This window comes from Odontesthes bonariensis, chromosome 8 (genome assembly GCF_027942865.1).
Source record: "Odontesthes bonariensis isolate fOdoBon6 chromosome 8, fOdoBon6.hap1, whole genome shotgun sequence".
NCBI lineage: Eukaryota > Metazoa > Chordata > Actinopteri > Atheriniformes > Atherinopsidae > Odontesthes > Odontesthes bonariensis.
In genome coordinates this window covers 31,278,201-31,422,379 of record NC_134513.1, presented here as the reverse complement: position 1 = coordinate 31,422,379, position 144,179 = coordinate 31,278,201, and the positions used below count along the sequence as shown (strand labels likewise).

Below are 144,179 nucleotides of genomic sequence, written 5' to 3'. Positions count from 1 at the left end.
ATCAGGGTAGCTGTAAGGATCTTGCTTCTCTGTTTTTTCAGCCAGATATGATGAATGTAAGGTTCTGCGTGTCTGCTGGTGTTTGTAATCTTTAAGACCATAATTGAGACTGCGGCTGGAAGGATAACAATCGATGTGTTTTGGTGAGTTGTGGCAAGGGTGTTTTCTTGGGGAATGTGTGTCCTAGTTGAGTATCTACCCGGGTTAGGTCCAGTGGTTAATTTGAGCCGGATCCTGCCGGAACAGGATCCGGCACCTCTTCATTTTGGTCACCCTGTGTTCCGGTACCTATTTGGGCAGATCCGGTACCTTTCACAAAAAAATAAAAATAAAAAAATGGTTAAAATGAAATAAAAATATGCAGATATAAATTTACAGAACAAATCTCAAGTATTTCATGTTGTTTATTAAGATTAAGATTTGAAAGAGTCAGAGATCTGTGTTGACGCACTGAAAAGCTGGGCCAACGAACAAAGTGCTTTCACTTTTGAAATTCGCCACATCGAGGAGCACGTCGCAGAGAGGAAGAAACGGTATTCTCAAGGAGGCCGGATGCCAGATAAAACTGGATATAACAAGTTCATTGAGGAGTTGAAGGTGCTTTACGCACAATACTGGCCAAGTGAGGTCGAGTCACTGTGTCAGCGCTTCAACATTGCCAACCCGCGCGCAGTCATACAAGCCTACAGAATGTACAGAGACTCAGATGGTAAAGACACCCCCGATGAGCTGATGGAGTTACTTGTTGCTGTCAACAGCATTCCCATTGCAAGTGCTGAATGTGAGCACGGATTTTCTCAAATGAACTTGATTTGAACTGTCTTCACCTTCGCATGACAAAACTATGTTGATAGGTACTTTTGCTGACAAAAAGGTGTATTGTTTCTGACAGTTCCAATCGCCCTTTCCACGTGAATTCGGAGATGGGCAATTTTCCTTGTATTTTCCACATTAGATTAAGATTAAGATCAGATTTATTGTCATGTATACATGCATACACACGAAATTTGTCCTCCGCTTTTAACCCATTGAGACATCCCTTGCTTCCAACTGACAGTGTCCTCTTGTGAAGGCGGGGATCTTTACGTCAGCACACAAAAGTCTGTAACTTACCAGAATGAAAATGCAGAGAACACACTCTCATCGACACCGGGATTGATTGGAAAGTTATGCTTGGTCGTCTTACAGCAGCGATACATGCTAGTCGACGACGCTTTGTTATCTCGGACACTTAGTCTCCGTGGGTGCGCCTCCAAGCAGGAAACCGGTAAAAAGATAAACCATTTACGATTTCCCCCCCATTCCTGTCACGGCTTGCGCTATTGCACCCCACGACACAGCAACGTGCGACCATAGACAATAAGTAAGATAGATAAACCAATGAAGAAAGTTCCAAGACCAGGCGGGAGTGCGTCCTGCGCGCAGTGGAAAACAATGTAAACAAAACAGTTCTGCACTTCCAGTATGGCCGCCGCTCACGTAGTGACGTCACATGCCCGAGCCCTATACTGAAGTCCCACCTGTGGTGATGTGGGCATTTGCCTATGTTTTGCGCACTAGCCTAAAAATAATTATAAATTATCGTCATAACATTTATACCATGGATATTATTTGAAATTGAGGCTTGTAAGTCCCAGAGCGTTTCAAGTGGACATTTTCATGTTGTTTTCAGCACCTTTTCTGTATACGTTCCGGGACCTGTACGCGTCTCGTCATTCCTGAGCTGTCATATGTACTTTGCGTTCCGGCATCTTATGATTTACAAATTAAGCACTGGTTAGGTCTATATGGCTAAAAAGTTGTCTGATAGCCCCTTGACATGTGCATGTTATAGTGGTGCTTCTGCTTTGTTCCCTATTTTTTAATTTCAGTGCATCAAGATCTCTGCACATATCTTTATGTGCAGAAATTATCTCTGATAATATTCAAGTAAGTGTCATTATTAGAAACTCATTAATTGACTGTGAGCTGTATTAACATTTCTGGTAATGACTCATAACTGTCATAACAGAATGGTGGACGGTATAAAATACCTTGAAGGATCCCCTACAAGCCGTCAGTGTAAGGCTGCGGTGGCCCTGTGGTTCACCCTATGGCTCATCTTCAGACATAAAAATGACACGCACACTTTGAATAAAAGGAAGCGGTCCAAATGCAGTACCGAATGACATTTGAAAGCTAATAAAAAACTTGGAGGTGGAGCTTAAACTGTATTAACATTGGATGGCTACAAGATGGTGCTGTTTACCTCTCTATAGTAACTGTTGGAGCATTCACTCGTCTCTGCAGGAGTACAGTATTGAGACAAGCAATGTGGCCAGAGAATTAGATTATCATTTTCAAGTATCAAAACACTGAATTTACTGGCCCCATTGTTTCTTCTTCATCTATTGTTCAGTTTTCTCCCCTAAACCTCTATGGCACTGTAAGTCACCTTCTCTTGTAACCTTCTCATTTAATGTTTAAGTCCCAAGGTGGCCTAGTCCTGTTTGCCATGAGTATAGTCATTTATGTAATGTGAGATAAAAAAAATTAAATATATATTTGCATTGCAAATGCTTGCAATCTGCTAAGGTTCTGATCACTGCTGCTATTCACAAAGATAATCTTTATAAAATCAAGTTTATGACTTTATTTTGTGTTTTTCCTGGTCATGGTAAGTCATTTATTTAATGGTTTGTAGGCTCTCTAATTAAAACCTTTTAACCCTCTCTGGCTGCCTCTATTGTCACTGAGATTGAGTTGTTTCCCTCCAGATGACAGCTTAGTGAAAGACCTATATGTTAAAAGAGAAATTGTTGGGCTACACTGCAGCAAACTCTGACCTCAGATTAAAAATCACATCCAATATGCATGTGACACTCACATTACATCCACTTAGTAGACACTCTTAAGCAAAAGCTGCTTACAAAAGGTGCCAGTATGTAGTTCAATATGTTGCTCATGGATACTTCAACATGTAGACTTTGGAAGTTCTGGATCAAACAAGTGACCTCATTAAAAAAATATATATATATCTACTTTTTGAGCTGCATAATATAAGAGGACATAAATACATACTTTCAGACCTAGAACACAAACCCATCTATGCCATCTTCTTTTACATATACTTATGAGGTTTTTTTCTTTTATGGATGTTTTGATAGTGTTTTTATCATTTATTAAGTTATTCTTTCCAGTTTAAAATCAATCCCATCTTTATCAATCAAATGCAACTTACTTGTTGATCTTTCTTTTAATAATAGCAACTAATCATATTTAATCACTTTCATTACTAGACTCTTACAGAGCAGATCAAGTCAAAAGTCAGATGAGCTAAAGGGATGCCAAATACTTCCAGTATCTCAGAGAACCACTGCATGTTCATGTTTTCTTGTCAGATTGCTTATGTTTTAATCTAGCACTGATTTTCATCACCCAAATTAACGTTGAAGCTGCAGGGAGTCACCCAAAGCTCAGATCTTCACCTAAATCCTCAGAGTGCAGATTAACTGGCACTTCACTGTTTCAGTAGTACTGACAAGTGGGAGTGCTCTTCCAGTAACCAAAAAACCATCAAAATATGAAAATTGGGATCTTAAGCCACAGATTACAGGTAGTCAGAACTAAAAATGTTCTATTTTACAGTCTCCATTAACATCTTACATCCCTCTCTTGTTGTAACGGGTCAGTGTCCACATGGAGATCAAAAAAAAAAAAAAACATTTTCATTCTGATCTTTTTTTTTTTTCCAGTTACAAGTTAATGAACCATTGTGAATAATAATTTTTCTTTCCTTAAAAAAGTAGAATCTCATGTTTTTTTTTAAATTTCAAACACTCATCATCATTATTACAAAGTGATTCAAAGACACCAAAGGAAGTGCTCAAGGACACTTCAGGTACAAGTCATAAATGGGCGCTTATTGATGATAACTCCCCAGCTGGCCCAGTGATTTGAACCAGACGCTTCCCAGTCCTGATCTGCTGTCATTGCCCTTCAAATCTCAACTTTCATGTTTAACCTCTGCTTCATTTCTCTGAGGTCAGAGGGGGCTTGTCTCAACAGGAGGCAGAAGCTTCACAAACAGCGAGCAGTCACTGAAAAAATATGTCATTAACATTGGAAGGACATGGATTCAATCAGTGGAGATTTTTTTTTTGCCCGCAGTACCCCTCCGTGTAGCCGCAAGACCCTAACATTATTACGATCTAAGATGTTTAATGTTGGTGTGATTACAGGCGTATTTAAAGTAGTAAGATGGAAGCAGACAGACAGATGTCCGGCTTGATTTGAGGAGATCCTTATTAAGAATTGTATCTTAAAATGTTAAGTATAAAATATGAGATAATAGATTACTTAAAATTGATAACTTAAACTTGAATGCAACGCCATGCCAATATTACTAGGATTAAAAATCCAATCACTTCCTTTAAGTACAGTTTAGATGCTTATTAGGTAAATGAAAGAAAGTTTTGATTCTATTTTATTCTATTCAGGATCTTGAAACTGCTGGCAGCTACTGGATGTAGTGTTACAAATATGAAGTTGCTACTCTGTCTTTTAACAAAACCTTTGTTTTCTTTACAGAGCATTCAAACTTCACACTGTAATAAATGTGACAAAACTGTGTGAGTACGTAGACCAACAACTGCAACACTAAAATTGTTAAGGGAGGAGCAGACTGAATCCAGAAGCGAACAAGAGACAGTTAGGTTTGGTGTCAGAAAATGGATTTTATATACTGAGGGGAGAGTTGGAATGCCAGGAAGTGAAGAAAGGATCCAGGTCGGCGGGGAAGGAGGCTCCGTGGGAGTTGGTCTTGTGTCCAGGGGATTTCTGTGCAGGGGCTCGTGCTGGTAAGGTGGAAGGCTGGGCGGAACACTGATAGCTGGCTGTGTGCTAGAGCAGGCATACATTTTACACTGAGAAAGACAATCATCTGGCACCGGAGCACAGGGGAGAGCAGGCTTTAACTGGTGTCTGATTGGTGATCAGCCACATGTGAGGATGGTGAGAGAGCGCTCCTCCAAGCCGCTCCACCCAGCCTGAAAACAACAAAGAAAAACCAGCCAGAACCCAGGACAAAAATGAAAATATATAAATAAATAAGAGAACAATTTAATCACCACAAATATCTCTTCTGATGAAAGTATTATTTTTAACCCTGATAACATATCAACATGGTGTTTTTTTATGTCAGGACATCTACATGGCATTCAGAAAGAAATCGATTTTGTTTGTCGGAAAAAAATCTGAATTACTGAAGTATATGCAAAGATGTTAGTCTGTATGAAATCAAAATAGACCAAATGTCTCTAAGTCAGACTAATATACCCAGATAAAACAATGGGGGGTCAAATTTTGCGTGCCCCAATGAGTCTGGGAGCTATATTGTCTGGGGCTTTAAGCCCCTGGTAGGGTCACCCATGGCAAACAGATCCTAGATGAGGGACCAGACAAAGAACAGCTCACAAGACCCCTATGATGAATAATATTTATGGACACCGTGTTCCCTTGCCCGGACGCGGGTCACCGGGGCCTCCCCCTGGAGCCAGGCCCAGGGGTAGGGCCCGCCGGCGAGCGCCTGGTGGCCGGGTCTGTGCCCGTGGGGCTCGGTCGGGCACAGCCCGAAGAAACGACACGGGTCCCCCTTCCTACGGGCTCACCACCCGTGGGAGGGGCCATGGGGGTCGGGTGCAATGTGAGCTGGGCGGCAGCCGAAGGCGGGGACCTTGGCGGTCTGATCCTCGGCTACTGAAGCTGGCTCTTGGGACGTGGAACGTCACCTCTCTGCTGGGGAAGGAGCCTGAGCTGGTGCGCGAGGCTGAGCGGTTCCGGCTAGATATAGTCGGACTCACCTCGACGCATGGCTTGGGCTCCGGAACCAGCCTCCTCGAGAGGGGTTGGACTCTCTTCCACTCTGGAGTTGCCCGCGGTGAGAGGCGTAAAGCAGGTGTGGGCATACTTATCGCCCCCCGGCTGTGCGCCTGTACATTGGGGTTTACCCCGGTAGACGAGAGGGTAGCCTCCCTCCGCCTTAGGGTGGGGGGACGGGTCCTGACTGTTGTTTGTGCTTATGCACCGAACGGCAGTTCAGAGTACCCACCCTTTTTGGAGTCCCTGGAGGAGGCACTAGAGAGTGCTCCTCCGGGAGACTCCCTCGTCCTGCTGGGGGACTTCAATGCTCACGTGGGCAATGACAGTGAGACCTGGAGGGGCGTGATTGGGAGGAACGGCCCCCCCGATCTGAATCAGAGTGGTGTTTTGTTGTTGGACTTCTGTGCTCGTCACGGATTGTCCATAACGAACACCATGTTCAGGCATAAGGGTGTCCATATGTGCACTTGGCACCAGGACACCCTAGGCCGCAGCTCAATGATCGACTTTGTAGTCGTATCATCGGACTTGCGGCCGTATGTCCTGGACACTCGGGTGAAGAGAGGGGCGGAGCTGTCAACTGATCACCACCTGGTGGTGAGTTGGCTCCGCTGGTGGGGGAGGAAGCCGGTCAGACCTGGCAGGCCCAAACGTATTGTGAGGGTCTGCTGGGAACGGCTGGCGGAATCCCCTGTAAGGAGGAGTTTCAACTCCCACCTCCGGAAGAGCTTCAACCATGTCCCGGGGGAGGTGGGGGACATTGAGCCCGAATGGGCCATGTTCCGTGCCTCCATTGTTGAGGCGGCCGACTGGAGCTGTGGCCGCAAGGTGGTCGGTGCCTGTCGTGGCGGCAATCCCCGAACCCGCTGGTGGACCCCAGTGGTGAGGGAGGCCGTCAAGCTGAAGAAGGAGTCCTATCGGGCCTTTTTGGCCAGTGGGACTCTGGAAGCAGCTGATGGGTACCGACAGGCCAAGCGGAACGCAGCCTCGGCGGTTGCTGAGGCAAAAACTCGGGCTTGGGAGGAGTTCGGGGAGGCCATGGAGAACGATTTCCGGACGGCCTCGAGGAGATTCTGGTCCGCCATCCGGCGGCTCAGGGGGGGGAAGCGGTGCATCGTCAACACCGTGTATGGTGAGGGCGGGGCTCTGCTGACTTCAACTAGGGACGTCGTGAGTCGGTGGGGGGAGTACTTCGAGGGCCTCCTCAATCCTACCGACACGCCTTCCGATGAGGAAGCAGAGTTGGGGAGCTCGGACGTGGGACCTCCCATTTCTGGGGCTGAGGTTGCCGAGGTGGTCAAAAAACTCCTCGGTGGCAAGGCCCCGGGGGTGGATGAGGTCCGTCCTGAGTTCCTCAAGGCTCTGGATGTTGTGGGGCTGTCTTGGTTGACACGCCTCTGCAGCATCGCGTGGACATCGGGGGCAGTGCCTCTGGACTGGCAGATCGGGGTGGTGGTCCCCCTCTTTAAAAAGGGGGACCGGAGGGTGTGTTCCAACTATAGGGGGATCACACTCCTCAGCCTCCCTGGTAAGGTCTTTTCGGGGGTACTGGAGAGGAGGATCCGCCGGATAGTCGAATCTCGGATTCAGGAGGTGCAGTGTGGTTTTCGTCCTGGCCGTGGAACAGTGGACCAGCTCTATACCCTCCGCAGGATCCTGGAGGGTGCATGGGAGTTCGCCCAACCGGTCTACATGTGTTTTGTGGACTTGGAGAAGGCGTTCGACCGTGTCCCTCGGGGACTCTTGTGGGGGGTGCTCCGGGAGTATGGAGTGCCGGACTCCTTGATATGGGCTGTTCGGTCTCTGTATGACCGGTGTCAGAGTTTGGTCCGCATTGCCGGCAGTAAGTCGGACATGTTTCCTGTGAGGGTTGGACTCCGTCAGGGCTGCCCTTTGTCACCGATTCTGTTCATAATTTTTATGGACAGAATTTCTAGGCGCAGCCAGGGCGTTGAAGGGGTCCGGTTTGGCGACCTCAGAATCGGGTCTCTGCTTTTTGCGGACGATTTGGTTCTGTTGGCGTCGTCAGGCCGTGACCTTCAGCTCTCACTGGAGCGGTTCGCAGCCGAGTGTGAAGCGGCTGGGATGACCATCAGCACCTCCAAATCTGAGACCATGGTCTTCAGCCGGAAAAGGGTGGAATGCTCTCTTCGGGTCGGGAATGAGATCCTTCCCCAAGTGGAGGAGTTCAAGTATCTCGGGGTCTTGTTCACGAGTGAGGGACGAATGGAACAGGAGATTGACAGACGGATTGGTGCGGCGTCTGCAGTGATGCGGGCTCTGCACCAGCCCGTCGTGGTGAAGAAGGAGCTGAGCCAGAAGGCGAAGCTCTCGATTTACCGGTCAATCTATGTTCCTACCCTCACCTATGGTCACGAGCTGTGGGTAGTGACCGAAAGAACGAGATCGCGAATACAAGCGGCCGAAATGAGTTTCCTCCGCAGGGTGTCTGGGCTCTCCCTTAGAGATAGGGTGAGAAGCTCGGTCATCCGGGAGGGGCTCGGAGTAGAACCGCTGCTCCTCCGCATCGAGAGGAGTCAGATGAGGTGGCTCGGGCATCTGGTGAGAATGACTCCTGGACGCCTCCCCGGTGAGGTGTTCCGGGCCCGTCCCACTGGGAGGAGGCCCCGGGGAAGACCCAGGACACGTTGGAGAGACTATGTCTCTCGGCTGGCCTGGGAACGCCTCGGGGTCCCCCCAGAAGAGCTGGAGGAAGTGGCCGGGGACAGGGACGTCTGGGTCTCTTTGCTCAAGCTGCTGCCCCCGCGACCCGATCCCCGGACCAGCGGAAGATAATGGATGGATGGATGGATGGGTCAAATTTCTTCTGCATTTATTTGTACAGTTCTAACTGGCTTTGACCAGGAAGTACCAGTGGAAGCCGGTGCACAGAAGGTCTAACCATGGTCTCTGTCCAATCCAAGGCTGAGGCTGAGCGGCCTCATTTTATCCCCATATCTCACAAGAATTTCTCCAGAATTTTATGATTTGAACTGATGCCACAGATAACTTGAACTATGGGGATGAGTATTAATCTTTCATTAGAAAGACCCAACCCCCCTAGATGATCTTTCACTACTTCCAAATCTAGATCTGTATGTTTCAGTGCTCCACAGACAAACAAGTACTGACTACTGTATCTGTGTACATGTGCATGAAAACCACAACCACAAAGAGAGAAAAATACAAACAAATGGACACGGTGTAATTAGACAATGTTGTAAAAAAGTGTGTGCACACCATGTGTGAGCCATTGTGCTGTGTTTGGGATTATATAAGAGTATTTAAAGTGCTCTAAGATGTTGCATTAGGGATTAGACTGATCGTCACACAGAGCTGCAGACTGTCGCTGCCACTAAAAGTGTGCACATACAGGAATGCATTCATCTAATATTCCTCATACTTATCACACTGTGCATGCACACAGCTTTATAATTCATTACAGCAGAGCAAGCATGTGTTTTTTCTGTCTGGCTGATCAGATGAAAGTGCTGTTTGACTTCTTTATGCAGCAATAAATGTTTTTCCAGACATCAGAATTTAAGATTATTTAAATTTTTGTGGGCTGCAGTTATAAAGTGTTCCCAAAGCTATAAAGGATTGTTTTTCCTAAAGGAGAAGCAATTTATTTTCCACAAGAGCTGGTGCTGATATTCAAGCTGGCCCAGCAGCCACACAAAGTTAACAACTAGTGAACATGAAGGAGTATCTGGAAATTGTCCCACTGAAGTTAATGGGAGCCAAAACTATGCAAAAAGAAATGAATGCTGATGTTGCTCTGTAGCTGATTAATTGTATAATCAGACAAACGTTTGGTAAAACAACAGACCAAAGAATCAATCAATATGTGATACCAAACTCGCCAATAAACATCTTATCTGATTTATTTGACCAACACATCACTACAAACAGTGTTTCGTTACACTATCACATCCAGGATTTCAAACCTTGTCATCACATAGGCCACATTAGCAACATCCTTGAAGTGATTTGTGTGTTTAAGAAAGCCTTATTTTCACATTTCAGTTTGACATGAGTGTTAAAGTCAATCTGGTTTTTTTCCACATCTGCCCAGCTACTTGCTTAATCCTTGTAATCTGACTCATAAATTCAATCTACTCTCACTGTACAACAACAAGAACACATTAACACACTTAAAAGCGTGAACAAGTCCTGAGCATCTGTCAGTTTCATTCACTACCCATATCCAAGGCACTTTTTCTGGATGAACGATTTTGTGATGCAAATGTATTACTCTTTTGAACGCATATTGTTTTGAGAAGCAAAATGCTTTATTTTTGTGGCCCCAGCCAACTAGCCGGACTACCTTCGTCAACGCCAAAACGAGGCTGGAACTCGGCTCACAGGACGCAGCAGGGGGTAAGTCAAATTTAATAAATGATATTGCTAGTATGGGATGTCATACAGCTTCATGTCAAAAGAGGCGAACTATCCCTTTAAAGTTCTCAGGCACCATGACTGTCTTCTGACAGAGCTTAAAGTATACTTCATATTTTATACATTTTGTCTTGTGGACAACTTTTCAGGCTCAAGTCTTTTCTTGCTTGATTCCCTGCAGGTTCCAGTGCCTGAAAGGACTCAGTTTCTCCTGACACAGTGAGGGACCTATACAGGGACACATATTTCCGTTGATCCTTATTGTTGTGACCTTTGAGTTAGAACTTCTTTTCATAATTTAGCATTGACACAGTAGCAGTTCAAGTTAGAGCAACTGTAAGAAGGCTAAATGGACAAATGATTTATAATTTTCCGAACGTTAGGTCATGGCACCCTACTGTGAATATAAATGCATGAACAAATTTCTAACACTTTGCATGAACCATACAATAATGACAAATTTGAGTTCAAGTTGTGTTGAATTGTTTCATTATTCATGTTTCTCAAGCTATGGAGAGAAAACAGAATTAAATACAGTTCACACCATGACCTTCTCCTTTATCTGAATTTATTGTTACATCCCTGCCCAGTTTCATAATCTCTAGCATGATCTTTTTTATTTTCAGTTTCTTGCATTCCATATCTAGTTTGGTGCTCTCTTTATTGGACAAAAACATTTCTTCAAAGGCTACTTACCACTCTGAAATATTTTCCTGTACTTTACTTTCACCAGCTGCCAGGTATGCTTTTGGCTGTTAAGATTGCTCCTGTTGAGATGTAACAGTGAAAAATGAATATGTGGGTCACACATACAGGATAATATAGTCACAAAAGTATGATGATGCGTGTTGATTATTGGTTATTAATAAACTGACCAGGGCCAGTAGCTATATTTGTACAGTACATCTCATACAGAGACAATTTAGCATGCTTTTATGTAAAAAATTACAACACAAAGAGAAGAGCATATGGATGTGGACGTGGATGCAGAGCAGGAGCAAAGAGGAGAGAGAGAAAGAAGAAGTTCAAACCATCTCTGCCATCCATCATCATGGGCAATGTAAGATCGTTAGCTAACAAGTTGGATGAACTTCCAGCCTTGACAAGGACTCAGCAAGAATATCGGGAATGTAGCATCATGTGTTTTATTTAGACATGGCTGCAGGATCATATCCCCAACTCCAGCGTCTCTCTGCTGGGCTTCCTGACTGTACAAGCAGATCGAGATTTAAAGAGTAGCAGGAAAAGGAAAGGGGGTGGATTGGCAGTGCTTGTCAACAACAGATGGTGTCACCCAGGACATGTTACTGTGAAGAGTCGTCTCTGCAGTCCTGACATTGAACTATTGACAGTAAGTTTTCATCCATATTATTTGCCAAGAGAGTTCACCAGTGTTGTTTTGGTGGCTGTTTACATTCCACCCTCAGCTGTTGCCGACACTGCATGTGATGTCATCAGTTCCGTTGTTGTTAAGATACAGACACAACACCCCAATTCTTTTGTGGCAATATCTGGTGATTTTAATCATGCCTCACTCTCTGCTACACTGCCAACTTTTCAACAGTTTGTCAGCTGCTCTACCAGAGAAAACAAGACATTGGATTTGTTTTACACAAATGTCAAGGATTCATACATTTCCAAATCAAGACCTCCCCTGGGTAAATCAGATCACAACCTTGTTTTTCTCTGTTCAGCATATAAACCCCTTGTTCAGAGACTACCTGTCACAAAAAGGACTGTTAGAAAGTGGTCACAGGAAGCTGAAGAAGCCTTACAGGGTTGTTTTGATGCAACCGATTGGATTTCTCTTTGTAAGCCACATGCAGAGGACATTAATGCCATGACTGAGTGTGTGACTGACTATATAAACTTCTGTGTGGACAACACCATCCCCACCAGAACAGTGAGATGCTTCCCTAATAACAAACCCTGGATCACCAGTGAGCTAAAGGAACTATTGAACAAGGAAAAAAGAGCCTTTAGGGAGCGAGACAGGGAGTTACTGAGGAGTATACAGAAGCAGCTCAAAGTCAAGATCAGAGAGAGCAAGGAGGTGTATAGAAAGAAGCTTGAGAGTAAACTGCAGAGGAACAATATCAGAGATGTGTGGTCAGGAATGAAGAAGATCACAGGCCTCAAGCACAGGGAGGATCGGATGGATGGAAGTCTGGACAGAGCAAATGAGCTGAACACATTCTTCAACAGGTTCAGTTCAGGAACAAGCTCACCATCCTCCCCTCCTGTTCCCAGCCAAAGAGACATCCCACCCTCCTCTGACCCACAGATTTCCTGTAAAATCTCCACCTCCACCTCAGTCATGGATTCTTCTTCTGCTTCCACTAGTTTGTCTTCAACCAAATCAGGAGATGCTGCTGTCCCCTTTGCCTCCCCCTCCCACTTTTATGTTTCTAGAAGTCAGGTGAAGAGGCAGTTGGAGAGACTGAACCGGAACAAGGCTGCAGGTCCAGATGGTGTCAGCCCCCGAGTCCTGAAGGCCTGTGCAGAGCAGCTCTGTGGGATTCTGCAACACCTATTCAACCTTAGCTTGACCCAAGAGAAGGTACCACTGTTGTGGAAGACATCCTGTCTGGTTCCGGTACCAAAGAAAACTCACCCTTCAGTCATCAATGACTACAGACCTGTTGCCCTGACATCCCACATCATGAAGGTCCTGGAGAGACTCCTGTTGACCCACCTGTGTAAGCAAACCAGCACATATCAGGACCCCCTGCCGTTTGCTTATCGCCATGGAGTTGGAGTTGAAGACGCTATCATACACCTGCTTCAACAAACCCACTGTCATCTGGACAAAGCAGGCAGCACTGTGATGATCATGTTCTTTGATTTCTCCAGTGCATTTAACACAATTCAGCCTGATCTGCTTCGTCTGAAACTCCAGAAGACTCAGCAATAGGCTCTATTGGTGAGTCTCAACAATCACCTGGATTAATGACTACCTGACAAACAGACCACAGTTTGTCAGACTGAAGAATTGTGTGTCTAACCAGGTGATCAGCAGCACAGGAGCACCACAGGGGACTGTACTCTCACCATTCCTTTTCACTCTGTACACTTCAGACTTCCAGTACAAGTCAGACTCCTGTCATCTACAGAAATATTCAGATGACTCTGCAGTTGTCGGGTGTATCAGAGATGGACAAGAAGCTGAGTACAGAGAGCTGGTGGACCGCTTTGTGGCATGGTGTGGGAACAATCATCTCATCTTGAATGTTAACAAAACAAAGGAGATGATTGTAGATTTCAGGAGAAACAGGGTCAGATCAAACCCTGTTTCCATCATGGGAGAAGAAGTGGAGGTGGTTGAGGAATATAAATACCTTGGTGTTCATCTGGACAACAGACTGGACTGGAGACACAACAGTGAAGCCATCTACAAGAAAGGACAGAGCAGACTGTACTTCTTGAGGAAGCTAAGGTCCTTCAAGGTTTTCAGCAAGATGTTACAGATCTTCTACAAGTCTGTTGTTAAGAGCGTCATTTCCTCTGGCGTCATCTGTTGGGGCAGCAGCATCAGAACCAGGGACCTAAAAAGACTCAACAACCTGATAAAGAAGGCTGGTTCTGTTCTGGGGACGGCTGTGGAACCTCTGGAGACAATAATGCAAAGAAGGATTTTGCATAAAATCAAGAGAATTATGGACAACCCTGAACATCCTCTCAATGAGACTGTTATCGGAAAACAGAGTCTCTTCAGTCAAAGGCTTCTTCAGTTTGGATGCAAAACTGACCGCTACAGGAAATCTTTCCTGCCCACAGCCATCAGCATCTATAATAACTCCTTGATTTAATTGAGCTACATCAACATTTAATTTCCCTCTGGGATAAATAAAGTATTTTTGAATTGAATTGAATTGAATTGAATAATAACTCCTTGATTTAATTGAGTTACATCAACATTTAATTTCCCTCTGGGATAAATAAAGTATTTTTGAATTTGAATTGAATTTGAATTGAATTTGAATTGAATTTGAATTGAATTTGAATTGAATTTGAATTTAATTGAATAACTTACGCATTTCGCATTGTGCCTTTTCACTCGCTTTATTGATCACAGCTATATTACCATTTCTGGTGATGACATTTTTAAAATCCTCATACAGCTCCATCAGCATTCTTTGTTCAGCTGCCGAAATTTTGCTAGTTGCCTCGGTGACACAACAAAACAACACGTTGAAATGACTCTCTTGATGATTAGGTTTAGGCAATAACACCACTTGCTAGGGATTAAAAATAAAAACTACTTAGGGTTAGAAAATCATATGACTAAAAATAAAATACATTCTTGGTACAATTGGAAATATTGTTTGTACTGTTGGAACACCAATCTGACATTTTACATGCAGCTGCTCTCACAACAACAAAAGGCTGCATATTTTTAATGTAATTTTAAACTTACTTTACGTTGTTATTGCCTCTGTGAACAAACTCCATGTAGGACTGTTTTTGGGACAAGAAGAGTCTGAAATTCACTGAAAGTTGGAACAGAGTGAAATCATCATGTTTTATGGGATTTTTTTTCTTTTAAGAGTCTCATGCTTTGTTTGAATACATGTTAAAACATTGTTGGGTGGCTATGGTTAAGCTTAAAGATTGAGTAATGAGCATATGGCGCCGCGGATGGCAGCCACGGTCGTTTGGTGGGCGTTGTTTTGTGTTATTTTGTCTGTTATTAGTGTGTTCTGTCATAATACCGGGGGCTCTTACACCAGAGAAGAGCTCATGAACCTCAGAGACTCAACCCCTGACGATTTACTACCCAGGAGAGGAAAAAGGGCCGGTGCGCTCATGCGCCTCCGCCGACGCGGACTTCGCACACCGTTACCTGGAATATTTCTCTCTAACGTGCGTTCACTGGGAAACAAAGTGGACGAACTTCAGCTGCTGTTGGCAAGGAACAGAGACTTTTATTCATCTTCCGTTCTGTGCTTCACTGAGACGTGGCTGTGTGAAACGATCCCGGACTCGGCCCTGCAGCTGGCAGGCTTCCAACTCCTGAGAGCGGATCGCAACACAGAACTCAGCGGCAAGAAAAAAGGTGGAGATCTCTGTTTCTATATTAACAGTAGCTGGTGTAACGACGTGACAGTGATTCAACAGCACTGTTCTCCTGTTCTGGAAACTTTTCTCATAAACTTCAAACCCTTCTACTCCCCCCGTGAGTTCGTTTCATTCATGCTGGTCGGTGTTTACATTCCACCGGAGGTTAACGTGCAGGAGGCACAGCGCACACTCGCCGACCAGATACTGTGTGTGGAACGGACAAACCCGGACTCCTTAGTTATTGTTCTTGGTGACTTTAACAAAGGAAATCTCACCCACGAACTCCCTAAATACAAACAGTTTATTAAATGCCCGACCAGAGAGGAGAACATTCTGGATCACTGTTACACCACAGTAAGCAGTGCTTATCACGCCGTCCCCAGAGCTGCACTGGGTCACTCTGACCACGCCATGGTCCACCTGATTCCTGCATACAGGCAGAAGTTAAAGCTCTCTAAACCTGTTGTGAGGACATCCAAGAAGTGGACCAGTGAAGCTGTGGGAGATCTTCAGTCGTGTCTGGACTGCACCGACTGGGACATTTTCAGGGCTACTTCCAACAGTCTGGACGAGTTTACTGAGGCTGTCACGTCCTACATCAGTTTCTGTGAGGACATTTGTGTACCATCACGCACCACGGTGAGGTACAACAAGGCCAAGCCTTGGTTCACAGCGAAGCTCAGACAGCTAAGGTTGGTGAAGGAGGAGGCGTTCAGGAGTGGAGACAGAGGCAGATTTAAAGAGGCCAAGTATAGGTTTAGCAAAGGGGTGAGAGAAGCTAAACGACTGTACTCTGAGAAAATTCAAAAACAGTTCTCAGCCAACAACTCTGCCTCTGTCTGGAGAGGACTCAGGCATCTGACCAACTACAAGCCGAAACCCCCCCACTCCCTGGACAATCTTGACCTTGCCAACAGCCTGAACGAGTCTTACTGTCGTTTCGAGAGACAATGGGTCAGCCCTGACACCATCCCCCGTGACACCATATCCCAACCCCAGCCCACCAGCCCCTCCTCCCCCACCACAGTAACGACTCTCTCCACCTCCAAACTAGGTGCATACAGCCCCGTTTTAAAAAAAAACACGTCTACATTGATCCGCATAAATACGCTATCAAGAGCTGTTAAATTACGCCAAGCCTGACGGTGGCAGTGTTAGAACAATGAGAATTCCACACAAGCCAATCAGAAGCCTAATAGAGAACCGCTGACAGGAAGAACTTCCGGATCCTTTTCAAGAAGAAAATATGGCGCCAGGCTCATGTGTGTGGACTGATAGCGAGACTGAGTTACTTTGAAACGTTGCGCTGGACTATAAAACTGCTAAAGCCGTGAAAAATGTCTTTGTTGTTCAATACATTGTATGACTGTAATTTTCAAAATCACACAAGCGAGTATAGCTCTCAACAACAAAAATGCTGCTAGTACCTCCATGCTTGCCAGATAAACAATGGACGGAGAGAATGGCGTTTTCACGCTAGCATCCTGCCAACATGGCGGATAGGGGCGGGGCTCTGTACTATGAAGACAACTCCTCATTCCATTCCCAAAACTCCGTTTCCTTTTTCGGTTGGCGCACCCTAGGTAGCAGCCTGTTGCAGCAGCTCCCGGTGATTTTTTCACCTTTTTCGTCCTTTCTATCACTTTTTCTTAGTTGTGTGTTTCTTTCTTTTAGTATTTATTTATAAACCACTTTTTGTTTCGGGAGTTTTTTGGTTTGTTTTCTCCTCTTTTAATCACTTTTTGTCACGGTGAGCCACGCACATAGGAGCCACGGCATTGTTTACACCCGCGACCAGCTGATAGCCCTGTGTAAACCTGCGCTACTGCCCGGAGTGAGGCAGGACATCCCGAAGGAGCTGCAGAGGAGACGCTGGGGCTGCAGAGCTGGAGTCTGGCGGAGAACCAGGAAGAAGAGATTTAAGCCTGCAGTCCCAGCAACAATAATTGGCAACGTAAGGTCACTGGGGAATAAAATGGACGAGCTTGGCGCGCTGATAAAGACCCAGCAGGAATACCGGGAGTGCAGCATTATGTGCTTTACGGAGACATGGCTGCACGCGCACGTCCCGGACCACAGCGCAGCTCTCCCCGGCTTCACGACCGTACGGGCGGACAGGGACGTTTTACTGAGCGGTAAGAAGAAGGGAGGAGGGATTGCACTGTACGTGAATGAGAGGTGGTGTAATCCCAGTCATGTTACCGTGAAGGAACTTCTCTGCACCCCGGACATTGAACTGTTAGCTGTGGGATTACGTCCGTTCTATCTGCCCCGTGAGTTCTCCTACGCCATTATTGTCACTGTTTACATCCCTCCATCAGCTGATGCCGAGGCTGCTAGTGACGTCATCCTCTCCACTGTTTCCAAACTCCAAACGCAACATCCAAATGCGTTTGGGAGTATAAATGGTGACTTTAATCATGCAAACCTGGACTCAACTCTGCCAACATTCTTCCAATATGTTGATTGCCCTACAAGAGACAATAAAACCCTGGACCTCCTGTATGCAAATACAAAGGATGCATACAGGGTCACCGCCCTACCCCCCCTTGGCAGATCTGACCATAACCTGGTCCTCCTGGCACCAACGTATGTCCCCCTGGTTCAGAGGCAGCCTGTATCCACAAGGACTGTGAGGAAGTGGACTCATGAGGCTAATGATGCCCTACAGGACTGCTTCGAAACGACTGACTGGGACGTGCTTTGTGTGCCACATGGAGAGAACATCGATGGCATGACAGACTGCATCACGGACTACATCAAGTTCTGTGAACATAACACACTGCCGGAACGGACTGTATGTTGTTTCCCCAACAACAAACCCTGGATCACCAGTGACCTGAAAGCCCTCCTGAACAGGAAGAAGGAGGCCTTCAGGGCAGGAGACAAGGCCCAGATGAGGAGCATCCAGCACGACCTGAGGGACAAACTGCGGCAGTGCAAGGACTCCTACAGGAGGAAGCTGGAGGCCAAGCTCCAGCAGAACAACACCAGAGATGTGTGGTCGGGGATGAAAGACATAACCGGCTTCAAGGTGAAAGGCAGACAGACTGTGGGCACCCTGGAGAGGGCCAACGAGCTGAACACCTTCTTCAATAGGTTCAGCTCCCCACCCCCACCCTCAGCTGTCTCCTCCACTTCACACCTCACCCCCCCCCACCACACATCCTGTGGACATCAACCCCCGACTGCTCTCAATGCCTTTGTCCTCCACTCCTCAACCCCCCCTGCTGAGTGCATTGGACTTTAACACCTCACCTCCGGACTGCTTTTACCCCACTGAGGCATCAGCCCCCCTCCCCTGCCTGACTGTGAGTACTGGCCAGGTGAAGAGACAGCTGGAGAGACTCCACCTTGGCAAGGCTGCAGGACCTGATGGCATCAGCCCCAGAGTTCTGAGGACCTGTGCCAGCCAGCTGTCTGTGGTATTCCAGCACCTGTTTAACCTGAGCCTGTACCTAGAGAGGATCCCAGCACTGTGGAAGACGTCCTGCGTGGTTCCTGTCCCGAAGAAGACGACTCCTTCTGGACTCAATGATTACCGACCAGTAGCTCTCACATCTCATGTGATGAAGGTGCTGGAGAGACTGGTCTTGACGCATCTCAGACCGCAGGTGGCTTCTTCCCTTGACCCTCTACAGTTTGCCTACCAGCCTCACCTGGGGGTGGATGATGCTGTTGTTTACCTGCTGCAGCGTGCTCACTCGTACCTGGATGGATCGGGTTGCACTCTGAGAATCACATTCTTTGATTTTCGAGTGCATTCAACACGATCCAGCCAGGTCTACTGAGTGACAAACTGCAGGTCATGGGGGTCGACACATCCATCATCTCCTGGATTGCCAACTACCTGACAGACAGACCACAGTATGTCCGGCTGGGCAGTGTTCTGTCTGATGTGGTGGTTGGCAGTACAGGAGCTCCTCAGGGGACTGTGCTGTCTCCTTTCCTGTTTACCTTGTACACCACAGACTTTAAATACAACTCAGAGTCATGCCACTTGCAGAAGTATTCAGATGACTCTGCAGTTGTTGGGTGTATAAGGGATGGACAGGAGGGGGAGTACAGAGCGCTGGTAGAGGATTTTGTGGATTGGTCTGGCAGAAATCACCTGCTTCTGAATGTGGCAAAGACCAGAGAGATGGTCATTGACTTCAGAAGGAGGAGGACGGCTCCAAAGCCTCTGTGCGTTTTGGGAGAGGATGTTGCAGTGGTGGAGGACTACAAGTACCTGGGAGTGCACCTGGACAACGGACTGAACTGGAGGACCAACACCGATGCTGTTTACAAGAAGGGGATGAGCCGACTCTATTTTCTGAGGAAGCTGAGATCCTTCAACGTGTGCAGCAAGATGTTGGAGATATTCTATCAGTCTGTTGTTGCCAGTGCACTCTTCTTCGCTGTGGTCTGCTGAGGGAACAGCATCAGAGCCGGTGACGCCAGCAAGCTTAAATAAATAAACTTATTAAGAAGGCTGGTTCTGTCATCGGCTGCAAACTGGACTCATTTGAATCGGTGGTGGAGAGGAGGACACTGAACAAACTGTTATCCATCATGGATAACCCCACCCATCCTCTCCACCAGCTGCTGGTTGGACAGCGGAGCTCCTTTTCCAACAGGCTCATCCAGCTCCACTGTCACAAAGACCGTTTCAGGAAATCCTTCCTACCAGCAGCCATCACCATATCAACACCTCCCCTCTGGCTGGAAGAGAACTTCAACCTCAATAGGCTTGAAGTCTCTCCTAAAAAAAACAATAACAAAAAACAAAAAATACTGTAGATTTGTACATAGCGAATGTTTATGTTTATTCACTATTTTTTATTTATTTATTGTATTTTATTTTATATTTATTTTATTCTATTCTGTATCTTTACTGTATGCTGCTGCAACAAAACAATTTCCCAAATTGGGATTAATAAAGTATTTATCTATCTATCTATCTATCTATCTATCTATCTATCTATCTATCTATCTATCTATCTATCTATCTATCTATCTATCTATCTATCTACACACAACGCTAAACGGAGTTTTTAAAAAATCTCCACTTTTGCCGGAGTTTTTTTTTAGCTTCGTTTTCGGAGGAAAAAACTCGTTTGTGTATAAACGAAAGGCAGAAACGAAGGGAAAGGTCTTCGTTTATCAAAATACCCGGGTATGTGTAAACAGCACCTAAGAGGCAGAACCCCCGCAAAGCAGCCGGGCCAGACTCTGTCTCTCCCTCCACCCTGAAGCACTGCGCTGATCAGCTGTCCCCGGTGTTCACAGGCATCTTCAACACCTCACTGGAGACATGCCACGTACCAGCCTGCCTCAAGACCTCCACCATTATCCCAGTCCCAAAAAAGCCAAGGATCACAGGACTTAATGACTACAGACCCGTCGCCCTGACCTCTGTGGTGATGAAGTCATTTGAGCGCCTTGTGCTTTCACACCTGAAAGCCATCACAGACCCTCTCCTGGACCCCCTGCAGTTCGCCTACAGAGCCAACAGGTCTGTAGACGACGCAGTCAACATGGCCCTCCACATCATCCTCCAGCACCTGGACTCCTCAGGAACCTACGCCAGGATCCTGTTTGTGGATTTCAGCTCTGCCTTCAACACAATCATCCCGGCTCTGCTACAGGACAAGCTCTCCCAACTGAACGTGCCTGACTCCACCTGCAGGTGGATCACAGACTTCCTGTCTGACAGGAGGCAGCACGTGAGGCTGGGAAAACAGGTCTCAGACTCCCGGACCATCAGCACTGGTTCCCCTCAAGGCTGTGTTCTTTCCCCTCTGCTCTTCTCCCTGTACACCAACAGCTGCTCCTCCAGTCACCAGTCTGTCAAACTCCTGAAGTTCGCGGACGACACCACCCTCATTGGACTCATCTCTGGTGGGGATGAGTCCGCCTACAGGTGGGAGATTGACCATCTGGTGACCTGGTGTGGACTGAACAACCTGGAGCTCAACGCTGTGAAGACAGTGGAGATGGTGGTGGACTACAGGAAGAGCCCAGCCCCACTCACCCCCATCACCCTGACAGACTCCCCAGTCCACACTGTGGAGTCCTTCCGCTTCCTGGGCAGCATCATTTCCCAGGACCTCAAGTGGGAGCTGAACATCAGCTCCCTGACCAAGAAAGCACAACAGAGGATGTACTTCCTGCGGCAGTTGAAGAAACTCAACCTGCCAAAGACGATGATGGTGCACTTCTACACCTCCATCATCGAGTCCATCCTCACCTCATCCATCACCATCTGGTACGCTGCTGCCACCGCCAAGGACAAGGGCAGGCTGCAGCGTGTCATCCACTCTGCGGAGAGGGTGATCGGCTGCAATCTGCCATCTCTCCAGGACCTGTACGCCTCCAGGACGCTGAGGCGTGCAGGCAAGATTGTGGCCGACCCCTCCCACCCCGGACACAAACTTTTTGAGGCACTCCCCTCTGGCAGGAGGCTGCGGTCCATCAGGACCAAAACCTCCTGCCACAAGAACAGCTTCTTCCCCTCTGCAGTTGGCCTCACCAACAAGGCCCGCTGTACCCCACTGACATGACCCCATATCCCCACTGACACTTTATATATTAACGTTATATTAACGTTCTGTCTTTCTGTCAGTACAGAGTGCGTTACATTAACGCACTCTTCTTAAAAATACTTTGCACATATTTTTAAAATTTTTTACATTTATTATTACTTTATTCTATTATTATTATATTTTTTGTCTTGTTCTTATGGCACCAAAGAGACCAGGCCAAATTCCTTGTGATGTACAAATAAAACCTTTTCTGATTCTGATTCAAAGCAAATTTGCATCTTTGTGTCAAAAAAAGTAAGTTGTGTAGAATGCCTAATGGACACCTTCCTTCTGAGATTTTCCAGACAATTCCCTTTATGAAGAAGTCCTGAGTTAGAACCAGTAAAAACATCCAAGCTGGCCTTATGATGCCCTGGGATGAGATTGAAAGTTTTGTCAGGGAAAATAATATCTGTAATACCTTGCTCAGCCTGACCTCAGATAAATGGAAGAAAATGGATGGATGGATGGAGTATCTCCACTTAGACTCAACAGGAACAGTAGTATTACCTTTAAAGTTGCTAAAAGAGCATACATTGACCTAATAACATATCAGGCAGATATGGAGAAACATTTGTATTCACAGTTATTTTTGTGCCAAAAATGAATCAGATATAACTTTTTCTTTCAACTATATTGCTTTAGGGAAATATCCAGCTCTTTAGCTGCCTGATGGTGGGAGATTTTGTCATCAGTTAAACCTTGACATCCGAAAGCACCTTATGCCGTTTCAGACTCGTTCTCAGATTCACACTGATAGGAAGGGTGTATTATTACTGTAAAATCCTTTCCAAGTTTAGCTATAATTTTATGGCTTAAAATTAAATCTTGGATCACCACTTTGAAGCCTTTCTTGTGTCCACTTTGGCAAAGCTGTGGTTGTAAATAATGTAGTTTGCAGCAGTAGAGCCCACTGCATCCCCATTTACAGGCCTAACATTTGATAGATAGTTGTTTTTTCCAGCTAAAAGCTTTGGATCTCACTTCATCTTTTCCAACCTCATGCTGTCTTTCTTTCACCCTCCAATTGTTTTCCTCCTGCTTTTGTGTCTTCTCTCTCACTCTCTGGCCCTACCTCTTTTCCTTTCCCTGTCCATCTCTCTCTCTCTCTCCTATTTTTGGTCCCATATGGATGAATTATTCAAATCTTTTGAATGGACTTTGTGACTAAAGAGCTATCAACAAGAGCTTTTAGGGTCATAATGTTACACCTGAGCATCCACCTCTGATACTCCCAATACCACGTGATTTATGTGTGCAACTGCCCACATACCTCTCAAAGCAAACGGGATATTGTTTGCATACTCAGTCATGCCGAAGGTTGGCAGATATACTGAAGTCACGTTTTTCATCACACGGATGCAGCAAAAAAGATACTTTGCTTTAAACTGACTCCTTGGGAATCCCAGAGCTATTGAGCTTTGTTCATCAAACAAAGCTTTGTGTATCCTCTCACCAAAAACTCACAGCAAGGCTTTGGCACAGCTTCATGTTCACTGTTGGTGACCATGGAAGTAGCAGCATCTAGAACATTACACAAAAATAGTTTAAAAAAAAACAGAAGCAAAGATTCAGTAGCCTTGGCAGAGTTGTGCCACATATAAACCTCTTTCCCAAAAAATCTGAATACTTTTGCAAAATGTAAATAAGAACAGAATGCAGTTAATTGTAACTATTTTCAACCATATGTTGAATTTATAATAATAGAAAAACAACTGTTGCAGCTATTGCAACTATTTTTATCAAATATATGCTTAATTGGACTTTTATTTCAGCAAAATGTTTCATGTTTCATTTAGTGAAAGATTTGGTGAATGATATGATAAGGTATAAAACAAACATCACAAAGAAAATTAGTTATATGGGGGTTATATGATACTTAGCAAGTCCCAAAAGTCCTGCATGCGAAAAACAAGTGCATGTAAAGTTGTGTAAAGTTCACAGTATACCATTGAGTATGTGAGTCAGTAGTTGAATTAAATGTTGTTTGGGTAGTTGTGTGGTACCTCACACTTGAACTACTGTAATATGAACCATGCATTTTCAGTGTTGGCAGCAGTAGTTGCAATAACATTTTGGCTCGTGTAAAAGAGTAATATTGCTCGTGGTGGTGCTTGAAATAGGATATTTTTTCTCCATCACCAGTGTGATCGAAACACCCCTTGAAATGCAGTTTGTCTGGGAAGCCTTTTTTTAAAAAGGGGCAATTATTTCAATCATACTTGAAATTAACTACAATCAATCATCAAAAGAGGACACATCAGAGCCTGTTCTCACCTCCTAAGCCTTCAAAGGAGTTCTTAGGCTACGGCTACACGAAAACGAAACGAGGTTTTTTTTGAAAACGGGTACGAAAATTCTTGCGACCACACGGAAACGCGCTGCTGTCCAGACGAAAACGGATGAAAACGATGAAACGATGCAGTACACACGCCACTGTGTCACGCCACGCTGTGAGACAATAGAGAAGTGTTAAAATTGGCTCCCAGCGTCAACGTGTGACTGACGCAAAAACGTTTTAGCTGTAACAATGGAAACGAAACGAGGCCGTTTTCAAACTTTCCCACTCTGGAACCCGTTTTCAAAAACTATCGTTTTGGGGTAGTGGGAACGCCGGCTCCGTGTGGCCGCGACAGCGAAACGATAAGAAAAAGTATCGTTTACAGTGAAAAACGTTTTCGTGTAGCCTTAGTTTGGAGAATCAGGGAGGAATTCTAACGGCAATTGAAAAGAGGCCCACAAAAGAGCAAATGTTATCTCTCTAAAATAACTCAAGCCTCAAAAATATAACTTTTAGAACCAATGGTATACTGTGAACTTTACACAACTTTATGTTTGCATTAAACAGTTCTATTTTTTCAACGGAACGTCAGTGTTGCCGAGCATCATTGCATGTATTGTGAGATAAAGTGTCCCACTGCTGGTCAGCTGTGACAAATTATTCTGGTCTAATCCCAAAATACCAAATGGAAAAGCATAGCCACCATCTTTTAAATCTTGGCAAAAGTAATGCCCAGCAGTAAGCTAACCAACAAGTCTGATCAGCTGTAGGATACATTGGGGATCCACTATGTAATTCAATGCAATTCTTCAGACAAGAATATAGTAACAAAGTAAACAACTGTCTGATGCAGAACAAAATTCACACTAATACAGTGTTTTTGAGGTTCGTATTGATTGAGATGAAAATGTGCTCCAATTTTGCCTCCTCTGAGTAGTCTATAGGTTAGCTACCTGGCAGAATTCTTTCCTGATTCTCCAAGCTGAGAGCAGTCTAATTTCTGTGTTCTGCAAGTAAGACACTGACCTCTCAAAAGTACTTTATACAAACCCAACTCAATGAAAACTAATAACCTTTTTAAAAGTATGATTATGCATTTGGAGCTGCAGCTCAGGAGGAAGAGCAGTCGTTTACCAATTGGAAGGTCGTAGGGTTGACTCCTGGCTTCCCCGGGCAGATGTCAAAGTGTTCTTAAGCAAGACACCGAATCCCATGTTGCCTACTAATGCATCCGTCCAGTAAAAGCCCTGTGTTGCCTGTAAAACTGCATAAACTAAGACATGGGTGAATGTGGCATGTAGTAGCAGTTTTTTATTATTTAGAAGTAATTATCAGTGACATCTGAACATACAACCATAGGCACAATCTGAGTCAATCTCCAAAGACAACTGTTGAACCAAACTGTTCTCGCTATGACTTTGTAAAAGGGTTCCAATTATTGATACCTGATCTGGAGACACCAACCATATCATTCTGAATCAGAAGGAGTGATAAGTGGTATTAAAGTATTTGGTAGTATTTTTAAGTTGCTGTGTATATTCTGTGATCTTGGGGAGAGAAGCCTATGTGATATAATGGGCGCACTTTCCATACAATTTATAGACAATGGTGTCATTCTGTGTATTCTGCCATTGTCATGTATTAATGAATACAAGCTTTAAAACTACTAGTGACCTGGCGGCGTGGAGTCTTAGCCTCTAGCCTGTAATCTTAGATGTGGATGTGATCCACAAGCAAATATTTAATAGTCTCAAATGTTTACATGCAACAGTCTCAATGTTCAATCTGCAAGAGAGAAAAACAGGGTGATTGGAAAGGGTGGGGAAAGAGCAGCAACCAGGAATATCAGGACTTAAGTCTGCATGAGTTACAGCTCAGCAAATGAGTTACTGTTATGCAAGAGCTCTGTCAGCCCAGCTGGAGATCAGTGAGGGAGAGTAAGCAGTGGAGTGAGCTAAAGGACGGAGAGGAGGAGGCAGGAGAGAAAATAACAGCAAGTGAACAGAGAGCAGGCAGATTACAGCTGGATCTGCCTCACACACACAGACATGAACACATACATGCACCCTCTCTCACTTACCTTCTCTCTCTGTCATACCTCCATGCAGCACGGCAGCATCATGAGTGGAAACGCAAAGGGGGTTTTCTTCAATCCACCAAGGGTGTGAGAAGAGAAGTTCAGACTAGAAAGAAGAAGAGCAACGCACAGGGGGAGAAAACAGAGAGCTGAGGGAAAAGTGAAGAAAAAATAAGCAAACTTTCCCCAAAAGGATCTTTCCTCTTCATTTTGAGCCCAACCACAAGACTGTAAACTCTTGTCCTTCTCAAAGAGCTCTTCTTCATTATCTGACACCATGCCTTTAAAGGACGGACGGAATGGTGAAAGTGCTGACAGCAACCTCTGGATGCTGCTGTGCCCCCTGTTCTGTTATCTGGTCATGGCGAGGGGTTCCACTTTGAGCCCAGATGGCTTGCAGAGCATCGCTGCCACGTCACTGCCGGAGGACTGGCTCAGCACGACAGTCCAGCTGCAGCCAGACCTGGAGACTGAAGCCCAGACACTGACAGAGGCACCGACAGAGGGACAAGCAGATGCTCTGACAGAGGCACAGACTGAGGCTCTGACAGTGGCACCAACAGAGGCACAAACAGAGGCTCTGACAGAGGTGCAGACTCAGATCATCACCAACAATTATACAGGTCAGTCTATCTACCAATCATCCACTGATTTCATACTTTGCTTAAACTTTCCTGTGTGTGTGGTTTCTGCTCATGAGCTAAATGTTTTGAGTACCAGAGTTTAATTCAAAGTGAAAGAAACCTTAAATGCAATTAGTGTTTGAATCAAACTTTTCATTTTTCATTCATTTTGGTTACAGTGAGATCACACAAACAAAGACAACTATTGTCACTAAATTACAACAAAATCAGGGGATGTTAAATTCAACATAAAGTTGAGAGATCTTGAATCAAAGAAACCTAACCTAACATTCAACACTGAGCCTAACAACGAACTCCTGTCCAGACTTAGATTTGTCCAAAACTACACAATAAAAAAAAAATACTTTTAAAGTAACACAGAGAATTTGGCAACTTTTTTTGCCCTTTGTCTCCCCCTGGAGTTGTGTATCTAGTGTAACACCACTGTAAAGAAAAAAAAACAAGTCTCTGTGCGAACCCTGCACATCTACAGCTATACACATATTTTTGTTGTCAGGACAAAGAGTTCACAAAAGTACCATCAAAAGTCTGCAAATATGTCAAGCGGCCGTAAACAAAACGATGTGATACAGGGCTCAAAATCAAAATTATGTAGTGTTAAATCACAAGTGTTGGTCCAATATCATGCTTTGAAAGTAATTGAAGTGCTTGAAGTTTCAGTGTTTTTACCAAATCCTTCAAAGGTGGTTAGGAATGTTTTTGCTTGAGCAACCATCCAAGAAGAGACTTAGTCAGTTTGAAAACCTCCACTTTCGTTTTTAATTCCCATGCCATGAAGACAAATTTACAAATCCAGAAAAAAGACTTGTTGACTATCCCACCAAAACTCATCAGGAAAGTGATTTTTGATTGCCTCAAGTAAACAGTCGTAGCTCTCTGGAGGGTTTGCACATGAAAGGAGACTTGTTCATGTATTTACCCAATCTGACTTTTAATAGACTGTATACAGACAGAAATGTTTGTAAACGTTTAATGCAATTCAGGGTTGCGAGGGAGTTGGAGCCTTTCCCAGCTGTCATTGTGCGAGAGGCAGGGTACACCCTGGACAGGTTGCCAGTCCATCCCAGGGCCACCCAGAGACAAATAACCATACACATTCACACTTACTTCTAGGTCAATTTAGAGACATCAATTGACCTAACATGCATGGCTTTTTTGGATGGTGGGAGGAAGTCGGAGTACAGTTGAGTACAGTTGGAGTGACAGTTTTAGATTTACAACAAGGTTTAGGTTTATAATAGATTTTTGGGGTGAAGCATTAGATTAGGGTTCGGAGGACCATGTCTCGTACATGTGTAAATTCAGAGTGTAAGAGGTGGTGTGCGCAGCCTCAGGTGTTGCAGTTAAAGACAGTTCATTATGTCCGGGATGGAGCTTCTCAGCTTTAAGAGAAAAAGCTGCATCTTCATTTGCATGACTTCACCTCCATTGTAGCATAAGAGCTCCCTATCTTTTCATCTCCACTCGAAATGCCCATCTTTCCTTCTCTTTTCTCCTCTTTGTCTACATGTCACCATCACACTCTAATTTTCTGCCACTTCTCGTCTCTTTTCCTCTATTTCCACCATTTATTCCCATGTCCCTCATCCACCCCTTCTCGGTGCCCACATTGTCACGTGTACGCATGAACAGCCCAGAGCAGATGAAAAAAATGCAAACATCACGTGCCTGATATACACATAACTCTCTCACGCACATACACACATAAGAAAGGGAAGCACTCGGCCCAAACTACACCAATCTTCTTAAAGGTTTAGAGAATAAACACAGTCGCTCATTTCATAACAGCAGCTCTGTGCCCAACCGCGCGGGAGTAAGCAGTTTATACTTAAACAACGCACTCACTCACACAATAGCACACACACAGGTCATCAGCCGGCTTGCCACATCACCCCACATGGATGAATTACACCAGAACTCAGCTTTTCCCAAGGGGAGCTTCCAGACATTCAAAATCCAGGAGGTGTGATTAATATCAAGCCTCCCAAAAGGAAAGTGTGTGTGCATGGCAGTAAACTACTTACTCCACTTAAACTAATAGATGAAAGCTGCAACCTAGATTTGGTTGTTTACTTTTTACACACCGTGTTATAAGCCTATTTGTTTCTTTGCTTTAATAAAGGATTATAGCAGAAACACAGTTTATGTGTTTGGGCAATTTAGCCCTTTTAATTTTGGCATCTTGAATAAAAAATAGTCTCAGTTGTAACCTTTGGACAGTCAAATCCAGTTAAATATAAGAAGCTTTTTGAAGACTTTTTAGCTTCTGTACTCAGAAGATTTTGTTGATAAATGAAAGGCAATGAGCAAAGACAAATAGAAAAGTGTCAGTTTAGAAAGAGTTTGTGGCAGATGCAACAATTTACCAATTTCAGCTATAATGACAGGTACTTATTAACACCTCACTCCCACATAATGTAAGTGTGTGCTCCTCTTAGAGTCAACAGGAAGTCTCTCCGCAGTTGGTATATCCTCCGCATGTTATATGTTGTTATATACTTTTGTGATGTATTTTGTACCATGAAGTTGGATGCACTCAGTAGCAAACAGACTAACAAACTACTAGCTTGTGAGTCAAATTGAAGACAATCAAGTGAAAACTTTGTAGTCATACTTAGCCAGCACTGATACGCTAACATGCACACTGCCTGCATAGTGGTTCATATGTCTTCTAACAAGGTGTGTCACAAAAATGACAACCAAAAAAATTCTCTGTGTTATTTTGTTCTGTTGCAATGTTTCTGGATGTGCATTTTCCATAAAGCTGGATGGGAATCTATGTATTCTGTATACCAGATTAAATTGTGGACAAAACACATATATGTAGAAATGAGGCATAAGGGTGCTTGCACCCCTACTTCATTCAGTTTGGGCTTTTAGGTGTTTTAGGATCTGACTAAAATTAGAAGTGTGGAACATCCTCCAGACCACAATCAAGACAAACAGCTGAAGTCTTATCTGACATAAGAGGTCAGACTTCAGAGATGCCCCTCGAGATCAAACTGACCCATGGTTTGGTTTGGTTCTGGTGTGAAAACATTTTAAGCATAGTTTGGATTTTTGGAACATACATATGAATACCACAGAGAAAGAAAATAATTAGCCACAGGTCCATTAGGAAACAGGATACTCAGTTTCTGAATAGACTCCCGCTCACCTTAGGGGTTTCCTGATGCATCTCGTCCAGGAATCCTTGCAACTGAAACTTGCTGGAAGTAAATTGATCAGAGGTTGCATATTGATCAGCTTACTCTGAGAAAAAAAGAACACATATTTTTAACATCTCAGATTTAATCTGTTCTTGCTTTTCTTATTCTCACTTTTGTGAAAAGTAATATATATATATATGTATATATATATATATATATATATATATATATATATATAAAAATGATAACCCCTGGATTTGTAATTGTCCTTAAAGTCTGTATAATCTGACGTAATTGTCCTCAGTAGAAAAAGACAATATTTGATCATATACATAATTATTCCAAAAAATTTGATTATTACCCCTATGGCACTATACAAAAAGATGAGACACAAAAAGACAAGAGATGATAAAATTCATTATATTATATGAGGAAGATTAAGTACCTCTTTAAAATTTCCTCTGCAATACATTTAATAGTTGGTCAGACATTTAATTCAAAACAATAAATGTAAGCCTTACGATGGTACCCGTTGAAATTTGGGCTATCCTCAAAGACATTAGGATTCATTATCCAGGAACATAAAAACTCTGTATTAGTTTTTATGTGAAACCATAAAAAACATTAAAGTTCATTCACAGGGAAACATATCATAGCAATGCCTCCATTATTTATAAACACAACTAACTTAAGATCATAATAATTAGCCAACTTAAAGCCCACTATACTGCTGGTTTGGCTGAGATGACAAATGACTTTAAATTGTCATGTAGATGAGCCCACAAGCGTAGTTACTTTGGCAAAGTTTATTCAGGTTTTGTCAGTGTCTGAAAGTTTTTTCTGAGAATGCCTGGTCGATAGCAGACTGAGATGGTGATGGAGTGAGCAACTGCACCAGTGCAACTGGTTTTCTTGGATTCCTAATCAGAAGCAGTTATTTCAGCTTTAGAGATGCCCGAAGCCTTAACATTAACACAGGTACACAACCTATTAACTCCAACATACTTGGTAAGAGTTCCCTTTAGTGTTAATCACTATACATTAGGCCTATATCAGTCATAATAATCATGACTTTAATCTGGTCAAGCAGGAGTTTACAGTGAATTATTACTGTTTGTGGTAGGTTTTTTTCCCATTTGTCCAAACGCTTTTCAGAATCAGAATCAGAATCAGAATCAGAAAAGGTTTTATTGCCAAGTAATTGTACATCACAAGGTCTATTTGGTGCCATAAGAACAAGACAAAAAAAATATATAATAATAAATGTAAAAGATTTTTTTTTTTTTTTTTTTTTTTTTTTTTTTTTTAAATATGTGCAAAGTATTTTTAAGAAGAGTGCGTTAATGTAACGCACTCTGTACTGACAGAAAGACAGACAGAACGTTAATATAACGTCAATATATAAAGTGTCAGTGGGGATAAGGGGTCATGTCAGTGGGGGGGTACAGCGGGCCTTGTTGGTGAGGCCAACTGCAGGGGGAAGAAGCTGTTCTTGTGGCGGGAGGTTTTGGTCCTGATGGACCGCAGCCTCCTGCCAGAGGGGAGTGCCTCAAAAAGTTTGTGTCCGGGGTGGGAGGGGTCGGCCACAATCTTGCCTGCACGCCTCAGCGTCCTGGAGGCGTACAGGTCCTGGAGAGATGGCAGATTGCAGCCGATCACCCTCTCCGCAGAGTGGATGACATGCTGCAGCCTGCCCTTGTCCTTGGCGGTGGCAGCAGCGTACCAGATGGTGATGGACGAGGTGAGGATGGACTCGATGATGGAGGTGTAGAAGTGCACCATCATCGTCTTTGGCAGGTTGAGTTTCTTCAGCTGCCGCAGGAAGTACATCCTCTGTTGTGCTTTCTTGGTGAGGGAGCTGATGTTCAGCTCCCACTTGAGGTCCTGGGAAATGATGCTGCCCAGGAAGCGGAAGGACTCCACAGTGTGGACTGGGGAGTCTGTCAGGGTGATGGGGGTGAGTGGGGCTGGGCTCTTCCTGTAATCCACCACCATCTCCACTGTTTTAACAGCGTTGAGCTCCAGATTGTTCAGCCCACACCAGGTCACCAGATGGTCAATCTCCCACCTGTAGGCGGACTCATCCCCACCAGAGATGAGTCCAATGAGGGTGGTGTCATCCGCGAACTTCAGGAGTTTGACAGACTGGTGACTGGAGGAGCAGCTGTTGGTGTACAGGGAGAAGAGCAGAGGGGAAAGAACACAGCCTTGAGGGGAACCAGTGCTGATGGTCCGGGAGTCTGAGACCTGTTTTCCCAGCCTCACGTGCTGCCTCCTGTCAGACAGGAAGTCTGTGATCCACCTGTAGGTGGAGTCAGGCACGTTCAGCTGGGAGAGCTTGTCCTGTAGCAGAGCCGGGATGATTGTGTTGAAGGCAGAGCTGAAATCCACAAACAGGATCCTGGCGTAGGTTCCTGAGGAGTCCAGGTGCTGGAGGATGAAGTGGAGGGCCATGTTGACTGCGTCGTCTACAGACCTGTTTGCTCTGTAGGCGAACTGCAGGGGGTCCAGGAGAGGGTCCGTGATGGCTTTCAGGTGTGAAAGCACAAGGCGCTCAAATGACTTCATCACCACAGAGGTCAGGGCGACGGGTCTGTAGTCATTAAGTCTTCAATGCAAATGCATTTTTCTGAAACAATACTTGAGCCACCATCTACTCCTCTGCTGTTCTACTTTCTGCCTACAGGAAGGCAAAATATAATTGAACAGATTAAAATTTCTCAAGGTTAAAATGTTCAAATTGAATCCAACATCTTGAACAAAAATAAAAACTAAGTTCAGATTTAGATATAGCCTCATGACAGTAAGCTGCTTATACTTTACTCTTGAGTTTGTTCAGATAAGATCGTTAGCCTAAGAAGCCTAAAACGTAAACGTTAACAGCTTCAGTCTGATTAGTTTAGAGGCAAAGCCAATTACCTTTGTCTATTCCAGGTTATTTCTAGTACAGGAAAGCATACTAACATGCTAACACGCAGGAGAGAAGATTTTCTCACTGAAAGGAGGTTTACTTTAAAGCCAATTACTTTTGTCCCTTCAAGGTATTCTTTTTATTTTTAGTGCTCTACTTGTACAGTGCTGTGCAAAACTCTTGAGCCAACCCTTATTTCTTTATATATTGCAGCAAGGACTGGATTGAAAATTGGGGGAAAAAGCAGCCAATGTCCAAAAAAGACTTTGCAACAATTCATCAAGACCCCTTTAAAATTTTACAAGAAAGTCGGACTTCTTGGAAACAAAATATAAAGACCTGATGAGTCTACTTACGCTGTACTGTAACCAGAAATCTGCCTGGATGCATGTATTACATATAAGCATAAAAAACTAATTGAATCTGAATAATTAGTTTGGCAGAAACTAATTAGGATACTCCTACACAAAACTTCCACAACTTTCACTTGGCCGAGAATATTTTTCAAAGAATCTCGGGAAAGGAGTCAAATATAGCCGTCTAAACTTTAATTAAGTTGATGCAGGGATTTCTGGAGGTATGACCGACGATTAGAATTTCCTTGGAGACAAGGACACATACGAATGTAAAGTCTTGGGTATTTATGTCAGCGACACGCACTCACGTCACTCTTGAGCATACCGGGCTTGGCGAGCCTCAGACAAAGACTTCCCTCTGTGTTCTGTCTGTCAATCCAGTGTGGCTGTTGGCAGTGACTCAAATTCATTATTACCTTCCCACAGCTTAAAAGTGGCTGAACAAAGTCACTAAGAAGGAGTCTAAAATGACCCTTCTTTCTGCTCAGCTGGGTGAAGCATTGAGACAACTACTGAAGACCAGGGAGCATGACAGTGAAGAGATGGCGGGAATGAACTATGCTGTTCATCAGCATAGTGCACCATACCAAACTACAAGCTAAAAATGATCATTTTAACAGAAACGTAATCATCTGTCTTGCCAAGAATTATCATAGAGGCCACTGTCTGTTCCAAAAACTATAAAACACTAAAATGTATACAAATATGAATAAATGTAAATAAAATGTACATAAAGCACATATTCAGCTATCAATATGTCAATCACTGATTAGTAGACTAAAACCACTCAAGACCAAAGTCACCAGTGACAAGGAGTTTTGATGTCAACTGTTTGAAGATGTTCAGTTTCATAGGGATTTGTACTAAGATGAGAAACAGTCCAAGTTCATTTGAACACCCAGTTTATGGAGTATGTATTCCCAGGCTTATATAGGTAATACTGGAAATGCAGGGAGCATGTTTTTCCTTTAGAGCAGTCGAAATGCAATTTCTCATACATTCATTTATACAATCGTACCCATTAAGATTTCCTGGGAACATCATACATTTCATATGTGTGACATCACACATGAAACATGAATGTGTTCAAATTTAATTAAAGTTGACCTCAATTTGTCTACCAGTGCAACATGATTAGTAAAATACCTGTATACATCTAAGTATCATTTCTATTTAATTTCTAAATTAGATTAAATTAAAATGAAAAAAATACTTAAAATTGCCCAAAGGAAATTATATAAAATGACATTGAGCATAACACGCTGAAACTTTACTCATTCCCTTTCTTCAGTTCCTGGTTGAGTTTAATTGCAAATCGCAGTTACAGTTGCATTTTGTGTTCATACAAGTAATTATTGTAATTATACAAGTAGTTATTTGGATAGGGTTTTTTAAAAAAAGGTTAGGGCTAAGGGAATTTTTTTGCCACACATCAGTCACATTACTGGATTCTATTTGGACACTTTACATGCAGTTATGCTCATGATTGAACATTACATTAGAGATTGTATATTCTTCTAATGTAATATAGCCTGCAATCCCCTGCATGAACAAATCACTCATGGGGCCATTTTTGGGTGGACAGAATTGTGAAGAATGGTGAAATAATGTTTTTTTTTTTCTTTTTAACTTGGCTACAAACCAATTCATATTTGTTGTAGAAACATCCATTTTAACATGGTGTACATGGGGACTGCTTTTGAAGACAGCATTAGTCATTTAAGGAACTGCAGGTTACTGAATTTCTATCTTAATTTTCAGCTCCTGAGGGGAAATGTTGGTCTTCATGGCAGAAATTAGCTAAATAACCTATCAGCCCAATTATAAAACCACTGCACCCAGTGTCTTGGTTCACTCACTAAACGATGAGTTCTAGTTGTACATATAAATACACTAAGCTAATTCAACTAATCTAATCAGACCAAAACAACAACAAAAAAAAAGAAAACAAAACAGAATCCGCAGTCAACTTGGAGCCTTTCAGCAGCTCATAGGAGATTCCATCTCCGGATAAGCCAGAGATATTGCCTTGCTTATTGCCCTCTTTGACCAAGACCTTTTTAGTTGGAGGACAAGGTTTCTTCACAGAAGGAAAACCTTGAAGGTCAAGCCCCCAGATGAATGCTCTTTTGTCTTTAAAGTATCTTAATTGATCCTCTGGGTACATTAATTCCCTGCATTTTCAGTATGCATGAATGTGTTTTAGTTACCTTATTCCAACCATCCATTTTCTACACCCGCTGAATCCGTCGGTCGGCTCGCAGGGGGGCTGGAGCCTATCCCAGTGGTCAGCAGAGAGGCAGGGTACACCCTGGACAGGCCGCCAGTCCATCACAGGGCCACACAGAGACAAACAACCACACACATATTCACTCCTAAGGACAATTTTAGAGTCACCAATTAGAATCGCCAACCTAACATGCATGTTTTTGGACAGTGGGAGGATGCTGGAGTACCTGGAGAGCACCCACACATACACGGGTAGAACTTGTATGCAAACTTGCATACTTCAAGTTTAATGCAAACTTCACACAGAAAGGCCCCAGCCAGGAGTTGAACCTAGAACCCTCTTGCTGTGAGGCAACGGTGCTAACCACCACAACACCGTACAGCTCTTACCTTGTTCCATTTGAAACAAAGTGACAGGCACCATAGTGAAACACGCAAGGAAATAACGTGGAGTTAGGGTTTCCTGCATCTTTGTCATTTGAGTTTAATGATGGCTTTCCGCTTCAATGTGAGGTTTTTTGCAACCCAGTCATTGGGCAAATTTTTTTGTTGTTGTTTTTGTTTCTGAGGCTTAATCAAAACCCACAAGTTAATGTTCCCTTCTACCTTGTCAGTGATGTTTCAGTTCATCCTTGCTGTCCCTGTTTTGCTTCAATGGACAGATTATTCTGTGAGATCCAGCTAAAGCTGTTAGTTAATGAAGGGAACTGGTGCCTTCCAGCTTCTGTTTAAAGTTTTAGCACAATCAGCATAAACGTTCTCCTGCATTTAGAAATCACTGTATGCCTTCATTTGTCTAAGAAAGAAATATGTAGACAAAAACAAAACAAAAGAAATATAGATATGTCCCCAAATGTGTTATATCACATTTTGAAAACAAAACATGGTGATCATTTGACATGCACATGACCACAAGCACTAATGTGTCACTGAGAAAAATACACATGCTTTAATGTGTATGCATGTAAACATTTACTACGCAAGTAGAGTGAGAGCTGGGTGGATTAGGTAATCAGTTGTTGTACAGAACATCAATGTGGCGCAACAGAAATAGATACACTTATGGAGAGGACACAGAGGAAGGATGTTTGAGGTCAGATCCTATGAGAGAGCAGCTGTAGCAAAAAGAAACAAAGAACAGGAAGAGGACAGGAACACGTAGATGAACGAGACGAAGTGAGTCAACCACCAGCCAAGGATGCCAGCTGTCATTAGCTTCACTTCAGACTTTTAGCTTCTGGTAAAGTCTGACTTCAGTTAGTTTTCTGTTGATTATAAAATAACATTTAATATTGTAGTGAAAATCTCTTATCATGGCAACCCTGCTTCAATCAAAGAATGAACACCTTCGACCCATTTCTGACAAATTAGGTGAATGATCAAAGCTGATTGGGCCTTATAGTGACAGGAGCTAAAGCGGAGCATTTTAGAGAGAAGGTCCCTGAAGGTGCTGCTGCAACCTACAGTTTGAGTAAAGCAATGTGTTTTTGAAAGGTACAGGATTTAAACATTTTCTAGTACACTCCCGAAATAAAGTGACTGATCTGTAGTTGAGTATAATATGGACTCTTTAAATTTGGGAATCACAAAGCTAATAGAAAATTAGATGGCATAAAGCTGGGTATACACTGTTTGATTTGGACTTTGTGGGGTGGTGCAAGTCCAACCGCCTACAGCTGAAAACCTCCAAGACCAAGGAGATGGTGGTGGACTTCAGAAGAAAGAAACCACAGCTCCAACCTGTGTCCATCGAGGGGGTCGATGTGGAGATGGTCAGATCATATAAATATCTGGGGCTGCAGCTGGATGACAGGTTGGACTGGTCAGCAAACATAGACTCTGTACACAGGAAAGGACAGAGCCGTCTGTACTTCCTGAGAAGGCTGGGGTCCTTCAACATCTGCAAAAAACTGCTGCAGCTGTTCTACCAATCTGTGGTGGCCAGCGTCCTCTTCTACGCTGTGGTTTGCTGGGGAGGTAGCAGCAAGAAGAGGGACTCTGCCCGACTGGACAGACTGGTGAGGAGAGCTGGTTCAGTGGTGGGCACAGAGCTGGACTCTGGTGACAGTGGCAGAGAGAAGGACCCTTGACAAACTGCTGTCCATACTGGACAACGCCCACCACCCTCTGCACAACACCTTCATCAGGCAGAGGAGTGTATTCAGTGGTAGGCTGCTGTCTCAATCCTGCTCCACCAACAGACTCAAAAACTCTTTTGTTCCTCTGGCCATCAGGCTGTACAACAGCTCTCAGTAATGGCACTTCTGAATTTCACTGATCACTTTATATTTCACTTTCGTCTCACTTCACTGACAAGATGTATTTACATTTAGGTTCAGTTAACCATCAAGCATCTTCTACAAATGACAAACTACCTGAAGAACCAACATTAAGTGTCTTGGTCAGGTTTTGGGGGCTTCCGGAGCGGCTTTATATTTTTATGTTTAATATTTTTAAACAGTTTTTTAAATTCTTAGATTGTTTTTAAAGTGTTTATTATTGTATAAACATTTTTATTGCTTTTACTGCTACTGGATGCTTGAATTTCCTTCGGGATCAATAAAGTATCTATCTATCTATCTATCTATCTATCTATCTATCTATCTATCTATCTATCTATCTATCTATCTATCTATCTATCTATCTATCTATCTATCTATCTTCCGGATGAATGATGTCCAAAGTGAAACAACAGAGGTGATATTCTATATTGTATAGAGAGGGGTTCAAAAACCACCTTTGTCACTGACTTGTGACATATTAGCACACACCATAGTAAATAGGTCACTCACTTTTCAGTCTGTCAGCTCATAAAACATATTTTAGGTTAACATGACTTAGAATACAGCTGTTCACAGCTGTAGCCGTCTACTGTACAGCAGATAGCGTCACTGTAGCCTTGTTCATTAGATGTCCATCACACAGCGTGGGTTGCAGGGAACTTAACTACTAAACCGAAAGATGTAGCTGCCTTTAGGATCTGTATAAAATAAAAACTCACATGTGGGACCATGCAGTCATTCACTTTGTCAGCATGTGCTCATGCTATGGTTACATTCAGTGTATGTCTGATGTGTTCACTCATTCTGTTCTTGTGAATGTGCGTGTTTGAATCTTTAATGCAAATAGATTAATCTTTATTTAATCACCAACTGACAGAAGCAACTGGGGTAGGAGATGAGGAGAAAATGCTGCGAAAATACAGCCGAGTGAATGTTTGGTCAGCAGTGCTGGGTTGCCAGGTTCAGGGGCGCAGAGCTGTGTTCGTATCCTGATTGTCAAATGGCAACCCACATTTTCCACGACAACAGAATTTTCTTTTCTTCATGGGTCTGAACAAAGATATTTTGAATCATTTTGACACTAAGTGTAGGTTTTATCGCAGCTGCTGAACATATCCACTGAACATATCCACTGGATATGTTCAGTGCCTCCATTGTTGAGGCGGCCGACCGGAGCTGTGGCCGTAAGGTGGTCGGTGCCTGTCGTGGCGGCAATCCCCGAACCCGCTGGTGGACACCAGTGGTGAGGGAAGCCGTCAAGCTGAAGAAGGAGTCCTATCGGGCCTTTTTGGCCAGTGGGACTCTGGAAGCAGCTGATGGATACCGACAGGCCAAGCGGAACGCGGCCTCGGCGGTTGCTGAGGCAAAAACTCGGGCTTGGGAGGAGTTCGGGGAGACCATGGAGAACGACTTCCGGACGGCCTCGAGGAGATTCTGGTCCGCCATCCGGCGGCTCAGGGGGGGGAAGCGGTGCACCGTCAACACCGTGTATGGTGAGGGCGGGGCTCTGCTGACTTCTACTAGGGACGTCGTGAGTCGGTGGGGGGAATACTTCGAGGGCCTCCTCAATCCTACCGACACGACTTCCGATGAGGAGGCAGAGTTGGGGAGCTCGCACGTGGGACCTCCCATCTCTGGGGCTGAGGTCGCCGAGGTGGTCAAAAAACTCCTCGGTGGCAAGGCCCCGGGGGTGGATGAGGTCCGTCCTGAGTTCCTCAAGGCTCTGGATGTTGTGGGGCTGTCTTGGTTGACACGCCTCTGCAGCATCGCGTGGACATCGGGGGCAGTGCCTCTGGACTGGCAGATTGGGGTGGTGGTCCCCCTCTTTAAAAAGGGGGACCGGAGGGTGTGTTCCAACTATAGGGGGATCACACTCCTCAGCCTCTCTGGTAAGGTCTTTTCGGGGGTACTGGAGAGGAGGATCCGACGGATAGTCGAATCTCGGATTCAGGAGGTGCAGTGTGGTTTTCGTCCTGGCCGTGGAACAGTGGACCAGCTCTATACCCTCCGCAGGATCCTGGAGGGTGCATGGGAGTTCGCCCAACCGGTCTACATGTGTTTTGTGGACTTGGAGAAGGCGTTCGACCGTGTCCCTCGGGGACTCTTGTGGGGGGTGCTCCGGGAGTATGGAGTGCCGGACTCCTTGATACAGGCTGTTCGGTCCCTGTATGACCGGTGTCAGAGTTTGGTCCGCATTGCCGGCAGTAAGTCGGACATGTTTCCTGTGAGGGTTGGACTCCGTCAGGGCTGCCCTTTGTCACCAATTCTGTTCATAATTTTTATGGACAGAATTTCTAGGCGCAGCCAGGGCGTTGAGGGGGTCCGGTTTGGCGACCTCAGAATCGGGTCTCTGCTTTTTGCGGACGATTTGGTTCTGCTGGCGTCCTCAGGCCGTGACCTTCAGCTCTCACTGGAGCGGTTTGCAGCCGAGTGTGAAGCGGCTGGGATGAGAATCAGCACCTCCAAATCCGAGACCATGGTCCTCGGCCGGAAAAGGGTGGAATGCCCTCTCCGGGTCGGGAATGAGATCCTTCCCCAAGTGGAGGAGTTCAAGTATCTCGGGGTCTTGTTCACGAGTGAGGGACGAATGGAACAGGAGATTGACAGACGGATCGGTGCGGCGTCTGCAGTGATGCGGGCTCTGCACCGGCCCGTCGTGGTGAAGAAGGAGCTGAGCCAGAAGGCGAAGCTCTCGATTTACCGGTCAATCTATGTTCCTATCCTCACCTATGGTCACGAGCTGTGGGTAGTGACCGAAAGAACGAGATCGCGAATACAAGCGGCCGAAATGAGTTTCCTCCGCAGGGTGTCTGGGCTCTCCCTTTGAGATAGGGTGAGAAGCTCGGTCATCCGGGAGGGGCTCGGAGTAGAACCGCTGCTCCTCCGCATCGAGAGGAGTCAGATGAGGTGGCTCGGGCATCTAGTGAGAATGCCTCCTGGACGCCTCCCCGGTGAGGTGTTCCGGGCCCGTCCCACTGGGAGGAGGCCCCGGGGAAGACCCAGGACACGTTGGAGAGACTATGTTTCTCGGCTGGCCTGGGAACGCCTCGGGGTCCCCCCGGAAGAGCTGGAGGAAGTGGCCGGGGACAGGGACGTCTGGGTCTCTTTGCTCAAGCTGCTGCCCCCGCGACCCGATCCCCGGACCAGCGGAAGATGATGGATGGATGGATGGATGAACTATTTATTAAAATGATATGACCAAAGACATGAACCTTAAAACAAACAGTAGATGTATGGAATATGGGTGATTATATAAGACAGACACTTAGTGAATGGAAAATAAAATATGGGGAATGGAGAGATACTGGATTTATTCAAATAGTTCAGGTTGGCTGACTATTTGACGCTAAATACTGACATTTTGGATTCATTTATCATTCTGTGAAAGCCTCGAGACATCCATCAAACCCACTTTAAGGTGAAAAACGGGTCGGTCTTACTGTACTGAAGTTCCTTTTTGTCAGATCGGAACACAGCAGGTAGCCATGCAGCCCGAGTAGATTTCTTCTGGGTCCTGCTCTCAGGGCTTGGTTGTGGCTGATTTAAGCGGACTTTGTAGTTGCTTCTTTTCACCGGGAAACGGGAACGATGGTGCCGAGGGCTTGGGATGATCAAATCCTCCGAGTGTCAGAGTTGGTCCGTTGCTGCTTTCTCTGATGAAGCGAACTTAAGTTCACAGAAGATTAATAAAAGTTTGCTTGAGTTGGCTTTCTGGGTAGGAAAACTTCATTCTGTTCTTATCTTTGTTCGGGTCTTTCTTTCTCGTCTCCGGGGTCTCACTTGGTTCTGGAGGGCTTCCTCCTGTCGTCCTCTGCATCGCTCATCCTCTCGTCTTTCCGCTCTCTCCTGAGACTCGGGAAACTCCCAAACTCTGGTGAGCTCTTCTTTTCTTCTGAAGTCATCTCCAAATCTCTCTGAGTAACTGTGATCTGCGTCCTGTTCTCTGCTCTGCTCTGTGTCTGCTCAAATCTGAGTCTGGTTTCGCGGGCTCCGGGGTTTGACTCTCGGAGGCGTAAGCTTACACTACTCTTTCAGCCAATGATATGCCTGAACTGTGGTGAACGTCTGCCTGGGTGTCTGTGTAAGATGATCTGTTTTTATATGGGGATTTCTGGATGAGACAAAGAAACTCTTATTTCTCCATTACTCTGTCTCATAGAACATTTGTTTCGGTGATTCTGAAAACACCACAACTTGTTAAGATATGCAGATTAAAGATATAACATAACACAACATGATAACGACGATTATAAGTCTCAAAATTCTGATGAATACATGTAAAGTCGTGACATATGAATAGCGAACCACACAATGTTAATTTTCTGTGTTAACAATGGGGATACCAAACAAATACAGTGGAAACCGCTTATAGTGGTCACGGATATAGTAATCAACCGCTTATATAGATCAAAAGGCTTGGGACGGAATCATTTCTATACAAATGCTGTTTAAATAATTCGTTTATAGTGATCAAGAAATCCGCTTATAATGTTCATTTTTGGCCATTTTATGAATGTAAACATGTGCAAAAATAATTTGAAAACTACGTGTAGCTATTTTATTTTTTACTCCCTTGATTCCTGTCTGGACGTTTGCTTCTGCCTCGCTAGCCAACGTAACGAGTTGACACCGGGCAGCAAGTGCGCGAATCATGGCTAGAAAAAGGAAGTCATGGAGGAGCATGTGTCCGAGGATGGGTGCTGGAGAGCGGATTAAATGCGCGTGTGACCGCTGGAAGCTCCAGGCTGGTTCTTGTAAAATGGGAGGCCGGTGTTCATTCGATTTCTCCTACTTGTCGAGAATTGCTACTTTGTGGTTTTGCGCATGCGCCAAGCCGATTTTCTAAGTTTCGTTTTCACGCCAAGTACTGTAGCACAAATCGACAGAACACCGGCACGGAGGAGCATGGATCCGAGCAGGGGTGCTGAAAGGCGGATTGAATTCAAACTTTATTTTCTGACTTGTAAGAAAAAAAATGCACCGGCGGCACAGCAGAGAATAAGTTACGTACTGTATTTGAGTTAGCCTACAGTAGATCTGCGCACTGCGCAGTACTGTAATTAAACTTGCATGATAATAAAATTCAGTAAATGCTGAAGCTATCCGTTTCATTTAATTTTTCTCATTGAAAAACGATACAAATGGCATTTAGATGATATTCTGCATAAAAAAATAAGTGAAATACCTGTACTGTAATACAAATTCGGTTATAGTAATCAACCGCTTATAGTGTTCAAATTGGCTCTGGACCAACGTGATCACTATAAGCGGTTTCCACTGTACCAAATAGATACTGAAGGGACATCGTTAAAAGTTAAATTGTTGCATATATCTTGTCCATTTTACTGGGTCCTTGTGTTCGTAAATGTTCAACACTACAGACCATTAGGGGGCAATATTGTTCCGTCGGCGGGTTTGTCTTTTCCCAACAAGATTATTTCTCAGTCAATATTTAAGCCAGAATCGTACAAATTGTCTCTATATGCGTCTTGTGATCTAGCTGGAAACCTGAAAGAACGTGTATATGGTTATCAAACACATTTAATACAGTTTAAGATTCGACTAAAAGTGAGTCTTGGTAAAGTATTTTCAGTCTTCTCAGTTCGTGTGTAGCCAGCTGGTTTCCTCTCTGGTGAAAAGGGGTTTAAAGTGTCAACTTCGATTTATGGTCCAGATAATATAGGCAGGTCTCCTACTTTTCCAAGAGTGAGTTCTTTGTTCATTAGAGCTTATTCCAATTTATGGCGAGTGTCTGTTGCTAGTTCGACTCCCCCAAAAAGCTTTCAAAGGGCCGAAGGTTGTTGTAAATTAGGCAGTTTTCTGTCTCCTTTTCCTTGGTGGAGAAGAATTTGAAGATCTGTTTTTTATCCACATACGTAAACATCCCCCGATAGGAATGTTGGTATCCTCAGAGGCTGCAGACTTCTTAATCCACACACTATGACTGCTACACCAGGGAGGCTGAGGAGTGTGATCCCCCTATAGTTGGAACACACCCTCCGGTCCCCTTTTTTAAAGAGGGGGACCACCACCCCGATCTGCCAGTCCAATGGGGCTGCCACCGATATCCACGCAATGCTGCAGAGGCGGGTCAACCAAGACAGCCCTACCACATCCAGAGCCTTGATGATCTCGGGTTGGACCTCATCCACCCCCGGGGCCTTGCCACCAAGGAGTTTTTGACCACCTCGGCAACCTCAGCCCCACGTCCGAGCTCCCCAACTCTGCTTCCTCATCGGAAGGCGTGTCGGTAGGATTGAGGAGGCCCTCGAAGTATTCCCCCCACCAACTCACGACATCCCTAGTTGAGGTCAGCAGAGCCCCGCCCTCACCATACACGGTATTGACGTTGCACCGCTTCCCCCCCCTGAGCCGCCGGATGGTGGACCAGAAACTCTTCGAGGCCGTCCGGAAATCATTCTCCATGGCCTCCCCAAACTCCTCCCAAGCCCGAGTTTTTTCCTCAGCAACCGCCGAGGCTGCGTTCCGCTTGGCCTGTTGGTACCCATCAGCTGCCTCCAGAGTCCCACTGGCCAAAAAGGCCCGATAGGACTCCTTCTTCAGCTTGACGGCTTCCCTCACCACTGGTGTCCACCAGCGTGTTCGGGGATTGACACCACGACAGGCACCGACCACCTTACGGCTACAGCTCCGGTCGGCCGCCTCAACAATGGAGGCACGGAACATGGCTCATTCGGGCTCAATGTCCCCCACCTCCCCCGGGACATGGTTGAAGCTCTGCCGGAGGTGGGAGTTGAAACTACTTCTGACAGGGGATTCCGCCAGATGTTCCCAGCAGACCCTCACGATACCGAAGAGCAGACCGAGCACTCCCCTGCTTCCGAGCAGCAAACATCGTAACAGGTGCAGCTATCGCTAGGTGGCTAGGGAGTGCTCGGTCTGCTCTTCGGTCTGCACAGTTTTACATTGGACGCATTGATATCAAGGGAGGCAAAAATAGCGCCAAGCGAAGTGAGGTCTGACTTTTTCATCGAGAACGATTTTGTGATGCAAATGTATTACTCTTTTGAACGCATATTTTTTTGAGAAGCAAAACGCTTTATTTTTCAAGCCCCAGCCAACTAGCCGGACTAGCTTCGTGGACCCCAAAACTCAGCTGGAACTCCGCTCACAGAACGCAGCGTCAATGTTCATAAATGATATTGCTAATATGGGATGTCATACAGCTTCATGTCAAAAGAGGCGAACTATCCCTTTAAGTCTGGGTATTTTGACACAGAAAGACTTTTGAAGGAAAGAGTCTGACAATGGTTAATAAAATTGTTAAAGATACATGTCAGTATTTTTCATACATTTTTTTACTGTAAATCTTTGTTAAGCAGCTAATTAAACTAGAAAATAATCTTCAAATTTGTAAAACAAATGTTTTTGTTTGCAATTATAAACCTGCCAGAAAACCTTCATTTGTTATAGCTGGACTGTATAAAAATTTTGGATAACGATACCAAATAGGTCTCTGCAGAATGTTCTTCAAACTTTAATTTTTTTTTTCTTGTTTAAATGGGCTAAAATATTCAAACTTGTGTGAAAGGTTGAAGCAATGGTAGTATACATAAGGTACGAGGCATTACTTTAATAGCCTATAGCTCGGACAGATGTTACTTAAGATCCTAATTTGGGTTAAAAGAAGAAAGAAGAAAAAAACAGTGTCAAGATACATCAGTATTGTTTTCAGCTTTTGGCCAATGTATACTACACACTTCCAGTGATAGCATCAGTGAAAAGCCTCCCTGCACTGTACCCTGTATGCATGTGTCTGGTGTGTGTGCCTTGTTGTGTGTGCCTTGTTGTGTATATAAGGGAGGGCCATCATCTTTGCACAGGATCACGACAGCCTCCCCTCCCTCTCCCTCACTGTCTCCACTGTTGCAGAAATCCTCCCATCTGTCGCTTCTAATCAGCAGAGAGCAGCTTGCATGTTCACAGGGTCTTATACTGGGATGACACCCCAACCCACCCCCCACTGACACACACACAGAATACACTACTGCTGACACAGTAAAACATTGCGCAGCATCACGCATCCCTCTGGCTATTACTCATTATAACAACATTAGCAAACAGAACACTGCCACTGAACTATTATAAAAGCTGAACAAAACAATTTTACATTAGCGATGGAAAATATTACTCTGAATTTTGAGAAATCTCTCATAAAGAATTCCACAAAGAATTGCTTTTCTGAGGCAATGTTCACTTTGGTTCCATTTTCAAACTCTCATCAACCTCAAAATTCAAGATTCAAAGTTTTATTTGTCACATGCATAGTTATACATGGTACAACATGCAGTGAAATGACCTTTGACCGCCGTCCACAAAATACAAACTATAAACTATAAAATATAAACTAGGTAGCAAAGTAACATTAATAGAAAGTTAAAGTAGAATGAAATATTCCTAAATTAGAATAGTAGAATATCAAATAAAATATATAAAATATATAAGCAAGATTAAAATACAAAATAAGATTAAAAATATATACATATAGAATAAAATAGAGTACAAAATAAAGTAAATATATGTATGTGCACAAGTTAAAGTCCGAGATATGTACACCGTGTGTGCAAAACCGCAGATCACGGGAGTGAGGTGTGAGCAAGAGAATGTGCAAAAATGTGCAAAAAATGCAGTTCGTTGTGTGAATGTGCAAAAAAATGCAGTCCGGTTGTGTGTGTGAGTGAGGTGGTGGTGGACTAGTCTCTGTTCTCAAACAGGGCACGGACAGCTTGTGGGAAAAATTTCCTCCTCATTCTCTCTGTGTTCGCCTTCAGGATGCGAAAGCGTTTCCCAGAGCGTAGCAAAGAGAAGAGTCTATTGTCGGGGTGACTGAGGTCCTTCACGATTTTCCTGGCTCTGATTCAGCACCGCTTACTGTAGATAGTCTGCAGGTCAGGAAGCTCGGTTCGGGTGATACGTTCAGCTGATCGTACCACTCTCTGGAGAGCCTGCCTGTCCTGCTTGGTGCTGTTCCCGAACCAGGTTGTGATGTTCCCCGTGAAGATGCTTTCGATGGTGCAGGAGTAGAAGTTCTGCAGCACCTTGGAGGGCAGTCTGAAGTCCCTTAGACGTCTGAGGTGGTAGAGACGCTGACAGGACTTCTTTGTGACTGCATTGATGTAGCAGGTCCATGAAAGGTCCTGTGAGATGTGAACTCCAAGGTACTTGAAACTCTCTACTCTGTCCACTGCCGTACTGTTGATGAGAACAGGGTGGTAGCTCCTCTCCTGCTTTCTGCTGTAGTCCACAATCAGCTCCTTTGTCTTGCTGACGTTGAAGTGGAGATTGTTGTCCTGGCACCAGTTCTCCAGGTGTTCAATCTCCTCCAGGTAGGCCCTCTTGTTGTTGTCTGAGATCAGGCCTACCACAACAGTGTCGTCAGCAAACTTAATGATGGTGGTGGAGCTGGAAGTGGCGACGCAGTCAGAGGTGTACAGTGAGCACAGCAGAGGGCTCAAGACACAGCCCTGGGGTGCTTCAGTGCTGAGGGTGAGGGTGCGTGAGACATGTTTGCCTACACGCACAGCTTGTGGTCTGTCTGTCAGGAAGTTGGAGATCCACTGACCACCTCTAGTTTGCATTGCCAGAGTTTCTGTAAGCATAAAAACTACGCTAAATCACCACTCAGCAACATGGCTGACGGACAAAGTTGGTAGCTGGTGGAGCTAGCTCGGAGTTAGCCAGTAACACCAGGGTGGGGGACCTTCTGCCAACTGTAGATGCTGTCTAGTTAAAAATGTTTACATGTGTTTTACACTATTTAGTAGTAAAAGTAAGGGTATATGTCTGTGTATATATGTTCTTTGTTAGTAAGATTTTGGACATACACTCTTAGTGAGAGCTTTGTATGATCCATCAGGGGCAACAGACACTGGGCCAAACCATTGTGAGGTACAGAAGGGAGATCTTTACGTCGCAGTTTCAAAAGTTTTTATTTTGTCTGTAACTAGCACAAATCCTTTCACTTTATGCGATATTATTCAAATGATAGCTTAGAATTAAATATTGTAGGGAACAACTGTTTTCCAGGAAGGTCTGAATACGCTTCTTTAAAGGGACACTGTGTAATATATTAAGTCATTTATTAGCTCAAATCAACATATTCATTCATAAATTAGTCCTCATTGGTGTAAAATTATCTCTGTCAACAATCTCACTTATCCTCCTGAGTGAAGAATCACTTGTCTGTATCTACATAGAGCGGGCAAGCTCTATGGAGGCTGCCATGTCCTTCTGGTCTATGAAAAACGACGAAGTGCCGAGAGGGACATAAAGCACTTCGAACCGCGTTTTCCCCAACGCCAGGCCTGCAAGCGGAAATTACGTCAGTTTGACGTCACGTTTGCACACAGGTATAAACAGAGCCAGTCTACGCCATTAGACATTCTCTGGTATAAACCAGCCTGAACGGCCTGCACTTTTGTTCTTAATGGAAGACCATAGTTATGCCACGCCAAAAAAGCGAAAAAGAGAATCTTGACACATACCGCCTATCGTAGTTCAACAAGTTGCAACGCACATTTGAAAACGCGAGGCGCTAGAGAGCAAATTCATTCGACTTTGCAATATAAAAATTGTACCACTAGATGGGGGAAGAAATTACACAGTGTCCCTTTAAAAGGGAACAGTCATTTGTTATTTGACTCTTCCACACAAAATTCCCCTGACCAGACATGAACAAAAGCATTGGGATGGGAAAAAAGATGTGTAAAATTGAATATCATTTTGTGCAAAACCTTTTATGTTTTCCTCAGCAGCTTTTTTTGTAAACTTTTTTGTTGTGAATGTAAAGAATGTATATGGAAACAGCTAAATTCTGAAAATCTTCTGTCGTTTCATCCTTCTTTTTTTTTTTTTGCTCTTTTGAGATGAGTCTCGTATTTAATGCCAAGAGTTCATGCATATAAGAGGAAATGGAAACATTTACTTTTCCGTTCTGAAATACAGAGAATGCGTCGTCTTCCTCATGGGCGGCGGGTAATGAAGGCTAGGGTAGGCTGTGCCTTCCCAAATGTTATGCTGGGAATTTTGCAAATTATATACAATATATCATATATGATATGCGCAAATTATATAGGCTATTATATTGTGTGTGTGGGTGTTGTTGCTGTAGCCCCCTGGTGACAATCAGGTCAGGTGATAATACAACAATGTCGTAACCTACCTGGCCCAAGGTCAAATGGGTAATGGGCTGGCATTCTAAACATTTTCTAACTTTTCGAACCACGCTATTTTGGAATAAGCATAAAATGGATATACAAACTTTTTTCAAGGAAAAGGAAAAAAAAAGAAGTTCATTTGAACGCTTAATTTGCACTGGGCCAGGTCTATATAGCCTATTAAATGAGTGATGAGTGGCTGTGGCTCGCCGTAGCCTTGTGGGTGTGTGTAATATATGTGCTTGTGTTGTGGAAAAAAGAAGAAAATTAGAAAAAAAAATCCTTAAATGCTTGACAGACAGTCAGGACACTTGTTAGTTTTGGAAATTAATTCTACACCGTCACCGTCATGTCCTCCTTTTTGATTTTGAAACAGAATCCTTGTGTTGTTGTTATTAATTATGCTAAATAACTCATTTTTACGCCATTTTTGGTTAAAAAAAACAAACGTCAATTTCGATGCCTTGCTAAATGTTGGGCTCACCGCCGCCAATGATCTTCCTCAAGATTTTGCACCCAGTTAGCAACCACTATAGCTTTGCATAACTTAGCCTATACTGCTACCTTTTGAGAACACTATGTAGCTCCGATTGTTTGCTACACAGCAGGTGATGGAAATGTGCTTGATGCAGATTTTATTTTAGCTCAACATATCATGCAAACACATTAAACTCACCTCATTGTTCAGCCACAGCCCAAGCCATCTTCCTCAACCTGTTAGTGGTAGTAAAATTATGGCAAACTATTCATTTTCACAACTGCTACAACATAGTCTGAGTGATTTGATCTGATAACTGTTTGCTTCACTTAATGACTGCATCTCCTCCTTTAATGAAGCCAAAAAAGGGTTGTCTTATTTCACATAAGCATGGGAAAATATCCCTACTTACTGCCCTTCATAGTCTCCCAAAACATTTTCAGATTGATAATAATTTTAAAGCTCTATTATTTTGATGTTTGTGCTGCCTTGATTGTTGCCTTGGTATCTATGCGCGGGTCTTATCGGCAGCAAATCTGTGTAGCTCTCAATTTTTCTCGGCGTTTATATAATTATGTCATTTGTAATTTTTAGTTTTTATCTAAACTTTTTTAGTTATTTTTATTGATCTGTTTTTTTGTTTTATTTCAATTCTTAATTCGAGCTTAAAAAGTTGTACCGTGGATGTAGAGCTGGAGCGAAACTAAAGGCAAAGAGGCACAACAGGAGGTGGAGGTACAAACCTTTTCTGCCCTCTGTGATTATGGGAAACGCTAATGCTGATGAGCTAGAGGCGCTTGTGCGGAACCAACGGCTGTATAAGGAGAGCAGTTTGGCTGAACGACAACACACCAGACTCATGTGTGGACATTCCCGGCTTCACAGCCGTACGAGCGGATCGTGACCTGAGTACGAGCGGCGGTAAGCAGAAGGCGGGGGTGTTATACTTTTCTTTATGTGAAAAGTATATGCAATGTGACCGTTAAGGAGAGGGTTTGTTGTCCAGACATCAAACTGCTGTCAGTTGCGTTCTATGCGCCCAGAGAGTTCCCATACACAGTCGTCATCGTTGCACCTACAACGGCGTGTGACGTCATCCTAGGATACAGACCCAGCATCCTTAGGCATTCATTGCAATCACAGGAGATTTCAACCACGTCTCTCGATCCTCCTGCCTGATGGCTTTGTACAGTATGTGGACTGTCCAACACGTGGAGAAAGGACATTAGATCTGTTCTATGCTAACGTGAAGGAGGCTTACAGGGCAGTGTCTCTTCCGCCACTGGGTAGATCTGATCACAGCATGGTCTATCTACAACCCACAAACAGACCGTGTGTACAAAGACTTCCTGTTACTACCAGATCTTTCAGGAAGTGGTCATCAGAGGCAAGTGATGCATTGAGAGACTGCTTTGATGTCACAGAATGGGCTGTACTGCTGGAGGAAGAAGAAATGGACATTGACATGGACAGGAGGGTCAGCACCATCACAGACTACATTAACTACTGTAGGGACACTGTGATTCCAGTGAGGACTGTAAGGTGCTATCCAAATCATAAACCATGCATCACCAGTGACATCAAAGACCTCCTGAACCAGAAAAAGAGAGCGTTCATGAATGGGGATGGTGAAAGGCGGTGGAGTGTACAACAGGAGCTTAAAAAGACATTATGTCGAGCTGAGGTGGAATACAAGAAAAAGGTAGAGAGACAGCTGGAGAACAATAACACCAAGGAGGTGTGGAGGGGCATGAGGACTATCATTGGATACAAACTGAAGAAATCTCAGTCTGTTGAAAGTGATGTGGACAGAGCCAATACTTTCAACCAATATTACAACAGGTTTGATAGTGTAGCTTTTTCCACCTCTGCTGCTGCTTTCTCCACCCCCACCGCTACAGCTGCTTCCTCTATACTTGTTCCACTGCCCTGCTGTACTTTCACCTCAACGGCAACCCGCATTGCCAAGCCTCCTCCTCCGCCTGACTGCACCTCCACCTCTGCAGCAACTGTCACCAACAGGCTTCTTCTGTCCAGCTGTACCTCCACTTTTACGGCAGCTTCCACCGCCTGGTCTCCTGAGCCAAGCTACACCTCCACCTGTGCGGCAGCTTCCACCACCAGGCCTATTGAACCCAACCGCACATCCACCTCTGCGGCAGCTTCTACCTCCAGGCATCCTGAGCACAGCTGCATCTCCACATCTGTGGCTGCTCCCACCGCCTGGCCTCCTCAGTCCAGCTGCACCTCCACCTCTGCAGCAACTCCCACCACTAGCCCTCCTCTGTCCAGCTGCACCCCCACTCTCATCTCTATGGTTGATAGCAACATCACTCCTGTCGCCATCCCTCCGCTACAACCTCTGTATCTAACTATAGAGGAGGTTGGAGCTGAGCTCAGGAGACTTAAGTCAGGGAGGGCTGCAGGCCCAGATGGAGTCTGTCCAAGGCTTCAGAGGGACTGTGCTGGTCAACTAGCAGTCCCTCTTCAGAGGCTCTTCAATATGAGCATTCAGATGGAAAAAGTCCCGGTGTGGAAAACTTTTTGTCTCATACCAGTGCCCAAATTAGGGCAACCGGTGGAACTGAATGACTACAGACCGGTGACTTTGACATATCATATCCTGAAGACCTTGGAGAACTCCTTGTTCTTCGCATGAGATTGCATGTTGCTGAGGCTCTTGATCCCCTCCAGTTTGCCTACCAGAAACACATAGGAGTGGAAGACGCGATTCTGTACATGTTGCATCGGGCATATGCTTATCTGGATGTGCCTGGTTCATATGTGAGAATCACGTTCTTTGACTTTTCCAGTGCCTTCAACACCATACAGCCTCCCATACTGAAAGACAAGCTTCTAGGTATGGGTGTGTCCCCCTCCCTGACATCATGGATTATGGACTATTTGTCTGCCAGACCACAGTATGTCAGGATGAGGAAATGTGTTTCTGGAACACTGGAATGCAGTACTGGGACTCCGCAGGGTACTGTTTTGGCTCCTTTTCTTTTCACCCTGTACACATCGGACTTCAGGTACAACTCAGAATCCTGCCTCATACAGAATTATTCTGATCAGAATCAGAATCAGCTTTATTTGTCACACCCATGGACTCATGTTTTAAGTTTCATGTTTTAGGTCACGTTTTTGGTTCTTAGTCCATGTTTAGTTTTTAGTTTTGCCATGTTTCCCTTCACTTACCAGTTCATTAGTTTCACTCACTTCACCTGTGTTTTTTCCCTCAGCTGCACTCACTCTCCAATCACTCTCACTCCTTATTTAGTTTCCAGTCTCCCCTCTCAGTGTGTCAGATCTTTGCCTTCGTTTCGTGCCCTACATGTCTCACCCGTCTTGTTATCCATGTTCCACGTCGACTTTGCCAAGTTAAGTATTTATTTATCTATGCCATATTAAGACCTTTGTTTATTTCATCACGTTTTGTTTTTTGAATCCGGCCAAGCCGCGCCTTTTGTTATTTTTGTAAATAAATCCAGTTTTCCTTTCAAAAAAGTCTGCATCCGTGTCCTCCATCCTCACCAACCCTGACATTATTGGCCAGGTTTGACTAAACAAACAAGGAATTTGACTCTGGTACAACTTCACTCGCAAAGTACAACACTCAACAATAACATAAAAGAATAAAAAATTTGAAATGCAGAACAGTAAGAGTGGATGATACGGCTGTTGTGGCATGTGTGCATGGTGGACGGGAGAAGGAGTACAGGGACCTTGTGGAGGCCTTTACTGACTGGACCAAAATCTGACTGTTTGCTCCTGAACACCACCAAGACCAAAGAGCTGGTGGTGGACTTCAGGAGATCTAAAACCATACCAGTCAGTTTGCATTGATGGAGGGGAGATGGAGACTGTTCAGACCTGCAAATACCTGGGTGTGGTGCTGAATAATAAACTGGAGTGGTCTGCCAACATAGAAGCAGTGTACAAGAGGGGCTTCTTCCTGAAACGGCTCAGGTCCTTCAATAGCCTCTTTCACACTGAGGAATAACCCGCTTTTAATCCGCGAATTTAGCGTGTCCGCTGTTGCGTTCACACTGATGACCCGGGCTGCCGCGTCAACTCGACTCGCCTTTCGACCCGCGTCGGACCCTAGTCTTTTTGCAGAGCCGAGTTTGGTGTGAAAGCAATTGATGCGGGTCGGACGTGGGCGTGGCGTGACGTGAGGAATTTAAAAGACAGAATGGACAGCTGATTCAGAACAACAGCGACAGGTGAGGACAAGTTTCACTCTGTTTTACATCAAGTTCGAGACATTTTTGAAGATAGCCAACTGGGGAGACAAGGAGGTCCGCGAGCTCCTCAGCCTCTGAGCAGAGTAAGTTATTTACCGCCACATGTCGGGGACTATAGTGCTCTTGTATTCTCCGCATATGTTCTTCGGCGGCATCCCACGTTGTAACCATCCACACCCCGTAAAATAACATCTCCATGAACTGCATATACAATTGCAAAAACGAGTCTTCAAGGTGTATTTAACCCTACCTCCGACGCATGGCCTGTGCCTACGTCATTGTACACGCCCAGCATTTTATGTGTTTCATGTGACGCTCTGCCACTAGGCAACGCCCCCTGAACTCGGCTTCAGGCGACACGGGTCACCAACACGCCAAGCGTTCACATTGCTCGACGGGTCGCAGTGTGAAAGGGGCTAAAGTCTGCAGGGATATGATGTGCATGTTTTATCACACTATCATTGAGAGTGCACTGTTCTATGCTATTGTTTGCTGGGGGAGTTGCACTACAGACAAAAACTGTAGGTGCCTGGATAAACTGGTGAAAAAGGCTGGTTCTGTTGTAGGCAGAAGACTGGACCCTCTCAGTGCTGTGGTGGAGCAACGGATGAGGAGGAAATTGTACTCTGTTTTGGAGAACAATAGACATCCTCTCCACAGCATCCTAGCAGGACAGAGGAGCAGCTTAACTGAGAGGCTCATCTCTCTGCGCTGCAGGACTGAGAGGTTCAGAAGATCCTTTGTTCCCAGAGCCATAAGGCTTTTTAACTGCTGAGTTCTTCTCAAATTGATTGATAATTTTTTTTAATTTATTTAGTCATTTATGATTATTATTATTATTAGTTAGTAGAAGTATTTTTATTAGAATTGATATTATTATTGTTGTTGTTAATATACAATCATTGTAAATATTAATAATTTTTTGAGCTACTTGACTAATTTGAATTTCCCCCATTGGGGGATGAATTAAGTATATTTCTAAAGCATTCTATTCTTAATTGCATTTTTCAATGTGCAGCACATTGGTCAAAAGCAGATGTTTTGAGTTTTATAAATTAACTTGATTTTTCTTAGACTAATATCCTCCATTGTTATAAATGTTGTAAGCATTACTCTGGATCACTAACTCTATATATTTTGCACAGTTCTGATGTAAAGAAAAAAGCATATTTTCTTCTTTTATATAGGAAATCAGGATGAGGGACATCTGTATACAATCATTGTTGCTGTACTTAAAATCCCAGCAGCACGATCTAACAATAGTTGCTGCATCACAAGATCTCTGAGGTATTTGTGCATTCAAGTATAAGGAAGATAAAAATAGCTCTCTGCCACTATCTCTCCATATCTGCCCATTTACCAGAGCAAAAGCTAATCTCATTTTCTCAGAATGGGTAACAGACATTCTGGTCTAAACTATGTCTACTGCATGTTTGACAAGGAAGTGGAAAAAGAAATGAAGAAGAAAAGAAGGCAAAGGACACATCGTAATGGAAGAGATGAAAGGATATGCATATTTAGTCAAGACAATTGGGAAGTTTTAAAAATTATTAATGCAAAAGAATTGATAGAGTTCTTCAGTTTTTTTAGAGCCTTTCAGCCTTAACCCTATTAGAAATGTTTAGCTATTGGAAAATACCAAAATATATCAGATTATATCTGAAATCAACTCAAATCTAATACCGGACAACCGGAAATCTGATTCCACTAGCTTGCCCAAAATTAAACAGACCAGTATACATGTGTATATACGTAATAAAGATAAGTGGTGTATTCAGTCCCCAATGGTTTGACCTAAAATTCATCTTAGTAGTTTTTATTCCCCTCTCATCAGGTCTGTCCTGTGTCCCTGTCATTCCACCTCGCCGGGGTTCCTTCTACGTGGAGAGTGGCACAGGCGTGTCCATTGGCAGTGTGCTGGCCTTCTGGTGCAGAGAGGGATACCAGCTGGTTGGCAGCGACAAAATCTACTGCCACGTCAGGAGTGGCAAAGCACAGTGGAGCAACTACCTGCCTGTCTGTGAAGGTGTGTAAATCAAAGAAATGGGCAAATGAAATACCTTGGTCCTAAAGTAGATATTTTTTTTCCTACTCTCAGTAGGAACAACAGCTCCATTGCAGAGGTTGAGGCAATTTGCCATTGCTGGTTATGTATAATATTTGGCTGCAGCTTGCATGTAAAAGGAACACCTGTGAAATTGTACAGAGGTCTCACTGGTTTTTCACAGGTTTCACTCACGGAACATGTTTTACTTTATTTTTCAACATTATCAATTCAAAGTTATCAAGACCTTGCTAACTGTAAAGAGGAAAGAAGACAGAACTTCGACTAAGCTTCATTGCATACTTTGAGCTCATACAGGGGCGGCTGTTGCTCAGGAGGAAGAGCATGACTTCGACTTCAGGCTTCTCTGGGCCACATGTCGAGACACTGAACCCCACGTTGCCTACCGATGCGGCCATCGGTGTATGAATGTGTGTGAATGATTAGAACAAAAAAAAGCACTGTGTAGTGTGCTGTGTGAGTATGGGTGAATGTGACATGTAGTGTGAAAGCACTTTGAGTGGGCAGATTGACTAGAAAAGCGCAATACAAGTACAGTCCATTTACCACACAGAATATACCATATACATTTTATTAGAGATGGTGCACAGAAGTTAGGAGTGAATTAATCACATACAGTTGCTTTGTAGAATCTTAGAAAAATCATTTAAAATCTGCCAATAATTATTATTTACAGATAAAGGTGCCTTCTAGGATTTAATATTTTGTTCAATCTTTCTCACAACAGCAATCCCAAGGCCAGAGGACCGTGGACTCAGAGTAGCTGTATTGGCTTCAGTGGTCAGTGGCATCGTCATTTTTGCCATGTCCCTGTCCTTTCTCATCTGCTGCCTGCAGGAACGATCGAGCCGGGACCGTGGCAAGAAAGACAGAAGGAGCAGGTAGAACAGGAAACAAGGGCGCAAGGGACTTTGGCTTTTCTCAAACTTTCGTAAACTGATAGAGTTCATCCTTGTCAGACGCAGAGAGAAGCAATCAGCCCGCCGCAGTGAGTGCTGGCTGGAGAGGGAGGAAGGCGAGTGGGAAGCCTTTCCTCCTCCCAAGATCTTCCATCTGTCCCAAAGGATGAATCCCCGTCTGGCTCCTGACAGCCCACTTTACCTGACAGGAGGCCTCAATGGGTATGAGAACAGAGGATACCAAAGGTAAATCTGCAGCTCTCACATTTATATTGGAACCAAATCCATGACATCAAGATTGGTTTGTATGACAAAACTTGCAGAAAAGTTAAAGCTGCCGTCGGCAGGTTTTCAAAATTCCGAGTCTAAAGTCGGAAAATTCGAACTGATACAACTTTCAGGTCCCTCCCCCTCTGTGGACGAGGTTGTGCACGTGAGTTCACACCAGTGTGTGCACACAAGCTGGGGGCAGACTCACGCTCAGCATGGAAGACGTGGTTGGTGACTGTTCTGCTCAGATAATAGATAAATAATAAACATAACGTGATTGGTTAAAAATAGCCGGGAGCGCTCGATTTTTGCAAGCACGATTACAGGCTTCAGAGGAAGCTACAGAATTCGGGATTTTTCCTAAACAGCCTATTTAATATTCTACTTCCAGAATCCCATGACAGTTCAAGCTAATATGACTAAAAAAAAGTTGCCAACGGCAGCTTTAAGTAATTATAAAGTTCAACAGTTGTTGCACTGAGCTATGAGAAACACAGTATATAAGTGGGTTTTAAGTTCTAAATCTTTAATTAATCCAATTTGGTCATATTATCTGCATGTGGGAAATACTGTTCTAGTTCCCAAGATCCCCAACAAATATATTATGTAACAGGATAGAAATATAAAGCGAGATGTTAACTTTTGTTTTTTTTTTTTGTGGTTAGTCAGGCTGTAAAAAGATAAGTTGCGTGGACTTCAACCTGCAAGAATCTGAGAAGTCTAAATCAACATGGCACACTGACACAAAGATCAACCCTCAAGGGTCATCACAACAAGAACAATAAATAACATTCTAAACAATAACTGTCGTTATAATGATGTGAGCGTCCACACTGCCGAGCAATAACATTTTGTAAACAGCAACACCAAACACATGCTGCATGCTCCAGCTGTACCCAAGCCCCAAAATGGATTTTGATCACCTGCTTCACTACATGATAAAAAAGAAAAAGAAAAAAAAAAGAAAAATGATGAAAGATGAAAGATGAAAAAGAAAAACTGGACATTTAGAATGCATGTAAGCATGTTACTTTGACCAAAACCAAACAAAAACAAGCTTCTCAAACCCGAACTAACACAAATCACAAATCTTTTTGTAAAAACAATAAAGTGTAAGTGTTTATTAATACAGCCAAATTCCCAATAAAGTTACACTCACTCACATATATTTTTTTCTCCTGTCAGATGGCTCAACACATCAGATACTGTGTCTAAAAATCATCCCAATTAAGACCATGTGTCAACTCGCTTAAAGCATTTCCAGACTGTCGCTCTGCTCTAACAAATTTTATCTAACTATTTTATAACTGTAGTGTTATCTGACAAAATTACCATTCAAGTCACCTCAAAGATGTCTGTGTAATGAATTGGGCTGTACTTACATACAATGATCTTCCACAGAAAAAGTTGGAAGCGGCAGAATGTTTGCTCACACAGTCCACAGTGTCACAGCATCGGACACCCTTGAGTCAATGATTCAATTCCCTTCCCGTGAACAAGGACAACAGACAAATAAATGGCAAAGTCGAGTTATTAGCTGTCATTCAATCTAACTGCATGTAATCGTGCTGACTGCTGTATGTGTGGCAGAGGTAGGAAAAGAAAACCACAAGGATGTGACCTCAATGAAATTTCACATAAACAAGTGAAATAAGGAGAATCTAATCCTGTATGAGGAAACCCTGGCCTTGCCAAAACTGGAGGATTTCAGAGGAATTTCAGAGGAGTTTACTTCACCATTTATAAACCCACAAAAAAAGAGGTAATCACAACATTATCAGTGTTTAGCTTTAATCTGTACTTACTATGGAAAATTAGGGTGATAAGAAAACAGCATTAAGCACAGCGTTGGATGTCTCCATCTCTCAGCACCACAGAGAAGAGAGATTGACCTTGATTGTAAATTAATAGGCTGTCAATTTTTTGCTTTTTTTTTTTTTTTAAATCAATGATCATATCACTTTGAATAGCCCTCTATACCAAAGATGATGCTAATGATACAGTTAACCAGCAACTTCATTGATCTGAAAAAGATGCCAGATAATAGTTGCAGAATGCAATTTTGGAATTGCTAACCACGATCAGCTTCTGCTGTACTTTCTTTTTGATGCTACAGGATGAATGTGAATAGTCAAAGCATAAGATATTTGGTACTGGAAGCTTTTTTTTTTTTTCCTTTTTAGTGCATTTGTTGGAATGTTGAGAACCAAACATGAGAAAAGTATTCACCAAAATAACATTTTTAAAGTCACAGGTATCATCTGTTATCCTTCTATTCTTGTACTGTATCAGCATTCAAAGCACAAAAACTATCATCTCTGGCCCCAATATCTACCATCTGGATTCATCATTCACTTCTGCTGGCTAGACCTGAATCTAAGGTTTCACAGATTGTGCCACCCCAAAAACAGAAAATCATTCTTGTAGAAAGTTGACACAACTTCACATAAAACAAATGTATGGAAAACAAAGTCTTTACCTGACTTTTATTCTTCAACAAACTGCTTGTCAGCCACTGTCTCAATCTATATATATATTAAACTCAGTCATTCAGAAGCACGGTTAGAAATGGGCTCTGAAATTTAGCAACACTTTATTTTATGGGAATCCGTATATTATACTTTTTTTGTTCAGATGGCACCTATGAAAATACAGTTTGGTACCCAACCCATTGGAAATATTGACATGCTAACCTGTATCCTGAATCATTCTCGTGTTACCAGAGCTGTACAGAATGTTGCTTTGCTCTCATGTTGAGTAATCAAGAGTAAGGTGTATTATGTTTGTCAGGTCTGTGTTAATTTAATGTGGCATAGCTATCATTTGAACTCATCAAATAGGTTAGGGTTAAGGTTAGACAAAATCAATTAAATGTTAAGCAATGTTTTGGTTGATTTCATACATACATTTTTGAATATTGAACTGTATAATTGTATAATATTGGACCTTGGGAACTGAGGACTCTTGGTACATAGAAAAGCTACCGCCTCAAGCCTTATGGCTACTAGCTAGTTACTGTTGCCTGACTTGTCTGAAACTTGTTTGTGGTACTTTCATGTTTACTGTCATCTCAGTCTTGTAGCTACCTCCTGACAGAGTTGTATCAACCAATCAACTTCAGTCAAAGTAACACGTAATTTAATTTGCTTTATTTGCATCAACCTGATAGTGTTTTTCTTGTTGCTCTTTGTGTCTCCCTACCATTCAGGAGTCAGGAGAGTTTGCTGAAGGCCTCTTTCCCCGGACTCTACCGCTCGGAGTCTCAGCTATACCCACATGTCGTCCTACAGAGGGTCCCAACCCCGACTGCACCCTCTGCCCCTTCTGCTCCATCTGCCCCACTCTACCTCCAACTTCCCCCTTCCTCCTCCTCAGCTACCTCCCCAGCCCACACCACTACCCAGAGCCAGCCACGGATCATGACTCAGTACCCCACCCCGACGTATCCACCCATTCCCAACACAGCTGTGCCCGTCTACCCCCACCCAACACCGGCACCCATTTATCCCAACCCTAACCCACCACCGCAGAGGCCATGGCAATAGTTTTGTCTCCCACTTTTGTTATTTTCAGAGAGTGTTGCTATTCCCACTGAAGGGGCTGCTGGAGCACACTGACAGAAAACGTTACTGGCACGTTTTGGAGACATTTGATGTCTTTTTACTCTTTCCCAATCCTGTTCTTACCCACAGAAGTTTGCAAATACCATATTCCAAAGCAAACACGAAGGGCATGCAGCCAGTATAGAACATAAACATGTCTCCAAACATGTGTACACCTACATGAAGTGAAGGATTGTTCTTTTCTTTATTCTTACTGAACTGCAGCTGCTGCATTTAAGCACGAGGTCTTTAGAGAAAATCCTTCATCCTTTTAACCGCCAAATCTTACAAAGAAAGTTTCATGTCGCAACAAAGGGACAAGGGGGTTAGTGACTTGGAGTGCTGTAATTTGTTTCACGAAAGTAAAACCTGCCATAGCAGGTGTGTTCAGGCAGTTTTACGTAAGCTCTAAGTAATTTTTGTTCATAGTCAGTAACTTTAAAACAGATCTCCTTTCCTGATCTAATCCAGCTCTAACTAAACCTGCAAGTGTACATCTTTTGACCACTGGATCTAGCTCCTTCTTGACCAGAATTATGTGGGATTTCATGAATAGGGGAAACAGACTGATTATAGGGATTTAGGAATAGTACACTGTTAAAATGCAATTGAAAGTAGCAAATTGTACATTGTTTGTATGGATTCAATAACATACTGATCCTTCTCAATTGATCTTTGCTGTCTTAGCAAAATACTGTTTATTTTTCTACACCACCTCTCTGTGTTACACAATAATCCCTAACAAAAGCTTGTTCTATAGTTGGCAGTTTGACTGGAAAGATTTTCTGGTATGGTCCTCCAGGCCTTCTGATTTGTTTAGGATCATGTACACCTGAGTCAAATGACAACTCCAAATAATCATTTCATTTTAAATTGTGCTGAGCCCCTAGACAGGCTCAAACAATATGTTGTCAGTCAAAGACTGAGAGTTATATATTGTTGCAAAAATAGCAGTCAGACACACTGTGAGGTTGCTGCTTTATTCTTGATAAACTGGAAACTGCACTGAACTGATATGTGAAGTATAAACCTTTGTTTGTCCTGTTGAAATATGTACGTGCATTTAAATCATCTGTGCAAGGCCCCTTTACCGCCAAGAGTTTTATTTTCAGTAGGTTAACTTGAATAGAAACACTGATAAGGTGCACTTTACCTTGTTAAACTGTTTGGGCTGGACAGTCTGGTATGTCTTTTACTGTGTACGGTTTGCTGTTTGACAACAAGACTGCCATCAAACATGAATAAAGAGATTTTTGTTCAGCTCATTGGCTGTTCAGATTCAGATTGTTCTTCCAGTGTGTTCTATATCCCACAGCAAGAAAAGTATGGTCGAAGAAGAAAGAAGAAGAAGAAAAGTGGGATTTGACATTTAGAGAAAGAACCCCGTTTCCCTCAGTTTGATAACAACTGAAAACACGGAGATGACCAGAGGTCCGTTTCACGTAGCAGGTTTAGTGAAAACTCTGAGTAGGTTAACCCTGAAATGAGGGAAACCCTGAGTTTTCCGTTTCACAAAGGGAGGTAACTCAACCCCGAGAAAGAGGGGTAACTCTAGCCTGTTTCACAAAGAGAGGTAACTTAACCTCTCGGTCAGTTACCGGAGTAACAGACTCTCTGAACCTAACCTGGTCGGGACCAGGTTTTATTCAAGAAACCTTGAGTTTCTTTCTGTCTCCGCCCTCTTTCAGCCACACACGCCATTTGATTTCCTCATGTTAGATCCGATTCTTTATATTGGAAGCCCAAGAACCAGTTGGAGCAGTCGTAAGTTAAACAAAGTGTTTATTGGAGGTCACAGGTCAAGTATCAGCGCTGGACTCGGAGAGACAGAGTTCTCGCATGAAATCCGTCTGGCCAAGCCCCGAGATCCGGAAACATTTCATATTTATGTTCACCCTTATCACAGAGGTTGTACCTACACTTGACAACGTATCATTGAACACTTACTCATGCTGTGAGCAGGCCATCCACCGTCTTCGTCATGTTCTTTGGATGTGATAAGCGATGTGTGTGTGTGCGTGTTGTTTCAGGCGTGCATCTACTGTACCAGACCTATCTGTCCTAAGAGACGCTTTATCTGACCCAGTTATTTTATCCCGCTACGTCATCTTAAAGTGTTGGACATACATTTGCGTTGTATGAGCAGAGTGTACCGTACAAACTAGGAAAATAGATTATCTAGAGAACTACAGAATATGAATACATGAAGTCTAAGAATAAAGCCAATTTATAACATTCCCCCTCTTGGCATGATTTCGTCATGCCAACCTTAAAATGAGGTCGGAGTGTCATATTCTGTATTGTGTCACCCCTGTTAGCGGCAGCCAACCTGGCAGGGCCCCAAACTGCAAGTCTGCGGCCACTTTAAGGTGTAGCACAACCAGAGGAGATTTTTTGTCATCATTATGTAAGCATCAATGTGTAAGCTGTTCTTCATTGCGTTATCAGCAGCAAGCAAGTCTTCATTGCACAGGCATGTGGAAAATAATAAACAATAATAATAATAAACAATTCTAATGCGTTAGCAAAAACTTTTCTATCAGGAGTATTCCATCATTTTGCTCGGAACAGAACCTCTTTCCGAGAGGGTTAAGACCTTCATAACTCACTGATTATAACTCTGCAAATGAGCACATTTCTTAAAAACTATAAGTGTCACGCCTCTACGTGTATGCAAGGATAAATATTTATATTATTCTGTGTGTATGTGGCCCCGAACCCATCTTCTGTGTGGAAAACTATATGTGGTTTGAGCAGTGTCAAGGCCCTGCTCACCCATAAGTACCATCATAACACATAATAATAAATAACGAAGCTACAAAAAATTTCTAACATCTTGGTACTCAAACAGTGCATAAGGCAATTAACATTACCAGCAGGCTCGTCAACCCTTTGCAGCGAATAGGAGCGAAAACCCGATGGCTGAACCGGGAAAAATTCTCCTATGGCCCCGTTTCCACTTGGCGACCGACCACCTCATTACCTTTCAAAGTCTAAGGTCCCGCTCCAAACAGCCGAGTCACCCCACTGGCAATGGTTATACTAATGATTGGTTGACTTATACCCAAAAAATGATTAATCAGCTTATAATAAATACATGAAATACAACATATGAACAAATACAATTTTTTCTTTTTTTTTTTTAATGTCCACGTGACGAGTCGTGTAGTCTCTTCTGGTCCAATCCTGTCATTGCTTGGTGCTCGGTTCTCCTTATGGCTGAACATCAGTTCAGCATTCTGATCCGGACCTAATCTTGGAAGGAGAGGTCACCAGTACGTCACTTCCTGAGGGATCTTCAGCATCCCTTTTCCCTAACTAATCTGTTTTTAGGACAATTTCAAGAGAGAATTTCCACTATGTTCTGTTGACAGCGCTTGAAGATTGTGTGCTTGTTCAACCATCATCCTGGCATGATGGGCACAGCCTTCCAGAATTTCAGATGGCCTCCTTGTCCTTTGCTTGGCTGTGAGTCCTGTAGTTGTTCTGAATCTGTGGATTAATAATTAGTCGGAGAACAAATCATGCAGCACACCAGAGCAATTTTCATTTGCCCTGTATCTTATACTCAGGACATTTTCTTTCTTGTCCTCACTAGTGGGCACAGGTTCAGTCCTAGTGCCCAATTCATCATTTTTCTGTCCCCCAAACCAAAACAACCAAATAAAATAAAACAAAAAAGAAATAAATAAAGATAAATGAATAAATAAAACAAAAATTATAATAAAAAAAAAATTAAATAAATAACCCAAAACAAAACAACTGGCCAGTTGATATAACCCTTGTGTGCTCATATAACTCAATGTTGTGCAGCATTACTGCAGAATTCAGTACCATCAATTTCCTTTTGCTGTGGAAAAAACTTCAAATCATTTAGAGAACACATCACCACAGAGACACAACACAAAACAACACAAAACAAAGACAAAAGAAGACAAAAACACACACAGAATTTTGTTGGGAAAACTTGAGAAGTAATTAATTGCCGAACTGCTCCACTGCAGTTTCTGCTCCTGTGCTGTTCTCTGCTGCAGGACAGAAATGTTAGTGGTTAGTATTAAGTTTTTTCCGGCTCCAGTTGAATCAGAAACATTGCCTATTGAGCTTTTCATGTTCGACTCTCCCACCCCAGGCGGAGAATGAAAATGAGCATTGCAGTGATTGTAACCATTAATGTTACTGCCACTGTGGTACCACAGTCTAATCTCCAACGCAGTGTTTTTCTTACTGTTTTCATCATCAGTGGTCTGTTCAGAGTTTTAGTCCCAGTGATGCAGTCTTTGTCAGTAGGTGAGGTTCCTCAGTCATTGTTCTTTCGGTGGGATCTGGAGCATGAGTACAGTGAGTCTTGTGGCTCCAGTAACTCAGTCTGTCTCCTATCAACCATACCTTTACACAATCCGATGTAGCTGCAGCTACCTTGTTTGGTCCCGTCCACAGAGGAGAGGACCAGTCACGTTTGTTGACTTTCTTTAGGACCCAGTTTCCTACTTCAACAAGTGAAGTATGGCGGTCCTGTTCCTTAGTGAGCATTTCTGTAACCTGTTGAGATATACTCATCACCGTGTTATTCAGTTGTTTCACTTATTCACACAAGTTTTCATACTGTCGTAGAACAGGGGGTGAGCCTGTTGGTGCAGTAGTAAATGAACAGGGTATTTTCTCCCTGCCCAGGCCTCATGTGGGACAACCTGACAACATGGTGGCATCTGGAGTAAATCTCAGGTTAATTAACATCATAGGGAGAGCTTCAGCCCAAGTTAACTTTGTGTCTACACAGAGTTTGTTGGGCCTTTTTGATGGTTCTTATTTGCTCTTTCCACTCGTCCTTGTGAAGCTGGGGGATAGACTTCATCGAGCTTATGTCCAGTTCCAAACATCTGTTCCATTTCTCTTAGTTCTTCATAAGAGAAGTGAATACCATTGTCTGATCTTATCACTTCTGGTACCCCAAATATTGGAATAATTTCTCTTGTAAGCCATTCAATGACTTATTTCTCTTTTTCATTGTCTTGCCTTCCAGTTGGAGCAGCTGCTTCTTGTTGATGTAGGTGTTTAACAGGGCGCCGGCTGAGCTCACAAAAACTTTTCTTATAAACGGATTAATCTTCCTTTTCCAATCAGAGCGGCTCAGACCTCTAATTATTTAAAATTTTCTAAAATTCTCAGTTTGTTACTATGGTTGAGTGGCATCTCTTTAACTGTAAACATAATTTTATTTCTATTTCATCCATTCTATCCAATGCTATACTGTTTAATTCAATTATCATTTATCTGCAGGGTTAGAAACTGCTAATTGTGTTGATATATTGTTTCTCTTGTACGGCTCTCTGGTCACTGTGGCTGTTTTTGAATGCGTCATAAAAACAAAACTTGTCTTGTTATGAATCAGTCTCACTGCAGCTGTAGTTTTCCTCTTTAAGAAAGCTATTGGTGGTATCTGCCTGTTGCGCCTTTTGTTGTGTTTTTGTTAATATCCTAATAATCTAACCTATTTTAAACCTCTCTATAAAGCACTTTGCTGCTTGTTAAGAGAACATTTTAATTGTTTCATAGATCTGCTGCAGTTAAATAGTTAAATGGTGTATGGATATTGATAACTATCAACTCAGAATTGGTGAAGAGAGGCAGAGGAGGCCTATTTAGATCAGCTAAATTTTTGGAGTTATGTTAATATGATCTCTAAAATAATAACGGCTAACCTTTACTGCTTTAAGATGATAAACGGCTGTTTGACATCTGACTGTCTGGCCTTGCTGTTAAATCCTGATTGTTCAACCTATGTCACATGGTCTGACTGTCTGATCTCAGTCCTGCTTCAGGTGGAAATCATAAAGTCTCACTTTGTAGAACATTTGTTTTTGTTCCAACAGCTTTTCAATCAAAGGAGGAAATATTCTGAATGCTCTGCTTGTGTAAATCTTATTTCAGCAACAACTTGTACGAATGTCTTGTTTTCCTGGATTTATTTTGGACATTTTATTGCTTCTTATCTCTTCACTGTGATTCTAGCATTGAAAAGCTGTTTTTAGTTTATCTAAGTACTTTGGTATCTCTCCTAATCATATTCATGTTAAAATAACTAGATGTAGTTCTTGTACTCTTAAAGTACCGGCCAATGATCACTCAGAGTCTGTAGATAAACGTATTGTTTGGACTGTCCTAGCTCTCAGGTTGAATGAGAGAAGAAGGAGCAGGATTGAGATGAGGCACTCTTAGGGTGATAGTATTTTATGATAAAGAGAACGACTAATAACATTATGGAGCAGCTTGGAGGTTATCAGTTATCTGAAAAAGTGTTTGGAGCTTTTAATCTGTGTGATTTATTATTTACTGTGATGCTGCTGCACAGCTGATCTTTAGTTAGCAGAGCGAGTTCTTCTACTTCTATAAGTCCAATATTAGGCACAGTAGGAGGCAACTTTTTTCACGAACATGTCCTTTTGACAACGATCCCGTGGATGAAGGTGCAGCATTATTGCGCAGAGAAATAAATATTTGTCGGAGATGGTTATCAGACCGCGCATATATTTTTGCATTTACAGACAATTATCTTTTTGAGCGGCACCATCAGAATGTGTTATTGGGACAAAAGAAAAAAAAAGACATAAAAGACAAATAAATATTTGTATGAATAGGCTTAAAAAAGACATATATAGGCCTATTATATTTTATAAAGGCACTCGTGTCTTGGGGGTGGATTCCCTCCGGGGATTCCCTCAGCCACTTCCCTCCCGTTAGAGGTGGTGGCCACCACCCGTTTTACGGGCATCTGCCTTCTTTCTGTTGGCTCAGTAGAAGTCTGTGTTAGTTTAAATAGGCTTAATTATTTAACAGAACATGATATAGATGATGACTCTAAATTGTCCTTCGGAGTGACTGTGAGTGTGTATGGTTGTTTGTCTCGTTTGTCTCTATGTGGCCCTGTGATGGACTGGCGGCCTGTCCAGGGTGTACCCCGCCTCTTGCCCATTGACCGCTGGGATAGGCTCCAGCCCCCCCGCGACCCGACTGACGGATTCAGCGGTATAGATAATGGATGGATGGATGGTATAGATGAGAAGACATGGTTTATGTGTGTGAAAACAGCATTATGTTGGGAATAAAATAACTGCACAGTCAAATAGCCACTTAATATTTATTTTACAGTGTAAAACATGATCAAAATGAGGTACCTCCATGCCGAGGTCTCACCTGTTTGAACAATGTTTTTATATTTCATCTTAAACTGCTGCCAAGAGCGCTCTCCCCTGCGGGATTGCTCCTAAATGAAATAAATGAATGGGCTACCATTCAAGCAGTTTCCCTATAATATTATTGTGATTGCAAAGGACTACATTTAAACTTACACTTTTGCTGCTGCAGCGGTGTTGCACTTATTTCTAAAAACGTATTGAAACTCGCCGTATGAGCGCATCAAGATTTCCAATTCGAGGTTGGTGAAAAACGTAGCCCCTCCTCTTCCCCGTTGCCAAGGTGACTCGTCGAATCGGGGCTCCATTGATTCTGGCTTTTTAAAGTTGTGGTGCACGCGCTAAACTCAAGGTGAACTTACTCAGAGTTGATCAACCTCACTCAAATCAGCGTTTCCGGAACCGAAAACTCAGGGTTTTCTATCTCAGAGTAGATCAACTCAGAGATCAGGAATAGACTCAGAGTTGGTTGAACCTGCTACGTGAAACGGACCCCTCATCTGCCTGCAGAGTGATACTGATACATGATGGAAATAAAGTGGCTTGTCTGACTCCACAGGACATCAGTGACAGAGCAAAAATGTGGTCAGACAAATGTGTTTGTTGCCTTTTCTGTCTGTCTGTGTGCTGTCCGTGTTCACACGGTCGCCTTATCAGTCGTGAATTTTTCACTGCTTGAATAAATGGATTTGTGTCATGAGAGCCTGGGAAAGGGGTGTCAGTCTCACAGTCAAAATGTGAAGGTTGAACACTAACAAGCTGGGATTAAAATGTAAGCTGTGTCTGTGTAGTAAAAAGTGTAAGAAAAACATAGTAAGTGTACAATTCTTAAAACTGCCATTGTGCAACTTGACAGTTTTGCACTGTGAGCCAACATTTTTCACTTTCTCTCTTGAGATTTGACTTTTCAGTTCCTCCACAAAATTCCTATCTTCCAAAATTCATGATCAAATACAGATTGTCTAGAGGGCTGACAATGGGTGGGAGGGGTGAAAAAGTCAATAAATGATTACAAATTGGTCTGGCAAAAAGTCAAAATTGTGTGTTAACACCAATTCCAGGAGAACTCTGTAAATAGAAACAGAACGCAATTATTTGCAAGTCTCACACACTAATATTTTCATCACAACAGAACGTAGAAAATATGTCAAATGTTCAAAGTTAGACTCAAAAAAGTTGAGACGGGGAAACAAATGGCTGAAAAAGTAGGTGATGCTTTAGATGGAAGAAACATATTGCTGCTAATTTGATCTTAGCATAACTGACTATAAAAAGAGCACCATAAAGAGAGATAAGACATTCCATCGTGTACAGTACAAAATGTCATCAAAAGATTCAGATAATCTGAAGACATCTCAGTGCAGAGCGAACGCAGCCAAGAATCAGTACTTGGACACCAGTGATCGTCAGGCCTCTAGGCAGCACTGGATTAAAACAGTTAGTGATCACAATGAACATATTTCACAGTGTCATCCATAAATGCAGGTTAAAGCTCTATCATACAAAGAAGAAGACATTTGTGAATATGATCCAGAAATGTTGCCATCTTCTCTGGACCAAAGCTCTTTTAAAACAGAATAAGGTAAGTGGAAAACTGGTTTGTTGTCAGATGAGTTAAAATGTGAAATTCTTTTGAAACTCATGGGTGGCATGTCTTCCAGACTTTGGAAGAGAAGAACCATCCTTGTTATCGGCACTCAGCTCAAAAACTTGCATCTCTGATGGTATTGGGCAGTATTAGTGACTGTGGAACTGGCAACATACACACATGGAAAGGAATTATATTCAGGTTTTAGACAGGTTTCCTTCAAGATGATGTCTCTTTCAGAAAAGGCCTTGCCTATTTCAGCAAGACAATGCTAAACCATGAAGTGCATCTACTACATAGTAGTAGATGAGTCTGGGTGCTGGACCGATCTGCCTGCAATCAAGACATTTTACCAGTTGTGAACATTTGATTCATCATGAAGTGCAAAATACAACAAAGAGAAAGCAGGACTGTTGAGCAGCTAGAATAGTATTAAGCTTTAATGGCACAACATTCCAGGTCCAGCAACTGGTCTCCTCAGTTCCCAGACATTTCCAGACTTTTGTCAAAAGAAGACGGGATGCTACACTGTGGTAAACATGGCCCTGGACCAACTAGACCTTCACGGCAACAAGTATAATTTTCTTCATTGGTGTCTATTTGTCCAATTGAGTGATGGAAGAACAGCGAGCTAATGTTTATACATTAAAATAAATTAAAATCTTCTTTGCATTTAAGTGTAAAAAAAACAACACCAGACACCTGCTAATTTGTGTGTGGGTGTGTTTGCATCTTTTGGAGGCTGAAAAGGCTCTCAGCTGCAGGAGGTCGAGAGAGAGTCCTGGCAGAAAGAAAAGAGGTAAGAGGGAGCTTTTTATCATATCTGTGAATTAGAAAAAAGATCATTCATGTGAGGAAATCAAGTGGCTAAGTTTCTTTAACATAAACACAATGAGGATTTTTTTTTTTTATGTTTCAATTTGTAAAACAAAACTGTCTAGGATTACATCAAATGTGATGAAATTATCTTAAAGGTTTTAGATTCATTTAGCCAATATATAGCTTTTAAAGCCTTAAACATGTTTCCTATAAACAAGATTTAAAAAAAAAATGTATGATAGTCAGTAGCATGTAGTATTGGTTGCTTTAACCAGGTTTAGACAAAGCAACAAAAGGTGAACAGAGTTGAATATGAGGTGGCCCTGGTATTAAAATGTTTCAATAACTACACAGTAATATTTCTTTGGAAAATCCTGTTTTGTTGAATCACTGTCCTTACTTCACCTTAGCATTGCAAGTCAGGTTCAAACATTGAAGCTAATCTGACATCTGGTGAAAGGCTGAAAATACTCTCAAAACTCATCTGGGATAATCTGCAGTTGATGGCTCAGTACAGAGTCGTTTTCACTACCAGAAATATTATTTGCAATGTTCCATACAGCATAGAAACAAAAACAATAATCTGAGCAATTTTCAGAGCTGTGGGATTATTTTTGTTTTTTTCTACTTTTTTAATTCCAACTGTTACAAAGGTCATGAGAAGTCCATGACAAAGATCTCACATGTATCTCCGACAAGGACATAGGGTGAAGTCAAATTATCACCCTCTTTGCTTTTGCAGGCTTCCATTAGGAGTGACCCTGTATTGAAGACTGCCATCATGCATCCTCCGGACATTCTCAGCAATACAATCCCTAACGGGATTAGCTATTTGCAGGCTATGTTACAGAACTGCCGTCAACTGGGTTGGGCTGAAACCTGGCATGTTGTCGATATTTTCACTTTGATCACAGGGGTGATGGCTAATGCTGCCCTGCTTTGGTTGCTTTTTAGGGATGGAAGAACACTGGCTGCCTCACAGGTAGGTTTAGCATTCATTGCATTCGCAATTTTGGTGAAATGGACTTTCCCATTCATATGTACAAATGTCTTAAGAAAACACCCACACATTTGTTGGGTCATAAGAGTTGATTAATTTTAGGGATGATAAACCAACCTCTGAGTTATCTTTTTGGAACAATAATTCACACTCAAGGATGAGGACAGAATATTCTGCACGGAGGGATTTTACTAAACCCTTGTCTTGCAGGTTTTAGGTGTGAATCTTGCTGCGATGGATCTTCTCAGCCTATCTATAATGCCTTTCTGCTTGTTTTTTGAGAAAAGCGTTTCTGAAATGGCTATAGTGATCAGTAATCATTCAGGTGAGCATTTTGATCAACAAATTCAAACATTCCATGACACATCCCACATCAGTTCATTGAGTGTCTTGTCAGTGTTGCCAGATCTTGTAAAACATACGAGCATCAAGGTTTGTGGAAAGACTGTGAAAATTATGTGGAATTATCCACAAAAGCAATTAAATGAACTAAAACAGGCAACAAGTCCTGCAATAAATCTTTCATCAAGGTTTCTGATCCTTTTTTCATTTTAAGTAATGCAGAGAGCTATTGATTGTGTTACATCAAATAAAGATAGCCATGGCTTTAAATAATAACATTACCTGCCATTGAAAACAATCTATTTATTTTTTTATTCATTTAAAGATGATTGTCAGGAGCTTTTTGCATTGGTTTTCAATGCACAGTTGTCCCAGAACTACTCAGCAGTGTAGCGTTATACGCTTCCCTGTCATCATAGAAGAAGTTTAGCTAGCAAAGATGTTACATATGGTTTGTGCTAAAGTTGTCCAGGAAGTTGTTAATTGTCAATTCACACCTCTTTTCAGTCAATTCCAGCACAAGCAGTGACATGAATGAGGCAAAAGATATCTTCAGTATGTTCAACCTGGTTGGCTGTCCACTGCTGCTGACCTGTATGTGTATTGAGCGCTACCTGGCGGTGATGAAACCTGTGCTGTATCTAAGAGTGAGAAGGAGGGAATACCGAATGGCTGTTTCTGCCGTGGTGTGGGTGATCACCTTGTCCTTCTGCTTGGCTATGGGTAAGTGCTGGATGACAACTCAGGAGTGAAACTTGCTAGCAACTCAAATGCAGCTATAATAGGACGAACTGAGTCTTCAAATTTTCCTTTTTCTGATTGAAAAGCTCATAATGCTAGATACAATAAAATAATGGGGAATACATTAAAAATATTAAAGCCTAAGGGAATCTTTTTTTTTTTTTTCAAGGTTTTTTGTCTACAACTTTAGCCTTTAGAAATATTTGGACCCCTCGAATTTAATGATTTATCAAAATAATTCTCATTTGGAAGATAAAATCAGTTTCACATTCTGATAAACATTGAATGTAAATTTAGACCAGATAATAGTATTCATTTTATTGTATTTTGCAGGGTTGAAGAACGACATAATTATAATGATGGTGCCTGTTTCTATCTTCATCTCCTTCCTCTTTCTCCTAATGCTCGCCTGCCTTGGGGGCGTTGTCTGGTCACTATGGCAGCAAAGTCCTGCACTGACCACAGGTGGAAACCAAGCCCACTGTATGACACCACTAAAGAGACAGGCAGTGGGTAATGTGTTGGCTATCGTGGTTCCTGCAGTGATGTCTTACTTTCCAGTCCTGGTGATGTTTCCCCTAGTCTTATACAAATTCTACTTGAATAGAGCCATGGATAGTGTGATGTGTACTGTTTTTGAATTATCTAGGCTATTCCCTAAGGTTGGTCTCCTCATAGGTCCTCTATTTTATATCTCAAAGGCAAGACAAATGTGTTGCCCTGCAAGAGGAAAGAAATGATATGGATAAAGATAAACTAGTACCAGTAAACAATAAGTGTGTACTATATATTGTTGTGTTCTTTGATAAGCTGTTTACCAGCTAAAATAGATACTTTTTTTCCCCCAACATTTATTTATTCATCTGCAGTGTACTTACAATCAATACAATACTATAACACAGGCTTTTACATTGTGTATATAGCACAAGACACTCGACTAATAGATCTTCATCAATACAATAATATAGCATGGTTCCTACCAAAGTGTGCATATCACAGCCAAAACTGCCCTCGGAAAAAAGGAGGACACACATGAACTCTTAGTTTTCTGGCTGTGATCACCTAACTGCAGAATAAATTGCAATATAAGAACAATTTTTTTTAGAAATAAAGAAAACTGAACCAGGTGAGTGGAGTGGAGTAAAAAAACGTTTTTTTTTTACACCATTACCCATTATCTTGCCTAAAAGTTGTAATAAAGTCTATCAGATCTTCCAGTAACTTTCAAAGGTATCTTGTTCAAGCCTAAGAACGAATGTCAGCTTCTCCATTGTAAAGATATCCTGAACCACTTTGATCCAGTCCTCGGCTGTAGGAGAATCTTTTACCAACCATTTCCTTGTGATAGCTTTCTTACTCGCTAGTAATAGGATATTATAGATATATATGTTTTCAGACCCCTTCACAGGACTTTATGACTTTATGCCCGGTCTTAATCCCAGGCATAAAGTCTCAAACTCAGGTGGAATCACTATTTTCATGATTTTCTCCATGGTCAATTTAATTTCTTTCCAATATTTTGAAATGACTGGAAAGTCCCAAAACATATGAAAGTGCCTTATTCTCTCCACAGGATCTCCAACAGGATGTACTTACTCCCAGAGAGATCCTTTGCGCTGGAACTCTAAAAAATCTAACTATATTCTTCCACCCAAATTCTCTCCAGGACAGGGCAGACGTACTTTTCCACTGTTGTGCAATTATTTTTTCCCATGTTTCCATCTGCATCATGGTGTTACTCTCCTTCTCCAATTTCTCCTTTATATATGCAGTATCTTCCCCTTCTACCTCTTGTAACACCTTATATATCTTTGATATGTTTCCACGTCCAGGGTCTGACCTGTAGGCGAGTAGAAATATCTTCACTATACGCAAATTAGTTTGTTGCAATTGCTCCTTTCTCATTATTTTCTCTAGGTAATGTCTAAGTTGCAAAAATCTATAAAAATCCTGATTGGTTAAACCAAATCGAGTTTTTAGATCCTGAAATTATTGCAGCGTGCCCCCCTCGTAGAGGTCACTGTGTTTTATTAACCCTTTATCAGCCCACTGTTTAAATCTGGCATCCATCTTGTTTGGTCATATCCTATTCATCTTATGATCCGGCATGGTTCTTTAGCCTTGTTTTAATTGACTACCCTGTGCCAAATACTAATTGACATTTTTATCAATGGGTTTGTGTCTTTTAGACAAGTTACCAACAATTGCTTGTAATGGGATATCACTAGATATCTGACATTCTATGTCTTTCCACTTCGCTTTATAGGAGGGGTTACAAATGTTAACCGAAATTTTTATGTGCACTGCTTGATAATAATTTTTAATGTTCGGGAGAGAGAGGCCTCCTTTGTCTTTTGCTAAATGAAGAGTCTTATAGCGAATTCTTGGCTTCTTCCCCTGCCAGATGACTCGTGATATTAATTTCTCTAATTCTCGAAATTTCTCCTTTGGAAGTTCTACTGGTATGTTTTGGAACAGATATAATAATCTAGGTAACACATTAATTTTTATTGCTCCACCCTCTGTCCTAATCCTAAAAAAGGGACTAGATTCCATCTGGTCAGATCAGATTTAATTTTGGAAATTAGGGGTCATAGTTCTCTGATATAATTCTGTTCAGGTGTTTAGGAATATTCACACCTAAATATTTAATTATATTTGATTCCCAATGCACTTTAAATTCCTCTCTGATGGATTGGCTAGGAGAGTAATTAAATGTCAAAATTTGAGATTTGAGGGTGTTTAGTTTATAACCTGAAAATAAACCATATTCTCTCAGGGTTATGAGCAATTCTGGAAGGGAAGTGGTTGGATGCCTCAAGTATATCAAAATATCATCTGCGAACAGAGCAATTTTGTGTTCTTCTTGAGACACCATGATCCCCCTTATCTTCTCATTCTGTCTTATCCACTGACTCAAGGGCTCTATAAAAATAGCAAATAAGAGTAGGGACACAGGACAACCTGTCAACATCCTCTTTCCGAATTTTAGCTGTTGGTTTATCATATAAAGCTTGTACTGTCTTAACAAAATCATCATGGAACTGGACTCTCTCTAATATCTTATATAAGAAAGACCAATCAACAGAGTTGAAAGCCTAAAAGGACAGCCTCTAAGTTATCCTTGTTTATAAGGTTAATTACATATAATGTCCTCCAAACATTGTCCTGTTTTTGCCTCTGTCTAATGAAACCTGTTTGGTCCGACTATATAATGTCTGGAAGTCTCATTTCTAAGCGTTTTGCTAAATTTGATGTGAAGAGTTTATAATCCTGGTTCAACAAGCTAATTGGGCGATAATTGGAGCAGTCTGTCCGATGTTTCCCTTCTTTCGGTATCACAGTTATAATCGCTTCCCTCCAAGATGGAGGAATTTCTCCTTTCTTAAGAACCCAATTAAATGTTCTGAGCAACAATGGTGATAAAGAGTCACTAAAAGTCTTATACGATTCTGCTGTAAACCCATCAGAACCTTGAGACTTCTTAGGTTTGAGTCTAGAGATTGCCTTTTGGAGTTCTCCTATAGTCACATTGGCCACTATGGTCTTCTATAATTGTTGGGAGATTAAGTGACGCAAGCAGAGATTCAGGTGACTTATCCCCCTTACTGGCCATCCGGGCATATAGGTTTTTGTAATATTTTTCAAAACAACTGTGTATATCTTGAATCTCATGTTTCATTTGTTTGGTGTTTGGGTACATTGTATGTACTACCCTCTCTGCTTGTTGTTTTCTTAATTTGTGGGCCAGAATTTTAGCTGATTTACTGCCTACTTCATAATACCTCTGTTTCAGGTAGGTTATTTTTTCCTGAATGTCTGCCTCATAAATTTCTTTAATCTGATTTTTTATTTCCCCCAATTTTCTGACTAAAGTCCAATTGGGTATCTTTTTTATGTTTTTTTTTACCAGGTTTAAATTAGCTAAAACTGATTTGATATTCAGTGTATAATATTTGGGGGCATCTAGTGGCAGAAATTCAATAAAATGATCATAACTTTTTGTTTAATAAGTGTAAGATGCTGTAAGAATAAGAATTGTATTTTCACTATCTTAGAACACTACTCATTTCTGTAGATGATTCATATTTTTGACTTTGTGTCCCACGTTGCACTGCCACGTTACTGTAATAGCCCAAGAGGTACAATCCAAACCATGGCTCTAACCCAGGCACCATAGAGCAAAGGTAAATATTGGGGTTTTAAATTCAATTTCATTTCAATTTAATTTTATTCATACAGCACCAAATTACAACAAATTTAATCTCAAGGCAATTCAAAGATACAGTCCAACTACAATCCAATGCATTGTAATACAATCATGAGCCAATCAAATCAATTTCATGAAATTCATACAAAGCCAATATAAAAAAACGCAAGTTGCCGAGCTAGAGAAACCAACAGATTGCATCAAAACTGCTCTTCAATCCAATTCCCCATCCTGAACATGCACAAGGCAACGGTAGAAAGAAAAAACTTCCTTTTAATAGGAAGAAACCTTTGGCAGAACCAGACTCAGGAAGGGCGGCGTTCTGCCTCGACAGGTTAGGAGTTGAGAGGAAAGGGAAAGAGGGGACCATAAGTGTCATAACACCAGCTAAGATACCTACTAAGAAAGAGAAATAAAAGTTAATGACAACAATAATGTCATATGTACATGGAGAGTAAAGCGAGCAGAGTGAGGAGAGGTGCATCATGGGAGATCACCCAGCAGTTTTCAGTTGATATTTGTGTCACAAGAATCTACAAACTGGATCTAAAAAGTTAAATACAATCAAAAAATGTGAATCTGACTGAAATGCCAGATGAATCATTGTACTTCTTTTTTTTAGTCTTTGTTTTGTTGCACTTCGCAGCTAAACTGGATCTAAACTGGTATGAATCATTGAACATCGACAGCTAATAACTGTTGACTGTCAACAGAAAGTTACCATGTTGTCTACCATTGAGACAGCTCTGTATTAGTACAGTAGATCTAGCTTTGTGAGACCTCCAAGACTACAGAGGCCTTTGTTGACATACAGAAAAAAAACATGTAGAATAGAAGATTAAAAAAACATTGAATTGACTGTAAATAAATTATTTTAATAAAAACTCATTTTGTAACCCAGTTCAAACTATGAATGTTGCTTGGATTCACTTAAATCAGAGCATTAGAGCATACTTGTGACAAGGACTGAAATAGATTCAGACCAAAACTTAAAAAAGACATGTTCTGAAAAATACTAGTTTAATGTCAAAGAATTTAGCTTAAATTCATTGTTACAGCAGACACTTGACAACAGTTATTACATACAAATATCAGACATTTTGTCTTTAGAAAGCAGGGCATGTACAGTAAGCTTTAGTATCCAATTCAAATGGCACAGATGGCAACAGCAAATATTGTCAGTTCCGCTTTTAAAGCCATAAAGACTGCAGTACTGTTGATTTACAGCTAAAACCTTGTCAGAGGCTATTTGTATTCAAGGCAATGTAATCATATCATAATTTCAAGATTTGAGGAACCAGTGATATCACCCGAGTTTTCAAGTGCTGTTTTGAGACCAGACACTAAGTTAGACTAAAAGCCACACATCACATGGCCTCACACTGTTAATATCAGTCAACAGTACAATACTGGGGTTCTTTTGTGATCAGTAAGATTTAATTTTTTGGGTCAGCTCCCTTGCCTGTCAATTCTAGATGGCTGCTACTGACCAGCCAATGAGCTCACAGTAGTTTGATGACATAATCATTCGTGATTGGGGCTTCATCCCTTGCTTAGAGCACTGCTTGTATAGTATCTGAAGTGCATTCTGACTCTTTCAAGCCAATGAAGATCTCTCTAAACTGCCTTTCATCAGAACAGCTGCTTTTTAAAAATTTAAAAAGTTTTAATTTAGAAGAGGATACTGTGGTGCACTGACATTCAGAGACTGCAACATGATCGTCTTCCTGACAACACAAATCCTATCCCAACTTTTCTGTGCAACAGTAGGCTGTTCAAATACTATTACTGGGTAACAGGAAGGTATACACATGAAAACATGTTGACCTAACTCTTGTTAGCACTAATCACTGATGGGTCCTCCATATGTTCCCAGGAGTTCAGTGGGTCACACTAAAGATGGGATATGTTAAAACACAGTATAGGCATTCCAGGGCTCAATATTTTTAGTGGCCTTTAGACATGCAAACTTTATATCAAATTCATCCATCCATCCATTTTCTATACCTGCTGAATCTGTCGGTTGGGTCGCAGGGGGGCTGGAGCCTATCCCAGCGGTCATCGGGCGAGAGGCGGGGTACACCCTGGACAGGCTGCCAGTCCATCACAGAGACAAATGAGACAAACAACCACATACACATACACACACTCACACTCACACTCACTCCTAAGGACAATTTCAGAGACACTAATTAACCTAACATGCAAGTTTTTGGTCAGTGGGAGGAAGCCAGAGTACCCGGAGAGAATACATGGGGAGAACATGCAAACTCCACACAGAGAGGCCCCAGGCAGGAGCTGAACCTGGAACCCTCTTGCTGTGAGGTGATGGTGCTAACCACCACACCACCATGCAGCCCCTATATCAAATCCTTCATGTAAAAACCCCAACGTTTGTTTTCTCTCTGTAACTTCTCTTGGATTTTCTGCTTCCACTTGATTGATGTGGTTTTCCCTCGCACTCCCTCTCTCAAATGGACATCTGAAACCACTGACAAAAACCCTTTCTGTGACAAGTTGTTTGGATTCACTAAACCTTTGAAAATAAAGATGTTTCATTGATAGGTTTCATGATGAGAAATCTGGTGGGAGGACAGAATTTGGATGTCGTTTGGTAACCACATCCATTTATCCAGGGGCTGGCAGTGTAAACAAGAGTCAATATTCAAGTATTCATCTTATCAAAAACAGTTCCTGAAATAAAGCCTTGGAGCACATTCCCTTGTATTTTTTTCATAGCATTAGCTTTCATTGCTAATGCCATTAACTGCCAGATGATGTGTAACATACATTTTAGTCTACTAATTATTTGCTTTGCTTATATGGTCGGGTGCTGACATTCTACATGACCCGGAGTGTAAGTACGGTGGCCGACACGTGCAAACGCGCTGCAAAAGGCGAAACAAATCCAACAATAAAATGCTGCAACAGAAAAATGCGGCAATAACAAAAACGACCGGAGCACACGCGCTGTAAACCCCAAAACACATGCAGGACAGAAACGCTGCAAACATCAAAACACATGCAAGAGAGAAACGCTGCAAACATCAAAACACATGCAAGAAAAAAACGCTGCAAACATCAAAACACATGCAAGACAGAAACGCTGCATACATCAAAACACATGCAAGAAAAAAACGCTGCAAACTTCAAAACACAACGGAAGTTCGCCAGGCCAGTAGGCGGTCTCGACCTGTGGGATAGGGGATCGACTATGGGAGATCGACCATATGAACGAAATAGAAGAAAGTCAAAAGGTAGTTGTCATTTATGTCTTTTTTAAACACTTGGCCGTAATCTTTTACTTTATTATAGAAGAGCAGCGGAGTTATGTCGCTATTATAAGGTAAAAGATTACGGCCAAGTGTTTAAAAAATACATAAATGACAACGTACCTTTTGACTTTCCTCTCTTTCATTTCTGTCTTGCATGTGTTATGAAGTTTGCAGCGCTTTTTTTTCTTGCATGTGTGTTGATGTTTGCAGTGCGTTTCTGTCTTGCATGTGTTTTGACGTTTGCAGCGTTTCTGTCTTGCATGTGTTATGATGTTTGCAGTGCGTTTCTGTCTTGCATGTGTTTTGATGTTTGCAGTGCGTTTCTGTCTTGCATGTGTTTTGATGTTTGCAGCGTTTATGTTTTGCATGTGAATTGATGTTTGCAGCGCGTGTGCTCCGGTCGTTTTTGTGATTGCCGCATTTTTCTCTTGCAGCATTTTTTGTTGGATTTGTTTCGCCGTTTGCAGCGCGTTTGCACGTGTCGGCCACCGTACAGAAGTGATTCCAAATGAAATCCTACTTTTTGCCGACATTGCGCTTCCCTCATCACCTAGAGATGCTTTGAAGCTGCAGTTTGACTGGGGGCTTTTTTTGCAAAAGCATGGTCCACCGGAAAAAAAATTGTGAAATTGCAATGGCCACTGAAAATGTGGCCCAGAGACTTACACCCTTGCGAGAAAAGGCACACATTTGTACATGATGTGTTTTTTAGAAACAAATAATGGTAATGTGAGAAATAAAGAGATTATACAGATCCATAGTCTCTACAAATGTTAAACGACAGCATTTTTCTCTGGTGACCGGGTTGGACAGAAGCAGGTTATAGTTCTCCCCTTCATGAATATTACAAAATACCGCTATTTGGTCTTGTGAAACTCATGAAATCATTAAATCTACCATGTGCCTTGATGCTTGCCTTTTCAAAGATTAACTACAAGATAACTCTAGTACTGTATACTGAAGCACCATGCCATTGTCTGGTTCTTCTCTTCTACTGTAATATAAATTAACTGATGTAAAATTTGTCGTTTTGTGTGGTTGTACCATCTAAAATGATCAAAATGGAATGTAACTGGACCAGTGGTGATGGCACAAGGCCAGAGGCCACTCTGTTTAAGCAAATTTATCTTCAATTCTCAATGAAGAGGATAGACGTCCTTCCTTTTTTTCTTTTTCTTTTTTTTTCTTGAAATTTGTCAAATGATCTTCAAAAAACAGTAAAAAAACAGTCTGACGTAATGAAATATATGACAGTCATCACCGTGTACTGAATGATACACAAATGTCAACGGTTTGAAGAGTTTCTGTACCAGCACTGTGCATGGCAGGAGTCTGATTCTTCTTCATGCCTTGGTTGCTGAGGGCAGCAGAGCAAATACATTGTTCTGTCGTGGAAAGTCTTGGTTTAGGCCCCTTTGATATGCTAAGGTGTCACTGAGGAAGACACTGACTCAAAGCAGGCTCAAGGAGCACTCTAACCTCACCTTCCTTCAATAAAGAACCATGGGACCAACAGGGTTATCACAGTCACAATATCTATAAGAAACAAAATTTTCTATCCAGCTTTACTCAAGTGTGACATGTTGTGGCCTTCGGTACAAGTCCAGCGGGTTTAATTGTGCAAGGTCAGATAAGTCTTCACTTCAAAATGAACAGAATGGTGACGTTCTCTGCAAATGGCAAGAAACGGCACAATAGCGAGTGAGAGGGGCCTCAAGTCTTAGCTCCCTCTAAAAAGGCCAGTGTAAATCCTCAAAGTCTGATTGACCCATGTTTACGTCCGTCTCCAGCAAGCTCATGATGACTGCCATGTCGGACTCGTCACTGCTGAAGCTGCTCAGCCCTGGAACCACCATGTTCACCAAGTCCAATTGGGACGTCTCACCTAGGTGAAACCAAACAGAGCAGAACTTTGAAACTTTTTTTTTTTTTTTTTAACTTATGGTCCCTAGCTCTTGCCTTGTTCAGTTGGGCTTTAGATGCTAATGTACAGAGAAGATTCCTACTGCATCCCATATGGTAATGCCAGGTCTGTGAGAGTAGAGACTCCAGGTGTCAAATATCTATTGTCTTTTTCCACCACAGAAGTATAAAAGCATTTATTTTAACTGTAAATTATCAACTTATTTATCTTTCAAGAACAGACAATAAAAGTAGATTAAATTAGGTCTAAAAATTCGGTTGAAGTTGATTAAAATCTATGTTTGAAGAAATACTGCATCACTGCTTCTTACTGCTACTTTTTGAAGATGTGTCTGTTGAAATTTTAACATTAGCAGGACATTTATTTTAATATGGAAGGACCCAACCACTGTAGCTACTTTAAAGGGATAATCCGGAGTAAAATGCACTTTAGATCAATTTACGGAATGTTGGGAGTACATACGTTGAGTTGACGTCAAAATCATGTCATTCGGATGTGTTTTGAGAATTTCGATTTGACCGTTTTTAGCCAAAAGTCGTTAGCCTGGAGGTGAATGGGGCAAATCATGTCACCGCTACAAAACGCTATTTTTATACCTCTTCTACAGCTCCAAACAACATAACACTTACGTGGTAGTGAGTAGAGGGTCCCTAAAGCCAAACCGAAGTGTCCCGAGGTCTTCATGTGGTCGGATAGAGAATCCAGAATGAATTTAATCAAGCCAGTACCTTTCCGGAAATGTGTCTGCTGCAGCTGCCGCTACAGACCGTGGTGAAGTTGGTTTGATATTGGATATTCGACAGATATTCACAATAAGGAAATAAGGTGTCTTTTTTTTCAAACCAATATCAAACCTCGGGACACTTCGGTTTGGCTTTAGGGACCCTCTACTCACTACCACGTAAGTGTTATGTTGTTTGGAGCTGTAGAAGAGGTATAAAAATAGCGTTTTGTAGCGGTGACATGATTTGCCCCATTCACTTCCAGGCTAACGACTTTTGGCTAAAAACGGTCAAATCGAAATTCTCAAAACACATCTGAATGACATGATTTTGATGTCAACTCAACGTATGAACTCCCAACATCCTGTAAATTGATCTAAAGTGCATTTTACTCCGGATTATCCCTTTAAGCTTGTTGTGTTAGGTCATTATGTGTTTACCAGCAGTGTTAGGGCCCACTCCCACGACTTGTGCCATTTGTCATGCATAATTACAGGCATATTAAAATTCCCATTGGTGATATGTAACCCGTGACATTACAATATTAAAAGATTTGTCCTCATTGGAGGCAATGTCAATTTTCAGTGGCCCAACAAATTTTGAAAACAATTAACTACCAAACCCAATTGACAAAAGAGTTAAAACTGAACGTTCAATGGACCATCAACAACTGTTTTATATGACTGCATTCAGTACCACATAAGTAGAAGGAGAAAACTTTAAATTACACCACTTTTTTTTTTTTCCACCATGTCTTACACACACAAAGTTGAATAAATACCATGGCTTCCACCAGGAGTACTTTGTTGCTTTTCTATAAGCAACACACACTTGTTAACAGACATGAAGTTCACGTAACCCAAGTTGCACCTGTGAATTCTAACGTTTTCTGTCATTTTACTTCAGAACGGTAGTGTTCAGTTGCCACTGACTGCAGAGTTTGTCTGAGCAGACCATAATGTATGTCTGAGAAAGGGTACAAGGAGATCAGTAAAACTGATAGAAAACATTCGGAAATGCCACAGATGAATTTGTTTTTGGAACGGTGACGGTAAAATACTTAGGTTTTACTGTTTTAAAATGTATGCATCCGGAGGTTGGCCTTTCCAATACACTTGACTTCTCATTGTACGAAAAAGTAGTTTTGAGTTAATTAAGAACACAAATGATACAAGAACTGAGCCACCTTTTATTTTTAGCTTCTCCAAAGGATCAACTGCACTTTTTCAACCATGACCTAAATTCTATTTCTCAAATTTGGTAAGTAATTCTATTGCAGTGGATAGATTATATTAAACTCTATTTCACAAGCTCTTATTGCCTGGCTCTTATTGTTAGGCTCTTAAAGAGCCTTTTAAAAAGTAATATTTGGCTGGTCACCTTACGAAGAGCAGTATAGTACATTAAAGGTAATGTTTAGGATGTAGGGACATCTGGTGGCATTGATTGCAAACTGCAGGAAACAGAATATCCCCCACCTATCTGTCCTGTCTCAAACATGTAGGATAAACTGGACAGTGCAAAGAATGATAGGCCTGCTCTAAAACCAGTCTATGGATTGCCATTTCTGGACTACAGCATAATTATGACAAAGAGCAAGGGGAAGAACCCTCAGCAGCTTTTGGACAGAAGTTTCTGAAGTGATTAAAACACACAAAAAAAAAAATTTTCATGGGAAGAAACACGAATTAAAATATAGTCATGACTGTTTTAGTACATTTCTGTCAATTGATCACACAAATATTACATTCTGGAACTTCAATACCATAGTCCTGAGTACAGAGCCTTCATTTAGATAAAGGGGAAAATTAATCTAAAGTAAGTAACGCATCCTAAATGTGTTATTTTATTTATTGTGTTTTTAATGTGTTGTAAAGTGTCCTTAAGTGTTGAGAAAGGCGCTTTTTTAAAAGATTAAATGTATTATTATTATTAAATCACCCAGGGTAATAGATTTGGCCACTTGCATTTTCCCTTAAGTTTGTTTTCATTTAGAGTGCCCGATGTTTAGGGGCCCACAGCTGTCAAACATGGGAGGGATCAGTATTGTAGCAATTAGAGTTCTTTACTAACACTAATATTAAATTAAGTCTTTGTGAATGTCGTACAGTCCCCCAATTATTCTCCCTTACTCAGAGATGAACAGATAAATTTAAGATTATCCAGCTGACGCTACCTGTACTTTCTGACGTTTCACCGCTAGCACCTGCTGCTGTCTTTGAGTCAGACTGGGACAGGGACTGTGAAGAGCTGCCTGCTCCCTCCTCACCACTGGATGCCTGCAACAAGCCATTATACATAAAATAACAGTTAGTCCATGTCACAGATGGAACTATATGGTAACTGTCACTGCTTCCAGTGGGTCACTCACACTCCTGCTGGTCTGTGGAAATTTCTCTTGGATAGAGCCAAATGGACTTGAAGCTCCGCTTGATGGGGATGAGTTCGCCCTGTTAGTAAAAAAGAGGGTGTTTCATTTTGTTTAGAAAAACCCCTCTTCATCCTCTAATTTCTACATGATACTATGGAATATACCTGTAGGAGTCAATGAGCTCATTTGCAATTTGGGTCCCTATGTTGCCAGCGTAGATCATTGTGCCCACACCAACGGAGAGGCCAAGAATTTCTGGTATTTGCTTCGTTTCTTCTGATAAAGCAGAAATTAAACAGAAATCACATACATGACATAAATATACGTGAGTGTACAGTGTGGCTTGCATTTCTTACCCTGAAGTGCTTTTGAGCTGCCTGCTTCTTCATTATCTTTTGTGTGACCAGGCCCCCTGTTGGTACAAAGGAGTATTTGTGCTTCTTTATTTAAGTCACTGTATATATACAGTACTGACTTGCATATGAAATCAGCAGGAAAATAAAGTTTTGGACTCTAGTAGAGTGTAATAACTAGAATTGTTTAATCATTTGTTAAACATGAGGAGTCAAAGCACTCCCTCTTCCAGTAATGCTACTGTATCCATACTTATAAACTGAATCCATACTTACGAGACAACCCTGTTTAAAGACACGATAAACTCAACTTCTTTGGTCCATGGATTTGTGAAACTAAACCACTGACTTTGGAGCGAAACATAGGAGCCATATTTTGTTTTGAACCTGTAGCGCTGTGTCTCAATCTTTTCTTTGCTTCGAAGAACTGCAGAGAGAGGACATGAGTGTCATACCAAACACGGTGGAAAGAATTATTTAGAAAGAATCAATTATTTCAACTAAGCGTTTCACATTTATCATTATAACATGGGATTAAGTTTGCCAGCAGTGTTGGTTGTTGTTTCATCACCTTGCCTGTGATTCCCTGCGAGGTGCTGCAGGTCGTCTTGATGGAAGTATTCGTAGCACGACGTGCCAAGTACCTCCTGCGGCAAATAACCAATGACTATTGTGGCTCTAGGAAAAGAGAGGGTAAAGACAGAGTTTAGCAGTTGTGGCTTCTTCTCTCGTCGCTTCTCAGGATTGGACCAAGATAAACAGCGCCAAGTGAAAATTGCGGAAGAGCCTCTCTTGTACCATTTCAAAGACACACGTGAGAAATTAATAAACTGATTTCGAAATACAAAACATGTAATGTGCAATTACTTCCCAAAAAATTAGAGGAGTCCATCAAGATGCACTGCTTCTTCTGAGAAACAACGGCAAAGACAGAAAGGATTATCTCCACTGACAGTTGAATTGACAAAACTCATGCTGTTACGCTCAGAGGCCTCCTCACCACAACACGCCTCTGCCATTCCTTTCTCAGCGAAACCGTGTATTCAGAGCAAATCCATAAAAGATTAAAGGTGTAGGTGAATGTAGTTAGACATAGGACACTCACTGTTGATCTACAAAAGTGAACTTTCCGTCGATTGCACAGCGGGTAATGAACTCAGTGGCTTTGATGTTGATGTCTTTGGAGGGCTGGTGGGAAACATGAGTGAGGAGGCGGCACACCGTCACCAGGCAGTTCAGGCTGGAGGTTTCCTTGTCAGCGGGGTCACCTTCTGGGTCCAGCTGGCTGCTCGGCCAACTCCGCATGTATCCAGTGCAGTGGAGGGTACAGTATCTGTATGTGTCTGTGGACAGATAAAAAACAAGCTTTTTAACAATTTGGAACAAAATATCTATTAATGCAAATTGTAGTTCTTAAGAATAATAATGATGCCTAACTGTTGTCGACCACAGCATCATCTTCATTGTTAAGAGTCCTAGACTGCAATTAAGGACTCATTTCTTCATTTATTACACCCATTCCTCACCAACAGAATATTTTCCACCTCTTTTCATAACTTTACCTCCTTAAATCCTTAGCTCAGTTGTGCCATCCCTCCAGTGGTAAGCATCATGCTATCTCTATGCCAGCTTATTCAAGACTCTAATGTACATTACCATTTTTAGATGGATGACACTCAGCTGTACATGCCAGGAAAACCCACAGCGCCCAGCAACTTTGCAAAATCTCACATCGGGTCATTTCTTTCAGCTGCTGCTATCTAAAAAGTTTGCACACTTTAGTCTACTCTCCCCAGGACTACTGTAAATCACTATGCTCAGGTATCAGTCAGGGCTCCTGCAGATAAAAATGGTCTCACCCCTAAATAAATCTCAGACTTATTGACCTGGCATGTTCCCTCCCACTCTTTCAGATCTGAATATTGTGCCTTGCTAACTATTACAGTTTACTACTAAGGGAGATCAAGTATTTTCTATTAGAGCCCCCATTTAATGGAAGCCTACCCAGTGGAGTCAGACACACCACGTCTCTATACGAGGAATCAGGAGGGCATCATTTGTTTGAATAATGTTATTTTATGATTCTATTTAATGTCTGTCAAACTGAACTATGGAACTTTTAGGCTGATAGCAATAATTGTCAACCAAGCTAAACGGCGACATTGGAAGATACATTTTCAAATTCCAAAGTGAGCTTACATTGTACAATTTATTGCAAGCCTATTTAATTAGCAACCCAGGGACCAAATCTGCCATTTACACAATCTCAATCTGGCTCTTAAAATATGTAAAGACAGACTACTGGGGGGCGGCTGTGGCTCAGTGGTGAAATTGGGTTGTCCAATAACCCAAAGGTTGGCAGTTTGATTCCCACTCTCACTGCTCAAAGATTAGTGAACTGACAGCTGGAGGGCTGGCAGTCCACCTCCTTGCCACGGCCAAGGTGCCCTTGAGCAGGACACAGTACCCCCATGCTCCCCGGGTGCTGTGAATGGCTGCCCACCGCTCCAGTGTATATGGCATCTGTCTCCATGAGTGTGTGACCCTGTGCATGTGTGTGTTCAACAGGTGCCAACCTGGATGGGTTAAATGCGGAGGAGTAACTTTGTGTATTTCGTGTATCTACATGACAATAAAGTCTTAATCTTAAATATAGGTACTAGGAACCAGTAACTTTCTAACCCGTATAGACTTGTGTAACTGTGATAGAATGTATAAATAGTAGCAGGTCTACTGTCACTCATGACGCAGCCCTGGCACTGTCTATCAGCTGCAGACTCCCTTAAAGCTTCTCCTCAATTTTAAAAACTTAAAAACTTTGTCACTATATTTATTCTAAATACAGCATCAAATCTGAAGAGCTCTTAATACTAAGATATGTAAAAAATGCATTACTATTCTTTCTAAAAAAAAAAATATGTATGTAAAAAATGTAATGAGATTTTGTGCATTTCAAAAAATTCTACTTCTGTCCGAATATAAAATATTACATTTTCAATTTATAAATACTGAAAAAAAACAAAGGAGGGAATAAAGAAACTGTAAACATTTAAATTACTAGCTGTAAAAATCAGTTTTTAAAATGTGTCCCTTTTAAATAATCAGTAGTATACTGTAGGTATTTTTAATGTGAAAACAAGTTCCTGCATGTGTACAGAAACAAAAGAAATATTTTGTGGTTCAATAAAAGTTTCCTTTTGTGAAAACTTTCAATAGACTGTTTTTATGTGATTAGTAAGACATGATAATAACCAATATGATATGAAATAGTAAAGTCAGTAAAACTGTTGACTTGTAGTACAACTAAAAAGTAAGGAGGGTTCCAGATTTTGTGGTGCAGTTTCTCAGATTTGCCACAGAGTGGCACCAAGCCTCCAATTTCTGCTGTCTTAATCAGCTTTTACAGAAGTTCAGTTTGGACCATCTTCCTTTTTTGTGTGGTTACACAATGATTACACTGATCTACTTCCTCCATCCATCCATTTTCTATACCCGCTGATTCCGTCGGTCGGGTCGCAGGGGGGCTAGAGCCTATCCCAGCGGTCATCAGGCGAGAGGCAGGGTACACCCTGGACAGGCCGCCAGTCTATCACAGGGCCACACAGTGACGCTCACACTCACTCCTAAGGACAATTTTAGAGACACCAATTAACCTAACATGCATGTTTTTGGACGGTGGGAGGAAGCCGGAGTACCCGGAGAGAACCCATGCTGATCTACTTCTTGTGCAGGAAAATGTGTTTTAAATTGTGGCATCTTATTTGAGGAAAAAAAGCCAAAGACTGAATCCTTCCCAATAAGAAGTCCCTCATTAAAGCTGACCTACATGGAAAAAAGTTCATTCATTTGGTTTGAATATGCACCAGCCTGCAGAGGCTGCACAAACATACTATCATTTATACCTGCTGAGTCTCACCTACTTTTGCAGCATAAAAAAAAGAATAAAATGGCCACTGCATTTATATGTTTTACTCCAGTCTCCAAAGTACTGACCACATTGCAGAGAAAAGTGATTGTATTATCTTATCAATCTTTTGGTACACATCTTCTATCATCTTCTTCATCTGTTTAGGCCTAAGACTTAAGACTAAGTATTCAAAGCGGCACAGAATCAGTTAAATTAAGTGCTCTCAATAGGGCGAGGTAACAACATGTCGGGAGCTGCGGATTTGAGAGGGTCATTGTGTTTCTCCATGTGTTATGTTTATCTAAACTGTCTCTGAGGTCATATTTCAGAGAAAAGACAACTTTCTGTATTTTATATAAAAAAAAGAAAAGAAAAAAAAAAATATATATATATATATATATTTATGAAATATGTCAGCACCAGTTTTATCCCACATAGCCTCCAGCACAAGCAGAGTATGTTTTACTCCACATTCATTGATGTCTCAAGTTGGCCATTAGATAAAAAATGATGGGAATGTTTAGCTTTATTTCCTGAGAGTCACAGAAAAGTATCACATGCATAGTCATGTGAAAAAGAAAGGATATTATCTTTCAATTATAAACCTTATTGTATTAGGACATAATAAAAAAGAAAGAAATCATCTGGTCCTTACTAGGTCTTAAAATTAGGTAAATACGACTACAGATCAACAAAAACACGACATATTACACCATGTTACTATTTTTTTAAAGAAAAACTAAGTCAAATACAGAAGCAGTGTGTGAAAAAACTAAATAAATCCCATGACCTTGGCTTTTTAGAACCATCTGTATTAGCAATAACTTGAGGTAATCATTTTCTGTAAGTTATCAGTCTCTCCCACCATGCTTGACAGTTGCTATGAGGTGTTGGTGCTGATATGCTGTATTTGGTTTTCTCCAAAACCTAACCAGCTGTGCATTATGACCAAACATCTCCACTTTGGTCTCATTTGTCTAAAGGACATTGTTGCAGAAGTCTTGTGGTTTGTTCAGATGTAACTTTCTAAACCTAAGCTGTGCTGCCATGTTCTTTTTAGAGAGAAGAGGATTTTGACTGTATTTATTATGTCTCTGTATTTATTGTTTTAATTGATTTTATAATCTTAATACTCAGACAGTGTGCAATATTCAGTGGGACGATGTGTATAAAATTGTGAATGTTATGTGATGTTTATGGATTTTAGATTGGGCAGCAGCCAGTGTTTGTACTCAAGATAAATTTTCTTTGGACAATAAAGCTAATCTAATCTAATCTAATCTAATCTAATCTAACCTAATCTAAAGAGGCTTTCTCCTGCAACCCTTCAAAACGAGCCATACTTGTTCAGTCATGAACCTTAACATTTAACTTGCTAACTGAGGCCTGTAGAATCTGAGATGTAGCTCTTTGGGTTTTTTTTTTCAGTTCTTCTGAGTATTGTACAGTCTGACCTTGGGGTGAACTTAATGGGATATCCACACCTGGGAAGTTGGGCAGGAACAATTGCTTATCTAAGATCATTGCTGATGTCTTTCCTCCTTTGTATTGTGAACATACACCTGAACGATGCAGACCAGCAAACTGACAAAACTTCTGATTATATAGAGGTGCTCACACTGATGATGATCAGTTAATCAATTACCTTTGATGAGCAGCACTTGGCTGCTACTTACCATCTTCATTCATTTGAAAACAGTGAGGGTGGACTTAGTTAGCTTAGTTTTTGTTAACTAAGTTATGACATGGTGTAATATGTTATGTGTCTCTGTTATTGTGAGGTTGTATTTACCTAATTATACGATTTGGCACAGACTAAATGGGTTTCTTTATTATGATCTGATACAAAAAGCCTTAAAATCAAAAGACTGCATACTTCTTGCATGCTCTGGGACTTTTTGAAAGCGTTCTACTCTTCATTGCAAGTTTTTATTCAGTTACCCTGACACTGCAATCTATATATAATATTAATATAATATTCTTTTATGTATTTTTAATGCTTCTTCCACTCCCTGCTGCAATGCTTTTATTTTATGTAAAGCACTTTGAATTGTTGCTATACAAATAAATTTGATTTGATTTGATTTGCAAGGAACAGCTGAGCCGCACCAGAGCAACTGGTGGTCATATGAACTTGTCTCTTTTCAGAGAAAACACACCACTTGTATTAGCTGATAAACATCAGCTGTTTTGGTCATGCCCGACAATCACACTCCCACCCACAAGCAGTGTTGCTTTCAGCCAACTTGTCACATGTACAACACAGGTGTTCCGCACTGCCACTATAACCAGATATGTCATCAGAGAGGGGGGAAGCAACTCTAGTCTGTACCGACCTTTCTTTTTAGAGGTACAAGGCAACAAGTGCTTGTCTTCATGCTTCCCAGCAACCCGACTGTGCTTCATGCGACAGAAGAAAGATCGCCGAGCTCCAGTTGTCAGGTGGGATGTCCTGACGGGGGGCTCCGACTGGATCGGAACTCCAGCTGCACACAAAAACAAATGTAAACTGTGACTCACACCAATTTTCCCCAGTTTCATTTTGTTTCAATTAATCTTGCTCCCGTGGCAATCAGTTATCCTTGATTGTTATTTTTGTCAGCAGTCTTACTTGTTGCATCAATGAGGCGTTGGCGAGGAAGCATCTCTGAAGATGACAGCTGTTCCTTCACCTTGTTGATGTCTTTGTGGTGGATGAAATCAAACAAACTCTGCCCAGTCAAATCCAACTGTAAATAAAAGCATACATCTATGTAAGCTCTTTTCCATATTTAAAAATTGTTTTCACACGATTGTATGTTCACAACATTTTATGTGAAGACTGAGATGTAAATTCAGAAAACACAGTATTTTACAGAACACTAATGAAACAGAAAATGTGTTTATGTAGAAAAAAATATCCAATAATGATGTTATTTTTTGTTGTTAAACTTTCTGTTTTCTGCTTTGTTGTTTTTTTCTGAAAATCTGTGGGGGGAGGGGGTTCAACCGTAGAAGTTTTCTTTTGAACTATTCTGTCACTTTTTATTTTGTTTCATTATATTGTCACAAATTTTCTTGTGTTTTGCATTTTAATGCCTCCATAAAGAGTAGATGTAGAGATGTTTATAAGGAGGTCCAAAAATTGAAAATGTATTTTAATAAAAGTTATCATATCAGAGTTGTTGATGACTTGAAGATTAAACATTATATAATTTCCCTTTGGGATAAATAAAGTATTCTTTTCCATTTAATCAAATTTTCTTAAGTTACTTTTTCATTTATTTGATGTAGTGTGCATGTATAGCTGATAAAACATCATTCCATTTTCTTTTCTCCAATTTTTACTGCACCAGTGCTTATGGAAACCATCTAGCATTTCCTCTGCTAAATGTTCCACTTTGTGAACTAGATATTTTATGTATCAGTTGGAAAACTAAGCTTAACTTAGCTTAACACAGCTTAAGCTGTTACAAAAGTCTTTCGGCTAGAATGTGTAAGTTAGTGAACTCGACATAGCTAAAATTTAGGTTGGCAAGTCCTAAGAACGAGGAAAGCATTCTGAGTAGCCTTACTGTATCTACGAATGCACCATGCTACATGACAAGCCAAATCCATGACACACTATTTTGTCTGAATATTTGCATTTTAACCTGAAGAAAAGAACACATTTGATGCTTTTAGAGTTTTTCTCTTTCCCTCTGTGTAGCCTTTTCAGCAGTCTCACGGCAAACCGTGAAACAGTTGTGTAAATTTCTATTTATTCGTGTCCACGTGCATGAGTTTCTGTGAGTTATCTTTACTTATAACTAAACACAGTGTCGTAGCATTTCATAAAACAGTTACATTTTGAATGTTGCATAACTTTTATCAGGCTAAAAAAAAATCCCATTGGGAAGTCAAAAGGAGTGAGGTATGGCACAACACACCCAACTGCCAAGAGAGAGTCAAGATTGGGTCCCATCTTAATCTTTGACACCTACAAGTAACTTCCCTTTGAAATGTTTATTTTGCTTTGAGTCATTGTTGCTTTCAAATAACTTTACTTATAAATGGGTTTTTTTTGCTTTCACTCGCTGTTTCATCTGTGTTTTACACATTACAAACTATTTGGTTAAGGTTAGGTATTTAAAACGAGGTGGTAAAGGTTAGGAAAACATCGTGCCTCGCTTTAAAAGTGACTGTCACGTATCGCCAGGTGACAAAGTAGACCTAAACAGTTAGGCTAATTGATAGCTCCTTCAAATATTTACTAAGTAAAGATTAAGACACATACATTTTTATTTTCTTTTAATTATTTTGTCAGATATTTCCATCACGCACCATATTACAACTTTTATTCAGTTTTATTTGTTTCGGGGCTTCAGTGTATGCCTTTTCTGCCAAACTTTAGACATTCAAAATACACAACTCACACTTATGTTAAATGTTTTGCAGCTTGACCAGATTGAATTAACAAAATGCACTGAAGCTTTGCTCTTTCTCCCAGTATAAGTAATGAGAGGGCAAAAAAGCTAAACGTGTGACAGAAATAAAACACACCGGGCTGAAGTTGAGGATCTTGGAGACAGACTCTGAGATGAATAGGATTTTCGCCCGGTCACAACTTACAACTAACAGAAAACCATCCGCAGCCTGCGAGATATATAAATAGGCAAATTAACACAGAGATACACGTGTATATAATCAAACCAGACTAGTCAGGGTTGTACATGAGCAACTACCCGGAGCAGAAGGTGCCTAAGGTCATCATGAGGCAGGATGGAAGGCTTGCAGGTGGTGTCTGTAAAGGCGCTGCTTGTTCCAACTGAAAACACAGGAGAATAAGCTTTCAGATTGAGCAAAATCCACATTACTGGTGTTCTTAATTAACAGGTGGTGGGTAAAGAGTTACCTTTGAGGGCTTTCAGGTGTTGTACAGCTTTCCGTAGCACGGTGAGTTTGTCAAGTTTTCGAGCCATGGGCTGACAGGCAGGGATCATGGCAGACAGCTCATCAATGAGATTGTTCATTTTGTCCCTCCGACGCTTTTCAATCTGGCGGTGAGGCTCCCTGTGGGTACAGACATCTTTAAAGAAGTCTATACCACGTAACTTGAAAAAAGACTTCCTATTCTCTACCAGTTTCTACCTTCTTTTTATTTTGGGGGATAATTATATGGCAAAAAAATTAGAAATTGAAGCTCCAACACAGCTTTTTCAAGTTAATGGATGTCATAATTATATAGAATTTCACCTGAAACATTTCATCTTGACTTGCTGATCCTCCCCTTCGGATCTGTGAATAAAATAACACATTTTAATCTAATGCCTGTATCTTCACTTATGATAATATGAAGCTCAGGGGTCAGTGTACCTGCTGAGGTCGTCGTCCATTTGGAGGTCGAGGCTTTGCCTGTAAGATCAAATTGACAGTGTGCATCGTTTAAGACGACATAAGGACAATGTGTGCCTTTTACAGTATCACATATATGAAAAATATCTGAGTAAGCTGACACCAAGTTTTTTTAATCTTCACAAACAACAAAACACTCTTACTGTACATGGGTGTCTGACCTCCCCTCCACATCTCCCTTTCGTTTCCTTGGAAGCTCTACTGCTGACATCAAGCATCCTGCTTGGCTCAGTCTGTCCTCCTCTGCAGCACGATCTAATACATGAAAACAACCATCACACGGATGCGGGAGACTATAAATTAATACAACCTAGTAGAGCTCAATAATAGTGCAGACTTGCAATATGTTTAAAATAAGAATGACAAAATGAATGAGTGAATGAGGAAATAAATTAAAAGTTAGGTTTAGGGTTAGGGTTTTCCCAACTCCATCATTCTGCCAAGGCAAGGTGTCCCTTTCCTTTTAGGGATCTAGGAGTAGTGTAAATGTAAATGTAAATGTACTTTATTTATACAGCCCTTCACAGACAATCCTTACGGTGCTTTGGTACATGTAGTCATGTAACGCTTCAAATGAAGAGCTGGTGGCTATTTGGGTGGTATAAAGCCAAGTTATAAATCCAAGGGGAGGAATTGGGATTGGCTTTTAGGCTTAATCCCCACTCCTTCCATATGCCCTGTTTTGCAGGCATACGTGCCCCTTTTCTTTTGAAGACCAATGAGTAGTGGCCATAGATCAATCCAGATAACCCCCAGTGCCCGAGTTGAAGGGCTAAATGACCACTATTCCTTGATCCCCAAAAGACAAGGGTCACCATATCGCTGCAAATGCAAGGGTAGGACCAAGAGATTGGGCCTTGCTCTGCCAGTGGGGTCATTTTGAATTACCAAGGGGTAAGGATGGTGAAACTGTAGTTCCTATTTAGAACAAGTGCAAAAGTATTGTCAATATTTACAGGAAATAGGTAGGGTTTATTGTCTTTTTCAATCTTGTGCCTATTTGTATCAAAGGGCATACAATTTTGTATTATCCATTCTTTAGCACACTGCGGTACACCAAGTGAGAGGATCAGATAGCAGAAGTTTACAGCAAGCTAACAGGTTAGAGCTAATGTGTTTAGAATTGCATGGATTGTCTTTATTCTTTTGTACTATTGCTTTTTAAAACATTTGGGCCATTGCTATAAATAATCATAACTGCCATGATTAACACTGATCTGCCACAAAATTCACACCACTGAGAGGAAGAGTGAATATAATGATTCTATCCCAATTATCAAGGGGTGGGATTTATCAAGCAGAAAGTGTGCAGCCAGGCCTTTGCTGGAAGCAAGAAAAAGTGTACGGAGTAACTTTGACAAAGGCCACATTATTATGACCACACAATTGGGTCAGAGACCTCTATGTTCACCTGGACAATAGAACAATGGAAGTAAATTTCCTGATTTAATGAGTAACATATCCTTTTATATCGTTTCGACAGTCAAGAGCGTTGTTAACCTAAAGGAGAAATTCCAACAGGACAGGCGATGTAGTGCTTTAAGCAATGATATGTTGGAAACCAGCAACCTGGTAACATTTTTGCAGGCTTTTGGCAACATTGTTCCCTAATCACAATGGCCTCTTTAAGTCTAATTCCCCCCGAAGGAACTGTTGATCAAAGTGTTCAATTGACCCTTGAATTCTCACAGCACAGTGAGCACCTGTGGGATGTGCTGGAATAATATTTCTGATCCATGAGGGGATCTACGTCTCATCCCAGTAAACGGAAAAGGATCCTGGGACGTCCTCCATTCATTGTTGTATAGGGTTCCCTTTTTGTTACGGGAACATTATTTGTGGGACATTCAAAATTAGAAAGTTAAAGAGTAACCTTTGGCCAAATAATTCAATTAATTTTTTTTTTCAATTAATTCTTATTTATATAGCGCCAAATACAACAAATGTCATCTCAAGGCACTTATATAATAAAGTCCAATTCAAGCCAATTGGAATTCAATTCATTGTAATCAGCTGGGAACTGAAAGCCAAAAGTACATTTTTTCCCCCTACACAGGTAAAAGAAGAAAACGGGATCCACGATGCCAAAAGAGGAAAATCCCCTTCATTTACAACATCACACTGAGACCACACAACAACTTTTTATGCATGTCAATAATATCTCACTAACATCCCACTCAGAACATTGTACTGGGAACCAGTAGCAACGTCCATATGCCATTTATGGCGTAGCAAACATCATAAATCTAGGGATCATCCATTATTCTCTGCACCTATTTTACACAACTTGCAACAAAACTGTGCCCAAAAGAGAGATCAGTGCCAACTTTTTGTGGCCGAACTACACAAGAAGCAATTTTACTCACCAATACTTACGAATAAATCTGCCACTCAAGTATTCTTTCATTAGTTTGCTGTGTGTGTTAGTGTAAGCTCTAAGGCTCTAAGGACAGTATGCTCTGTCCTACGGTAAAAACATGCTCCAGGGTTAGTGGTTATTACTGATTTCAAAAGAGGCACAACCCGTGAAGGAGGGGCGTGGAGTGGAGTCAAATGCGTGAGATGACCTAACATACCCTAACACTGGCTACACTGATAATAGATGGAAATTCATAACGCGAAACAAAGCTTTTGTACTGTAATTCTGTTGTATTTAGACCAAAGCAAGCGCAAGACATTTCATCAAAACCTCAGGAAATCAAATAAAAAAAGGCATATTATTTCTCCTTGAAAGGATCTACTGTTAACATCTGTGCTTAATACCACAGAACACATTCAGAGGCCTTGTAGAGTCTGTGCCTCAGGTCCAAGCTGTTTTGGCAGCAGGAGGGGGACATCTTGAGGAAAACTTTTTAAACATATCTTGCATTATACCTCAGTTTGGAATATTCAGCTATGGAACTGTGGAAAACATATAAAATTAAGAGCCGCCCCCCCCCCCCCCCCACACACACACACACACATACACACACACAGACAGAATCAAACTGTTAATGCCTCAGCTCAGTCTTGTTCTGTAGTCACCTGTTTCCAGGCAAATTCTCAATGCAATGGCTGAAAGTTGCCATTGAAAGGCGCCAAACCTCTATCAGTGCTGACAGTTAAGAAGTTGAAAAGGCATGTGAGACTAAATGGGGTATGGGCTTACCTAATGCTTATATAATGCTGTAACACTGACCTACTTCCTTGTCAGGACTGCATACTTTAAATTGTGACATCCATTTGGGGAAAAACCTGCAGATAAAAGTGGAGAAAGCTTTTCAACGTGACTGTTAACCAGAAATGACCCACATGCTCCATTTTTTTCTCTCACTAAAGGGAGACAGGTAAGTGGGATCAATTTAAAGACGACTAGATATTTTTTGTAGCAAATTTTGTAGTATTGGCTATGCTACTAAGAAATTACAGGAGGCTTTGAGCTTTAAAATTATTTTCGGTGTCTATCCTCCACTTTTACACAGTGTTAAGCTGTGTGAATAAAACTTAGAAGTGAATGAGTCTGAAAGGTTACAGGGATCCCATTCTCAGGCAAAAACAAGCCCAATTCACGAAATCCAATTCAATCAGAAGTGGGGTGAATCTGAATGATTTTGACATAATTTCCTCTAATCACTACATTGGAGTTTAGTGGGTCATCACGACACAGATTTGGAGTAAGGCAAGGCAATTTTATTTATAGAGCACAATTCGTACACAAGGAGTATGGGAGTGAGGGCTTGCTGGTTCTCCCTTCTGCCCACCACAAACTCTCCACCGCTGATGCTGCACAACACGGTGACTTTTCTTGTCACACAGTTTTTCCTGTTTGTCCTTCAGGAAATGTTTCCTTGGGCACCTATGCGACCCCTGCCAGCTTACTGGTGTGACATCTAGGAAGCAAAGCTTCCTACTTTGAGCGAAGCCAAGCACACGATCAGACAGTCAACAACCTGAGTCACGCCTGAGCCAAAAAGCACCTGTTGTGACAGGAGCACTGAGGAGAGGGCAAGGCTGCAGGCCAGCATGTGCCCATTTAATCCCACTTGAATAACATCAAGGCATTTGACGGTGAACAATAAATAACCTGATTTGGATTTTGATGATACACAGTGAGGAACAGTCACTATAACACTCGTAATATCGGCGCTATATCCCACTTCAAAACAATATAAAGGTTCCAAAACAAAAGGCCAATATAAAAAAAAGCAATAAATGGATTCACAACTGCTCAGACTACACAGAAGTTGGCAGGGCACGTTTTCCATTTTTCGTTCATTTCACTTTTATCTTACAAATAGTCATCACCGGGACTTTTTTAAGTAGAGATAAAACCCAACAATCTCCACTGAGCACACACTGGCCATCCAAGCTAATACCATTAAACACAACACTGTTCAGTAAAAACACACACACACACACACACACAAAACAGAAGGCCTTGAAAAGTAAGGCGGGAGTCAACTAAAAGTTAATCTAAAGCATGGTTTCTATAATACTTTCTTTGAATGAGACATTAAATATTTTCATTACAGATATTATATATTATGTCTTGCACTTTATATAGTGAGCAGTTTAATGTACAATTAATCTACAGTAGCTTGGCGGATTTATACGGCATACACTCGATGCAGTATGGGCCATTCCTGGCTATAAAAATTAAACTACTGTATATATCTAATACTCTACCACAAAAATACAAAATAGTAATTTCCCCGTTATGAATAATTAAAGTATTATTGAATTTAACTGAATTGAATTGAAGGTTTATTTTGTTTGATGATCAAACTATCATTTCTAACATATCTTATATTCCCCACTTTAAAATGCTAAATCGAGACAAAATTTTTGTTAACCAACTTTTTTAGATTTTCTGCCTCATTCCAGTATCACAATTACTTTTGTTTTATCATTTTTATTAATGATATTATACACACAGCTTTAAAAACACTGTGTACATAAACTGTTGGCAGCAAACGTATAAAGTTGAAAAGAAAACGCTGACCTTGACAGATATTATGGGAAGATGAGCTCAACAGCCTGTTAATAAACGGATGAAGGAGCTATATTTATGTCTCTCAGACATGCTGAACATCTCACTTTTTGTAGCTGTTCGAACACCATTTCTTCCAACGCCTGTATCGACAATCAAAAATAAATAAATATGAGGAAATAAATAATTAAATACATGTGTTTTTCCATTTAACTATGAATTTACTTTTTACTTTCTATATTTTTTCTTATTCCCACATTTATTTATTCATTTATTTCCATGTGTATTCATTCATTTATTTGATCCCCTTTTCCTAATCTACCCATATTATTTCCCATTTTCCCACATTATTACTTTTCTTCACCCTTTTTTTATGGTAATAAGGTGGGTGTTACTAACCTGGGTCTAAAGCAGGATTGGTCATCTACGAGAAACAGTGTCAACCAATCAGCTCTCAATAAATCCACAGGAAACAGAAAGGCTCTGCCCTACTTTCTTGTGAGAGATAATGGCTCTCCTTCAGGAGATTGCTGGTGAACTAAGGTAAACTGCTGACTTAGCTCAGAGTAATACAGTCGGCAATGACTATTTATTGTTTGTAGTGTTGTAGTTACTGGGACTGACCGAATGATTATGTTGGCTGCACAAACAGACACAGCAGTTGACCCTTTGGTGTTCCAAAACTTGCAGAAAGTGGCTCATCGTTTGGACAAATCCGTATATCATTGTTTTTTCAACTTTATTGTGAATGCACAGAGTACAAGTACTGAGACAACGAAATGCAGTTTAGCATCTGACCAGAAGTGTAAAGAAGCAGAAAGTATGTCTCATCTTCTCACATGTACAGCAATTGAAACCATTTCAGAGCCAAGGTTCAGAGGAAATCCCGCTGCAGAAGTTGAAAATTTAGTTTCTTGTTTAATTCTTCTGTTCACCACAGCATGAGGTCGGTGTGCTCGGAAATTTGACAGTCTGATGCAGCTGTGGGACACAGTCACATTATTCCAGAGCCTCGAGGAACGTAACCACGAGTGCTGGACTTTTGGATGGATACAGAGAAGTCAAGCATGAAATCCTACAGTTGCAGAACAGTACAGTATGTTCTAGGTTGTTTCTGGTTCAATGAGCAACAGTGCAAGAACCAAAACTCCAGCGACAGTGTATCAAAGACTTTACGATACTTTGTAGCTTTTATGTGAAAGCTTTCACAGTGGGTAATCAGTTGTAAATTACATGTTATTTGAGGACAGGACTGTTGATATGGACAAATAACTTTACTGAGCAGAGCTGACTTATCTCTGTCATTTTTAGAATTAAAAATGTATCAGGACTAATCCACTTTTTCTGTTAATATTCAGCATAATATTAGAGGTGAGCGAGCTCCATTTAAACTCTTCATTTATTTCCAAAGCAGAAACTGACCAACATATTTGGCTCTGAAACTGTGCTGACAGACACTGAACCAATTTTTCCACCTTTACATAAATCTGTTGGTTTTAAAAAATAACAAAACTAAGTGTGTTTAAGACTTGCAATGGAAGATTATACAAACAATTGTGCTTCAAATGTTTCATTTTTAGAGCTTTCAAAAACCAATGGATGTGCAATGGAACAGAGGGTCATGTTGCAGGAGCAGTTCTACAAGGGACCGTTGGCTTTTCCAGATATTTTCTTCTCTTAAGAAAGTAAGAGCCAGTGATCGTAGGAGTCCTACGGCTAGTGTGGTGTTTTCCTCCTACATTTGACTTCCTTCATACCCAGATATAAGTATGTTCCGTTGGTCTTCTGGGTCTGGCCGATGGTGCTCAGAGGCGGGCAAGGACCGACTACCTCCCTCTGCTGCTCGGCTAAGGCAGCGCTGCTGTAGCCTACTGATCTACTGACCCAGATTCAGAAGAAGCCGAACGAGGAAGAATACCTGGACAAAACTCATGGAGCCACGTGATTTACTGAGCTCCTCGAGGGCAAGTTCGGTGGTCAGTTAATCAAATATTCTAAAATACTTAAGCGGGTTGGGGAAAGATGGCTAACAAAGGAACTAAGTAGGCAATTATCGCAATACTACTAGGCTACTAGAACTACTACCACTACAACTAATAATAATAATAATAATAACAATAATAATAATAACGGGGAAAATGAGTCCTTGTAGAGACGGTGACGTCTTTCAAACTCGAGTCGAGTTTGTTGAGTATTCCCCACCGAAAAAAATCGCAACAAGGATCCCCCACCCCACCCAGCTCCACCGCCATCCTCCACGCGCATTCCCCCGGAGACGAGCACGTAGTACGGAATGATGAATGGACAGACCGCTGCAGTCGGCTGAGCGCGCGGCAAGACAATTCACCGGCAACCGGCATTTTCAGTAACCGGAGTTAAATAGACAAGCGTGTGGGAGCGTTGGTGTATCCGAAAAGCTACTTTGGAGTTCCTTTCGTCACGAGTCAGCGGTCGCGTGTGTTGTCAACAAAACGTTGGATAAAAAACAAGTATTTCTAGTCAAACCTAACTTACTCCAACGTGAATCTAGCGTAGTTCCGCAGAGGTACTAAAGGCTCTATTTGAAAGAATAATAAGTAACGTCTGAAAATGTAACACTGGGTAATCTTGTTGTATGAGAAAGAAGTACACAAATTCTGGTGATTGATATAAAAAGTAGCTGAATTTCATTCAACACAACACCTCTGTCCACCGCATAAGGCCATCCAAACCCCCTTACCTGCCGGTTTGTCCGCCGTCCCGTCAGAGCCCCCGGCCGACATGCCTACAAACTGGAGCCGGTGTACCCGGTGAAGGCTACGGACCGCCGCAGCGCAGCCACCAGCTGTAGTAGTAAAGCATAGAGGAGGAGGAAAGGAGGGAGCTTCGTAAAGCCGGGGAGTTGTATAATTGACTTCATTTTTTTCTCTCACCCTCCTCCTGATGCAGCTATGTTTTTTTTGTTGTTTTTTTTTAAAGCAGGCGGAGGGGGTAGGGTGAGGGGTGGGGGCAGAAACGTGAGGGACGAATGTGAACAGAACACCCATGTCCTTTAGGAAACAAGGAAATGAGGGAAGAGTTCACCTCGTCTCCTCCTTTATCGGCTTTGTGGCTCATTCATGCCAGCGTTGATTACACAAAGTGTAAAAGAACAACTGCAGGTCATTCATTTCTGACAGATTCTGTCACAAATAATGAACACATTTTCATTAAAAACTGTTGGTAATATATAACAACAATAAATAACTACACAACACAGTACTTTTTTAGAAGGTAGGCTGATATTATCATTATTATATGAAATGAACAAAATGTTGCAGTGATTTGAATTTCCCTGCACAGACAGATGTGCACTGTCTCATAGAAGTGGATGCTGTGTGCGCATGCCAGGACTAATAAATTAATTTTTAATTCAAAGTCGGACCAGCCTTGACGGAGCCGGCAAAAAGATTTTTACCGTGGTTTCATACACGTTTTGGTGACCTGAATAAGAGCGCCGGGGCGCGTCACCGATCAGACTTTGCTGCGAGCTCTCTCGTTTTTCTTCCAACTAGCGTAGCAACGGCAATGACATCTCACTCCCTCTGCATTTCCTGGTCCCTTTTCCTTTCGAAGGTCGGATGTTATTTCAATTCAATTCATTTCAGTTTTAATATAGCGCCAAATTACAACAAATGTCATCTCAAAGCACTTCGCAGTCCCAAATGAAAACTTTTGGTGAAAATTTAAATCTACCAAGGCTGAAATGTCTCTTTATGAAGATTTATAAAGGAAAAAGCACCCAACATTGTTGGCCAAGGTTCTCCAATTAAATAAAAGTGTGACTAATGGTCTTTATTTTATGCTTGTTGTTTGGGAAACAAACTCAATGAAAAAATGCTTAACTTATCCCAAAGGGAAATTATATAAAATGATACAGGATTTCTGCTACCTTTGAGATTTTGATGAAAATATCCATATAAAATCGACTAATTTTCTAAGTTATTTCAGAATATTTTCTGAAACACTTGGGCTCGCTTACATTTGATATATTAGTAGGCCTATATTTTCTTCTGATCGAGGATGACCGGAATTGTGAGACGGGGTTCTTTGTTCTACAGAATACAACCACAGGGCAGGAAACTGGGCATCCTTTAAAGATATTTCAGTGTGGGGCAATGAATACCCCATTTATGCACGTCCCCCGTATTAATGCACTCAAATGTAAATGAATAAATAAAATAAAACAAACTATCTCGTAGTGGTACTTTATCTTTAATATTGACGATCTTCGGCGCTCACCTACATAGTGTAATTCGAGCCCTTTGCACGAGACTTTACGTAAGAAAGAAGGCTGCACGTGCCAACGAGAAACGTGTTGACCTATATATTATATAACTTGATGGTCACGTGGCGATAGTTGGCTCATCAACCCGTTTATAGCACGTCTGCTGGAGAAAGTGCAGTGAGCCAACTGCTCTTCAGCAACCCGGAAACACCATAAATACCAATGGAAGGAAACACCAAAAACCTCGATAATAGTAACACAGTGATGAACAAGATCAGAAACGGTCAGAAGGAGGACTCTGAAGCTATGAATTCCATATTAAAATTGTATGCTCGTGTAGACGTAGGTCTTTATTTATTAAATTTGAAATAATAGGCAGTTGAGTTATTTTCGTTCTGTAACAGTGACAGGTTGACCAAAATGTGGCTTTACCTACACGAAATTTTAAGCAAGTATTCACTTTCTTTTGGTGGAAAACATCGTACGATAAACGTTTGTTGTTAAATCAGTCCTGATGTTTTAAACCAGCCCATTATAAGCCATAAATAGGCTTGTTTTCGCCGGTTGCTGTGTACGTTCTTGAAGCTGTTGATACTTATTTATGGACACTGGGTCGTCGCCGTACGTCTGACCTTTGTAGGTCTCCGCCCCTGGCTCTCACGTGGGGAATTATTAATCACGAGAGAGGAATGTCTTAGTTTCTAAACTAGCAAATATTTCAAATGTGTAAGCCTAATTAATCACAGTTGTGGTGGCGAATAAAGAAGATTCTGGGTAAACTTTAAACTCGTGGAAAACACTTAAATATTCGACGCAAATATCTTGAAAAACATGAATAAAGCTCAAAATGTCGATTAGTTTGAACACATCAAAGGATATTCTGTCATTGTTAACAAGTTGATAGTTGATAATGAGCCAGAAACATGAATACTGGATGTGAGTAAATCAAACTAATCCCTGATGTTGTGATAGTAATGGGGTCATGGCATGACACTGTCGCTATCAGGTGATTTTACCAGCTCTCAAGTCACCTGCTTGTTGTTGGCTTTCTGCAGTAACCCCATTTTTGTAAACCAGAAACCTGGTTCCCTTAATAGAGGAAAGGATTAAAAGAAACCCGGTTAAGTTAGACTTCTGCTGGTGGGGAGACAAAGTGAACTCTTGGTCATTCACAGATGTAACCAGGTTTAAAACAGGGATGTTTAAAAAGATTTCAAAGTGGGGAAAGTGTTGCAGCAACAACACTGCAAGGCTCCGTGATAGAATAAGAATCCAGAGCGCAAAATTACACAAATACATCATTTCCCCACAAAGTAGAACTGTAAAGTGAATATTTAAGATTACACTGTAATTAAATGAGTCATTCTGTCCAAGTAGTCAAATATTTCAAATGGAATTGAACCCTTCATAATGTGACGCCATATTTATGTATCCTACAATTAGCCTAAATGATTATAGGGTTTGATTCATACGGCTTATTTCCAAGACATCAGTGCTTCAGAAACTGAAGAAACCTGCTTTGCCTCTTCAACGTGACATTTTTAAGTGGTCTTTAATAGTGGCATGGCTTTTATCAACCAACATCGTCCCTTTTTCACGGACAAAGCATATATTTAACCTTTATTAGTAATTATCCCCCAAGCCTGGGGTGAAAAGTTTACCTAGGACAGATGAGTGCCCAATCAGACGAACAGGATGACCAGAGAGTGTTCTAAAGTTTTTCAAGAGCTCTCTCTAGTGGCTGCAGTGCAATATAACCGTGCGGGTTCAGACCAGTTGTATGAGGGATAGGTTTTAAAAATCAGGAGGTAATGAAATTAATCTGGTCCTTATCGGGTCTTGAAATGAGCTAGATACAACCTCATATGAACAACAATACATGGCATGTTACTCCAGATCCCGGAAGCAGAAAAACGATGTCCAGTCATACTGCTTGAACTGAAATTAAGAGGGTAGGTAGCAGCCAGTGAGTACCTCTATAAAAGCAGAAGGTGTGTTAGTTTGCTACTCTGAAGCATTCATATATGTGTTCATACAATGCCAAGACAGAAATACATTAGCAATGATCAGTTGTTGCTGCCCATCAATCTTTGAAGGGTTATAAGGCCATCCATTTTCTATATCCGCTTAATCCAACTCAGGGCCATGGGGGAGGGGGGCTGCATCCTATCCCAGCTGTCATTGTGTGAGAGGCAGGGTAAACCCTGGACGGGTCGTTGGTCCATCATAAGGCCACAGAGAGACAAACAAGACAAATAAACCATACATGCTCATTCTTAAGGACAATTTAGAGTCACCAAATAACCTGACATGCATGTTTTTGGGCAGAGGGAGGAAGCCACAGTACCCGGAAAGAACACCCGCATACACAGGGAGAACACGATGCAAACTCCACACAAAAAGGCCCCAGCCAGGATTCAAACCATTCAAACTCTTGCTACGAGGCAAAGGTGCTAACCACAATGCAGCCCATTGTAAAATGTACATTATTCTACAAAGGGAATGATTATGACTATAAAAAAAACATTCAAGGGAGTAGTTAATCTTCCCAGGAGTGGACATCCTAGTGAGTTCACAACAAGATCGGAGTGTGTTATATTCAGAGAAACTGCAAAAAACCAAAAGCTACATCTCAGACTCTACATGCCTCATTTAGCATGTTAAATGTTAAAGTTCACGACAGTACAATTAGAAAAAGACTGAACAAGTGTGGCTTTGTTTGGAAGGGTTGCAGGAGAAAGCCTTTTTTCTCTAAAAGAACACGGCAGCACAGCTTAGTTTGATAAAGTTTCACCTGAATAAACCACAAGACTTCATAATGCACAGCAGCATGTTTAGAGAAAACCAAACACAGCATATCAGCATAAACACCTTATACCAACTGTCAAGCACGGTGGTGGAGGGCTGATGATTTAGGCTTGTTTTGCAGCCACAGGACCTGGACATCTTGCAGTCATGGAGTCCACCACAAACTCATTTGTAAACCAAAGTATTTAGAGTCAAATCTGAAGCCATCTGTAACTGGGTCATCAACAGGACAATGATCCCAAACACAGCAGCAAATCTACAACAAAATGTCTGAAAAAGAAAAGAATAAAAGCGTTGCAATGGTCCAGTCAAAGTCCAGAACTCAACCTGACTGAAACGCTGTGTAGGGACCTTAAGTGAGCTGTGCATAAACCAATGCTGCAAATATCAATGAATTGAAGCGGTTTTCATACAGAAAAGAACTAACAGGAGAGAACATATTTCTCCAGTTTTAGCTTCTCTTCATTGGCTTCCTGTTAAATTCAGAATAGAATTTAAGATTCTTCTTCTCACATATAAAGCTCTTAATGACTGAGCTTCATCATATCTTAAAGATCTCATTATGAGATATTTTCCTAACAGAGCACTTCGCTCCCAAACTGCAGGTTTACTTGAGGTTCCCAGAGTTTCTAAAAGTAGAATGGGAGGCAGAGCCTTCAGTTATCAGGCCCCTCTCTTGTGGAATAAGCTGCCAGTAAATGTCCGGGAAGCCCTTTCCACTTTTAAGACTAGGCTTAAAACTTTCCTTTTAGATAAAGCTTACAGTTAGGGATGGCTCAGGTGATCCTGAAACATCCCATAGTTAAGCTGCTATTGGGCTAGACTGCTGGGGGACCTCATCTGTCACACCTTTCCTCACTTTACTCTCTTTTTGCCTGTTTAATTTCTCAAATGATAATATGTACATGTGACATTATTCTGGTAATTAACTCGGGTTTCCCTGTTCTAACAGGTATCCTTTGAATGGTGTTGCAGTGTTTTTTTCCCCCTCTTTTCTGTCCTCTCAAACCCCAGCTGGTCGAGGCGGATGGCCACCCTTCCTGAGTCTGGTTCTGCCAGAGGTTTCTTCCTGTTAAAAGGGAGTCGTTCCTTTCCAGTCACCAAGACAAGTTTCGATGCAATCTGTTGGTTTCCTTAGCTAGGAAATGGTTTTTGAATTGGCTATATAAATTAATTGGATTATTTTGAAAATAATTATGATTACAATAAATTGAACTCCAATTGGCTTGAATTGGACTATACTATTTAAGTGCCTTGAGATGGCATTTGTTGTAATTTGGCGCTATATAAATAAACTGAATTGAAATTTAATTGAAAAACAATTCCCTAGAGTTATCTTTGACATGGTTTCAAATGACATGTGTTGTTCACCTGAGTATTTATTCATATTGAGGCCAGGTAAGGACCAGATTTGTTTTTGTTTTATCCTAATGTATTGAAGAACTGAAAGGATATCACAATTCCTTGTGCTAAAAAAAAAAAAAAAAAAAAAAAAAAAAAAAATCAAATTGAATCCTTTATTTATGGTGAAGTAGACCCATAGCAGTTCGGTAAAGATAGTAACAGCTGGAAAAAACTCACTTTCATGTGAAGTTTTTATTAGCAGATTTGTCCTCAGTCTCTAATGATAATGAATAATGATCAACCAGGCCAAAGAATAATTTATAATATTCAGTGTATTGCATTTGATGTCCTCAGGGTGGCGCCTTTATGTACGCCTGGGAAAAACAAAGTTATTCAAATGTTTTTACCGTTTTTCCAGGATTGATTGAATAGATTTCTTTAATTCTGGCACCCTTTTTACAAACTTTAAAACACTAAAACAAGTTTTTCCAACAACAGTCACAAAGTCTCTGACTCTCAACAGTGATCTTACCCAAACAATACTCACCCAAGGTGGAGTTGGACTGTCCATCTCTGTCGACATCCAAGTCATGTATCACAATCCTTTAAAAGCCATACCGACTCACCCCTAATCCTGCTCCCTAACCCTTATATGTCATATAGGAAACTCACCTGGTTGAGCATTGTAGAACACGCAGGCCTGAAAAAGTCCAACTGGACCCCCACTGAAAGGAGGAAACAGGAGAACAAATGGATCCGCAACTTGTGCTGCAGACATTTCAAACAAAAACTAAGAAATATAGCTGGACCTTCAGCTGATCCATCTACTGTTCACTGAAGCCTCATCAGAAATGGTCTCCATGGAAGCGTGGCTGTCAAGAAGCCATTCTTAAGGAAGGGAAACAAGGAAAAAAAAAAAAAAAAAAAAAAAAAAAAAAAAGGTATGCCAAATGAGTGGACTAAAAATTCATGACGACAGGTCATATGGAGGGATGAATTCACGTTTGAACTATTTGGTTCAAATCATGGTCATAAGGAAATCAGGAAAGTAGTTCAAGAGTGAACATCTATAGTCATCTGTAAAACACGTTGGAGGCCATGATTTTCAGCCAATGGTTTTAGGGATCTTGTCAAAATGAATGGAGTAATTAACGTAAAAAAAAAGAATAGTCAGATTTTGATCCATTGTGCACAACCATCAAGAAAGCATTTTGTTTTTTTAACCAATGCAGACGAGGCAGTCCCAAATAGAAAAACACACAATGGAACACCATGAGTCATAGATAGGACCCCCCCAGAGCTGAAAGTCCCTTAACCTTACCATATATAGAAATTAAGGGTGACTCAACACTTACTTACTATACTATAGCACAGTACTATATACACTGCTCAAAAAAATAAAGGGAACACTAAAATAACACTTCATAGATCTCAATGAATGAAATATTCCAGTGGAAAATTCCATTATTCATGACATAGTGGAATGCATTCAGAAAAAAAAAACAAAAAACAAAACTGATCAATGTAAATCAAAATTATTATCCCATGGAGGTCTGGATTTGGAATCAAACTCAAAATAAAAGTGGAAAATCACATTACAGGCTGATCCAACTTCAGTGGAAATTCCTCAAGATAAGTCAAAATGAGGTTCAGTAGTGTGTGTGGCCTCCACGTGCCTGTATGACCTCCCTACAATTCCTGGGCATTCTCCTGATGAGGCAGCGGATGTTCTCCTGAGGGATCTCTTCCCAGATCTAGATTAAAGCATCAGTCAACTCCTAGACAGTCTGTGGTGGATGGAACGAGACATGATGTCCCAGATGTGCTTGATTGGATTCAGGTCTGGGGAACAGGCAGGCCAGACAATAGCATCAATGTCTTCATCATGCAGGAACTGCTGACACACTTCAGCCACATGAGGGTTAGCACTGTCATGCATCAGAAGGAACCCAGGGCCCACTGCACCAGCATATGGTCTCACAATGGGTCTGAGGATCTCATCCCGGTACCTAATGGCAGTCAGGGTACCTCCTGCTAGCACATGGAGGGCTGTGCGGCCCTCCAAAGAAATGCCTCCCCACACCATTACTGACCCACCGCCAACCCGTTATGCTGGAGGATGTTGCAGGCAACAGAATGTTCTCCACAGCGTCTCCAGACTCGTCTCCTGTCACATGTGCTCAGTGTGAACCTGCTCTCCGTGTAGAGCACAGGGCACCAATGGCGAATCTTCCAATCTTGGTGTTCTCTGGCAAAGGGCAATCGCCCTGCACGACATCCATAAGTGGGCTGTAAGCACAAGCCCCACTTATGGATGTCGGGCCCTCATAAAGTCTGTTTCTGACAGTTAGAGCAGAAACATGCATATTAATGGCCTGCTGGAGGTCATTTTGCAGGGCTCTGGCAGTGCTCCTCCTGTTCCTCCTTGCACAAAGGAGTCTCCTGTTATCTCCTCCATGCTCTGGAAATTGTGCCAAGAGACACAGCAAACCTTCTTGCCACAGCTCGCATTGATGTGCCATGCTGGATGAGCTGCACTACCTGAGCAACTTCTGTGGGTTGTAGACACCGCCTCATGCTACCTCTAGGGATGAGAGCACTGACAAAATGCAAAAGTGACCAAAACATCAGCCAGAAAGGATGAGAAGAACAGTCACCACCTGCAGAACCACTCCTTTATATGGATTGTCTGGCTAAATGCCTCTCATTTCCACCTGTTGTCTGGTCATTTGCACAACAGCAGGTGAGATTGATTCACAATCAGTGTTGCTTCCTGTGATTGAGTTACATTATGTTGTTTCGGTGTTCCCTTTATTTTTTTGAGCAGTGTATATTATTTTAAAAACTTGGCAGGAAAAAAGCCACCCATCATCCCCAACAGTAAACAACCTTACAACTTCAAGATTTTTAATTTGATTATTTTTGAGCATTTTATCAACAGAAAAACTCACCAACATGAATGAATATATTAATGAGCATCTCCTCCTTCACTCCATAGACAGTTGCCTTCAAGTGCCTAAAACATTATGTATACATCAATACACAAAATACCTCACAACACAGTCCCGACCTGTGGAGGGCGGTTCACAGGGAGACTGAATTCTTCCTTCGACAAGGGGGAACTAGGAAGCATTTGCCAAATTAGGTTCCTTAAATAGGATATATACACTTTTCCCTGCTCTATTGGTGAATGAGTAATATTTCCTTCATTAATCCTGAAATATTACGTGACAGTGATCTGCCTTACAACACACAGGCTGCGTCAGAAAGCTTGTTTGGTCCGTCAGGAATTAACTGTCCTGCTTGACACAAGAGAAAAGTGAATCATTTCCTGAACTCTTTACTGCCATGTGGAAAATAAAAGTCCCAATAATTTAAATTCCTTCAGATAAAGTGACACAGTAAAGGATTTCAAGTCATCTTCTATATATATACACACACACACACACACACACACACACACGTGTATAAAGAGAGAACTGTCTGGATCCCAAATAAGGTTTTCACCCTCCGTTTTCAGCTTCACAAAAAAATAAGTTTGGGGATTTTCTATTAAACTGAACAAGGTTTGATACTGAATGCTGGGACACATCAGCTCAGCACACAAAAGCATATCCAATTCATGAAATGTATTCATCACTTGCAGTTACACTCACACGGTCACACACTCGTGAACCATCTCAAGGAGGTCCTGAAAACAACAGCTCTCGGGTTGTGCTGCTGCGTTACGGGGATTAGACACGACCGGGAATCAGCAGCGGCAGCCATCAGTGCATCAATCTCCCATTTTGCATCTGGACAGCTACCGTCCTACAGTAGGGCCACAGCTGTCTGCGACCAGGTCCTAGCTTTGGATTAGACATGCATGTAGATTTAAACTCATTTTTGGCCAATAGGGTTGTATCATCTGGCAAGAGGCAGACTGTTTGGATTATGTTTCAAGACAATCCATCAATTCTACACACAAAACTCAATTTACTCATCCAAGGGAATACCAAATGTCTCATGTTGCTCTGGAGTCTGAAAAAGTAACCATGATGATGTCACAGTGGTGTCAGCCGGTTTGCATTGACTATAAATTTTGAACAGAATTCCTAACAAACAGTTGGTGTACAATTTTGGAAGACATGAGCATTCGCCAGATCTAACAGAAGCCATAAATCGAACTGCATTATGAGAAACGAAGGACTCACTCTTTTTGGGGCATTTCCCAAAGGGCCTAAAAGCCAAGAAATGTCTGCCTCTTTTCCACTAGCTTTCTTTAGCCTCTTCACTGACTTGGAGAAGGCAGTTCAGGAGCACCCCATTAAATTTTAGCTTCATCAAATCATCGGTGAATGTGAGCAAAAGGCCAATCAACACGTTTAAAAATCACGGACAGCATAAAGAATACAAAAATGTACGTGTTTCTACCCTTAAAGTCCTCAGTAGTCAACCATAGTTTCAACCCTCTTTTTGTGTGTGTTAAGGACACAAGGTTACACAGAAAACACCAGAAGAGCCTGACACAGAGGTATCAGTCAATCACTCTGACTGATCTAAATCCTAACCAATTAGTTTCTATATCTGTCCCTTAGAAATAGCACCACAAACAGTCTGACAAGGGATTTCTGTGATGGCTACGGCGTAGCTCAGTTCCTGTATGTACATTAAACTAACAGAGAAGCATCTGTCCCTGCACACTCATTTCCTCACAAGCGTAGAAATACAAATAGCAAACTATTCCATAACCAAGTTTAGCTCTATTGGAAAGGTTCTTCTTAAAGGTAGTTTTATGTTAAGTGCAGTAAGCAACAGCTACATCTGAATCCGTGTTCAGATCATGACTTGTGATGATTGAGAGTTCTTTGGTAACTCTGTAGGACTGTGCCGAGTCACAACTCTGAGCAGACATGACGGTTAAATCAGTTGGATTTTTCCCAAAGACACAGGATGCTTTTCTCTTCTTCTGTTGAGTGTGGGAGAAAGATACTAACATCCATACGGGATACTTAAGAATTTAAAAGAAAGAAGAAGAAAAAGAAACTTGAAGGACACATCATCTATTCTTGCGTCATTTCTCATATCTAATTCGTTTCATCTTTCCTTGACAAACAGACATATTGTTCATTGCTTTCACTGACAGTTTGTGTTTATGAGTCTTCAGTTTCATTATCTTAGCTATAAAAACCTGCTTTTCTTTACTGCCTTTGTTTCATAACCTTTATCACTTCTCTTAATTTTTATAACTGCAGACACCTAATACGACTGACACGTCAGGCCTTTAATTTGATGCAAGAGAACTGTTGGCCATCCTCCCACCGTCGATCAGCTTGATACTCTTTTAATCTTATGAATGTCTCCTAATTTATCTCAGCTAAACATCTGGTTTAATATTCACCTGCCACCTAAAAAAGGCACTTTGCACGTTTTGCCCATTTACAAAGGAAGTGATCAGGCAAATGTCAATTAGTGTAGCGGTGTTCTGAAATGAAACAACTGGCTCTGAAATTTGTTGACAACATGAACAGGCAACACTCCAACATAATGTATGTCAAGCACAGGTTTTTAAGGTTTTCTGGCGGTACGTTTTGCCATCTGACGCCGCAGTTCACAGGAAGTCACCTCACTCAACTCCTACAAAGACAAAGACCTTCCATAAGCTTGAAGGAGGATTCCAGCATGATTTGAGTGTTTGCTTATCTGTTTCGTATAATCTGTTCCCTTTGATGCTTGGCAGCAAAGAGCTCAATTCAGCCAGTCAAATTCTTCCAACATGACAGTTTAAAGTTATTTCCATATATTGTTAATGTATTACAGAACCTAAAGCTAGAGCGCATAAACAGAAGCTCTAAGGAACTCCACATTGGAGACGAATACTAAACTCCAGAAGCTAACATTTTCACAGTGATTACACCAACATGCCCATGTTTAGCTAGTGTCACATTTAGCATGTTCAGTTAATTCAATGAATTAGCATCACTGATTCGTACATTAGCAGAGTACAGCAGCGAGTGACGGAAATGTCATTAGTTACACAAGTATTGGCTGCATTTTTTTTGTACTGACAGAGGTAGTGGGTGGGAACAGGAAGTACCAGGAGACAGTCAAGAAGGGACATGTAACAAATGTTCTATCCTACTGGATCAGACCATTCCTTGCTACTCATTTGCACCCTGAAAGTCTGCTACCGAGTCATTTCCAGGGATTATAAACTTTGACCTAATGATAAAAAGTTTAGCCAGATAAAAAGCTAAACTTAGGAAATTGTTGAAAATATACCCATCCGAACCAAAGAGGCATCATCGTAAACGTTACAAAAAACCTTGTCTACAGCAATATGATATACACAGAACATATAGTTCTGTAAACCTCAACATTCTTACAGTTTTGATGCAAGCTGAGTTTTCATTAGGATCCATTAGCGTTTTATTAACTAGCATTTTTACCATCTAGAACTTGCGTCAGCCGTATATCCAGTCGTGTCTCTCTGTGGGGGAGGGGCATTTTGTAGGAAATCAATCCAAAGTTATTCCATACAAACAACATTTCTATCTCTTCAGAATTGGTCTGTACCAGGATAACGATCCCTTCATCTGTATGGCAAAAAGAGTCACTAAATGATTTGAAGAATATGTAAGTGAAGTCAAGCACATACTATGAATCTCAACCCAACTGAACATCTGTGGATGTTTTGAACCAACACGTTAGCCTCCACCACTAGCAGAGATTATCTTTTAGAAGACGGAAGTTCCTTTGTTCCAGAGATTGGGTTTGTTCTTTAATTTGTCACTGGTCTGTGTTTCATGCTGAGATTAGTTCAATTAGGTTCCACCTATTTTTAAATAAAACATAAAATGCATCTACCAATGAAGATGGGTTACATTTTTCTGACTAAAACTTACCTGTAGTCTTAAATACAAAGCAAAAAAGTTACCGAAAACACTAGAAATCATGCTGGAACTTTCCTTACACTATATCCAGAGTTTGATTAGTGTCTAGTTTGCCTTCAGTAAGAAATTCGGTTTGCATTTGAGCTAATTTGGCCACCAGTGTAGAAACTATTAATGTGAGGATGTTAAAGCAAAGATTTGCATTTAAGCCTCATATCCACGGTCATGTTTAGGAGGTAAAACAAAGGAAAAAAAAAGGAAATATCGCTGAACATGCGCATATCCTGATTTAGTGTCCTATCTAATGAGCTGGCCTGAGAGCTATGGCTAAAGACGGCACATATGATACAAACAACCGAGGTAATGCGGTAATGCTCCTTATATTCCGAGCTCTTGGCGTTCTTGTTGCTGTTGAGCAGATCTAAATAACTTGTGATGAGGGTTAAATTTAAACTGAGAGGCTGACAGCGCAGCCTTCAGCACCAGCGGGGCTCCACGGCCCGACCCTGTGTCCGTTAACGTCTGTATTTTTCTCCACGTTGCATCCTCCGCGTTTGGCATGTTAAGCCTTTCCTGCCTTCATGTATATGGGGATGGTGCCCCGCTGAGTCAGACCCTCGAATCGTTTGTACGTGTAGTTGAGGAACACCCAGTCCTTTGATTTGAAGTCAGGTTCTGTCGAGTTGGCTGTTCAAACACAAAAACACGAGCAGTTTTTGGCTTTTTTTCTCAATTGAAAAATACTAAGACAATAATAATCTGAAGTTCCAAAGTTAAATGATACAAACCTGGCTGAAGGATGTCTGATTCAGGGAAGTCGTCAAAGTTGGACGTGTCGTCGATACTTTTGATTTCGATAGATATGGCAGCTGGCCGCTCCCTGTAAACAGAGGTACAATGTTTTTATTATTATTTATTTATTTTAAGAAAGAATACTTAGCATAAATCACTTTGCTTGCAAGTAGGTTTTGTACCTGATGTGCTCCCAGTCCACTGACTCAAAGAATTGATGACTTTTAATCTCCTCTACGCTCACAGCTCCGATTCTGTTCTCTGCATCAGTGCAGTACCTGAAATACACAAACAGGAAATTGACAACCAAATGTTCTAATTAAGAATTAGATGTAGCATTTGATAGGACAAATTATTCACAAAAAAGGTCACATCTGACCTGGATGTGAGACTGGAAAGATAATACCTTCTAACAGATGCAGGCTTTTTCAGTGTGCTTTTTAACTTCTATTCATTTAAACATTTCATAGACTATGCTGTACTCCGTTCCTAAGGAGCAAGCTGAGTGCACAAACCCAGCTTAGTATGAAATGTGATAAAGGTCCAAGCACCTAGATACATATATGTTCTGAAAATGAAAAATATTCAGAGCTTCAGAGAGGATGCCATGTGTGATATAGTGGTAACAACTTGGGAGTTGTCTTCCAATCAATTTATATCAACACCTGACGTAGCAAACATGAAAAAATAAATCTAATGCCATGACATGACATGCATTACAGTTGTATAAAGCCAGAGTAATCTTGAAGCACTGGGTTTCTAAGAATGAACCCACAATTGAGGACTGTTACTCAGGATCCCCCCAATGGAAATATTAACATTCCACTTTTAAAACAATATTGAGGCGATTTTTCAAATATGACACACAGTGGTGGATTCACTGGCTCTGTCTGGACTCTATCTGAACCAACCATGAAAGCTTCTCATACTCATTTATTTCACAATAAATCAATTTTATCAAATCATTCAGATTTGTGGTTTAGGACAATTGACAATAAGAGTATGAATAGAATGTAAAGTTTGATCATAGATATGTCTGAAGTGAGTTTGAGGGTCATGATGTCATTGTCAGACATCTGTACATTCTTTGACATATAAGTTGGGACGTTATTTGAAGTTTGCATAAATCAAAGGTGGCTGAAATTAAAGTTTCTGTTTACAGTAGCAGGGTTTATATTTAATTTTTTTGGCTTGTTTTACTACAAAGGACAATCTAGTAGAATGTAGTAATCCAAGAGGAGACTATCACTTTGCTTTTACTCATTTTATCATTAAGATCAAATGAAAACTTATTTACAATAATTCCTTTGTCTTTTGTAGTTTTAAAACATGAACTCTTTACATTTGATATGTCGAAACAAAACCGTGTTGAACCTTAAAATCAGGTCTTTGGCCCTTTCTGAGATGGGGACTTCAGGCGGGAAGACAAGAGTTTCCTTCCAGTTCATGACCTTCCTGTACGTCTCTTGTGGCGTCTCCGAACAGAAGGGCGGGTAACCTGCAAAAAGCCAACAAGCAAATATAACATCAGCGTTACGGCAGTTTGATCTAGAGCGGTTCTAAATACAACTTGTACCATCAGACGTGAGCTGGACAGGGTGCTCAAACTTTTATTCTAATCCATACTGAAGTTTCATTACCATACCTTTATATTTTTTTTCACTAAAAAATAAAAATAATAATATATTTTTTTCTACTATTTACACAATAATGGCAGCTTTAGTTTGTTCCCCTCTGTCTATTTGCAATTTTTACCTGGCCAAAATAATCTAAATCTAAGAATCCCTCTGCAAACCAATTCCCTTTGTTTTTTTCCCCACAGCTGTCTATCTGTAATCCGGACAGAAGCGCTCTTACCGATGAGCATTTCATACATGATGACACCCAGAGACCACCAGTCACACAGCTTGTTGTACCCCGTCTGCATGAAGACTTCAGGTGCAATGTAGTCTGGTGTTCCCACAGTGGAATACGCCTGGAAGTCGAGCAGAGTTTGCAGGTTTCTACACTGAATATATGTACATCTCGTATGAAGCAGGAAAAACTACCACTTCCATTCATGTAAATAATCCATATAAACTCAAGCGAGTGTGGAAGTGTTTTTCTGGAAGCAGGAAGTTATTTTGCTACATTTACTTTCTTAGTTTGCACGTTGAAGACAGGACACGCCTCCTTATCTTTCTAACACACTGGCCCCTATTCACTCCTCTCATACATACCAGCTGTCTCCTGTTCTTCTTCCAGGTTTCTGCTTTCCTCTTTGAGTTCATATTTTGAAAAGCTGAAAGATGTTGAAATTTTATTTTGGTTGAAGTTACTGACTGAAACTGCTGCATGAATCTTATCACGGACGTTTGATTTAGGACTCACAGAAATCGCTGGGCGGGTTGTGCGTCAGGTTCCTATAGAATTCGGTGCGATGAGCCTTCTTCAGGCCCGTACACAGGCCAAAGTCTGACAGTTTCACATGCCCCTGTGAGCAAATAAACACTCTGCATATGAGTTAAAATGTCTTTTTGTTGTCTTTGTCCTACAATATTTGGGGGAGTCGTGTGTTTGAGTTCTCACCCTGGAGTCCAGCAGCAGGTTGTCTGGTTTGATGTCTCTGTGGATGAAGCCCAGCTGGTGGATGGAGTCGATGGCCAGAACAGTTTCTGCAATGTAGAACTGCGTGGCCTCTTCAGACAGGGTGTCCTTCTTCATCAGCAACGTCATCATATCGCCTAGAAACACGGTTCAGAGGTCAGAACTTTTAGATATACCTAATGATTTTTCTGATGACCACATCTGAGATGTTATCATGCCAATGTCAGGCAGACCTCCAGGCAGGAACTCCATGATGAGGTAGAGGTTCCTCTTGTCCTGGAAGCTGTAGAACATCTTGACCACCCAAGCGCTGTCCGCCTCCACCAGAATGTCTCTCTCTGCGCGAATATGAGCCACCTGTGGAAAGAGGAGAACCCTCAGATCACGAATGCAGCAGCAGTGAGCTATGACCTCCATAAAGACAGCAGACACATGTTTTACCTGCTCTTTCTCCAGCATGTCTGCTTTCCTCAGTATCTTCATGGCATATATGTGCCCCGTGTCTTTCTTCTGAACCAAACGAACCTGAAGGAAACGACAGTTAAAAATCACCAGTAATGTTTTTTCTTTGACTTTACAGTCTCTTTTTGTATACAACCATGTGAAAAAGAAAGTACTACAAGAGCTACATTTCAAGACTCTACTGGCCTCAGTTTACATGTTAAATGTTAAAGTTCATGACAGAACAATTAGAAAAAGTCTAAACAAGTATGGGTTGTTTAGAAGGGTTGCAGGAGAAAGCACTTCTGGAACAATGTCCTTTAGACAGATGATAGCAAAGTGGAGAATTTTGGTCGTAATGCACAGCAGCACATTTGGAGAAAACCAAACACAGCATATCTGCACAAACACCTCATACCAAGTGTCAAGCACGGTGGTGGAGGGCTGATGATTTGGACTTGTTCTGCAGCCACAGGACCTGGGCACCTTGCAGTCATTGAGTCCACCATGAACTCCTCTGTATACCAAAGTATTCTTGAGTCAAATGTGAGGCCATCTATCCGACAGCTAAAGCTTGGCTGAAACTGGGTCATCAACAGGACAATGATCCCAAACACAGCAGCAAATCTACAACAGAATGTCTGAAAAAGAAAAGAGCAGCAGCAGCGAGCTATAACCTCAACCTGACTGAAATGCTGTGGTGGGACCTTAAGCACCATTGTGAAGAAGACTGGGCCAAAATTCCTCCACAACAATGTAAGAGACTGATAAAATCAGAGAGAAAATAATAAAGGTGGTTCAACAAGTTATTGAATCATGGTGTTTACTTCGACTGCTTCTGACACAGTGTAACAAATAATCTGTTTTTGTTTATCCAAGGTTGTATTGACCAAATTTCCATTTTTTTTTCTATTCTGTGTTGACACATAAACCATTTGAAGTGAAAGAGAGTGTACCATCTTTTTCACATCACTGTATTCATGCAGAAGCAAAGATATGATAAAAAGGGAAATTAGATTAAACTGTGGTGAAGGCGCACAGCCAGGGATAGGAATTGTTAAGAACTTAGCAATTCCGGTTCCATTATCGATATCGCTTATCGATTCGGTTCCTTATCGATTCTCATCCAGTTATATATAGTACAAATGGCTTTGGTTGCAGTAACACTTTCATTTCAAGTATGCACCAACATTTTATCTATTTTCGCCTGCCATTTTACTTTTCCCTGCCTCGATGAAAGGGGTAGCCTGCCTATGGTCCTGCCTCTGATCCTGCCTCACTCTTGCAGTCCTTGTCAATTAAATGTTAATATCAGATGGAAATTATTCATACAGTATGTCGTTAACATTATTACAATCAACAGGACCTTGAAGTTTTATGTTACAGGGCTCTCAAGTTTTGAAAGCAGGCAAGAATGCCACCCCCCATGTTGGGGGCCGGTTGGACTGGTCACAGGAATGGGGGGGGTCCTTCATTAATAATATTATTATTAGTGTTGTTGTTATTAATAACTGCTCTGCTCAGACTCATGGGAGACGGGCTTGTTTCCTCCCCCGCGCCCGAGAAATTTAAATTGTAATTTTTTTTCAGCGGGAGAAACATAATGTGTGGCGGGAGTGCGTGACAAAAGACCGAAAAAGCGTGACTGTCACGCTCAATGCGTCAGACTTGAGAGCCCTGTGTTACCTGGGACTTTTGCGACGGAAGACGCTGTGCCACAAGCTCCCCCGCGAGAGTTGACGCCGTTGCTTAGCAGCGCGTCAAAGACTTTACATTCGTGCAAAGTAATTGCAAGCCGTGTGGTCAAATGTTTCAGCATGTTGGAGGTATTTCCCCCCTTTGATGTGATTAAAGCTCTAAACGTATTGCAACTGGCCCTAGTATTGTCCTTTTTGGTGATATATAACCAAACTTTGGAGCACTTCTGCATTGATGCCATATTGGAAACATTATGAGCCAAAATACAAATTGCACATCGCGCAAATGCGCCAGACGTTAGCTGAACCTATAAACAGCATCGTAAGGCAGGCAGAACTGGTTCTCGAAGGTTCTCGATTCCTATCCCTATGCACAGCTGTGCTGTAAGTCTATTTGATCTCCTGACTTTTGGCATCTTGCCATCCAATTTTTTCAGAAAAATTTACAAAATTCTCTTCAACATACCTCCCCAAAAGCACCTCTTCCAATAACCTTCAGAGACTCAAAGTCATCCAATCCAAGTCGCGTCCTTTTCAGTCGCAGAAACTCTGTCTCTTTGCGGGCGTGCTGCGAGCGCCGCATAGCCTTCTGCAGTTTACAGAAAATTATCAGATCGAGCCCAAACTGAAGGGAACGATTAAAAGAAGCATACTCTACCTCCTCGTCTGGTAAACCCTCATCATCCATGGCCTTCTCCAGCTTCTTTTGCCTAGAAATAGGGGGGGCAGATAAGAAAGGTTCTTTAAAACCTGTTAAAACCTGCGCAAATAACAAAAACATTTGCAATCAATGCGATTAAACAATTATTTCTACAGTCTTTTGTTCGTGTGGGAGAAAAACAACAAAGGTCAGAAGTCTTCAGGCAGTTTCACCTCGTCTCACGCTCCTCGTGCTGCGTGAGCAGAGTGCTGTAGAAGTTTTCCAGAGTCAGCTTGGCCACAGTCACCCTCTCACGGGTGTGGTTGCTCATGGGAAGGGCAGCTGCCGTCCCTCCCGTCATGGCCATACTATCCTGTGAGACAACATCAAATAATCAAAGAAAGATCAAACTGAGCACATCAGTCCACACATCTACCAGGGCGTTATATCTTGTGTGATAACTCTCTATACATTGAAATATATACAGCAGATAAGTAAAGATACATGGCAATACTGTATTGCTATAGCCCGGTTTTAAAATCAAATCAGCATGGACCAAAAATCAACAGTGACATGTAGATATGATCCAATTTCATCTGATTGTGGCTGATTTTATGACTGTTACTGGGAGAGGATCATCCACACTTGTTAAAGCAGGATGAAGCCTCCAGTTTTTTTGTCAAAAGCACAATAAAAAAAAAGATACCACAGGCATATATCAAAGTAAATTTAAGATGTTTTCACACCAGAGAAAGCAATAAGGTGCATCCGTACCGATAAATGTCAGCACAGGGGTGCAGAGAGATGCTTTTCGACTTCATATACTTTGTTCCAGACTTTCTCTGCTTAATATGGAAAATTTCAGTGTTTCAACCACAAACTGTGTCCCTCAGGGAAAGGTTACAGTGTGAACCCTCCTGTATTAACATCAGGCACATCACCTGTTAATTTGATCATTGATATGCGTGTGGAAGGTAAGGTAGAAACAACCATAATACATGAACACACATCTACAGGATGATAGTGAAAACATTTTTAATAAGTAATGCTTCTTTATGCTTGTAGAAACTTAACGTTCAGTAAACAAATGAAGCCCTTAAAGCGTAGTTTCTACTTATCAACCAATCAGAAATGAGCTTCCATCTTAAAACCTAATAGTTTTCTTTCGTTCGGAGTCCCTGAAGAAGCTCTAAATGTGAAATAAAAAGCTAACTGAGAGGTTAAGCCTTTGGTTTTTATCAAAAATGACTGACTCAGCCCTCGAGTTCATTGATACAAAAATCATAATAGTTTATATGTCTGGCGGGTGAAAACTTAAAGAAAAAAAAAAGAACAAAAATGTTGAGACAGCTCTCAAAGGGAGATACACACATATGCTGTATCTCCCAGTCTTAAATAATAAAGAGTGCTCACTGCCAACAACTGTGTGTCTGTGGACGATAAAACATAAAAGTCGCCCACTAACAAACCAGCTGTGCACCTCAGGTTAAATCAATGTGCCCAAAATAGTTTTAGGAGCTATTATAATGAGGAAAAACACCAACTACTCTAATGAGATCTGCTGCTTTTAATAGGTTTAGTGTAAACTTTATCGGCCATAAAGTGACTGTGGATGGCATCTGGTCGCCAAAGGCCGGGACATTTTACTACAAGCCAATGTAAAAAATATGAAATGGACACTTTTAATAATCATCTCAGGCCTTTCTGCCCGGCTCCTATTGTCACTTGTCAGCTGCTATAAAAGCCAATAAAACATACTGGTAATAAGCCAATATGGCTGAAATATCAGCCAAGGAAATCTAAAGCTTTGGCTGTGGCAGAAGTGGATCTTAAATAAGCAGGAGCCACCAAAAGATGCTGAACTGCCTCAACCTCTGACATCACAACAAACAATACACGCAGTTGAATCGTGTATTGTTCCTTTAAATGTTTTAATTCAAAGCACTGTTCACTGTTTTGCTTTTCCATTTTCATTCGAATCGTTACTAAGAGGTCAGACGGGAGACGTCAAAGTCAGATCCCTGATGTAAAAGTATTCCCTTTGAGCCCAGAACAGGGAGTCACATGCTGGGTGGCTCATGGGTTTTATTCCAGGAACTAATCGGTGAAGTCTCCAGACGTTTCACAGCACGCATTCCTTTGCGTTTTTTTTTTACAGTCTGCGATTCAACTGCGAACTCTGAAACTCGAGCAAGCATAGAGGATCCTGGAAATGTAGGTGTCAGCAAACGAGACGCTGGCTGCTGTTTGTGGTGAGAAAGAACAATCATTCATTTGCAGGCACAATGACTCACATGATAGCTCCACTTCAGCTTTCAGTCCAGATAAAGGAAAAAACAGCTTGAAATTTGTGCATCTGGGAGGTCGTTTTTTGACCACGGCCACATACTGACATGTTGAATTTGATGTAGACCTCATGTGGGTGGAATAAAAACCAGAGAAGGTAGAAGAAACACACACATTGAGGTTAGGAGGAGGCCATAAGTAGAAGTAGGTTGTCTGACTAAAAGCAAATCGTGACATAAAGACCAAAAGATACAAACAGAAGCACCAATAGGGGAAGTTTCTTATTCTAACAAGATTAGATTGTTAAGAAATTATGTAACAGAGAGGGAAAGAAGCAGGATGGATGTGTGCATCATGAAAACACTTTGGCAGTATTCCACCAGACGGGAATGAATGGGCTCAATTAGCTCACAAAGAAATTAAACAGGCCTGCAGCCCCGAGATAGGAGCCGTGTTTCGTCTAGTCACCGGCCCTTTTCCCGTTTCGGCCCAAAACAATCCCTCAACAACAAACTGCTTCCTGACTTCTGAGGAAAATCACTGACTCATTGTTGTGAGCTGCTCAGGTTGCCGATGACTTTACGAGGTCTGTAACCATTTACCCTCACCCGATACACGTAGGAAGGTTAGCACGAAGGAAGACACCACACATATGACCATATTCTTACCTCCTGCTGCGTCCTGTGATTCGAGTTCCGGCCTCGTTTTGGCGTTGATGAAGGTAGTCCGGCTAGTTGGCTGGGGTTGCAAAAATAAAGCGTTTTGCTTCTCAAAACAATATGTGTTCAAAAGAGTAATACATTTGCATCACAAAATCGTTGTCCAGGAAAAAGTCAGACCTCACAATCGCTTGGCGCTATTTTCTCTCCCTTCGTATCACTGCGTGCTGTGTAGACCGTGCAGACCGAGCAGTCCACTGCTTCCGAGCAGTAAACACCGCAGTGATACGAAGGGAAAGAAAATGTGAAGTCTGACTTTTTCCTGGAGAACAATTTTGTGATGCAAATGTATTACTCTTTTGAACGCATATTGTTTTGAGAAGCAAAACGCTTTATTTTTTAAACCCCAGCCAACTAGCCGGACTACTTTTGTCAACGCCAAAACGAGGCTGGAACTCGGCTCACAGTATGCAGCAGGGGGTAAGTCAGTGTTCATAAATGATATTGCTAGTATGGGATGTCATACAGCTTCATGTCAAAAGAGGCGAACTATCCCTTTAAAGGAAAACTTCAGACTGATATATTCCAATGACAGATTCTAATTCTTTTCTGTTCTGAAACACTAAGTTATACCCATTTTCTCAGTAAAAGAAGAGAAAGGAATAACCCCTATTAAATAATATTCAATAACCCCTTTAAAACATGTGCATTTGATGCTTTTCTTTCCATTCATTTTGTTCATTCAGAAGTCTGGGCTAAAGACTAGACCTGATCTAATGGTGTAAAATGTAAGTGTAAGAATCTGGGGGATTTCCATTGCACGACCTTAGATGTGAAGTTGTATTTAAGCGATGTTGTTTCAGTACTTTTGTGTCAGTAAATAAACTAAAAATTCTAATCTGAACTTAAATTTGGAGAAGTTGGAACACGAGATTGTACAGATTCACTGTTGATCACATGGCAGCAAACTTTAGAAAAGAAGGTCATTAAAAGCAGTGTCTAAGCAGCAGCCAGGTGCTGCTGATTAAATGCACTTTAATAATTGATCATTATCAAGTCCCCTCAGTCAGCGTGGGAAATGTTAAAGTTCATGACAGTATAGTTAGAAAGAGACTGAACCAGTATGGCTCGTTAGGAAGGGTTGCAGGAGAAAGTATTTTATGTCTAAAAAGAACATGGCAGCACATCTTAAATTTGTAAAGCTGCATCTGAACAAACCACAAGACTTCTGGAACAATGTCCTTTGGACAGATGAGACCAAAGTGGAGATGTTTGGTCATAATGCACAGCATCACGTTTGTAGAAGACCAGACACAGCATATCAGCACAAACACCTCATACCAACTGTCAAGCACGGTGGTGGAGGGCTGATGATTCTGCAGTCACAGAACCTGGGCACCTTGCAGTCATTGAGTCCACCATGAAGTCCTCTGTATACCAAAGTATTCTAGAGTCAAATGTGAGGCCATCTGTCCAACAGCCAAAGCTTAGCTGAAACTGGGTCATCAACAGGACAATGATCCCAAACACAGCAGCAAATATACAACAGAATGTCTGAAAAAGAAAAGAATCAAGATGTTGCAATGGTCCAGTCAAAAGTCCAGACCTCAACCTCACTGAAATGCTACAGTGGGACCTTAAGAGAGCATGATGTGTACAAATCAAAGTCAAATTCAAAGTATCCCTACTATGTTGATGGAATAGCCCTTTTGCAGCAGGCGAGATATTATCTGCTTAAGTGATCAATTACCTATTTTTGCTGTTACTAACTACTTGTTACTACCATGGCAATAATAACAGGGCCATGAACTAATTCAGAGTAATATGCTGTGTTTAGGCTAAAAATCTTCTGTTAATTGAGTAATTCTGAACAAGTCGTATACATATTCTACACAACTTTGAAGAAACAAAAAAATCCACTGGGTGAACAGCATAATATGGATAACGTCGTTCTCATAGGATGCCGTGTACACCTTTGCCTTTTGTGCTTGTTGTCCCACCGAGGTGGAAAACGAACCGTCACTTTAAACACTTGTATCACCTCTGAGCCAGCCAGTCCTTTTTAACAACGCCTGAAGGGATTTCATTTGACTTGAAGTTAACCAGATCCACCCCATAGCAAAACAAACAAGGCTGCGCCACTCAGGCACTTACAAGGAAGGCATTATAAATGCAAGCAGGCTATTTAGAAACTCAAGCATGCAGACTGAAACAGACCATCAGAACTCGACGGAAGGCTCCAGTTACGCATCTGGGAGCAAATAAATTGTGTTATCAATGCTCCAAGTCCATTTTTACAAGACTGCAGAAAGCAAGAGTCCTCAAAGGTTTGTTTAAAGAAACTATTTCCCCTTTGGGAGAGCTGACATCTGTGGATTGTCCAGAGTTTACCTGCAGTAAAGTAGATAATAGTAGCCAACAAACAATAGGAGCGACACAAGAAGGAAGTAATCCTGTAATTGGCACACTGAAAATCAGTGTCAGGAATACTGTTTGTTAAGTTTTTAGAAAAACAAAAGAAAAGCGGGTATCCAGAAAGTCACTTTTTCACCCACAAAGAAAAAAAAAGGTGGATTTTTCAATTTGGTGTAAAATTCTCCAGTTCATGAGTTTTACTCCACCCTGACGGGACTGTACAGAGAGCCCTTTCCGCTGTGAATGAAAGGGCTCAGTCATGACGCCAGTAGAGCACACATGTGTGCTTACACGCACGCACGCACGCACACACACACACACACACACACACAATTCTAAGCCTAAACACTTAAACAACAAATTCATAGCAGATTAAACTTTTTGTTTATTGTGACAATACTACATATGAGCTGTAAAGTCAGTTGAACCATTTCATAATAGGAACTTAACATCACGTGTTCAAAATTCTTAAAATAAGGGGTCAGAATTGGACAAAATAAGCTTTTACTTCAAATATACCCTTTAATAAAAGGTGCCACAGGGTGGAAGGTTATTTCAAATTATGAGTGAATCCTGTCAACGTGAAAATGTGTGTGTTGCACGGTTGTTATATGCTTGCAGTCCTGTGTGTTGAGCTGCTGTTCTTTCATTCTTCAGCAGAGACGGCGTGTATCCGCCTTTGGCGTTAAAAACACCCAATAATGTTTAGTTTAGCCCATGTTTCACATTTCATTTCAACTGACGCCACCCTGTCGAACCTCTGCTATCTCACCATGCTTCACTGCTGCATGATTGACAATAGATAATATCCACCTGCTGAGATATGGTTCAGTTTGGATAAATTACGTTTTTTTAAATAAATATTCGGCCAGTTTGATGCTGTGTCGTTTCAGCTAGCTATTTGCTATATTCCCTTTACGTCTACGGTAGGTTGGAAGGTTGCATTAACAGTAGCAAAGCTAGTTAAGACAGCATAAAAATAAGCTGATATTAGTCAAATTTGATATTTTTTGCCTACCTCTGTGTCCTGCTCCAGAGTCAATTATTGGCGTGCCGCCAGCCCACGTCCCAGAAGAAGAAAAAAATCAAATGTGTTATTACGTTTCTGTCTAATATTTAGGCAGTCCAAGGCTAGAGACACCAGTTATTGGATACCCGTCAGAGGAACATATCTAGGTGAACAGTAAACATCGCCGGTATCAACGCCAATTCATAACAAAAGTCCTCTGATGTAGACAGCAGCCTATTTTGAAATAAATGGACAATATTTAACTGTCTTCATCTGTGCCCCCTGTCCCCAAAATCCTGCGCTTGTCCCGTCTTTATCGCTACAAAATATTAAATAAGTGCCGCTACTTCCTGAGACATTCGGGCTCATGACGCGTTCTGGCAACGCAACGACGTAGACCTCAATGACATTAGGGGGAACCAATCGTCCATAACAAAAAGGACAGTCTTTTCCCTTGCCCAATCACGTATGGGAATAGATAAGAATGACAGCTGCATTGACCAATGAGGAGCGCTGCACCGTCTTACAAGGGCGCAGGTTCAGTTGGCTAGCATGCACTTGCAGCTATAAAGAATATACAGTCCTATCTACAGCGGGGAGCTGTATGTGTTTTGACTAAAAATAGCTCATATTCAGCGGGGTTGAATTCGTAAATTAAGCACAGGGAAAATAGAAGCTGTAAAGATCAATGAAAGGTCACATTGTAGTCAGGCTTCTATTTGCAAATGACTAAATTTATATGGATCTACATTTGATAATAAAATAGATGACATACCATAAAGATTGATAAGAGTCCCACAGATGGACTATCTTTATATTCTAGGAAAGCTTTCTGCTGTGACAACATCTGAAACTTCTGTTCTAAGTGTTTTAGGTAACTGTTGCTTGCTCAACTACAAACTGATCAATTTAGTCATTCTTTAAACCAGGCACTGCATTTTAATTTTGCTTCCACATTCCTGTATTGTTACATAACAGAAAACATAAAGAAAACCAACTGGCTTTCTCCAACAACCCCATGAGAGTTACTCTGAGATATGTTCCCTATCTGCATCCCTTCATTTACATCCCTTTGTCTCAATCCCAAAGGTCTTTAGGACAAAGAACAGGTGAGGAAAGGAAATTACCACAATTTCATCCAAAAAAGCACAGTGAAAAACAGTGACACTGACAACTAGGTTGTGTTGACCAAAACACAGAATAGAGCAGTTCAGAGTGGACCGTAAAGTTCCCATCTCGTAAATCTCCTTGTTTGGATGGGTTGTGTGCTTTTACTGTAAGGGCCATGTCAACAGGCAGAGCGGGTGGGTGTATCCAGCTAACACGTCTGGGTGTGGTGTCCAGCAGACAAGGCTGTTTTTATATTTCTCACATCAATGGGGCCCACTGAGCTGTGACAGGGCACCTAAATTTAGATTTGGGTTGTAAAATTTCTGGCCTGGAGCCTATGAAGCGCAAAGTTCAGTCATATAGATTCAGAACCACGGGCCACATTTTTACTGACATCAAGACTATAATACACAATGGTAGATAGATAAAAACATGTACAAGTTTAATAAATTAAACATTTCTCTTCATATGGCCTATTATGTTGTCAGAGGAAGTAGAACTATCATTTCACTCTTTTTGAGAAAACATTTATATATATATTTTTATGTCATTGTCTGTTCACTTCTCCTTTTTGTTCTCTCATCAGTCTGTCTTCTTCCCCCCATGCTATTTAGGTCCTCAAAAACCTCAAAAATATTTGGCCACTCTGTTAATGAAACTGCTTAGAGCTGATATAGCAAACCTCATGATCACAAAATGTAATTATAGTCAACTTCCACAATGTAGAGCTCCAAAGGCATCCATGAGAGGCTTTCAAAGCAAAGTTGGGGGAGAAACACAGTTGGGACACTGTGAAAACTGTAAATAAAAACAAAATGCAATGATTTCCAAATCTCATAAACTGATATTTTATCCAAACAGAACATCGAATTGAAAATATTAGCCAATCTTGAATTGGAAGTCTAAACATCTGGGAAATGAGGACGCCAGTTGCTTGACCTTTGTGAAAAGAATGTTGTCCCATTTTATTCTGTTAAAGGATTCTAGCTGCTCAACATTTCCAGGTCTTTTTTGTTGTATTTTGTGTTTCATGATGCTGGTAAGAAGTCTGGACTGCAGGCAGGTCAGTCCAACAATTGGACTCTTCTAGTCTGAAGCCATGCACACACACACATGGATGCAGCATGTGGTTTAGCATTGTCATGCTGAAATGTGCAAGACCTACCCTGAAAAGGGGAATCATCTGGATGGGAGCATAATGTTGCTCTAAAACCTGCACATACCTTTCCGCATTGATGATGTCTCTGCAGATGTGCAACTAATCTGATAAGCACTAATGCACCCTCATATGATCAGAGATGCATCAGATTTTTTGTTGATTGAATAACATCATGGTGTAACATGTCATGTGTTGTTGGTCATCTGAAGTTGTATTTACCTCATTTTACGACCTGGTAAAAAAAAACAAGATGATTCTTTACCACCTACTCGTGCATGACACCTTCAAACTGAAAATGGAAGCACTGTCTTTTCAAGACTGTACTTGAACCACGCTTTCTTTTACATAATGATTCTATTCAATTCAATTCAATTCAAAAATACTTTATTTATCCCAGAGGAAAATTAAATGTTGATGTAGCTCAATTAAATCAAGGAGTTATTATAGATGCTGATGGCTGTGGGCAGGAATGATTTCCTGTAGCGGTCCGTTTTGCATCCAAACTGAAGAAGCCTTTGACTGAAGAGACTCTGTTTTCCGATAACAGTCTCATGGAGAGGATGTTCAGGGTTGTCCATAATTATCTTGATTTTATGCAAAATCCTTCTTTGCATTATTGTCTCCAGAGGTTCCACAGTCGTCCCCAGAACAGAACCAGCCTTCCTTATCAGGTTGTTGAGTCTTTTTAGGTCCCTGGTTCTGATGCTGCTGCCCCAACAGATGACGCAAGAGGAAATGACGCTCTCAACAACAGACTTGTAGAATATCTGCAACATCTTGTTGCAAACCTTGAAGGACCTTAGCTTCCTCAAGAAGTACAGTCTGCTCTGTCCTTTCTTGTAGATGGCTTCACTGTTGTGTCTCCAGTCCAGTCTGTTGTCCACATGAACACCAATATATTCTCAGAATAACATTTAAGTTTAAATGAATGAGTCAAATTTATTGCTTTAAGTCAAATTCAAAGTATCCCTACTATGTTGATGGAATAGCCCTTTTGCAGCAGGCATGATCGTATCTGTTAAAGTGATCAATTACCTATTGTTGCTGTTACTAACTACTTGTGTTACTATCATGGCCATAATAGCAGGACCATGAACTAATTCAAAATAATATGCTGTGTTTAGGCTAAAAATCTTTTTTTAATTGAGTAACTCTGAACAAGCAGGTTTTTTAACTGAGCGCTGATAACCAGTCGGGTGGTCCCTCTCCTCTTCCACTTTGCCATAGTCGGATCATGTTCATATGTGGTTTCTTCTTTGCACGATAGAGCTTTAACCTGCATTTGTGGATGTACGGTAAACTGTGTTCAGAGATAATTATTTCTGAAAGTGTTCCTGAGCCCATGCAGTGATTTCCAGGACAGAATCAGGTCTGCTTTTAATGCAGTGCTACCTGAGGGCCAGAAGTTCACAGGTAACCAGTACTGACTTTTCGCAATGTCACCTGCACAAAGAGATGTCTCCAGATTCTTGGAATCTTTCGATAATTTATAACACAATTAGTAGAAACATTTGTTGACAGACTGACGGACCTTTGCCATCTTTACTTCTCAGAGACTCTGCCCCTTTAAGGTGCTCTCTTTATACCTAATCATGTTACTGACCTGTTGCCAATGAACCTAATCAGTTTCAACATGATTCCTCAGCTGTTTCTTTCCAGGCTTTTTTGAGACGTGTTACTGCCATCAAATTCAAGATTACCTTAAGATTTTCCATACACTGTTCATCCTATTCAGGGTACGGGGATACATGCCTGACCACTCACTCCAAGGGTCAATTCAGGATCTGATATTTTACATAAAATGTGTCACTTTCAACACTTTTTATGGGTTTCTTTGTGAATGAAATATGGGTTTATAGGTTGCAAATAATTGCATTTTGGTTTTAATTTTACATTTCTCACCACATCCTATCATTTTTGAGAATTGCTGTGATACATTTACTCTCATTCTCTGTCATTGTAGACTATATGAACCCAAGGGATGAAGAGTTTCAGGTGTTATGTCCCATTATTTTCTGCAAGTAGACCATCAGTTTGAAATAACATAATTATTTTTTTTATCTCATTCCCAGCCCCCTATTGCTACTGTCTCAGTCTTTTTTAAACATGTTTTTCTGGCCTGACGTGTAAAAATGTATATTTCTAAAGGTTTATTGTATCAGAATCATTGTATTTTCTAAATTACAATTGAACTTTCCATACCATCCAAACTTTTTCTGATTAGGGCTTGCAGCTAAAGAATTTAAGAGTAATGAGCTTAACATAAATAAATAAAGAATGTGGCAGTTTTTATTGAGTACATGGCATCCTTACAAAACTCAGAAGTCCAGACAAAATTTCATGTGCAAGAGACACTCGGACAGCACAACATTTATAGCAAAAATGAAAGCTTCTCCTTTCCTGAACTGTTTTTGAAAGTAACTAAATGACCAGGTGAGACATGAGAAATGAAAATGAGAAATACTCTCATCTGAACATACTCAGGCTCAGCAAACTGGAAATACATCCGACATGTTTCAAGCATGTATGATGAAAGATTGTTGAGAAAGGAAAATAGCAAGGCCATGCACTAATTTACTAGTGAGAAATAGGAAAATAATTCTTCAAAACTGAATATCAAGATCTATATATCAGACTGATGTGTGAGTTTTGAACAAATTATATCCAATGTTTGTCTTCTGTTTATTGAAAAAGATGACTTGTGGATTCACAATGAGCTGAGTGATGCAACCTTTTAAAGGAGACTGAAAAGGGACCATGTCTTTCAAATACATCAACAAAAACAGAAATAAAAACAAAACAACATAATATGTACATAAAACAATTCAGACTTTATGAACAGCAGGAGTTATTTTCTTGAACTCAGGGTGAAGGAAAAGTTCCACAAAACAAAAGCAGTTATGTATTTCTAGCTGTATGACAAACAAAAATATGCACACATTCAAATATCACTTAAACTTTTATGTACAAATCCAGTCCTGTCAAATAATCATTCACAAAAAAAAAAAAAAAAAAAAAAAATCATTCAGCTCAAGTGTTTTCACCCAGACACACATTCAGAGGGTTTGAGAGCTTTGAGGTCTGCATTTAGTGAAATATAAAAGTGAAAATGCGAAAGAAAAATGTCCAAAACTGTTGTGGGTCAGGATTCTGGCAGCTGGTTGGGCGCTCCGTTGCGAGTGCGGAGCTGAGACTGAGCGATGTCAGCTAACGCGTTCTGAATCTTCTCCAACAGCATATCACCGCGGTAAACCACCTCCTCCAGGCGAGCAGCTGCTTCATGGTTCTCCTCCTCCAGCTGCCGCAGACTCGCCGCCTGATGAAACCAAGAGTTAAACTCAGGTTAAAAAATGCCACATGAAATTGAAACTGCACAGTTAAATAACTCACTATACAACACTTCTGATTTTGAAACAGTTCCATCTGAGCCTCTGAGGAGACTATGTGTGATTCAGGGGTATGCAGACTTATCTCTCATCTTATAACTTCTTTGTCACATTGGCTGCTGCAGGTCAGGAGGAAAAGCGATAATCTGCCAAATTGGAAGGCCAGTGGTTTGATCCCTGAATTCCCTGGACCGCAGGCCTCTGATGTGTCCACTGGTGTGTTAATGTGTGAGACAGCACTGCAGAGTATGCAACACTGTAGAGTAAATGTCTGAATGTGGCTTGTTGTGTAAAAGCTCTTTAAGAGGTCAGTTAGTCTTAAAAAAGACTATTTAGTACAGCTTAAAAATCTTGCATTTGTAGAAACTAGCTGCATAGTTTAGAAATCTGTCTTTGGCCAGTGTTACATCAACCTTTCCCCTATGAATACCCAAATTCAACAAATTGTCAAGGATCATGCATGAAAGCAACCAAGGCCTGCCAGGTTGCACTGTGGCCACCAGAGCACATTTGAACATTAAAGCCTTTTCAGACTCTTTAAAGGAGATCTGCTTTGTTTACGTTTCAGTTGCTAATGTCAGTTAGTTTTAATGATAAGATCTGCTGCGTATTGGCTACTCTTAAAGTTTGTATTTCTCATGGCGGAGGGCAGTGCACTCACTGACTAACAATCAGAAATTTCCAACTTCCGACTGGGGGAAAAAAGGAAATAACTCCCATTAGAAGGTGGATTTCCTTGTGTGAATATAAAACATTTTGCTCAAACTCCTTAAGAGTCTCCTTTAAGGACATTTTTCTTAAGAAAGCACCTAGTGAAACACAGCAACTTCAGGCTGCCCGCTCCCACAGCGGAGAGAAAGAAGAGCTTGTGCTGCTGTGAGCTTGCTCCAAATATAGCGACAGCCAATTTCACCAGCAGAAGTTGCAACGAACATATCTGCCGTCTCTTCTGTAAGTGCAGCAGCCCGACTCCTGACGTGAATGTGAGTGAGACAGGAAATATGAAGACATTCTGTTGCTTTGTGTAATGTGAACAGAAATATCACAAAACACATAAGGATAATAAAGCAAAAAAGTATATTTGTATAATAAAATGAAGCAAATGGAATATAAAAAATGATATAATGATACTATCTTTTTTGTTTTACACAGACATTTTGCAGAATCTGTAGACTTCAGTCAATAGCTGTTTTCACACTGAGATCCGCTACCATCGCGGGTCCAAATTGCCACTTAATCGCGCGTCGAGCAATGTGAAAGCTTGGCGTATTAGGTGATCCGTGCCGCCTGAAGCCGAGTTCCGGGGGCGTTGCCTAGTGGCAGAGCGTCACACGAAACACATAAAATGCTGGGCTTGTACAATGACGTAGGCACAACCCATGCGTCGGAGGTAGGCCTAAATACACCTGTCTGCATCAAAATTTTCAAACCAACGATGGCGGGACACCTTGAGGACTTGTCATCTTTCTCGCCAGCCCTTCCAGCAGCTACCTGTCCATCCTGTCTTTTAAACTCCTCACGTCACGCCACGCCCACGTCCATCCCGCGTCAATTGCTTTCACATCAAATTTGGCTCGGCAAAAAGACTAGGGTCCGACGCGGGTCGAATGGTGAATAGAGTTGACACCCCAGCCCGGATTGTCAGTGTAAAAGGAACACTAAATTCGCAAATTAAACGCGGGTTCTTCCTCAGTGTGAAAGGGGCAAGAAGACTCTGACCAAAGTGCTCAAACATACTTGGGACGTGACACGCTGGATTTATTCTGATCCTGCTATCCGGATAATCATTCCACAAATATATAAACCACACACTCATATGACCTGCATTATTTTTTTTTTTACCCAGTTATCCTTAGAGGCTTGTTTATGCTTGATCTCAAATATTCTTCTATTACCAGGAGACAGCAGTCCTTATCTTCCACAACAAATAGGCTACTTATAGGTAGCTTATTTAAAGAAAATAAATAAATAAATAAATGAATAAATAAATAAATACAATTAGAAAAATTTACACAAACTGATGAAAGTTTGTATTCCAATGAGCTGAGATATTTTTCCCTTCCATGTTCTTCACAACAACTGCACAAGCGTTCAGCCAGCTCCCCCTGCTGTCTGAAACCAGAAATGCAAACAAGGCTTCTTATTTTGTGTGTGTGTTTGGGCATCGGCATGGAATCTTTTCATGAAATGCAAGAGTGAACTTGAATGTGTTGACCTGCAGAGCTGCTGTTGACTCCTCACTGGGCAGAGAGTCGATTAGTACATCCACATCTTTGGCTGTCCTGGCGATAAGAGCTGCAAACAGTTGGGCGTATTCTGGACAAAGATCAAGAGATATATAGCACTGCAGTTAATTTAGGTGGGACTGGGAGCTAACGTCAAAGCTAAAGCCACACAAAGGCAACCTCATGATGAAAAGTCCCTTATGATGAGGTGAAGTTAACCCTTCACACTTTCCTTTAGCTTTGCTTTTAAATGGCATAAGGATTTATGACAGGAAAGGCAACGTCCCTTTTCGTCTTTTAAATTGAAATTAAGTCTTTATTCAATGCCATCTTACCTTTACAAATAAATGGATAATCAAATTTATTGAATCTTATAGGCTAAAATATATTTAATTAAATCCCCTGATGAGATCTGATTCATTAGTGATATCAGTCTGTGTCTTCTTAATAGTTTATCTACATTTATCATATATTTTTTAATTAACTGTCCGTGTATGCTTACTGTTAATTTTAATGAATACTTTTGTAAATTTGACAGCCATTTTGCTCTCTCTATGCTTTGAAAACTTATTTTCCTTTAGTATTTCTTACAAGTTGGAAGTTAAATAAAGTGCATTTAAAAATAATAATAAAAAATAAAATAAAAAACAGACCTTCCGTTGGGTTTGCTGGCTGATCCTTGTTGATAGCCGTCTGGATGTTACTGAAGGATGCAGGTGGAGCACATTGTTGCAGAACGCCGATGGCATTACAAAACTGATCAGCAAGCTGGACACACGAAGCAAACAGTGACATATCAGTAACCTGGCTGATAACGTTACCGTCTGCCACAAAGTTGCGGCAAATAACTCCGTATCACCAAAGCTTTCATATAGTCTCTGGCACCACTTTGACATTCCTACGTCATAACATGGTAATACATGCAATAAATGTCTCTGCATCCAACGAGAATTTAAGCAGAGATTCAATGCACCTGGTCTTCAGCTAACATAGCTAGTTAGCCCTGTTAGCTACACAGCAATCAACAATGTTAATAATAGGGGTACTGCTGCTTCTATTAACTTGAGTGTAGCTCCAGCCTTTACGATAAATAACCAGAAATCCACTCTTTTACGTCTTACTCTGTTTAATTTCGTTTAAAACTTCAAAAGTTGCCTCACCGAATTGACAGCGTCTTGAAGTTGGGTTAGCCGGTCCGCCATCTTTCCTGTAATTGTAGTAAATCCCGCTGTCGAAGTCGCGAGAGTTTAAGTTTAAAGTCTCGCGGAACTGTGAACGGTCTTTGGAAGCTGTGAGTTAGCGTTAGCAGTTCATTTAGTCACCTCAAGACTGACTTCATAACTGAAGGGAACAGTGTTTAAATCAATGTTTTCATACCTGATTACCTTTCCTTGCGTGTTTAAAAAGAACGGAGCTGCATCAGGAGCCTCTAACTAGGGACCAATGTTAGCCAGTGGCTAATATTAGCGACCAAACAACAGGAAGTTGGAGGCTGGCTAAATTCCAATGTCTTGCACTTTGAACTCTCCAGGTACGACAGATTATTCTTTCTTTAGTCTTTACCTCGTTTAAACCTCGTTGAACTGTTTTGGATGACTGTCGATTGTACGAAATCGTTTGTGTTATAAGCCCATAATTAGATTTGCATGGCAGCTTGACTGTGATGAGTAAGCTAATAAGATAGCAGAGGCATGTCTGTGTTGCTGAAATAATATCAATGATCTGAATCAGGTTGTTTGTCATTTATATAGATAAATAAAGTAATTGATTGATATCTGACATATCTGTAACTAAGTTAATCTCTCACAATTAGTTTGGTAATGTTAGTTTGAGCGAATTAGCTAACACTGCAGCTGTCATCCAAGGTATGGTGATGTAGAGGGTAAGGTTAGCAGCAAGTCTTCAGTCTCTGATTTCTTCTTCTTGATGTCTTCACTTATTAGAAAGTGGTGTGACAAATGACTTAAGGTGACATAATGTTGTGTGCCAAGTTAAATATATTAGCTCAGATAAAATCAGGATTCAAGTCCAAAAGTAAGAGTAAATTAGGGTAACCCTCATAGATCATTTGGCAGAGGTTGTCTTTAAAAACCTTGCTCAGTCTTCTACAATAAGATATTATGTAGTGCACTTGTAGTTTGTACTAACTGACTTGTATCTCCTCAGGTATGAACTGTAGTTTAGAAAAGGTCCTGGCAGATGCCAAATCATTAGTGGAAAGGCTTCGTAACCATGACAACGCTGCAGAGATGTTAATTGAACAGACAACATCTCTCAACAAGCGAGTGGAGTCTATGAAGCAGGTGGGCTTTTACATGAATTAGGTTCACTTTGTAAAAAAAAAAAAAAAAGAATTGTTACTAACTTATTTAAATAAGGGATGATTTAAAGGATAACAGGCTTTTTGGGTTAGGCTTTTTGTTTGTTCATTAAGAACTAGTGTTGTCATTTCCCGTTGGCAGTACCAGGAGGAGATTGATTCACTGAACCAGGTTGCACGGCATCGGCCTCGCTCCAGTCTGGTCCTGGGAATCCAGCAGGAAAACCGTCAGATCCGAGATCTCCAGCAGGAAAATAAAGGTTGGTAATTTGTCTTTTAATGTTCAGTCAATGGCGGTTCATTCTTGGTCCAGGACACTTTGTTCACATTCATTTAGTAGTCTGAGCAGCATGTGTCCTGGTCCACCTATTGATCTGACGTGACTCCACACAAGCAGCTGACTTTTTTCTGGATATTTTCTTGTTATCCTGGTTTCTTGAAAAATGATATGCTATAAAAATAAATAGCATCAACTCATTCATGCTGAATCATTCACAGAAAACCTTGAGCTGGTATTTCATGTTGATTTCTGCAGAGTAAACCAAGCAGCTGTAGTCATGATATTGAAAAATGTTTTGCATCAGTCAAATCATAAGATCCTCAGTTTTGTCACAATGTTACATTTGCACCTGCTTAAACAAGAAAAAGTTGTGTTGAAGCTGTGAAAGCTGACTGTCCCCTGATGAGCTGTCAGACTTTAAAACTGAGCTCTGTAAAATGACTAATTATTTTATGCTCCTTCTCTCATCTCACATCTGTTACATAACCGATCTTTTTGAAATTCTTGGAAATAATTCCCCGATAACTCAGTGACTCTGAAACATGTTCATGTCTGTATAATGATGGCGTTGAGTTGTTGAATATATTTGTGATTTTTACAGAAACCTCACTGTTCATTGCACCTCAACAAGCTGTCGTCTTGTTGAGGTGCATTTCAACCAACAGCACCCAGAACTTACACAGCCCTGGACTGAATTTTTTTCTTTCCTTTGAGCTAAAAAAATTAATTTAGTCCAGGGTCTGTTGCATTTCCATTTAGATCGAAGGTTCGGGGTAGATTTGATGGGTAAGTCCTCGGAAGTGTGTTGCTACAACACGACAGTGCTCGGTGGAGGTTCGGCATGACCAAGCTGAGGAAGTCCGCTTCAGCGGTATTTTCTCAAAATCTTGTGTTTTTACAGGTTTTTAACCGGTAAAACTGATAACTGGTTTTATTCTTCTAAATCAAATTCTGTTGTCATCACAACTGCTATTATCCGCCGTGGAGACAGCAGTTCTCTGCTAACCAGAACAACCCTGCAAACGAGGAAATTTGCTTCCACGTTTCTACAGTGCTCTGTTCGTTTTTAACTTGAGGTTTAAGACTTAACCGCCACCAAACAATCAGCGCAGCTTGTGGTGCGCTGTGTCTACCTAGCTGTTTGAAGCTGCGTGAATGTATGAGTTGGAATGAATGAGCGCTATTTTTTTGTTTGTTTTGTTTTTTTAAAAGTAAATAGAAAAAAAAACACGTTTGCTCTTTCTGCAGAGCTCCGGACATCGTTAGAGGAACACCAGTCTGCGTTAGAGCTCATCATGACCAAATACAGGGAGCAGGTGTTTAGGCTTCTCATGACCAGCAAGAGGGATGACCCGGCCATCGTCACCCAGCTGAAGGAGCAGCACACCACGGTCAGTTAGGCCCATTTCCATTCCTTTAAATGCGTCTCCAACATTTCCTTTTGAGCTGAAACTGAATTAAGCTCATCGGTTACACACGATTCTTTAGATCGTTTAAAGAAACTTAATTGAATAAAAACACCACGAGGGAAACAGGTTTTCCACATAACCTTTCACACTCACCAAAGGTGTGTTTCCTTTCACTGATTTTGTAGGAAATGCAAGCACACATAGACAAAATCAATGAGATGGCCTCTGTGATGAGGAAGGCCATAGAGGTGGACGAGGGGCGGATATGCGAAGACGAGGAGAGGATCAAACAGTTGGAGGTAAAAGGAGTAATGAAACTCTGTTACACCAAGGGTTGTTGGGGCAAATTTTGTTTTCAATTATAATTTTTTTTTACAGAAAAACTTCTGTTTTATGTCATAACTCAAAGCGATCTGTCTTCTCTATAAAGTGAACATATTCAAAGGGCTGAATGTCCTAGAATGTTGCCGCTGCCTGCTGCAGTAGCTCTGGACATCTTGTGTCTTTCTTTGCATCTTCTTGAGATTTTCTCTTTTTTTTTTTTTTTTTTTTTTTTTCTTTTTTTTCAAATGGTTTCCATGCTGGTTTCGATGCTGTGAAGCCGGAGTGATTCGTGCAATTCTGGCAATTTTTAAAATCTGTTATCATTCATAACCATTGTAAATGGGGAAGTTGCTTGCATGCTGATGTTGATTAAGCTTTCCAAAGCCTAAATAATGCCTGGGGTGAAACCCAAAATTCAGCTGGTTGAAGAGGAGGTGTTGTGGATGGAGACCAGGAACAAAATGGAGATAAAGGAGGAGGAAGTTTAAACCATCTCTTCCTTTGATCATCACGGGAAGTGTGAGATCACTGGCAGATAAAATGGAGGACCTTGGAGAGCTGGGATGCATGAACAACTCAAAAGCCTCTCTACTCGGCGTTGGGACTATATGGACAGATAAAGACAGCAGATAGAAAAGTAACAATGAAGGAGGAAGAATTGTTGTACTTGTTGGCAGTGGACTTTGTAGTCATGGCCATGTTACTGGTAAGGAGCTTCTCTGGACCCCAGATGCTGCTGGGTGTGAGTTCCTGTCTACGTTGTTTAGGGAGAGAATTCACCTGTGTTACCTGTCGACACTATGACGTCATCGAAGTTGTTGCTAAGCAACCAAACGACACCCAAATCCACCGATGCCTTTCTCTGAAGATTTCCACCACACCTTCCTCTCTGCTACACTGCAACATTCTGCATTTTTAACAGATGATTTGTATCTTATTTTGTTCTCTATCTCGCCTGGAAGGAAAGTGAATTGCTGCCCTCCTCTTGTAACTGTAGTCTTTGATTGTTCTTTGAAAAAAGGACGAGACTTATAAATATAATCTCCGACTTGTACTACAAAAGTTTGGACCAGTTAAAAGAGCAATAAAAAAGTTTACAAATTTTCATTAATAACGAATTCAAATTCAAAATGCACTCACCAAAACATCATAGAATAATCAATAGCAACACTGTATTCAGTGAACTAACTACATAAAGAATTAAATTCAGTCATTAGTCACAATAGGAGAAAAAAAAGTAGAGTATCTGTTGCTGGCAGAAATGACGACCAGTAATATCTCTCCAGGAGGAGCACAAAAGTCTGACCTCCAGCAGAGCAGTGTTGACACTAGCGGCTGACTTTTGAGATGAATCCTTGCTTGGTTTGAGAAGACGGTGACTGCCCCCAGAACTGCCCCAGTTCTTCTTCTCTGAGCTACAGAGAGATAGTGGTCCATGATGATGGTGACTTGGATCCAAGCACAGCAGCACCTGATTTTATTCTCATCTCAAAGCTGGAAAAAAAAACAAATCATTGTTGTAACTTCTATTGCTGCCTTGGCATTGGTCATTGTAAAGGAAAATTCCTGTCGGCAGGAATGACCCCCTGTTGCAGTGGAGCTGAAGAAGCCTCTGACTGAACAATCTTTGTTGTGTGGAGGGTGTGCTCCATTGTCTGTTATGTTGAGCAGCTTTTGCAGCATTCTTGTTTGTACAATCATCTCTAGGGGCTCCAGGGCAGTCCTCAGCACAGAGATGGCCTTCTTTATCGGTTGTTCAGTTTAAGTCTCTGGCTCTGATGCTGCTGCTCCAAAAGATCTTTTAGCTTGTGTATATATACAGTATTTATCTTTTTTTATCTTCTACTTTATATTTTATTTCATGTTTATTGCTGTTTGCACCAGGGATAAGAGGGAAACGCTATTTCAAATCTCTGTTTGTCCTGTACATATGACAGCATTGATAATAAAGTTGACTTGACTTGAAAGTGCACCGTCCACCACAGACTTATAGAAATTAAACATTGGTCTGCACACTTTGAAACCTGTTCTGTTCTGTCCCTTCATGTAGACGGGCCTTCATGTTTCATTTCCAGTTCAGTCTATTGTTCCACCTCTTCTCCCTGGGTGGAAGTGGTTTTTGGATTTTTTCCTACATCTGCAGTCATCTCCCTTGTGAACCACATGTTGTAGTTGTTCCCTTATCATAAAGTTGGCATTATTTCAGCAACTTTAGTGGTAATTTGATTTCAAATAATAATTTTTTTTTAAAGAAAGTATGTTTGTTTTTGTATTTCAGCTGGAGAACAGTGGACTCAGAGAGCTGCTTGGAATCAGTCGCGAGGCGTTTCTGGTTTTGAAGAGAGACGAGCCATCGGAGAGCACGTCGCTGTCGCCACTGCTGACCAGCGCCGACGTTAGCCTACGAAAGAATTAGAGCCTGACCCTACCCCTACCGTGTACGGCCTGTTGCCACATACCAACTTCACCTTTCAGCTCATAGACTCTTCAGGCGAAGTCTTCGACACCGTGCTGCTCCAGAGATACGTTCCCAACTTGTGGTTAAAGCAATCCTCCCCCTTCCCCATCCCAGCTTCTCATGATTTTGTTAGTATTTCTGTGATGTTGGCTTATTTTGCCAGTGTGTATGAGCATGTGGTGCCTGTGTGGTTTTAAAGTTTTGAATGAGTGAAAGAAGGACTTGAGTTAAAATAAATCTGTCTCTGCAGAGTTCATCTGGCATTCATTTCACTTTGAAATCTCACACATAGAATGCACTCTCAAGTTTCTGGTTCTGTTTTGGTGGCTGTTTCTCACTTTCACAACTATTGTTATTGTTGCATTTTGTATATGAACAGCTTCAAAACGGGAATGGAAACGTACGAAACCTGCTCTCAACAGCCAGCTACCTCTTTCAGTGAAAATGGTGGAAGAAGTGTTCAGGAACTTTGTGTGAAAATGAGTAAAACTGCTGTGAAAATATTCTCCTTTTTACAGCATTTGAAATGCTACAAATGTAAAATTCTGATAAAGATATTTGAAAATATTAATAGTGGGAAGTGCTTTGAGTAAAAAGTTGTCTGCAAATGTTAAAAAAAAATATAGCTGCAAGCAGCGATATGGGGGTCCTAGCAGAATGGCACAATAGGCAAGGCTTGGGCTGCTCAGGAAGGGGCCATGAGTCCATGCACCAAGTTTGGCATCGATACATCAATGCATCGCAGAGATACGGCCAAATGTCCCATTTGTGCGTCGGCGTAGAGTTTGATTGGCTGTCGCGGTTAAACGGAAGTGAAGTAAATAAATCCACATGATAACTTATGTGCGGCTTGGTCTGAAGATTCTATGTGCCAAGTCCCGTGGAGATTGGACAATCTCAGTGGTCTGAAATGTTTTTTGAAGGTTTTCGATTAAATTCAAAATGGCGGAAAATCCAAGATGGCGTAGATTACGTCATGAGATGCGTTGACCTCGTCTGTATCCAGGGATTCCATTGGTACCTCATTTGTGACATTTGGACAAAGTGGTCCATAGATGCGAGCGAAAATGCATTTTGGCTACATATAGCGCCTCCTATAGGCCGAACGTCACCAAACTTCTTGGGCCTCTTACAGTCATAGTCTTGAGTCTGTGTTATAAGTTTGACGTCATAACATCAAATGGTTGCCAAAATATGGCCTCACTTCCGGTTTGGGGGCGTCAACCTCAAGTTTGATTGGCTTTTATGGAAAAACGGAAGCCTAATTTAAAAATTCCACACGATAACTTTTGTGCGGCTTGGACTTAAGAGTCTATGTGCCAAGTTTCGTGAAAATTGGACAATCTCTGACCTGAAATGCTTTTTTAAGCTTTTTTATTAAATTCAAAATGGCGGAAAATCTAGGCCTACGCAAATTGACGTTGGACTCGTCATGATCCAAGGATTCCAACGATGCCTCATTTATGAAATTTGGACCAAGTAGTCAAAAGTTATTAGGCTGAATGCACTTTGAACTTTGGCGTGTTGGTGGCGCTAGAGAGTACGCTCTTGGGCCATCAAAATTCTTGAGTTTGTGATTGGCACTTGGCTAATTACGTGTGCCAAATTTCACAACTTTCTCCCATTGCGTTCATGGGGCTGCCATAGACTTCAATTGCAGCGGAAACTGATCAATAATAATAATAGGAAAAGCTACTATCTCAATGGGTTCCTGCAGCTTTGCTGCTAGGACCCCCAACAAGGATGCTTTCTTTCAATTCTAAGGGTTTATTTATCAGGACAGGATAAATATATCTTCTGGCCCTTACCAGGGGGGGTATTCCTAGAAGCTGGCTTAGCGGAAAGCCTGGCTTATTTCGCTACTTCTGGCTAAATTTAGCGAGAGTTCAGTTCCATAAAGGTGGCTTATTTGAACGCCCGCTGAGTAACCATGGTAGTTTATGCTGCTGAACTAGCCTGGGGGGTATTCCTAGAAAGTAGCAAAAGAAAGCCAGGCTATAGCCGGTAAGCGTCGCTTGAACTAACGCCATCTCCCATTTAAGCCTCAAGTCGTTCCTCAAAGATATTTTAGCTGCATCTCGGTGGGGCTAATCCAAGCGAGGCTTACATAGCCTAGCTTAGTGCGAGTGCACGAGGAACGTAAGAAGCCCTGACGAGTGGATGGTGGAAAAACCGAGATCTGTGTGAAAACGAGAGCGAGAAGCGCTGTTATTTTTTCGGCAGCTGAACAAATAATGCTGATGGAGCTGTATGAGGATTTTAAAAGTGTCATCACCAGAAATGGTAATACAGCTGCGATCAATAATGCGAAGAAACGGCATGGCAAACAACTGCAGACAGACTAAACGCGTAAGTTCTGAAAGTTTCAATTGTTA

General features: G+C 41.5%; 5 protein-coding genes across 9 annotated transcripts; 2 read left to right on the top strand and 3 right to left on the bottom strand.

Annotated features, from left to right (window-relative positions):
- The first annotated feature begins 26,121 nt into the window (after positions 1-26,121).
- Positions 26,122-61,833, top strand: LOC142385869 (uncharacterized). 2 transcript variants are annotated; one of them, XM_075472565.1, is made up of 5 exons: positions 26,122-26,865; positions 55,550-55,741; positions 56,508-56,661; positions 56,746-56,925; positions 60,158-61,833. In XM_075472565.1, the coding sequence occupies exons 1-5, from the start codon at positions 26,520-26,522 to the stop codon at positions 60,492-60,494; spliced, it is 1,209 nt and encodes a 402-aa protein (XP_075328680.1). In that variant the 5' UTR covers positions 26,122-26,519; the 3' UTR covers positions 60,495-61,833. The 2 variants fall into 2 exon arrangements, with proteins under 2 accessions (XP_075328680.1, XP_075328679.1); XM_075472564.1 differs by having other exon boundaries at positions 56,740-56,925.
- An 18,366-nt stretch (positions 61,834-80,199) lies between these two features.
- On the bottom strand, positions 80,200-102,287 carry LOC142385564 (basic helix-loop-helix ARNT-like protein 1). Of its 3 annotated transcripts, none has more exons than XM_075472198.1 (17): positions 102,058-102,287; positions 94,513-94,624; positions 94,331-94,369; positions 94,211-94,252; positions 93,870-94,027; positions 93,700-93,782; positions 93,518-93,610; positions 91,608-91,725; positions 91,333-91,482; positions 86,195-86,432; positions 85,661-85,767; positions 85,366-85,516; positions 85,093-85,148; positions 84,901-85,012; positions 84,737-84,815; positions 84,542-84,644; positions 80,200-81,604 (listed from the first exon to the last, which is right to left on the bottom strand). In XM_075472198.1, the coding sequence occupies exons 1-17, from the start codon at positions 102,098-102,100 to the stop codon at positions 81,450-81,452; spliced, it is 1,839 nt and encodes a 612-aa protein (XP_075328313.1). In that variant the 5' UTR covers positions 102,101-102,287; the 3' UTR covers positions 80,200-81,449. The 3 variants fall into 3 exon arrangements, with proteins under 3 accessions (XP_075328313.1, XP_075328314.1, XP_075328315.1); XM_075472199.1 differs by having other exon boundaries at positions 84,901-85,009; XM_075472200.1 differs by lacking the exon at positions 102,058-102,287 and adding an exon at positions 96,736-96,756.
- A 10,494-nt stretch (positions 102,288-112,781) lies between these two features.
- LOC142385563 (serine/threonine-protein kinase 38-like) lies at positions 112,782-127,510 on the bottom strand. Of its 2 annotated transcripts, none has more exons than XM_075472196.1 (14): positions 127,143-127,510; positions 120,998-121,137; positions 120,783-120,834; positions 120,591-120,713; positions 118,428-118,511; positions 118,220-118,343; positions 117,969-118,123; positions 117,771-117,873; positions 117,620-117,681; positions 117,258-117,375; positions 116,775-116,898; positions 115,583-115,678; positions 115,397-115,488; positions 112,782-115,295 (listed from the first exon to the last, which is right to left on the bottom strand). In XM_075472196.1, exons 2-14 carry the CDS (start codon positions 121,129-121,131, stop codon positions 115,171-115,173), a joined length of 1,392 nt encoding a protein of 463 aa, XP_075328311.1. In that variant the 5' UTR covers positions 121,132-121,137; positions 127,143-127,510; the 3' UTR covers positions 112,782-115,170. The 2 variants fall into 2 exon arrangements, with proteins under 2 accessions (XP_075328311.1, XP_075328312.1); XM_075472197.1 differs by lacking the exon at positions 127,143-127,510 and adding an exon at positions 123,059-123,486.
- A 4,159-nt stretch (positions 127,511-131,669) lies between these two features.
- On the bottom strand, positions 131,670-136,259 carry med21 (mediator complex subunit 21). Its single transcript, XM_075472195.1, has 4 exons — positions 136,174-136,259; positions 135,667-135,781; positions 135,004-135,104; positions 131,670-132,718 (listed from the first exon to the last, which is right to left on the bottom strand). Exons 1-4 carry the CDS (start codon positions 136,213-136,215, stop codon positions 132,545-132,547), a joined length of 432 nt encoding a protein of 143 aa, XP_075328310.1. The 5' UTR covers positions 136,216-136,259; the 3' UTR covers positions 131,670-132,544.
- A 15-nt stretch (positions 136,260-136,274) lies between these two features.
- Positions 136,275-142,371, top strand: fgfr1op2 (FGFR1 oncogene partner 2). The gene is made up of 6 exons (XM_075472194.1): positions 136,275-136,544; positions 137,180-137,316; positions 137,476-137,593; positions 138,862-139,004; positions 139,208-139,321; positions 141,625-142,371. The coding sequence occupies exons 1-6, from the start codon at positions 136,520-136,522 to the stop codon at positions 141,760-141,762; spliced, it is 675 nt and encodes a 224-aa protein (XP_075328309.1). The 5' UTR covers positions 136,275-136,519; the 3' UTR covers positions 141,763-142,371.
- The last annotated feature ends 1,808 nt before the right edge of the window (positions 142,372-144,179 follow it).

What these genes read in the sequence shown, in the direction of transcription:
- LOC142385563 (XM_075472196.1), bottom strand. Translation starts at nt 121,131, where the DNA reads ATGGCCATGACGGGAGGGACGGCAGCTGCCCTTCCCATGAGCAACCAC. An exon ending in AGGGTTTACCAGACGAGGAG is followed by an intron (nt 120,714 to 120,782) that starts GTAGAGTATGCT and finishes TGTAAACTGCAG; the next exon opens with AAGGCTATGCGGCGCTCGCA. An exon ending in CATGTATGAAATGCTCATCG is followed by an intron (nt 116,899 to 117,257) that starts GTAAGAGCGCTT and finishes GGCTTTTTGCAG; the next exon opens with GTTACCCGCCCTTCTGTTCG.
- fgfr1op2 (XM_075472194.1), top strand. Translation starts at nt 136,520, where the DNA reads ATGTCTTGCACTTTGAACTCTCCAG. An exon ending in TTGCACTTTGAACTCTCCAG is followed by an intron (nt 136,545 to 137,179) that starts GTACGACAGATT and finishes GTATCTCCTCAG; the next exon opens with GTATGAACTGTAGTTTAGAA. An exon ending in TCTCCAGCAGGAAAATAAAG is followed by an intron (nt 137,594 to 138,861) that starts GTTGGTAATTTG and finishes CTCTTTCTGCAG; the next exon opens with AGCTCCGGACATCGTTAGAG.
- med21 (XM_075472195.1), bottom strand. Translation starts at nt 136,215, where the DNA reads ATGGCGGACCGGCTAACCCAACTTCAAGACGCTGTCAATTCG. An exon ending in GCCAGCAAACCCAACGGAAG is followed by an intron (nt 135,105 to 135,666) that starts GTCTGTTTTTTA and finishes ATCTTTGTCCAG; the next exon opens with AATACGCCCAACTGTTTGCA. An exon ending in AGTCAACAGCAGCTCTGCAG is followed by an intron (nt 132,719 to 135,003) that starts GTCAACACATTC and finishes TGGTTTCATCAG; the next exon opens with GCGGCGAGTCTGCGGCAGCT.
- LOC142385869 (XM_075472564.1), top strand. Translation starts at nt 26,520, where the DNA reads ATGCCTTTAAAGGACGGACGGAATGGTGAAAGTGCTGACAGCAACCTC. An exon ending in CATCACCAACAATTATACAG is followed by an intron (nt 26,866 to 55,549) that starts GTCAGTCTATCT and finishes CCCTCTCATCAG; the next exon opens with GTCTGTCCTGTGTCCCTGTC. An exon ending in AAGAAAGACAGAAGGAGCAG is followed by an intron (nt 56,662 to 56,739) that starts GTAGAACAGGAA and finishes CATCCTTGTCAG; the next exon opens with ACGCAGAGAGAAGCAATCAG.
- LOC142385564 (XM_075472198.1), bottom strand. Translation starts at nt 102,100, where the DNA reads ATGTCGGCCGGGGGCTCTGACGGGACGGCGGACAAACCGGCAG. An exon ending in AGATCCTCAACTTCAGCCCG is followed by an intron (nt 91,726 to 93,517) that starts GTGTGTTTTATT and finishes TTTTATTTACAG; the next exon opens with TTGGATTTGACTGGGCAGAG. An exon ending in TGAAACGTCAGAAAGTACAG is followed by an intron (nt 81,605 to 84,541) that starts GTAGCGTCAGCT and finishes GGTTTCACCTAG; the next exon opens with GTGAGACGTCCCAATTGGAC.